The following is a 144,179-nucleotide window of genomic DNA, read 5'->3' as shown; positions in this document are numbered from 1 at the left end:
CTCCTCCTCCTGGCAGTCTCTGCTGCAAATGCTTGCGGTATGCCCTTTCTACCCTCCAGTTGACTCTTTACATTCTTGTCAAATATATTTAGAGCAAGAGGTGTCCACTTGAAGGGAAACATTTGTTAATCACTTAAATGCAGGAGCCTGGCAGCCCGCCAAGTTTACATTTATAAATATGTAGTATCTGTTTCCAGCTAAACAAGGAACTCCTGACCCCCCTCACCCACAAGCCAGCAAGTATATATACATGCATGGGGGAAGCTGGAAATCAGGACCAGAACCGGCCTGGATGAGGCAGGACCCAAGGGGGCAGTGCTGTCCCCCCCCCCCCCCCCCCCCCCTTCCTGCTGTCAATTTGTTCTCCGCCTTTGTCTGAAAGTGATGCAGATAACAGCGCCGAGAGGGGATGATGTATCTTTAAGTAATGAACAGATTAAAGTTAAATTCCTGTTGACCGAGACAGTTGTGTTGACATTCCTGTTGTTTACAGGCAGCTGTCTCTGCTAATGACACTTTGATAACTGGAGTGAGGCTGCTGGTGGGTAGGGGTTGGGGCAGGCAGAGTCCCCGACTGGGTTAAAAGAATGTGCTTTTTAAAACCTGGTCATCCAATTAAACATTAAAGCTCATCGGCAGCGGTGCGATTCAGGAAGAAGAAATTCTGGGCTTCTTCTTTAACTTGTGCTCAGCTTATGTGGCTTAGAGGTCAGCCTGCCCTGGTTTGCTAAAGGATGGGGGAGATTCCAACAGGACTTAAAATAAGCCAGAAAGCTGCAATGCTGTCAAGTCAGCCGTGCGGTGCTGTGACATGGGGCTGGGGTCAGGCAGAGGTCTTGCGGAGGTTCAGACCAGCCCCTGGAGAGAGAAAAGATCTACAGTAGGCAAGGATCCGGCCAGGGCACTACAGCACATGGGGTGATGGCCCTCATCTTTTGCCATCTTTTCTGTCTTGCTCTGAAATAAGTTGCTTTGCTGGACGCTGTCTTACTGTAGTTTTGTTTTCCACCTCTTCTTAAATCAACATTTTCCATTAACAGCCCTGATTTGCGACCAAGAGCTGAACTGAAATCCTGGGTCCCTTTCCTGAAGTCGTCACTCAGGTCACATTCCCAACAGGAACCCATAAAGCCCCAGATCTGACAGGTGATAAACTTTAGATGTGTAAATAGTCTACTAGATCTCCTTGTCTGGTGAAAATTAAACAGATGTTTAAGCACTCTACCAAATCAGTACCCAAAGAAGATAGCACAGCCCATCACCCCAGGTCAGATGTCAGTCCTTCTGCCTTTGTGCCCACAGTGTTTGGTCCTACTCAAACCCTGAAAGTAGTCCTTCAAGTGCTGAAGACACCTAGCACTACACTACTGCATCAAAGTTTCCAGCACTCTGCAGGATCAGTTAAAATTCAGACACTTCCTTCACATCTTTTTGTTAACAAAGCTTAAATTTAAGGCCTTTAAAACAAAGCAATAATGCCTCTTTAATTCCAGAACAACTTCTGCATGCTCATTAACTATAGTCATTCATAGAAATTGATGGATTTATTTTTGAATTTATAAAGTCACTTTTATGGACTTGAAACTCCAAATAAAAGTACCAAAAAGGAAGCATTTCCTTTTGTCACTAAAACCATTGCTGCCTCTATAGCAGAAGCACAATTCATGCAGCAAGAACACTTACAGTAAACACAAGTTAATTTAAATTAGTATCAATTAGGGGGAATGTACCTTGCTATGAAATCTTGGCTACTTTTATTACCTCAGTTAGATGATTAGAAATTGAATCTTTTGAAAGTTAAGAGCATCAGTTTGTTTGACAGTTTTTCATAAAATATGCCATTAGGAATGGGAGGAATGCAGCTGTGTTCCGCATACAGTTTGAAATATTTGGTAGAGGGAAATACATACATATTTGAGGTAAACTTCCAGTATGCATATAAAAAAATAAAAATAAATAAATTTAAAAAAAAGCCCAAATTTCAAAACAGCACAGGAAAACACCATCAACATCCAAAACTGAAGGACATGCTTGAAAGATCAGTGTTTTCTGTGCACATGCCTAACTGAAGCTTAATATGGTGGTCCTCCACACATCTCTCTGTAACCATAGGCGGTTTTATCAGGTGGTCAGGGGTCCATCATCCCAGTTTGCAGCATGAAAGTCTCAGAGTGGGGGCTAGGGCTGTGAGGAGGCACCCAGGAGGGAAGCAGCAGCTCCTGCTGTCCCTGAGAAGCCGAGTGTTGCCAGTGCCTCCCTGCTTCTGATCCGACCCCAGCCCCGTGCTCCGACTTGCGGCCACTTCAAGACACCATAGGAATTTCTGCTCATGAGAACAAGAGCGTCAGAACCAGTGCCTTGGCTGCAGTCCAACTTCATAATTACTTTTTGCATTTCTAAACATTCCCGGTGTAGTGGTGGGCAGAGGTTATTTTCTACCATTGAGTAACACCAAGTTCCAAAGAATGGCCAGGAGGGCTGGCCGCATTTCAGTGGGAGCGGGAGAGATCTCTGTGGTCTGTAAAGTGTTTGGGGATCCTTCAAGATGAAAGGTTCATTAACAATTGGAAGTTAATATTAGCATAATAATCAGTCATAGCTCTTCTTATAAGACCTACTCAAGAGATCCCACGCTGCAGGTTTCCATTCTGCAGCACAAGTTTATACGTGTTTCCCAATCTGCAAGAAGCAGAGTCCAGCAATTTTCCATTTGAATGATTTTCCAGTAAGAAATGCAGCTTCTAAATATCAGGATACTGAAATGATAATAATAAGCAACCAAACAAACAAACAAAAAAATCTAAGTCCCAAATTGCTATTTCTCTATTTGGCAATCACAAGACAAGAATTCATTTTGAATTCGTTTGGTATGTAAGAGTATATCAACTTGCTGAAATTATTGAAATGAAAAAGCTGTACAGTTAAAGGCTCTTTCTTTAAGGAAAAAAAATTCAAGAAATATAATTTTATCTTAAGAAGGGAGATTTATTAAGAGTTTATCCACTCTTGGAAAAGATCAATTTATTTAATGTGAAAAAAAGAAAAAATTAAAAATTACATTTTCTAGATTAAATGTTTGAGTTTTGTTTGTTGTTGTTTTGTTTTGTTTTGTTTTTTGTTTGTTTGTTTGTTTTCCCAAATAGCATTTTTTTTTGGAATTCACTTCTATTCAGAAAGCATTAAATGATTCAAACCCTCAGAGAGCCACACAGTTTCACATCAGGGAAAATTTTAAGCACTGATTCAAAACAAAAAAAATCAAATTTGACAAAGTATAAATAAAAAACCATCTTTCTGTGATTCTAACATATTAAGATGATGATAGTTACATTATTTGCTGTCATTGGCTTCCCATGCTCTCTCCAGGACCGGACATAAAATGTCCATGACAGTACATCTGAATTTCACTAGCAGCTTTTTTCTAATATGAGGGGAATTAATACTTGCTATATTGAAATAAACTGGCCTTTGATCAAAGACACTTTTACATGTTGACATCTGCTCAAGAAGAGTTATGTGGGAGAAGGACCACAACAATCGGATACAAGTTTGAGTAAAAAACTGAGTTATTTTTCTTTGTGAGAAGGTCCAGTAGAAGTCACTCAAATAACTACGCTGTACTATGACTGGTCTTGTCATGCTGCCTGAAGAGGTGGTCTCAGTAACATCATCAGTTTCTTTAATCAGTCCTTTTTTCCATCAAGAGAAAAGTAAAGCTGAATCATTTAGAGGAAAAAAAATGCAGATATTCACAGAGGGAATTTGTTTGTGTTCTTGCTTTCATTTGCTGAGGTTGTTGGGTTTTTTAAGTCTTGGAAACCTGCACATTAAAAGCAAGTCAGAATAGTTGAACATTTACCTAATTAGTTAGTTTGGTTTAAGTTGCAAAAATACAGAAAACAAATTACTTCTTACACTAGTACCAAAGGCAATGTTGAAAAATACAAGTGTCAAACTGAAAGAAAGCAGAAGGAAGTTAATCTTTAAATTAAAATTCAGGTTCTGAGGTAAAAAGCAATTCTCAAAATTATTAGTGGGGTGAGATGAAACAGCAGTGGAAGCCAAGACCCCTGTTTCCAAAACACACCTGGAATGGAAGAGCAGCATGTTTTGTAAATATTGTAGAAGCAAATATATCTTCTGGTTCCATACTGCACTGTAAGGCATTGGTATTAAAGCTAATCCCCTGAACAATTTACTTTTGTAATTAATTCAACGATTAGTCACAACCTTGATGTTCACTTTTGCTGATCACTTAGATCTTAAAGGCTGAGGGGGACCCAAACTACAGCAATTTCATCTTAATTCAAATGTCAACCTTCTTCCTGAACCCTGTACATTAGTTGGAGTTTTAGTTAGATTTATTGTGCTCCAAGACAGTCTTTTCACACAAGAAAATGGTGTCTTGATTAGTACTGAATGTGCATCATGAGAGATTCCTTGGATTACAAAATAATGACCAGTTTCTAACCAGCACTCTAGTGTCTTTTACCTTTATAACACTATCAACCAACTGAGTTGACATAAATTACCTCATTTTGGCTTTGACGCATCATTTTATTTCCATTTACCACTGACTTAAGCACACATAATTACTAACTTAGGTCACAAACAAATGTGATGGACAAGTTTCACATGGAGCAAAATGTTTTATTACATGGCATTACTATCAGCCTAAGTTAATTAATTAAAATTAACATAAGCTGTTGGCTAATTGCAGCCCAGGAGAAATTCTACTGCACCCGATGGTATAACATCGGAAAATTATCACAATATTTTAAAGCTTGACAAGTTCCAGTGAAAAGCCGAACATTAATAGAAGCAGGTTGCCAAGGTAAATAGACCAGTAGTAATTTCCAATACGGAAATACATATTTCCATACTTTGTAGTTGGGGCAGAAGAAGAAACAATAATATTTTGAAAATTTTTGTGCTTACATGGCAATACAAACATCCTCTAAACAAAGTGTGTTTTTTTTTCAGTAGGCTTCTGAATACAGCTGCATGAAATATAATCTTCCTGATGTCAAACACCAAAAATATATATATATATTAAATTCTTCTCTGATAAAGAGAAGGGGAGGGCAAATATGTATATTTTACTTATGTGACTATAAAGGAAAAGGAGGTTGATTCAGTCACGCTGGCTAAACAGAAACATAGCAGGTCCATAAAGGTATTAAGGAACCGCATTCTTACTTAGGTGCCCAACTGCCTTTTAAGTTTATGAGAATTTAAATCCTTAAGTCCTTCTGTGGCCTGCTTCGATGTGCTTCCTTGGTGATGGTGACATTTGTGAAATTGAAAGGGGATTTTCCCAAACTTATTCACTAGAAATGAGTGAACAAGACAGGGATCCATCTACAATAATTTGAACACCCCAAAATTCAAGTGCCAATGAGAGTCACTTACAAGAAATCACAGAGTAATTGTTGTTGGGAAGGGTCTCCAGAGGATCTGACCCCTCACTTCAGATTGGTCCAGCTTCCCAGTTACATTTAAAATGTGAAGTTTCAGAACTCATATGGAGCCACAGGGTTTATTAAAACTCTCAAGAGTGCTTGATGGAAGTTACGTCTCTTAAGATGGGCTCCACATTTTTGGTGAACTAATATAATCTTTCACTTCTCTATCATCAAATATATAATTACTACTGCTGTTCATATAGCTGGTTAAAACTAGCAGGTTAATTTTAGCCACAGCCACCCAAACTAAAGCATGCCCAGCAGCCAGGAACATAATCACAGGAGACCCACAGTGGTCCCAGCACACATTAATACCGAGGCAAGTATCTTTGTAAGTGAACAATAGCCAGTACTGATATGCCTTTCCGTATTTGTGTGTTGTTTTACAACCTTACAAGTCTGCTTTTCTATCTAATACTGCCTTTAAAATGAGTTAATCCCAGAAGAAATCACTTATAAATTTCTTATATTATCTTTATTGCCTCCTGGTGTTTTGGCATTCCTCAGATGATTTCAGTCCTTAATGGACCTCCAGGCCCAAGACAGCTAAGCCATATGAGAACTGTATCTTGTTTTGGTCTCCTACCCACTTGGCAGGCTCTAACTTGTGGCAGCATTGAAGCATGGCAACTCTTGGAAAGGTAACAACAACCTGGTGATGTCTGCAGCTCTGCAGCTTTTGTTCCCTTATTTGTGTCCCTCCCTGCTTTCTCATTTTCTTCAGTGAAAACCAAATTTTATGTGCACTTCTGCAAATCAGAAATAGTGTTAATGTGCAAGGGGAAGACTTGTCTTCCATGAACCCTACACCACTAGGACAGATTGACAGTTCACAAACTTTCCCCTAAGCTGGCATTACTGATACCCCAGCTCTCACCCCACCCATGGAAAGCAGGGCAAAGGCAGCTGCTCACCAGCATGAGGTGGGGTGACAGCAAAACCAGGAGCAATCCATTAGCCTGATAAACCACAGAGACAGATTTTGAATTCATCAAGCTCACAGGAATCTTTATTGCCCTTTTTTCACTATGCTTTGGTGGAAATTCTGGGCTCAGCAAGCCAGACAGTAAAACTTCCGCTGACTTCCATGGCCCGGATATTTTCTTTCACTTTTATTGCAAGGCAAAAGGTTAAATTCATGTTACCACTTATATTTGTCCAGAAGTGAAAAATGTCATGAGTTATATTATGTGTCCCTAAACCAACTGAGAGCTAACCCTGCAGATATCCCATGCAGCAAAGTCTCCTGGGCCAGTAGGGTAGGGTAGGGGATGTGAGTCAGATCTTGCTGTCTCTTAATGTTGTGGCTGGTAGGTGTAGAGATCTGCTACTGAAATGTATTGCTGAGTTTTCTACTTAACACTCTGAAGATTTACATCAAGCCTATTGTATTTTGGCTCTCCTCCATAGCCTGGGTCCTGTAAGCAAGCACGGAAAGCACAAAAACACTGGACTAGTCTGTTACAAGGAGGTTAAATGCAATATGAGAATGCAAAGGTGTGGAAGAAAATTCAAGTACAAGAATGAGGAGCGGAGTATCTTTCCTAATGTATTTATAATTCATATTTTCATATTTCTGTTACCATGCGATGTGGTAAATCCTGGAGAAAGCTGAGAAGAAAAAAAAAAAAGATAAAAATAAATAAATAAATAAAAACGGTTATTTTATTCCCACCAAAAAATCTCTTCTAAGGGTTGGTGTATCATGAGGTTTCTGTTCTCCTCTCTCTATTGACATAAGTAATCATGCATGCTGTTAGTTGAGAAAGTAATATTCTTTGTCTTTCTAACAAAGATTTTATTGCTACTATGATGGGTCAAAGTGTTGCACACTGACCTGCAAAGGGGGAAAAAAAATCTCTTATAAAACCAAATGTCTTTCAGAGTTACAATTATTTGCAATTATCTAATTCAGCATAAAAGGCAAACATGATGTCACAGGGTCTTTGATACTATAAAAGACTCCTTTTGTGAAAGGCCTTTGATCCTTACTAATCCACACGCCAGGTATTGCTGATTTAATTGCCTGAAAGGTAAATATAAATTACTGAGCAGATCTTTGTGCTAATTTTATTTATTGTAATTGTTTTTTTATAGATTTTTTCACACTGGGAAGTGTTTCTGTTGCATTTCATTAATATTTTAATGAGCTCCAAACAGATACTTTTAATTCTATAGAAAAAGTTAAAACCATTGTGAACTTGATAACATTTGCTTAAAAACATATGTGATGGAGGAAACAGCACTGACTTCATCACGTGCACAGTTGTGTGCGAGTGTATGTGCATGTGTGTTCTGCAGGAAAATGAATTATATCTTCCTGAATATGTCTCAGGAGTAAAATTTCTCACATTTAAAACATATGCAGACTTCAAGTTTTAATCCCCGTTGAAAAAATGAGGTAGTTCATGCTATTTATACAATTCTTTTTTCTTAGACCTCCTGTCCTTTCAGTTCTTTCAATTCTTTATCTTTTTATTTCTTCTGGAGCCAATAGCATACCTGTATTGCCAGACAAGTGCAGTGTAAAGAGAAATTGAAGTTGATTTTGCATGACAAAAACTTAATGTAAAATTGATGTAGTGGAATAGCTAATTCAGGGCTGCGTGTGTAAAATAAAGAGCAAAAAGAGAAAGAGAATCCTGAAGAACAGTGAACAGAAGTTTGGAAAAATTGTTTCATACATGCAGCAGTTGTGCAATGTCCCCTACACAGCTCACCGTTATTGACTGCACCGCGTCTCCCCTATGAAAAGTGAGCTTCAGCGGTGCAAATATTTCTGCATCCACATAAGGATTTCTTAGTGACCCGAGCAAAATAAAACAAAAAGGTATTAGCTGCAGAAAGCTAGCTGCCTTTTAATTATACACGGTATTTGAGTATTTTTAATATGCATTCTTCTCACAGGAGTCTAAAAATTAGCAGGAAGCGCCACAAATGATTTTACCCTACTAAAGAACCAAGGCAAGATTTACACTAAAATTACAATCTGAGCCTAAACAATGACAGCCATTGTCTTGCAATAACATCTGAAAATTGAGAAGTTGCTGGCCCGAGGTGAATCTCAGGGCAGTGAACACAACCAACTTTCGAAACATTATTAGCTAACATCAATAACTCTATCTTATTAAAATCTCCAATGATAGCACACGTAAAATCACCTTTGTTAATGGAATACAAATATGTCTTCCTCTCTGCACTGAAATCCAGCTAACTTTTGCTCCAGAACACATCTCAATCCAACAGGGGGGCTTGAATGAGGGGGTCTTCAAATATTAACACTGGTCAATGACAACAGTGTTAAAAAGGAAAGAAAAAGAAATAAAGGAAAAGAAAGGCGGGGGAGGGGAGGGGGGGGGGGGGGGGGGAGAAGAAGGAACAGAAAAGAAAACTCCAATTAGAAGTATCCTGGGGTTATTGGAGATAACACTGCTCATATCCAATTAAGATGAAAACCATTTTACCAGTTTAATGTGCCACCTCTGGCAGTTTTGGTTTATTAGTTTTATCAGACTTCAGAACTGAAGCTCACAGTGATATGTATGCTGTGTACTGGAGAGATAAATGTTAAGGCTTAGAGATTAATTAGTATAGAACAAGATGCTTGAAAAGTTGTTCCTTAAGCATGGGCATTGTGCGATTTCTTGGGGAGAAAATATTCTTTTTCTGAGGCAGGGCTTCTTCAGGTATGGTGGCAGGAAATTACCTCTCTGCAATGAGATGTGCTGGCTTGCTTTGCTGCCCACGCACGGGTGTGCCAGGTGTGCAGCTAACACAACACAAAACTACCTTTCCCTGCCACACAGTAAAGATTTTGGATCAAAGCTGAGAGCACATGGCAGGACAATTTGGGTGGTAGACTCTCAGCTCTCTAGTGCACCTGTTGAACTGAAGCTTTTTTGGATTTTACCAGTTCTGTCTGATCTGGTGAGCACGGGGCACCAAGAAAGCAGCAGTGACTAAGGGCAAAAATAATCAAATGTGACATTTCTTTTAATATCTGGTATTTCAGCAGCAAGAGTTAGGAGAGTCTTTACATCCTAAGATGTAAAGACTATGGAGCAGAAGGAAAATCTCTTATGAAATATGGAGTAGGACCTAAGAATAGAAATTTATGCAGAAAAACTGGAATCTGGTTATTGTGGAGATGGAAACTCATGATTGCTTCCATACTGAATAATCACCAGAATAACTGCAAAATCACCAGAGTAACATCCGCACAAAACAGGCCTCTAAAGATCAAGCAGTTGAGGCAGCATATTTATACAAAGCAAATTCTTCCTTCAGGAGGACAAAACTCTCCTGCAGCATTTCCACAACTTCCTCCATTTGGGTGGATCAAAAACAGCTTTTATTAATCCCACTTCCTAACCAGGACAAAATTAGCAAGTTTGACTGAAATATGGAAATTTAGAACAGAAGCCTTTCCTACTTTTTTTAACAGACAGTTTCAAGCTGGAGAAAGTACTGAAGATTATTTGAGGTCCCATTAATTCAAAATGGGAAACATATCTCTTACATCTATTCCAAATAAATGCCCATAAATTTCATGATGTGAAAATTAACTGAACAGGTTCTATATCAGTTATATAGAAGCAAGTGGCCTTTTTCAATATCTTTTTCCAGACACTGTATCCGCCCTCTTGACTCATTTAGTTTGAAAATCTCAATTTAACTATTAAAGAGTTGAGAAGAGTTTGTTACAACTCTCAAAAATAATTGAGAAATACATATTTCAGCTTCTTGATCAGGCCACTTAGAGAATTTTGATTGGCTTAATCAACCTGAGTTATAACAATGTGAATAGGAAAAAAAAAATCAAAGAAGTTAGGGTTATGGAAAAACAGAATAGCTGGGTATATAGTGGATCCATAATTCTAGAGTTCACATAAATAGAGTTTATGTCTAAGCTGAGTTATGGGAAAATTTTCTGGTTTTCCAGTAATGAGCATTTAAACTTTGAAGCTGATTTCTAGAAACCACGAACAATGAGTTTTCTTATAGATCACTGCAGCTTGAAAAGTAAATGTTTTCTTTATGTATATTTATGTATATACAAATGTATATACAAATATGCAGGCATACGTAATTATTATTATATTTCTTTACTAAAAGTTCCAATTCATGTATCTACTTGTATTTATTTCTAACATTTTAAGAGAATTAAACTATTTAGCACAGGATTGGAGACCAAGCACAGTACTGTTCTTATCCCGCTACTGCTACCAGTTTTCTCTGTGGGCTGGAAAAGGGAATGTAGAACAATAGAACTCAGATAACATACACTAGTCTAATGGCAACTAACGCACTCTGCTTTTAGGTCATAAGCATTGAAACCTCATATTGTGTCAAGGACTCACTAGTGTTCTGGTTGTTGCTGCTTCTCATATTTTTCCTCTTTTTGATCAATACAGGTCCATAGTTTGAGAAACTTTTTAAGAGAGTGTTTCCTTTCCCTTCTAATAGAAAAACAATACTGAAAACTTATCATCTCGTTGCATTTTTAATTAACATATTTCATAAATAAAATGGATCCACCAATTAACAAATAAAAGCTTTCATCGTGAGATCACTTTTGTATATCTTTAACTCAATGTATCTAAAGAAGCAATTTCAAGACTGAAACCATCACACTCATTTTCACCATCTTCAGCAGTCATTTCAGTGTAGAAGAATAGGCTGCCCCCTCTTCACAGCCACAAAAAAAAAAAAAAAAAAAAAAAAAAAAAAAAAGCCATGAAAATATCTCTGCTTGTTTAGTCACTGTGATTAATCTAGCTGAAGGTACATGAACAAAAAGAGAAGGGTCTTGAAGTCAAAAGGCCCACAGAGTAGCTGAATCTCTGATTGACTTCAAGCAATGTATCCAATTAAGGTCCCCCTTCTGCTGAAATCCCTACAATAGTTTCCCTATTTCTCAATCTATTTCTCTCTGAAAGAGTTTCATGTCCACCCACATATAAGGCTCATAATTTGTGGCTAACTGGCAGCTGCAGCTCAGTGCTGGAGGCCTTTCCTCAAATTGGTCTTTAATTGGTATAATCAGGAGCTTGAATTATTGGTTCAACCAAAGGAAAAGTATTCATTCGTACCAACAGGATCGCTCTCTCTTTTTCTTTTAAATTAGCAATAAATTAATGACTTTTCAAGATGTTAAAGAGAAACTAAAACCTATGCACAAAAGATGGGATTCATTAATAAAAGCCAGTCAGTTCCATTCTCATTAAGGAGAAGAGCATTTAGGCAGCGACTTAAAGTCTTAAAAAAAAATGGCTAAGGAGAAGCAGTACAGACTTGGGTGGGTACAATTGAAAATCAAGATAACTTGAACCGTGACCTGAAGAGATCATCAACCTAAGAGGACTTTGGGCTGGTTTCCTTTATCCCATACAGCCCCTTTTCTTTTGCAAATTCTGCTGAATTGTGACAGGTTTTTTTGTTTGGGTTTTTGGGGTTTTCTGGTTTGTTCTATAATGTCAGGCGCCATCTTTTAATCCTTAAATGTAGCTTGATAAATTAATTCCAGAAACTGAATGCAGTTGAAGGACAGGAATTGGATCAGCCATTCCTATTATCCTGAAATGGACTCCACTTCAAAAGCGGGCTCCTGTAAGGACTCAGGTTGTGTCCTTCCCTCTGTTTATTCAGTGCCTGGTTTTAACCAAAGAACTCATCTTTATTGGAACCTTTGGTCTTTAACAACTTTTACAGACATATAATGTGTCATAATTATCTCCTTTTGTCAGAAAGCCAGAACATACCTTTGTTATAACCCCAGGATTTCTGAGACCTGTATCCTTTGCCTCAAAACTATGGCTTATTTGGGATGGTTAAGGTTTAAAAATGATGCTTACAAAATGCAAGTCCCGTCACCTCCCCTAAAGATTTGTAAGCAGAGCAACTCCTTTCCATGGGCATTGACCTAGGTGACAGTACTTGAAGTGATGGCTCAACCACTCCCTAGTAAATCCAAAATTATGGTGTGGACAGCAGAATGATGGCCTTGATTGCCTGTGTCAACACGTACATGCCTAGAGAAGGTCAGCAGGAAAATACACAATAGTTACTTCCCTTCCTTCAGCAAGTGGTGAAATTCCAGCATTTCACTTCTCCCTGGGATTGCCAGGATAGAGCAGAACAACTGTGAAATCCCTCAGAATCACAACTAGCAAGAAGTGATGAAATCTCTTCCAATGCCACTTGTCAAGGGAGGGCAAAAGTATGCAGCATTTGTAGTAACACCGGGACTTTGCCTTCACTGTAAACAGACAAGACTTTACTCTTCCAGACACATGCGGAAAGCCTTGCAACATCTTAAAATTTAACAGTCATCTGCAGCATACGTGGAGTTGACATTTTCTCTCCCTTCACCAAAAGCACAACTTCACACACTTCCACTTTGCTGTAGATCGGGGACAAAGTTTCAAGAAGGAATAGCCATAAAAAGTCCCATGCACTCAGATGCACAGAAACACTTTCCCTTAACTCATCTCCTTCAAATTAGCTAAGCATAAAACCACCTTGCATGGAGATGGATCTCCTTCATGGAGATGATGGAAAGAAGAAAAGTGCTGCGCTGTGCTCCAGCTGCATGGAGCAGTGGAAATCTCAGCATACAGCAGAGACATGTTTTGTAGCATGTCCATCCATGATCTTTCTCCTGTGAAGAGATGTGTTATGGAAGTGTATGGCTCCAAATACCAAGCTGTGTTTCTATTATACAGCCCCACTTCTGTTTCGGTAAAATGACAGGAATGTGTACCAGGAGAGGTGCAAGCCTGTCCTCTATGAAGACGTGCATGATGAACCTCAGAAGGAAGAGCAGTGACCCTTTCTCAGAAAGTCTTCAGCCACTGTTGCTGCAGACTTCAGCAGAGAGTTGGAGCTACCACCCATCTGCTGATTATATTGGACAAAAGAATCAAAATTACTATCTGCAGCTGAGTCATGTGCTCTTTTAGCTTCCCCCTTTGGAAGAGAAATTTTTCAACCACTTCTTGCCAGGTCTCAATCAAAGCCCTTCTTAGCTGGAATTACAACAAATAGGAAAATAACGGTGCTTACAGCATTTAATTATCATGACTGAAATATTATTGTTGTCTCCGTTGGCCCTGACACGGGGGCTAGAATTCCTTAAGGTGACATTTCCAAGGCACAATGAAACATGTTTTACATGAGATTCCTTAAAAACCATCAATTATGCATGCTACAAAAACTTGTTATTGTACTCTGAGGACATGATCCAAAAACCAATTGTGGTTGTTGGAGATCTACAGGACTTGGATCATATCCTAATTCAGCTGCGTGGCCAGCTATCAAAGTAATAGCTTTTTTTCTTCATTTTCTGACTACAGTCTCTAAAGGTTGAATCTTCCTCCCTTACTGTATTAAAAATAAAAATGTAGTCTCTCACTTTATGAATATTTTTATATTTTTTCTAGCTGGATACTTCAGCAAAACTTTTTGAATTTGGCCATTACTAAACTGTGTGAGTGCATGTGTGTCTATGTGTGAGTAATATTCAAACAGTTTTGTAAGGTCTACGAAATAACCCTGTATTTTTACACTTCTCTATATTTTCATTAATTAAAAACAGGATACTCGGTATTAAAAAAAAAAAAAAAAAAAAGCTAAATACCAGGAAAATTAGCCACATCAGTAACACAAAGCAGCACAAAACAGCTTGGTGTGTGTTTTATTGGAAGTCAGATTCCTGCCCAGAGTAAAGCGGTGCAGCGTCCTTTCATTCAGTGGAGTTAGACTGACTTGCTTCAGGTTTTCTCTACCCACATGTTACTACCAGGAAATTATTTACAAGCCTCTTATCAAAAGTTCTTTGATCTCTGGTAGAGTTGTAAGTTATTTCGATGCTGCCCTTCCACATCCACCACGTTGTAAAAGTTAGAAAGGTTGGTAGAAGAATACCCAATAAGAGAAAAGTTTAGTTAATGCAGTGGATTAGCGATTGCTTTTTTTTTTTTTTTTTTCTTCCTTTCCCCTCCCTTTTTAAATCTGCATATTTAACACCAAGAGAGAAACCGTCCTGGTTTTCTGCTGGAATAACAGCAGTTTCTGTTTCTAACCTGGGAAGAATGTGATGGGGATTGAAAAGCACCCCTGTCCTATTGTTAGACTCCCCCAGCACTGATCCTTGCTTTTAACATCATAATGAAGGATGCTCTTTAGTGGATTATCTTGAGAAGGGATTAACTCCTTCAAGACTTCTTAGGAGGCAAGGTGTTTTGAGCCCTAAATACACACCAATTGCCTGCTTAACTTTTCATCTTATTTTGAAAACTGCCCAGCTGGAATTCAAATTCTTTTCCATAGAGCTGAATTTTCTTAGTAGCAAAGTTTGAGTCAGGGGCAGCAGATGCTAAAAATAAATACTGTTCATTTAATAGTGTGTAGCCAAATGTTTCAGATATTTTGCCGAGACAGGCATGGCAGGATAAGACTCAATCAAAACTTTGCTGCAAATTCAGCAAAGCTTTAAATTCTGTCTCTGTCACTCAGGCACATGAAATAAGTCTCCAAGGCCTAACCTCTCTTATAAGGCTTTCTTTTTAACATGACAGAGAGACATAATATAGACAGATAGATAGATAAAGTACATTCCATGACACTCGTATAGATTTCTTTTTTAATTTATATTAATATATCACATCTCTAAAGAATTAATAGGGCTGCACATGGATGTGCCTAGTGATATTTATGCTGTAGGCAGACACGCATAGCCATGCAGATGCACATATGTAGAAATGCATACACCCCTATGGATCTATGGATACACACACCCATACATCATTTACACCTCTATTAATGCATGCACATATATATATATATTTATACATGGGTTTTGGCTGCTGTACCTTGCCTTTCAATAACATCATTATCAGCATTGTTTTATGACACATTTGCTGTAGCATACAAAATGCTTAGGACAAAAAAAAAAAAAAAAAAAAAAGCACTGAAAAGAGGACTAATTGCTCTATAATTTATAATCAAGTGACTTCTTCAACCTATGCTTCTTTATCTTAATAACCATTCATTTGTGTCTGCTTAATTTATTGGAAGTGAAATCTTGTATTTGTTCCACGTTCATCTTATCCCTCAGCTAACCTTGTCTCCATTATTAACCCATGCCATTGTTTCACGTTCTGCTTGGCTAGGAATAAGGGAGATTCCCTCAAACTTTTTCTTTCTTGCTTGCTACTTTTCACTTAACTAAAAACTTTTTGTTTTTTTGAGGCCTGCAGTACAAAAACACTTCTCTTTGTAGCAAGCTTTTTCTTCATTTCTGCAGGACTGGCTGAGGGGGTGGGGATTTGAAGTATACTTTTCACAGGAAAACAGAGAAACTTTTATTTGTTTTTGTTTGTGTGTGTGTTTGTTATTGTTGTTTTCTCCTTTAAAGGAGGAAAGCTCTTAGCTTTCCTGGGTTGCTCCCTCTGGTTTTTGTCCTTTCCTTTTGGCACTTTCAACATCTACAACATACATAATTTGCAACTTCATAAACAACTTTTTTCAATTGGATTACACAGCCTGGTATAGGAAAAAGTTTGCTAAAAGAGGCCAAAGAGATGATTCCAAGGGCAAGGGAGTTTTCTCCAATTTTAACAAATGGAGAAGACCCAGGTGCACCCTTATTGTGAGCTAACTGAAATACCCTCTTATTCATTTTTGCAATAATAACTGTATTCCGCAGACTATGCTTTAATTGTAAATAATCCCCCACATTCTTTCAGTGTAAACTCTTTAAGGAGTCATGAATTTTATTTATACTCTCTCACTCTTTGAGAGTCTTTTGTTTATTTGCTGTTTAGTTCTTTGTGAAATAACACTCCCAGAAGAAAATCCCCCTCTCTGCTTAAGGAATTAGCCCAGAGACAAAAGCAGGGAATTCTTTAAGCCTTGTTTTGTGCTAAGAGAAATGTTTGACATTTCTGTGGAGAGGTGTTTAGTTTGGATTCATTAGGTCTTAGGGACTCTTTTCTCTTTTTTGGCCTTTCAGTTTCTGTCACTGTTTTTTTTCTGTGTTTGGTAGACTGAAGAGAATTTACCAATGTGTAATTAGGTTTCCTACATTTGAATAGCAAAATCCAGTTGTGTTTTAAATAGGCGAGCTAAGCATTCCCCTCAACCAGCAGGCCCAAACCTGAAACCTGCTTTGTGAGCAGGCGAAAGAACGGCAGAAGGAAGAAAAAGACTTCCCCAAGGTTACTTAACGCTTGAAATAAACACCAATAAGGCTTTGCCAGGGCAACCCCATCCGTTGGAGCAAAGGGGTAAGCTGCAGCTTAGAAAAACTGGGTGTCTCCCTTAAAACTGGGCCTTAGGGTGATAAAACTCTATATAAGATGTGTGTCATGTTATTGCTTCCTTCCCTGGATTTATAGGGCTGGAAAATTATCAGTATAAATTGATACTGTAGATTATTGCTTCTAATGGTATGTAATGTCTTTGTAAAGAAGTTCTAGCACATTAAAATTGTTAGCTCAGACTGGCATACTTAAATACTTTGTTAAAAGCAGCCCAAAAGATGGGCAGAAATATAGTGCAAATACCCCAAAAGTGGTACAGAACAGTCTTCATTTTGGTTATGAAGCACAGGTAAGGCTGTTAGGAGGAAAATGGGGCTGCAATGATAAAAAGAAAAGGACGAATCACGGGATTGTAACAGGAGATGAGCAGGAAGCGGGCCATCACACCAGCTGTTTTGATCACGTCGAACTGTTTGTGTCAGTATTGGCGTTGGGCTGCTTTTCTTCTGAAAATGGCAGAAAGGAATGTGCTGGCAATTTCAATATTATTTTTTTCTTTCCAGATTCTTATCAAAGTGGGAAAATCATCCAGACTGATCTTTCCTCAAACAGTTTCCGTTTTCGGGCAGTCAGCAAATTTCCAGCGAAAAAGGAATTTTGTTTAAAAAAATCCCAGCAGACTGCAGTTTGAAACCTCATTCTTAGCCAAAGCTGTATTTGTAGGTAAAAACAGCCTGAAGTTGTCCACTGGGACTGTGCAACATAGTGGAAAATCAGAAGGTTAAAGACCAGACAGAGCACACAAAAAAAAAAAAAAAAAAAAAAAAAAAAACTGCCCTAGAGTATACACAAGCAGTTCCCTAGACATTAACACAGTGGTTTTACCAAATTTATCTTTGTACAGAGCTTTACCTCATTTCTCAGTCCTCTTCTTTAAATGTAAATAGGGTGCTAAAGGACATTTTTAATAATGAGTTCCCTACTTATTTAACCATTTCATTCAACATTGCCCAGATTTATTGACTGTCAGAGCTTTCATCCTTTTCTGTTTTCTCTGGGACTTCCCTTCTGGGTGAGGAATGTCACTGCTGAAAAACAATGTTATTTAGCTGGCTTTTTAAGGCTACAATAGTTATGAACTCTAGATCATTTTTTATTTACCAACTGACTGCTGCCAAATGCAGCCAATTCATCTGGTGGAAAGACTTCATGCAATAGCTAAAAAATTTGCAATATTTTTCATTGGTATATCTGGCAGTAACCACCTGTTGCGATGCCAAACATACAGTGTGAAACATATCTGGATGTTGACAGACTTCAGTTTCATTGCAGAGAATCACTGCTACCACATAAAAGTTTGCTTTTCTGCCTTTCAAAGATGCTGAACACCTGCTACTTCCATTGTTTTCCTATTTATTATTGCTTTTTGTCTTTAATTCAAGTCATAGTTGTGTCTTCTGCTTGATAGAGAAGGTCTCTGGAGTCTTTCCACTGACTTCAGCAATTTTGATTCTGACCCCAGAGATACAGGTGCACAGGCTTTTTTGGCTGTGTATCATTTGCACAGCCCTCTGCCTCTGTGTACTGGTACACCAGTTGAGACATTACAATGCCCCTGTAACACAAGCAGAGAAGAACCAGAGCCCATAAATCTTCCTCCCTGAAGAACAAAAGACACTGGAGGAAGCAGCTGAGAACCAGCAACCACTTAGTATGGGGTTGGGTTTGCCCAGACATAACCAATTTTTCTACCCCAAATTTTCACCGTGTCAGAATTTGAGACCCTTGGGTATTTTTTTAGGATTCTCACAACTTTTGCAGCATCTGACAGTCCCCACCGTTGCAGTACATGAGCCGCACAGCAATGATCTATGGGCACTGCAAACCTGAAACTCTTTGGATGCATCAGATTTAGTGCATGTGCTCGGGCCTTCTGTCAGCAAGTGTGCGCAGGAATTTGTAAGCAACTGTTTCTTGAGAGCCTATGGCTGCCCACAAAAGTCACAGACAAAGCTGGGAGATCCCAATGCTTGCAGGCTTCTTGCCCTCTTTGCAGCAAGAACTCCTTACAAAAGAGGCTTGGGATGGGACTGAACAATTCCCAAGCTGTTGTACCCTGAGTTCCATGGAAAGTGCATTGCATATGCTCCTGATGGACGGGGAATATTGAGTTGCTTCATATATAGGAAAAATAAATAAATAAATAAAAGTTAGTTTGTTTATTTGTTTGTCTAAGGCAATTTTTTGCTCAAAACATTTTGGTCCTAAAATAAGTCAAAGCAAGTCAGTCATGCCCCATGCATTTATTTCCACTTCTGTAGGCTGTGCTTTATCTTATATGATGCTATAGGAGCCTCCTCTTTGGCTGGGAGGAGAAGGACACAGCTCCTCGTGGATGGAGTCTAGCCCCTAGCAGAAAATGAGAGCACGGGGAGGTATATTCTGTGGACTACCTTAGGGAGACAAAGTGGCTGCATGAAAAGCAGTGTCTTGGGTCTACTGAGCAGTACAAGTCCTAGCCAGGTGCATCAGTACTACTTCTTAGAGACTAATTATTTCAAAGCCCTTTGCAGATAATGTGTGAAAATTCCTATCAAAGATGGGTTAATGTGTATCAGCATCCTTTTAGACAAAGCAGTGCAAGTCTATGCTTGCAGTACCATTAAAACCACAGTGTGTTACGATGGAAAAATAAAACTTCAGAAATCAGTGCTAAACATATTATAATGCCATTATGCAAATAGAAGGTGTAGCACCAGCTAAAGTAATGTCCTTGGTTTTTATCCTCATTTTAAAAAGACACAGACAACTGATGATATTCAATTAATGCATGGGAGGAGGCAAAGGGCCTGCTTCATTAAGTTCAGTAAGTTTTGGATTAACTTTTTGTCTACTGTTCTCCATTTTTTTCTATAAAAGACTATAATTATTACAATTAAGAACGGGGAAAATAAGACTATATCTTTAGACATAAATGAAACCATAATTTCATTATTTTTCATATATTTCCTGTATTCCAACATTTCCTGTGAGGCAGTAGGCCATTCATGACAGTGCCAGTACAAGAACTTTTAGAAAAGGTGCATAAAATCCTGGATAATTATGGAATGATTTTCCTCCTTAACTCTATTAGTCAGTAGTTGGCTTGTGGCCTGAAGCATAATTGTTTATATCCCTAATGTATGGTTTCATCCTGTGTAATGTAACTGCGGATGGTCTCATTATCCATATAAGTGTTTAATAAATCCCTTTAATCCCGCTAAACTCATGCCTCAAAGATACAGTATTTTGTGGCAGTGAGTTCCATGCGTTAATTAACTACTGCATAAGAATGATCCTGAGTACAATTTTTGGAGAAATTTTCATTAGAAGGTTCACATAAATTCATTTTGACACCGGTCGTTGCTGTTTCTTCTATTTCTGTAACGATACCCTAGTTCATCAATCAACTAGTAAAAAACTAGTGTTTTCCAAACAGTTAATTTTAATTGGGTATTTCAAAGTATTCACAGAAAATGGATGCCTGCTCTGTCTTCAGCAAAGATATCATCAGAGACCACAATTACTCTTATCTGTTTCAGGCACAGAACCACAAATCTGACCTATTAGCCCAGTTAAGACGGGATGTGACTTCTCAGTTTCTTAGCAAATGATATCCCAAGAGAGCAGCATCTTGCCTTTTTGGGAGGCAGCATCTCCCAGCTTTTTGGCAAATTTTGTCTCCAAGTTGGGATGCAGCAGCTCAGCCCAACCCAGGAGGCCACCCTGGGCAGGTTGCTGACCCGTCTTCTGACTTGCAAAGGTCATCTCTGCCATGATCTTATACCAGCATGCCCTTTTCTGTGATGATCATTTACCTCAAAATTGCAATATGACATACTCTTGTCATCACATCTGTATGAAACAAAATTATTTTAAAGATTAAAGATAAGTCATATAAATGATGAGGGCTGTGATAGCTAAGGCATCCAGTTCTACAGTAAAGAAAAAAAATAGTTTGGATATTCACTCAAGCAAATAAAAATTCTTCAAAGTTCCCTGAAACATACAGATTCCTCCTTTATTGTTATTGAAAGCAGTTTATTTATACCTTCCATTGCAGCATGGACCATAGCTTTTTAATGGGAAGGAATTAAATCTGATGTTATATTTTCCAACAATTTAAAATGCTGTTCCTGCTTTTCTCCATATACCAGCTCTTATTACTCAATAAAATTTTGGGGTTCTGTTTCTTTTATTTTTTTATTTACTTATTTATTTATTGGGATGGAAAACCTAGAAAAATCAAATATTCTGTTTACTAGATGAACCAGAGAGTATTTGCAGGTACCATTAACAAAACCAAACCCTCTTTTCTATAATGGGAGTGGGATCTGTGGGGACTAAGTTTGTATTTGAGGATATATTCTTTCCATTATCATTTGTTGGTTTTCTTTTGTTGCAAAATGGACTATTTTTCTGAAGTTTGCTGTCACTTTTGAAATGGAAATCATGATGAATTATGGCATATTTTCCTTGCTATGCTTTATCAAGCTCATTAGAGATGATGCATGGTCTGAAGTTAATGCAACAAAAGACGAAAAGCAACATAGGAGGCTTCCTTTTCTTATCTATAATGTTTACATATGAAATGAAATCATCCAATTCTGTTTGTTGCACTGGACGACCACCTCTTGCAGACAGGCTAAACTCACTGCGGCTCTAGTTTTCCCCTAATTAGGACACAAACCCATGCTACAAGATGTTAAGGTCATAAGTTATCCCAAAACTGTTGTTCCTCATTGTTACTATCTCATTCTAGATTCATTTTGACAAGGAATACATATGCCAAGAAGCTTTTCATACTTTTACAATGTTAAAGGCAGAGAAATCTTAATTTGTTCTGGAAGAGAACATTTTGGAACATGTATTTCCACTAAAATAACCATGGAACAAAGGATGTTTTCTAAGTCTCATAGATGCTGATGCATCTTACACAACAAGCCAAGGCTTTCATCCAAAAGCTAAACAGCTGTGGTGTAGTTTTCAGGCACTTAATATTTGCATAAACACATTTTTTCTTTTGCAATTTGAATCAATCCTTATATCAATAAAAGAGAAAACCTCTAAACAATTGTTTGAAGGGAAGAATTCAGCGAGGCTTTTCAATATTGGAAGGAGTTCTGCTTATGTATTTTAGGGTAAATTTAATATCTGGAAAAGTTAGCCATTATTTGAACTAGCTGGAAACATTTGCTAGAAGTGCTTCCTTATACAGGCCCTGATTCAGAAAAGCACTTAAGCACACGCTTAACCATTATCACGTGTTGAAGTGCTTTTCTGGATAGGGATCACTTCTTAAATTGTGGGCAACAGGACTAACCCAACACTTCTAAAGAGGCCAGTGAAATGATACTCTTTGATTTCTCTGTATCTGTGTCTTGCTTAGCCACTCACAGATGACTGATTCAGTAGGCCACTGCTAAAACACAAGACTGTAAAACTAGGAAGAAAAAAATTAAAAGGGAGTGTGGGTAGGCTGTCAAAGAATGACTGTTACTGGCTAGGGTCTGCAGCATTCTGCACCTCAACTTGCACTTATGACAATATTTCCTGCAAGCTCAGAATATTTCTTTTAATCTCTTCTTTTCCTTCCCCGTGGACATGGGCAAAGAATATGGCACCTTTTCCTGAAGTCTCAGGGCATATTTCTAAGTTGATAGTAACTTGCCTTTCATAAGCCCCCCCTTGCATGTTTTCCTTAGCACTGCAAAAATGCCTAAAAACTAGCTGCTGGATTTGAAAGGGAAACTATACTTCTTGAAAGCCAAGAAGACCCTTGCATTTTGACTGAAGTGCATTAACTGGTACAGCACCACCTGAATATCTACTGCAAATGTTCACAGGCTGATGAACTAACTTTTTATCCCAGGAAGAAAAAGAAAAAAAAAAAAATAATTGCTAAAACATGCTCAAGTTTGTAAAGAGAAATTTAGCACCATCAAGATGAGTGTGACTTAGGTGCAGCTTTGAAAACCATCTTCCGGCTTCTTCCCACTGCACTGCGAGTAAATGGACTTGAAAAGTCCCTGAAACCTGTGGCCTTTGCTAAAGGAAGCTAGAAAGAGAGGGAGAGACTATGCTGCAGTTTTCTACTAGGCTAGGTTATAGCCACATTTTCCAAGCCCTGCTCCAAAATGAAGTGAGACTTATTATTCTATGAGACATATTATTCTACGCAGTCACTGCTGTGGTTTTACTTGAATCCTACATTTACCTTTGTAGAACCCTGAAAATAAAACATTTTGAAGCTGATGAAAATTGGGGGAGAAATCTTGTTTGCATTGGACTCGTTAAATGTGCAAAACTGGTGTGGTCATCTTGATACTTAAATAATGGGAGGAAGTGTGTGACAAGGAAGCCAGGATTATTTTTTTTTGATCTGCTCCCACCATGAGCCTCCTTCAAACCCATTACGCTGCCTTGGCTATGTCTAGACTGTGGGGATAACATTTTGCAGCGCAACCCACACTGACTCAACACCCCGCTGTGCTCTCCACCCTTCTCCGTCTGAGTACTCAGGTCTCCTTCCTAAGGAAACCAACGTCCTCGGGGGAAAACAAGCCTGGTTTTTGCCCCAGCACAGATTTGGGACATTGCCAGGGCATGCACCCAGGCTCTGGAAGCTGGGAAGTGTCTGCAAATCCCTCAGTTCAATTACTTTCTCTACCTGTAAAATGGGCACCTGATCTCTCTTCTACCTGTCAGAAGTATGGAGAGGTTTTTTTAATTAATGTTTATAATAGTGATTTGAGATACCAGATGCTACAGTGCTGAGCTCTCTCAAAGTAGCTACATCAGTAGATAAAGGGGAGGGAAGACACTAAAGACATGCAAAGCATTCTGAGTTTCTTGCTGATGCAAATTACTGGAGGTAATTAAGTAAAGCACTACAAAAGAAGACAGCAGAAGTAAAAGCTTAAACATGAAGAAATAATGACTTTTTTAGGATTTAAGTGAAAAATTAATCAACTAATAAAAAGAACTTAGCATATTATAAGCTAACTCATTCTTTTACAATTGAACCACATACCCTCAACTCTAAATTGCTATGAAAACTAGCCAATAATAGTACAATAGTTTTATGTCTTTATACCTATCATGTAGCATAATCATCATTTTGTCTCTGTGCGTGTATCTCTGAAGAGTTACAGTTGCTAAATGTCGATTTGCAGAATCAAGCTACCAAAACTCCTCCTTACTCAGCAGTGAAAGCACATCTTGTCTGGGCTGGGAGGCCGTTCTGCTCCCCAACATCTCCTGTTTTTCTCAGGATGCTCCAAAGCCCTGCCTTAGCATCCCCTTCATCACAGCATCAGGGCTTCTTCCCACAGTTTGGTAAATCACCCTTTTTCTCTCCACTCAGGCATAACCCCATGCAGACTTGTAATGTGTCCTAATTGTGCTGAGAGCTATCACCCCTTAATGACTGGCAATAACCTTTGTTTTATGTCCAGGTTGTTAATCCCTTTATAAGGGCCGTAGCAGCTGTCAGATGAGGTCAGGCATGAGTTCTTATTTTCCATGGTTGCATATAGAGAAATGTTTCTTAAAACTCTTGAGAAATTCTCTTTTAGTACATAGCAGAGCACAAAAATTTCCTCACTATCACGACATCACATACCTGGAGAGGTAAGTAAAGAATAAGATTTCAGATAATAATTTAGCACTTGTGTAAGTACATAGGGACGTGTACATTACAAATCTATATTACACTCTATAGGAATTAGGCCAGGAGAGGCTTTAAGAAGTTGTTTGTCCTAAGAGCCACTTTGAGGTAGAAGCAGGTCTAAACCATCCCTTACAAAGTTTGTTCAACCCATTCCTATAAACCTTTAATACCCAGGGAGGCTGTGGAAACTGCTAATGTGCTCCAGCGTGGTCAGAAAGCTTTCTAACTGGAATCCTCTTATAAATTAAACCCATTCCTAATTTCTTGTCCAATTCTTAGTGGACATGAATAATTGATCCCCTTCCTCTTTATAACAACCGTTTAAATATTTGAAGTCTGTTATCATGTACCTCCTCAGTCTTCTCTTTTCTAGACTAAACAAACCAAGTTCTTTCAACCTTTCCTCATAGGTCACGTTTTCTAAACCTCTCATCATTTCGGTTGCAGTCCTCTGGACTCTCTCTGATTTGTCTGCGTCTTAAAGTGCTGGGCTCCAAGCAGCAGCCAAAATCTCACCAGAGGAGAGAAAATACATGCCACACTCCCTTTGCACCTCAGGATGCACAGCATCATAGCGTTGACTTGCATTCAGCATGTGTCCCAGAGTTAACCCATTGAGTCTTTCCTACAGAAGACTGGTACTAACTTTGATTTTTCCCTTTTTATTGCAGTGCTTTCCACTTGTCTTTATTGAACAGCAGGTCACTTCTTCCATTTAACAGAGTCATTTTGAATTCTAATCCTGCTCCAAAAGTGCTTGCGCCCTGGCAGGTCGGTGCCGTCTGCAAACTTGATAAGGGCATGCTCTATAGCACAGTCCTAGAGGTTAGTGAATATTGAACAAACCAGGCTTAGGCTAAACCCTTGTAAAGTCTCCACAGACGTGACCGCCCAGTTTGATATCAAAGCATTGACATGTTCTCCGAGAGAGGTTTTCCAGCTAAAAAAAAAAAAATGGTTATGCTTTTCAGCAAACAAAGCTGGGGAAGGAACAAAATTCTCAGAAACAGCAGAGTAAAAGAAAAGAATTTGGAGCAAGGATGCTATAAGATCTTAAAAATAGTAAATTATCTTGCATCTAAATGACTGTAATATGTGTTTCTTATTGTGTCTACTGCTGCGCAAGCAAAGCTTAATGTGATGTTTAGATTACTTTAATAGCTTTTGTTAATAAGGCAGTTTTCCCTGCATTTTTTTATTTCATTTTGGAATGAAAGCAGTCCAACCAGTGCAAAGGGGATAAAATCATCTCATGGTTGTATTTCTTATGTCTTTTATGTAACTTAGATATCTGTTCATTAGGAAATTACAAAACATTTGTGCATGGTGCTGTAGATGGAACCTTAGAAAATAAAACATTTTAGCCTGACCCAGGCTGTAGTTAATTTCCCAAAATGCAGGTTTCAGACTAGCCTAGATTGCACGGCCCATTGCAGGAACAGCTTATTTTAGCCCATGTTTTACATCCATATTTCATTTTGTGGGGCTTCTTTGGTTGTATGTGTACGGACTAGCTAAAGTCTGCAAGAGAAACAGTCTGTTGCTGCTGGATTGGATTTCAAGAGTGAGTCTTGTATGAAATGAAATGATGAGTACTGCTTAAAGATACTTGCAGACTTTTAGTTGCATGAAAGAATGAGTATCCTTCCCTTCCCCTTCAATATTCTATTGACTTAGCTCTTTTCTTCTTATCAGTAGTCTGCTTAATAGAAGAGGTGATTTTCTACCCTGACCACAGGTCTAAGAAGTCAATTTGTTTCAGTAGCTTTGATTACTTCCAGCAACCTGCCTCATAGAAATTCACAGCATCCAGTGAATTTCAGTAAAACACATCTTGGAGTATATTTATAGCATGTGATGTTGTAATTCTCAAATTAAAGCATCAGAGGCTATCTAAGAAGCATTTCCAGACAGGCAAAAACACTTAAAATGACAAGGGTTTGGTCATCCACCTAAACATAACATGACTGAAATACACATTTAGCAAATGTACCAACGACAGATGTTCTGCTAAAATGAAGACTGTGAACTGCATTAGGAGAAAGAAGTTCAGGTGTTACATAGTCTGCAAGTCAGTGAAAGTCCCTGTTAAAGCTCCCAGCAGGAGGCATCTTCCCCTGACTTTTCAGTTACCTCTTGCCCTTCATTTCCCTACCTGCAAGGGAGCCTGAAGGTGCTCACCCATTTGTGCAGCGTGCTTTTGAGGTTAAGGATGAAAAATGGGATGTTAGATAGCAGACACCACATAACGGTTTAAATTAGTAGAAAAGGCAAGCCTGAAGAGCTGCCACCCAGTTGTGGCAAATGAGATGGAGCTTAACTTCTTCCATCACAAAGTAATATCAGGTCATCTTACCCCAAAGGAAAGTAATAGGTGGATAGATGATCATTCCCAGCTGACACTATATTCCTAATACTGAATTTACATTCATCTAGCATTTGCTTGAAAAAAATTAAGACACTGTAGATTTGTACAGAAAACAAGAGAGAAAGCAGGAGATATAAAGCTAGCTTTCCGTTACTTAGTGTCTCCTCAGGTAAGCAAAAGTGTCTTTATAAGAGAAAGAAAAATCAGACTTTCTAAACTACTGCAGAGCATATGTATGAGGACTAATTGGTTAATATCTGCACATCACTTTGAAAATCCAAGCAACACTATAATGAGTGATAGAAAGGAGCATGAAAATGTTACCAGACAAACGTGTTATATCTATGAAGAAAAAGTGGCTGAAACAGTGAAATTCCAGAGACGTTTTCTGGGCTCCTTCTGCTTTGAGTAACATGAACACAATCTTCCTAATCCGCCGCTCCTGCTCTGACATTCCAGCCTCATGCATAGCCATTGGCAAACTTGGAACGTGCATCCGGTGCATTTTTTTGGTTGAAATGCTACATCTGGCTTAGCTGGCAAGTGTTACTACGCCTCTAGAAAGTAAGCCAAAGTGAAAAAAAAGGGAATCTTAACTACATGCAGGAAAGGATTACTGAAATATACTGTCCTCTTTGTTTCCTGGAAAACTGAAACTGCATTTATGGCCTCCGACCTTTGGAAAGATGGCCCCAGAAGAAAACCAGCTACCTAAGAGTTAATATATGCAACGTACTGTAAGTATTTTGTTAATTTGCTTATTAAAAACATGAAAAGCTTTTGCCTCTTTGACACCCAAACAAAAGGCAAGCAATTGGGAGACTTTTGACCTGAGCTTATCAGATGACTGGTGTAATGCTGTCAAACCTTCCCCACTGCATGCAAGTAGGGTCACATTTTAGAGGTGTTTATGACATTTTAAGGTTCATAACGCCTATCTTTGTCAACACGAGAATGATGCAGGTCAACCAGATGGGTTAATGAGGCCGAGCACATAAGGAAAAACATACAAAAGAGATGAATATCTAAATTAAAAATCACAATTTAAGCAACCTGTAAAGCAACCATGTTCTACCAAAAGCTAGAAATATTACAAGTCGCTCAAACTTGATCATAAGCTTTGGTGCCCACTGGCATAATGTTGACTTGGAAGTTGACTATTTTCGGTTGTGAGGCAGCATTAGGCAGCTATGAAAATCTGAGGATGAAAGTGTTGCGAAAAACTTCTTACAGCTCTTGCAATTTCCTTTCGCCCTTTTGGAGAGCAGGAATGTATATCCTCTTCTTAAATAACTCCATAAATAGCAGTTTCAATGTAGATTAAAAAAAAAAAAAAAAAGCCTTCCCAAACCACCCAAATGGCTTCACAGTTCAGTATGATCTTTTGGAAGACAAACCTACACTGATCTTAGATTTTGCAAGAAAAAAAATGGGCACAAACTCAGATCATTTCAAATTCATTTAAGAATATTTGCACCATATCCAAGCAACAGAGAAGTGAAAAACAACTAACATAGCACAGAAAACATTTGTAAAACCTGGAATACTGTCAAGATGTCATAGGCTACATCTACTTTCTCAAGGCAGTTGCAGCCACAGGGATAGATCAATAGGTTGTAGCAGTTGCTGCTGAGGCTTCTTTATCTGCTCTACAGAAGAGGTGGAGGGACAGGATTGTTTTAAACTTGATTTAGCCCAGATCTCAGAACTGAAATGTCCCAGCATTTGATTCCAAGCCATCTGGAGGTCTAGCCATTGGTTTAGCCTCTTATTTCCGCAGTAGGAGTTGAAGTACATTTGGCACTCGCCTGGATCAAAGCTTCCAGTTAAGTTTTCTCCAAACAGACACTAGGTTGTGTGCTACAAAACCACTCTATGAACTGCAGAGTAAATGGGACAGTCTGAGGGATTTGCCTCAAAACTGCATCACGGCTCTGAATCACAGCACTGATGTGGATGCAGTCATAAAAGCCTCCCAAACGGCAATTTAAAAATGAGCATCCCAGAGGAGACATTACTAGCAATTCCTGATTCAGTGATAAGCCTGTTTTTCAGGCTGGAGATTTTTTCTCTAATAGCTTGATCTTCTGAATGCATATATCCTAAAACACTGGCCAGTGTGTCATTAGCATCTAGGCTAAGCAAAGGGTCTGAAATCATTTGACTTTTCATTCCAAATTTCAGTCCACTGGGTTTTTTCTTCATGGTAAACATCAAATAAAATACACAGGGAATAACAATATTCTCTGTGCAAATATTTTAGGGATTTTACATATATTAAACACACATGTATGTACATACACAGACCACACTGGAGGGCTGGAAAGTATACAGCAGTATGACATGCAAGCATTTTCTCTGCTGGGAAAACATAATGGAATATAAGTATACAGAGATTCTTCCCTTTCTGCTATACCAATGCTTCTAAACATTCATGAAAAGACTCTTAAATTTAAACTACTAAACACAGCAATATTTTGATCAATCAAAATCTGTAAAGCTCTCTGTATGAATGAGAAATGAGATTTTCAGAGAAACTGGGTGAAACCCAGTCAGGACAGGAGAAAGGTACTATGAAAAGAGTTGCCATGATAAAAACAAGACATATATATATATATATATATATATATATATATATTTTTTTTTTTTTTTTCCCCAGCAAACACCCGTGCTTCATGACAATTGAAAATTCAGAGAGATTGTTTTAATCCCAGGTTCGGTGGTGGTTGCTTGTCTGATAATTTTCTTTTTTCTATTTTTTTTTTCTTTCAAGATAAAGGCATTATTATGATGGTATTATTATAATGATTGTCTTAAAAGCTTTCTTATTCCCACCCAGCACTTTCACAAATTCCTTCCCTTTCCCCCCAGCATTAGGGCTTCTTGGATTTTTTAGCATTATTTCAATTATTTGTAAGAAAAACAAAATGTCATTACATACAAGTTTTCCCTGACAGAAGTTGCAGAGCTTTTGGTCTATAATCATTGCTTAGCTAAAGAAATGCCAAAAATAAAAACAGAGCCCATCTTAAAATAATAATAATAACTTCTAGTTAGTTTGATCATATGTGTCTAAGCTATTTTTCAGCATTTTTTTGATGATGAAGGTATCTGCATGATACCTTCTGAGATAACAACAGATGCACAGAGAGGGAGATGTAGCTTTGAGCTCAGCATTAGCACAGACTTCTCTACATAAATTTAGACATTTGCTACTGTTGTCCATGGTAGAGTACAGAAAAACCTCGCAACAGGAGGCAGGTTCCCTCTTGCTTCATTCTCTCCCATAGGTCCCCAAAGACAACTGAGGGAAACAAAGATGAAAGTGTACCCACGTTAGAAGAGTTAAAAGCAAGACTTAATTTTGTCACCTTTACCCCCTCACGTGTAACCTGGCTCTATCATTTCCTACACTAATATTTGTCATAGGCACCTCTACACATGCATGTTATTAGCTATTACCAGCATCCCAATGATTTCTCTGGGATCACAAGTAATGACTAAGATGGATGGGTACACCTACACATGCCAAACAAATTGGTACCAAAGACATATACTAACAATTTTTTCTAGTCAAGAAGGAGGGTCAAGCAGGTATCAGTCCTGATAAGCCTAAATATTCATGCCCATGTTTCTGTCCGGATTACTGAAAATGTTTCTCCATGAACAATTTTTTTTTTTATTATTATTATTTAATTTCTCTTTCACACAAAGCAAGCTCAAATGGATGATTTTTAATTATTTACTTTTGTGAATTTTGTATGTGCATGTTGGGCATTTTCAGAGCACAGCCTGAATGATATCAAACAAGGCTGACCGTCACAAAGTGAGATTAATACAGACCGGTGGAAAGGTATGGAAATTCACCGAGTTAATGGTGAAAGAGACCATATGTCCTCTGACACCTTGACTTGATGGAATGCCTCTCCATAAATGCTTCCTTAATGCATCCCGTTGTGCCTAGGTGTGGGATGACGTATGGTCTGCCTCTGTCCTTTCATGAGCTTTCATCCCTTTCATTTACAAGCCGTGTGTTCTTATAATGAAGATTTTTCTGTTCACCAGAATATTAAAAGAGGGCAATTAGGGGTAATTGTTCAAAACCTTTGTTAGACGCACTTGCAAGTCTATGCGTAATATTTGGATATTGGCAACTAGTTCTAGGGAAAGAATGGGAATGGTTTTGACAGGGTCTTTTGTAAATCAAAATATAAATCTTCTTCCTTCCCTTTTCTTTCCAGTAAGGTTCAAAACATTTGCAAAGATGATTACTATTTTACAATCTTTTCTAAACACCTTATCCTCCTATATGTTCTGATAACAGGAGTTGCACGTTTCTTTATCAGGGCAAAATTATTTCTAGTAGTATTATTTTTATTATTACAATCACCCTCAGTCACTTCCACATCCATAACAGTAGGGCCTAAATAAACAAGCAATATACAGCGAGACGTGGTCTCTGCTTCAAAATGTTTATGATCTAAATTAAGACAAGACACAACAAGTGAGTATAACAAATGTTCAACACAGATTCAAAATGTAAACATACGGTAGATAGGAAAATGGCCATAAATTCCTCTATCAAAGATAACACCTCTCAAAGTCTCTCAGTCTCTGTAACATGAAACATGTCAAGCGAAACGCACATAGGGAGGGGAATGCACATGTTGGTGTTGCTGCTGAAAATTAAAGGAGAAACTAAAGCAAACTAAAAGCTTTTTTTTTATTTTTTTTTCCTGCTGTTCAGGGAAAATGTACAGGCCTAAGAAAATGAAATATACGAATGATTGTGATTCACAGAGTTCGGATTATTCTGATATGGACAATCACATTTTGAAGTTGTAGCATACACTAAAACAATAAATACAAAAATGTGTATGTATGTGGCTGTTCTTTAGTTTTATGTTATCTAACATAGGAAAGACATCTGGAGTGTTGGTTTTATTGTTCTTTTATTGCTTTATTGTTTTGTTTAAAAAGGTAATATTGTCTAGTTTGGCTCTGGTAGTAACTACAAGCATAACAAACTGTGACCTTTGATTAGGGCAGTGGATCTGGACGCATGGGGCACCTAGGGAAGGGACACTTTTGAACACCTATTAAGAGCTGCTTTGGAGCTGTGCTCTGAGTCAAACACATGGGCAATGCAACGAGCCAGTGTCTAAACTCTCCCCAGCCCCCCTCATGCCCAACTTCAGCACCTGGACATATTCAGCTGGTCAATCCACAGCTGGGTCCCTATTTCACCCAGCTAGTACAACACACTTAATGTTTCTATCTACACATCAAGGCATTTGCTGCAATGAAACTCAAAGGTCACATCCAAAGCTGGCCTCAGTAAACAAGCTCAGAGGATGTCAGTGCAGGTACAGTACTTTGCTCCAGTGGGTGGTTTGGGCCATTTGCTTCTGCGTGAGTCCCCTCTGAAGGTCTTGGAGAAGGTGGCTGTCCCGTGACCACCCCTCCCTCTCGCCCTCTCCCTTGCCTGGCGAACAAACATAAGCCTCATAATCAATAATTACAAAGTCAGATTTACCAACAGGTAATATTCAGGCACACAGGTTCAAAATGTAAACATAATATAGGAAGCAAAGCAGCTGTAAATTTATCTCCTGAAGATAACGACTCTCAAAGTCCCTTTTGCATACTTAATAAAATAAAGCATGCTGAATGCCAAAGGGATTGTTTAGCAGCCTACACTGAGTTGAAAATACTCAGGCTGCCTGGGCTTGTTTTGGATAACCAGCAGGCTTCCCCTGGACCTTCTTCCTTCCAGATGAACTAGAATGAGCCTCCCACAGTTTCCAGCGAGAGCTCACTTAGTCGAACCCCTAGCTGCCTGGTCTTTGTTGCACTGGATATTGAGACTACAGACTCGGCAGCTTTTTTACTACAGGGATTATTTCTGCTCTTGGTTTGGACTAAATTTCCCCTCTGCTGTTACTGGGTGCTCTGCTGTGAGGCAATTCTTTGCTCAGCTTCCCTGACCTGCCTGCTAGCAGCCATTACTGGACAGCATTTCATATATAGATATAAACCCCACTGTGCAAAATACTCTATTCATCCAGGGAATGGCATGCTATTTGTTATTGATAAATATCAATATTATCATCATTAGCAGAGCAGAAAAAATTACCATTATTATCTTTTTAACTGCCTGCTCGTACAAAGAGAGTTGGTTTGTTGGTTTGGGTTTTTATTTCTTTCTGGTTTTGAACTCTATTATGAAAAGATTGTAAAGGAAATAAGGAAGAAAAAAGAGCTCTATGCTGTATGAAAAACTACATTCAGTGTCTACAAACAAATTAAAATCAGATATGGAAAGAAGTAGCTCCCACAAGAGAGGATTAATGAATATACGCACTGGCCCAAGTTCTGCCCTTAGGTGAAGTCAATGAAAAAAGCAAGTGCATATTTTTGGCCCATTACATCTTTTCTTACAATGTTTTCTTAATATAAACCCTAAACCAGGGACCAGATCAACTCCAAAATCTCTCAAGTTTTCTCCTGAGCAATATGAAATCTTATGGAAAATGATTTCTAATATCACAGAAAAGAGAACACATTCAGTACAACTGGGAACACACATTTCACACAAATGAAAGAAATAATCCTGTTCATTCTAATTGGAGAATATTTTTCTGGGGCAGTGATTTTGTCAGCTGTAAAAATGATTAATGCTATAATTCAGCAGGATACTTAAGCACATGTTCAGTCAATTCCTATTCAGCAAAGCATTTAAATACTTAACTTTACGCACATGCTCAGGAATCCCAGTATGTGCTTATGGGCCAGATATGGACACACACAGCATCAAACGACAGAGAGGAGCTGAGATGGTCACAGGTGTGACAGAGTGATTGCTGCGGGAGTTTGACCCCTACCTTCATCTCACTATGAGATGCTCTACGTGTCCTGTGAAACAGGGTTTGACTGTTGAGCAGAGCGCAAGGTGATATTTTTGTTACAGACCCAATAATGGAGTTTTCAACACCATGAGCAGCTTGCGTCTGCAGGCGCACAATGCCACCCCCTTCCCACGTTGCTCGAAGAGATGCAGGCAGCCTTGCTTTGCCTCTGGCCGCAGGCAGAGCCCCGGCAGGCTGGATGCGTGCGACGGGGAGGAGATCACACATGCTGCAAGCACAGGCATGAGGAAACACATTTCCATCTCTTGATAGGGGACATGTGCAGACAAATGCCTGTGGCTGCAGTGACAATGCGATGTAAAACAACAGGAATTGTGCATCCCCTATGGAAAGATACTATTTGAGGAAAGCACAGTTAGCAGCGAGATCCAGGCAGGAGAGGCTGTTGCTGGAGGAGAGGAAAATCCCCACCAATGCAGACAGAGTGGAAGCAGAAAGGCAGAGCTGAAGAGAAGATGACCACGCATGTCATTAGGCAAACTGAAACCTGGACCATCCAGAGAAAGAGCTAGAGCAGTGGCAAATCTATTTGCCATACTGACTGATGGCAATTACCTTCTTGCCCAGATGTCCAGACAATTGTAACATTCCCACATCTAACCAGATGGATCCAAATGTTTCACTGTTGGTGGGTGGCTTTTTTTTTTTTTCCCCCGGTTTTATTAAACCAATATAGGCGATTCAAAACCAGGAGTCTTCAGTGTGAAAAAGTAACTGTATTCAACCTAGAGCTGGAAATCAGACAATACAGAGAGAGCAGCCACAAACAACATAAGGGAAAAAAACAAGACTTCAAAAAGGATAAGCAGTTTTTACAAAAGCAGGAGAGAAAAATACATTTGCCACTGACCACCATAAAAACTTTAGCGTAGAAAGGCGGGAAACAGACTGATGTTTTGTTATAGGGTATTTTTTCCCCCTGTTGTTCAGACATCTGTTGAAATTGGAGCTGAATAAATACTTTGGATTAAAGTTATACAATCTAAGCATTTCACTACATCTTTTTGGATTTTTGAGGAACAATAATGCTAAACAGTGCTGTTTTCTCTTAAAGTGTGCATATCCATAAGTATAAAATTAGAAACCCTCTGATTTCTTTGCATATTTATTCAGAGGTCACTGATGGTGTCTCTAAATCTTACTGTGAGTAGAACTATAGAGCTCTGTAAATGTACAAATGTACAAATCTGTAAAAGCACAAAGGTTATCAATCACTATTCTAACAGAAGATCTGTAGACAAATTCCTTACATTTAATGCCACAGCATTGTAGTGAAGACAAAGCTGCATTTTCCCTCTGATAGGTTTATCTCAAAGTGGCCAATTGGTCCTAAAAAAATTCTTTGTATTAGAAGTACAACTCAGCTCTAGCTTTTTAATAAAAACTAGAAAAACAGCACCTGTAGGTAACTCAGATAAAATGCAGCATGAAATTTAACTCAGTAGATTTCTGCATGAAAAGCTCAGCTACACATTCAGGATGGGTGGCCCAAGTACAGATGCACATAGAAATGTTTGTCTTTGACATGCCTGATGAAACACCAGGAATGAATAATTTCTCAGTACCTGGGGAAACAAAAAAAAAAAAAGGTGCAAACTGCACGGTTTTAAGGGAGCAGCTACAGGTTAATAAAGTGTGTCACTGTTGTAGAGACTTTGCAAAGTACAAAACCTATTCTCTAAACGGTGTCTAATCTAAACGGTGGAAAGGGTCAGTTTCTCTTTTCTTTCCCCCACCACTGAAAATAAAAATACTGTTTCACAAAGGAGAAATAAAAGGCGTAGGCATATTTTTAGTAGTTGTGGTCAAACTTTAGGAATTATAACTAAATAACTTCAAGAAAATTTTTTGAGTTTGATTTTCAAAGCCAGTCTTTCAACTTTGAAAACTATATATAACCTGGAAGTACATGTATATCTAAAACTCTTCTAGGATAATAACCAAGAGGTTAAATAAGACAGAAAACAATGCAAAAACTATGCAAATACATAAAATTAATCTGCTATAGAGCAGCTTTTCTATCCTTTCATTAAAAAAAGCCATTTGACATACAAAAAGTTACTTATGTCAATGAGGGGAAAAAAAAAAAAAAGAATAGGTGTATTAAACAGAGCAAGAATAAATTAAGTGGGAAAAATACAGTCAGAAAAATCTTGGAAGGGACAGGATGGCCATCAATGAGAGAAGCAGCAAAGGATGCAAGAAGAGCAAGCGGGGCACAGTAGGTCAGCTGGGAGGAAGATTGGAGGGACAAGAGAAGAGGAGAATGGGGTATGATTTCCTAAAGGGAATATGGAAAAAGCACAACAAAACGTCTTTGTTTCAATTTTATTTTAAAACCACCATCACATCTATGTCACCAGTTAGCACACCCTTACAACTCAAACTGGCTCTGCAAGTTTTTCACTCCTTTCGACTGTGTTACTGTGCTGTACTTAAAACCAGTTTTTCCTGTGGTCAACAGAAAGTCAATGAAAAAGAACAATACAGCTCTGATTGCATTTTTGGTCTGCACTTGATAACACTGCTTGAATAAATTTGCACAAAATCATTTCTGGCTTACTTCTCTGTTCATACATGCATACGAGTTAATGACAAAAAACTGCATCATTAGCGGACCTATTAGTAGTTGTCCAGTTCTTCATGATTTTTATTATAATTTTACTATCCTATACTGATAAAGAAATCACTCAGGGCAATATCAGGTATACCCAAAACCTACTTTAACTGGAGATACCTTCCTGAAGTCCCATTAGCAAGATGAGTGGTGAAAAAGATTTTTGCAGGAGAGCAATTCATGTCAGAGATTCAGAATATTGAATGCATTTTTGTCATGTTCACTGAACTTGCAATTAACTAGTATCTTAAGAAGACCAATCAGTCTTTTTGCCCCCTTCCATCTTGCAAGTATCCAGGTAGAGTCAGGGAGTTTGTGCAGACTTGTATCAGAACTCTTTGCAGAAGTGTTTCTCTTAATATATTTGTTAATATAGGCAAGAACTTTACAGAGCCTGCAAAAACACTTAAAACTATAGCAAGTTCCACTAAAACTTAGGAAATATTTCTTTTTCCCTTATACTGCTCATCACTGTGTGTCCATCATTCATTTCTCTCTTGCCCGGTGCCGGGAACGCCTTCCGCTCTCCCTCACTCTGCATTTCAGGAGTGTATGCCAAAGTACAGGGCTTCATACAACACCTCTATTTTTAGCACTTAGCTGCTAGTCCTCTTTGCATTTTCTGTGCAAGATAACATCATTTCCTAGAGTTTTGATATGGGTTTGTTACTATTTCCAAACTGATGAACATGACTAGGATTGGTGGAATCACCTGTGAATAACACAGACTGTAATTTTTGGCATTTGCCGTAACTGAGCAGTTATTTACAGATATTTTTTTCCATTATGAGCTAGCTGTGAGTACACCTGCGACATTAGCAGATATATGGTTTGCTTGCTGTGCCAGTTACAGGAGGTAGCAGTTAAACCATGCAGCACAGCAGTTTTAGCTTGTTTGCACTTATTTTCCCGCCAGTCCCAACTGGTTTAGTAGTCTTCTCACATGTAATACTTTTACAATTCCATTTTCAAGGCAAATCCTGAACATTAATCAAGTGATCCTTACACAGCCACTGTCAAGGATCATTATCCCAGTTCTCCATGTTTATACACAGATGGAGAAGCAAATAAAAAGCCTGAAATCTCAGCACAGTGTTAGGTCCCTTTGAACTACCAGGCTGGCAGTGTCAGACCGGACTCTGGCCCTATGGGGTCCAGGGCGTAAGGACCCTTCTGCATGCCCACACAGCAGTATACCTCCAACATCTGCGGGTCCTGCACCTCAGTGGTGGGAGCAGAGCTCTTCCTCTGCCACACACCTCTTTCGTGGAGACGAAGAGCTGTTCACACTCAGCCCAGCATCAAAACATAAAGTTGTCTGATGCAGGACCCTCTCCCGAGGTTAGACTCAGGACACAGAACCCTGTGGGATTCTTCCCTTTAATAGAATTGTTTTGCTGAAGAATATTTGAGGGAAAGTCCTGTAAGCCACTCTGACAGCTATTGCCCCTTTCTACACATTAAAACCCAGGTGCCCCTTGTCCCCCGTGCCCTCTCAGATACCACTGTCCAAAACAATCTCCTGGAGGATAAATTCTTCAAGAATAATAGACTTTAAAAAGACCATGAAGATAAAACTTTGTAAAGAAGGAAGGAAAAATCAACAATGGGAAACTGCCCTATCTAGGTTAAATACATATTTTGGTATACATAGTATTTACGCAATAGAGCCTAATGGCTTCTTCAAAAGCCATTAAGGTGTATTAAGTAAATACATAATTTGGTACGTGAGCTAATTTTGAAAGCACATTATTCTGTTTACAATACATTCTTTCAGGTCTGAAATCTACTTTTCTGAAGTGCCTGAAGAGTGACTCACAAATGGATCCTTAATCCACAGCAAGGAAATCACCTCCTAAAACCAGACCGTCTGTCTAAAAGTTTACATAGATGGTTGGAAAGAAAAGAGAAAAGAATCCAAATGAAATATTAACCAGCTGAGTGCTCTCCAGTGTACTGAGTCTATGGGATAAAACATACCACTAGTGATACTCTATCCACCTAATACAGAACATGCCATCTGAAATACCACTGCATGTGAGGGCCACATGTGAGGGCATGCACTCAGCTACAGCAGGAGAAGGGTTAGAGGACTGCTGCCTTTCAGAGTGAAGTAAAATAAATTAAATGAAAAGTGATGTTTCAGGAAAGATCTCATTTGTATTGGATAGTATGGGAATCGCTGCAATAAATGACAACAGCAATTCCTTTCTAGGGATTCATCCAAACTAAGATTGCAGATCCAAATACTCAAACTTTCAAAAAGTTTGGATCTAGGTCTGAATTTTTCTGTTTAGTTCATCTGTAGTAATAGCAAACATACTGTATGTCTCTTACATGGAGCATTGTCTACTGATGCTGAGATCTCCATGAGCCTTCTAACTTTTTTTTTATTTTATTTTTTTGAGGGCAAGCCGCAAATATCCTTTCTTCTATGATGTGCACTTTGCAGCAGGAATTCTCATCTCATGATGAGTGTGAACATCATTATGAACGTACAACTTGCCCCAATTCCCAGCTGTGCCCAATGATTTAAATGTCAAATAAATATTAGAATAATCCATGTGAATTTCTGGGACTTCTTTCTGCTGACAGCATCACACATGGCAGTAGATTGTAGAGTGAAGATGAGCAACTAATCAATCCCTATTTCTTGACAGAGGGGAGCAATATTTGTTTTTGAAAGCCATGATGTGAACTAAGAGATAAAATTTTAATCTCCCGATCTGACTGAGCACGGGTTTGGGAGCCAGGAAGTTCTGTGCTCCGAATCCAATTATCCAGAAATATTGACCTGTCCTCTCATACAGATGACTCTAGCTATCTATCCTAAAACTTATCACGATAATTTCCGATGCACCAACGTACTATTTTTTCCATTCTACAGATGGGAAACTGAAATAGAAAAAGATTAAATAACTTGCATCAGGTCAAATAGGAAGTTGTTAGAGGATCTGGGAACCAGATTACCTCAGTGTATCCTCACTACCTTGATCGTGGGGCATTCCTCCAAAAGGCCATGCTGGTAACAAAACCATATTAAACCAGATGTGATTAAACTCAATATAAATGATACATACTAATAAAATATATTTCTTTGTCTGAGAAACAGGATAAATTTAAGACAAGGAATGGGGTGGGAGGCCTAGATTGAAGGAATAATATTCAATGTTAAGAAAATGAAGTCGTAAAATCTTTGTCAAGCATTGCTCAACTCTTCAAACCATATGGAGCATGACTGCTGGGCTTCATATAATGCCCCAAATGTTTTTCATTTTCTATTCCACCGTTCACAGCAAAGGCACAGTGCTGTAATCCCATCCTTCCGTTAACTACCAATTGTTTCTTTTGCCAACCTTTTTGCTTTAAAATATCATTTTTTATGAAGGATAATGTTATATAGTGGAAAACTGTAAAAATTTTATGGATAGCCTTGGTGCTGAGAAAATGCATTCTTTCAACAGTTTTATTATATATATATTTTTTTGTACATTACACATTTACAGGGTTTTCTCCATTGTATATATGTGTGTTTTATAGTTCATTCTAGACAAAAGGCATTATGTTAACAGTCCTATCATTTAGAACTTTAATTCACTATTATGTTTTTACCTTTCTGTGAAAAGAATTATATTATTTTTTTCCTCCTTGGAAATGCTCACTGTTGTTAATAACAATAATGGGTGATCCTAAAAAGGTTTAGGTGTGAGTAATCACTCAACAGTTCAAATGTGTCTTTAAGCTTCAAGAACAACGGTGGAGATACATCAGATGGGATCATTTAACTCCAGTATAAGGCAGGCTTGCAAGTTGTGTGCCCTCAGTCGAACGTTAACCAGTCTCCCAGTCCCTGTGCTTCTCCCATGTCACTTCAAGCATTTGTTAAAACCACCTCTACCTCTTGTGACATTCATTCACAGGTAAATCAAGAAGAAACGTGCTCATATCAAAGGAATGAAACACACTTACTTCAACTTTAAGAGACACCTATAAACTTGCTTTTGACATTCCTTCCTACTAACCAGCCCGGTCCACTCTATTAAAGACTGCCATTTCTTTGCTCTACATCAGGCCTCAAGCCTTTAAATGTCATCCTGGACTCCAGGGGTCTACTTGTAACCTCTGCAAGGTTCACATGCACGCCACTGCATCCCCCACCCTTCTTTGAAGTCAAACCCAAGGCACCAATGATGTCTGATGCCACTTCTCTTTCCCCCGTGCCCTGTTGAACAGTCCAGTCCAATGCAACATGAGCCCGTGCAGGCATTCAAACTGGTCACAGAGCAACCTAGCCCAGATACAGTTAGGTCACTACCGTTAGAGCAAAGCCAGAAGATGGGAAAATGAGACAACAGAGGTCTGAGAATGCCAATTAGAGAGAGTGACCTCCCGAAAGCCTTGTGTTATCTGAGTTCTTCAGTCAAACCATTTTGAAACTTTCACAGTGATTAATGGGGTCCAATTTGAGAGGAAAATTAAGAGCAAGTATCTTTTTATGGCATGGGATTTTGATATGAAATGGTCCTTAAGTTTTCAAGCAGCTAATCACATTCACAAGTAATTAAATACTGTGACTTGTCTTCTTTCTATTTGTCATAAATTGATATTTGCAGCAACAAAGAATAATTGCTATACTTATATGATTGCGAGTTATTTTTAACTGGCTCCATTGTTCATTGTCTTTCTTACATGCTAGTTAATGGGAAGTCCCTGAGCACCTTCCTTCCCCCTCCAGCAGCAAAGAAGTCCATGCAAAACAGTCTTGGCAGATAAACTCTTGTTATTTTATTTTTTTATGAACACCTAAGGGAAGCAAAGGACTTTTTGATCAGAAGAAACAATGAAGCCCTAGAATCAAAATATGACTGAAGTCAAACAGATCGCTGATATATGGAGGAAGCATACATTCATACCAACTTAGATGTACTTGATTTGAGGCTAGTTATCTTGAATTATTCACACAATAGTCTGAGGAAAAATCTTCATCAGTCCAGAGTATAAATTCATGCACATAACCTTAAAAATCATTCAAGCTCCATCTCAGAAATCTGAAAATATTTTTTACTGTATCACAGCTTAAAACTTTTCACCTTTTACCACCGGGTCTGGGTAGCAACTTTTCTGCTACTGGGCCATGAAGGACACTGGGGCATGGAGAAGAGGCTTGTCCAAATGCACAGACAATTCAGTTATTTGAGTTCCCCACTAGTTATTCCTGCTAGCTTTTATATGTTGAGTCACTCCACCCTTCTGGCATGCTTCTGTTATTTCAGAAAGGACAAAGGATGTCCTGAATCCAGACAGAGACTTCATCACAAGGGAATTCTCTCCCTCCTTTCTCTTTCACCTGAGTGTCTAGGGTTTTAATTAGTAGGAATGTCTCAACAGTAACACACAAAGGTTCTTCTCAGGAGGACATATCTTATCTTCTCCACCTTTGTAACTAAGTAGTTTGGAACAGAAGGATGCAAAGATATTATGAAACTGATGTAAACCAAAATCAGCGTATTCCACTCCAATCCTCTGGTTCTCCAGATATCAACAAAGTGTTTCTGCATGCATGAACTGATGATCTGCCATTCCTCGCAGGAGGGAATCAGGTTGCCTGCTTACACAAGGCCACAATAACTCAATGTCAGACTCCCCCAGAGCAAACACTGGCCTGAAGAAGGCTAATGCAAGAACTCAGAAGATCATTTTGAGTTCTCATATAAATAAATACACCTTTTGTGACTGAGTTTTTCTACTCAGTTTATGCACGCGCGAGCTATACCTTATGTTGATACGTGGGGATCATTCTGCCTGATAAACAGTTTCATGCCATAATCTGACCATACAAGACTCAAACACAAAGGTATGAGACACCAATCAGATTTCCTGTCTAAATGTGGCCAGATATCAAGAAAAATTCCAGATAAAGGCAAAACCCAAAATTTCCATTTTCACCAGAAAAGACTTTTACTACTCAAGATAGACACTAGCTATGTATTCACATCATTGTAATAACAGGAGTTAAAAACTGTGAATGCTCATAGCAAACTGCTGTCAAATAACCTACAAGCCAGATCAAAAATTATTTAACTAATAATTTGGAATGACAAACAGAACTGAAAAAAGAAACAGCAGAGTATTTGCAGACCATTCATAAACAGGAGAAAAAAAAGTAAATGTCAGATAAATGATTCATTATAGATTATTCACTCAGCCTATGTGTGAACATGTGACAGAAATCCAGACATATCTATTCCCTACTTTTTTTTTTTTTTTCTTAAAATGAGCATGCTCACTATAGGCTATTGTTTAGCTGGGTTACAGAAGCATTTCATAAGAAGGGCTTCCCCATTTATCACTCAAAAAAAAAAAAATAGAATTAAAAAAAAAAAAATGTGAGGACAACGACCCTTCTGGAGTCTGAGTGCATATGTTCAAAGTAACTCTGCAGTATAAGCCAACAGAAAATTGGCCCCCAAAATGACTTATAAAGGGATTTTGTAAGACATGAACAGAACAGCATGGGCTCTGGCTAGGCAAAGAATTCAGAGTTGTAATAGAAAACATTTATTTGGCTACAGCTAAACATCCCAACACATGTTAGCATTTGCTGCCAATATGCTTCCTAATTAAGAACAACATAAAATCATAGGAAATCCTGTATCCCTGTCTTCATGCACTTTCCTTGTATCTTCAGTGTCCTGGCTCTGTTTCTCAAGTATAGCCTGCACAAGAGAAAGGTTAATTCAAAAGTAATGTTTTGCCAGCCATTAACTGTGTTGTCATTAACAAGATTAATGTACATTCCACTATGCATCACCAAGTGCATTCCCCCTCCCGCCCCCACCCACCCTTTAAACAACTGCTCCTATTAAAACCTAATGAGCACAGCACAATTTAAAGAATAGCACCATTTCTGCTGGGCGAAGTGTCGTCTGTAAACCATATAAAGCTGCAGGATTATTATGGATGTAATTGAAGGGCAGCTGAAAAAAAAAAAAATCTGTTCTCTCTTGGACTATGAAGTCTTGGCCATGTTTATAAATTTTATCACAATGAACAGATCTCAAGACGAAGGACAGACTAGTATCTGTTTTTCTTCCTAGCCCCCTCTTCCTTCAATCTCTACCCTTTCTTCATCTGAAACCTTTCAGAGACTCCCCCTATGCACTGTCCCACACCCAAGTTACCTCCAACTCATCATCCAGTGATTACTGCACAGATAAACAGTTGATTGGACCCTTCTAAACAATCATCAGATACATTTTTTATAAGCTGCTCTTACAGGACCCTAATTCATCAGCATGAATGGAGCTTGGACTCTCTTGCCCAGCCAAACTCACTCTGTTCTTACAGAGGAAGCAGCAAACAAATTGCTGGGAAATTATACAGAGTTTCTCCTTCATTTTTATATTGAAGTGGGCACCAGTCTGGAGACCTAGAGATCAGCCATGAGACACTTCCCATTTTTCATCAAGTTCTTGAGAAACTGCAGAATTATTTATTTCATTTCAAGAAAATCCATACTCTCTGCCCTGCTCTCTTCCTGCCTGGTCACTTTACATTTCTGTTCTCCCCAAGTTTTTTTTTATTTTGTGTGTGTGTGTGTGTTTTGTTTTTTGGTTTTCGTTTTTTTTTTTAATCTATTTATTGCCTGTTTTTCTTGGCTCATTCTCACTTTCCATTTTTCATTATTAGTTCTTTATGATCTTCTGTTTCCTTTTTTTTTTCTCTGTCATGGCTGCTCTCCCAGTTGTTCTCCTCTGGGGCCCTGAGTTTCCCTTAGCTAATGAAACAAGAGCTGCCTACCTCCCTTGCTTTTGCAATCCAGCTGTTTCCTTTTTAAAATATAAACTCATCTTTATTCAGTGAAGTTCCTGTGCGGGGTCTGATCCTTTAAGAGGAGATTGCATTCTGTGTCAGAGAGAGGGAGGGGAAAAAATAAACTTTGCTGCAGGAAAAGCCCTTTGGGTAGGAATCCAACCAGGTTGCTCCTAAAACGCAGAGCCTCCTCTAGTAAAACTGGGTCGTTATTTTACTTAGCACCTCTTGGCACCCTGACACTGCAAAACTCTCCTTGACAGTCTCCCCTCCCTTTTCCTCCTTTAGCTCCTAAAACCTCCCACCTTGAAAGCTTAACGTTTCCTGGCCTCTGTGAAAGTGTAGTCTAACTAACACCACAAACCTGGATTTTATATGATTAGTTAGTGAAAACTTGCCAACTTGAGGTGCAGCCTGCCAAGTCAAGTCAATTTACTGTGATGCTTTGACTGTGCAAGTAGGTCTTAATCCTCCTTTAATCTCCAGTGTACCCTTGACATCATGGAAATTACTTACAAAGCTAATGTCATCAGATGATCCATGTTAGCTATTTCAGTGAATGTTCTTTTGCACAATAGAGCAGGTTTACCTTGTAAGACACAGACCCCAAAATATTTTCGCTTAATGAGCACAGCAGATATCATCTTACAAATGGGGAATGAAAACTCCTTCTTCTGCACTATAACTCCCCGGGCCTCATGTGACTTGGAATTTACATGCTAGCCAAGCATCAGGTCAGTGTATTTTATTTCATGTCTGATTGATTGGATAAAGAGATTTACATAGTAGCCACAACAGCTATGAGTTATTAGGAAGGCAGTTTCCCTTCTAAACTCTGCGAGGCATCTCCTGTGCTGAAAACACTGGGCTGACAAAAATTTCTATGAAAGTCATTTTTGGAAATGCATTCAGTCATTGAGAGTGTAAAAGAAATAGAAATATAATGCCATGTTGCGCACGTGGCAACCTAACATGCTGTAGCATCTGACAGCAAGGAGCTAACACTAATATTGTTTATTGATTTAGTAATGACTTCCATTTGCATTGTACCTGTCGTCTCAAAATGACCCAAAGTGTTTCATAAACAAAAAAAGAAAATACATGCAAACTATGCAGAAAGATCATTTCACCCATTACTGGAGCATTGCCAGCTCTGGAAGAGGGATGGACATGTAGAAATCTCCTGAGCAGCCTGCACTAAGACTACAAGACCAGGGTTTAACATAGGAAGTGAAAGGAATACCGCATCCCCTTGCATCTCTAGGATGAACTCATGGTACACCAACCTGATCTGGAGAGGAGCAAGGTCACTGTGATCAGCCATGTCCTCTAAGGAAAAGAAAGCTCAGACAAGTAAATTTAAAGGTCTGCAGAGGTGAAGCTTGCTCTTGTGTCAGCAGGACAGTGCTCTGCATAGACAGGTTTTGATTAAGGAGTGACTCATTAGTGTCTTAGAGGGAAGAGGAGCACTTATGAATGTTCCTTCCTGGATCATTTAAGAAGCTTTTAAGAGTGTCTCATCCCAGTGCTGTTCTACCTCTTCCTCATTGAGGTTTGACACTGTCCTCTGGAAGCCAAGATGTCTAACATTCATTTACATGAGAACAGGAACAGATACTTCACTGGTGATAGGGGATGACAAAATAACATACAGCAGATCATCTATGAGCAGCCAGACCGTGAGAAAAAAAATGCAGTACATGCCATCAAAATGAAGGTGTAAAAGGTTGTACGTGCTCTGCATGTGTCTACAAAGCTGCTTCTTCACTTGCAGAGCACAAAACTGGATGTGCAATACCAGTCTTTATACATGTTCTTGGCCCATTTGAGCTAAAATAATGCAGGTTTTGCTTCAACATATGTCCCAGGGCAACTGCAACTTTTCCCTTTGCGAAAGGAGATTCCTTTTCTTCCCCAGACATGTGGCCCCTGGGACAGAAAGTGGCAACTCCACATCAAAGAACATTACAGCATTTGGGGAAGAAGGCAAGATCTAAATCCAAATCCAAGGTACATGTTGTGAATAGCTGTCTCCATTGAAAGCCTCTAATCCGTGTCAGTTTGTGAGCAGGAGGAGAAGTGAAAATTAACTTGCAGAACCAAAACTAAGAGAGCAATTAATTAGGAAGGTACAGCGCAGCCACCCTGTTTGAGATTTAGCTGAAACTCAGAGCTAGCAGTAAGCTCTCACAGCAATTTTTAACTAACAGATGCAGTCAGGCTTTCAGTTTTATATCGCAGCCATAACTCATGATACACAATCTCGGGCTGTTTTCAGAAGGTCCACAGAATGAGGCCAGCCTGCGATTTCATACCAGGGGGCTGCTCCACTGCTCTGCTGCCAGCACCTGTGCCCGACATCTGATCTTAGGGCTGGAGCACATCCTCTCCCCCCTCTTTCCTCCGCGGGACTGGCTATGGCAAGCAAGCGAAGAGGCATTCCAGCAGATTATGAAGTACAACTATCTTGGCCCTCACAGCTCAGAAGAAACTAGACCTAAGAGGAATTTCACACGCCGTTCTCATGGATCTAAAGCAAGCTATATGGGTCGGTCTGTAAGGCAGTTTCTATCTGTGTGCTCGTCTGTGACCATGAGACATGTGGATCCCTAAATGCTATGATTAGGTCAAGGATAATGGCAGGGACAACTGCTGCGTTGAAACGTGGGATCAATGAAATGAGCACATTCTTAGAAAAGGTGGCAAAGACGTAAATGGAGTCACTGATGCTTCCAGAGAATGGCTTGGATTACGGGAAGTTCCTGAATTCATACGAGGGAGAGTGCACCAAATATGAGGGAGAGAGGTAATGTGAAAACACATCATCCCAAGTACTGCCTTGGAAATATTAAGGCTTCCTAAACAAAGGCCGTTATCTCTTAGCTAGGCATTTAGAAGGAGGGAAGTATGAGCCTAACTCTAATCTTCCACAACTCTAATCCTCCTGGGACAAGGACTGGAATGAAACAGTCTGTATAGAAATCCCCCAACGTGGTCACTCTTTTTATAGGTCCAAGTAATGGAATGAAGAATGGAAAAGTACTTTTGTGTCACAACATGCACATAAAGGGTCACAATAGATCAGATGACTGAAAAGAAAAATACAAATTTCATCCCTGAGTTGTTTCTAAAATTCACAGTTCTTCAAAATTATGAAATTCACCATTCTCCCCAACAAAAGGATCCAAAGGTTCCCTTTAGCCAGGCCTGCTTTCCAGAAAAACTTTTTTCCTAAGTCCCTGCAAAAAATCAGCAGCTGCTTTCAAGAGAATCGGTGGGCATTCACCACCAGCTCTGGAGGTCAGCACTCTGACTCCTGCTGTCAGCCAGGTGTGCTAAATGAAGCCAGGGCCAGTCCCACAAAATGTATTCAGGCACCTCACTCCTAGTAGAGTCTACATGTAAATATCTTTGTGGATGTGGCCTTTAATCTTTGCATGAGATGTGATCCCAGCAAGGAAATCTGAGACCTTCACACAAGGTCTACACTTCTGTCTGATCCCGGGGTAATTCCAAGGATTACTACTCAGAATATTGGGAGAAAGGGCTGTCATGCTGTTCCCAGGCAGACAGCACTTTAAAATACCCAGCTAACGCTAAATGCACACGGGGCTCCAATGCCAAGTTAAAGGATAGGAATTGTAGTGAAATCCTATTAACCAAGGGCATTACAGTCATTAAGTGAACCACTGAATGCAATTTTGTGCCGAGGAACAAGGTGAAGGAGATAAAAAAGGAAACTACATCTCATGAAGGAAGGGAATTCCCTGTCCTCTCTGAGGTAAACTTCAGGTTTCGGTGATGCTGAGCAGAAATTCAGGAAGCTAGGCATACAAGAAATGACATGTGCTTTTTATTTATTTTTTTTTTTCAGTGCAAGGCTTCATGCTTGGTCTTTTTTGAAACCCTGATACTTTATGTTCCCTTGTGCCCTTTAATGCTAAGGGTACTGATAGGCTTTATAGTAATGCAAACAGAGAGCATTCCACATGTATCCGACAAAGCATTTAAAGATTCTATTAATCTGATGTCTTAATTGTTATTGAGATTAGGAAACAGCAGAGCCTTTGTTCTCATGGCCTGGGTGCTTTCCTAGAGAAGTAGCACAAGTTGTTTGGTTTTTGTCCACTGAGGTTGTTGATATGACAGGGAAAGGAGTGTGACTCAGTGCAGGTGGTTCATAAGGGTCACCAGCCAGAAGCAGCCAATTTCTTTGAGAGCTCATGACATTTTACGGGAATAAAAATGCACTACTGGGTTGTCCCTGTACAGTAGCTCTGTGGCCAAAGTGCTCCTGTTCCACCTGTCTCTCTGCTTTTGTCAGCCAAGAGTAGAAATTTTGTTTGCTCACAGCTCAGGTCTGTTGAATCAGGAGCAAAGGACTTTCCCTCTTGGATCTTACACCAAGTGAAGTAGGATGTTCAGACTGATTATGGCTCTGTCCTGATGTCTAAGCATCTGTCAAATATTTCACAGGGAGGTATCAAGCAACATAGCTTTGATGAACCAGCAATGATTTGGCCTCAGGTTTGAGGTGACAAAGATGGGTCCTGGCTCAAACTGAAAAGTGGACCTGCAAGATATCACCTGGAAAGATCAAACAGGACATCTGGCTGATGTATGAAGATTTGTAAATATATCTGTGAGCTCCAGGATGATCCCTCCTTGTTCCTTGCTTGTCTTTTTCTATGAAGTTCAAGGTAAACTTTTTCACATACAGGGTGTATGCTAACAACATTTTGAGTGTCACCACATATGCATGAGCACCTGCTGGGATTTGTTGCTAGAAATACCTCTCAGCCAGACGCAAGGAGTTTTACAGCACAGCGAACACTTTATGGAGTGGTGTAGCTACCTCACCCTGTAGACTTTCTAGTAGCAATAGATTTTTTTTCTTTGCTTGAGACGCCTATGAGCTTATTTACAGAGTCAATTAACAAAAGATAACCTCCCATTGTGCAATCATCAATAAATCAATGTGTTAATACTATCTTGGAATGTCCTCCACTATTTACTTTCATATTGTTGACTCTCAGCACTTAAGAAAGCCAGAACCTTCAAGTTTCGCTTGATTACGGGCAAATGGATTTTGTAGTAGCCATTAATAAATATAAATTGTTTTGGAAAATATTTAAGTTTGTCGAACTTAACCACTTGCTGGGCATTAATAACTACTCCTTACTGACTATGTTTAACAATTATGACAACAGACTATCCCACATTGTAAGATTATACTACTGCACCTATGTATGTGTTGGCTTGATATTCTTACAGCTCCTTCCAACTGTGAAGTGTGATTATTGACGTAAAAGTTAAAACTTATTTAAGCTATTCACATCGGTAAAGTGCCTTTCTATAATTTGGCAGATCCCTATTCCAAATAGGCTACTTATCCACAACTCAGGGGTTGCTACACTTACTCACAGTGAGTAGCACTTTACTCCAGCTGTCCCACTGGTTTCAGCTCTGTGGACATGTATGATGCCACATCCATTAATGTTCATCAGCACAGAAGGGTCCGTTAGTCACGCTGAATTGTGCCTGTTTCCACAGCATAATGATTTATATCTATGGGAGTGCTCAGCATGAGCAAGGACAGTGGAATGTTTCCCTAAATAGACAATATATAGGCACAGGAATTGGGCAGGGTCATGTTAAGGAAATCCGATGCCCTCATTTCTGCAAGGACCCCCACCAAAAACTTCACAAAGAACATGATGCTTTTGGGACAGAATAAAATTAATGCCAAAGAAGCAGTTTAAATTTTGTGGCAGGTTATTTGCAACGTCAGGCAGACAGCATAATGTGCTTTAGGTAGGTGTGTATTTTAGGTTTTCTTGCACCTTTGATACACAAAGAAAGACATTTTTTTATATGGTCCCAAGAAAGCTTTAAGAACCTCTAATTTTTTGAGGACTAAAATAAAACCAGGAAAGTTTGGGGGTTTGTTTTGTTGTTTTTGTTTTTAAAGGGGGCAACTGAACATAGCTAGTGTAATTCTGATGCCATAGTACCTTTGAGGTAAGAAATCAATTATTTCGCTTATTCTCCTATTGCTTCGGAAGTCAGTTAGCCTTGGCAGTAAATTGAATATTATGCTGCCGCAGACAGCACCTTCCTTGTCAAGCATCTAGCTCCATTCTTCTCTTGATGATGATTGGTGACTTTAAAACTCACATGACTTCTAGATAATAAATGAAAACTGTCATTGTTCTGGGGCTGCTGGGATTCATTTTTTTTTCCTCTTCCCTCTGCTTTGACCTCATTATGATGTATTGTCTACTTCAGGGTGTTTGGAAAAGTAAGGGAAATACTAGGCAAGGACTTTTAAAGAAAAAAACAGACCTCTAATTAGATCTCTGTAACAGACCCTGCAATGACCCTGTTTAGACAGACATTAATGGATGGGCCGAACTCCCATGACTGTAATCCTGTCCTGGTCAAGGCTGTGCCCAGATGGAGGGGTTTTGCTGGTGCCCCGGCTGCTGCCATTCTCATCTGCATCTTCACTGTGGGCTGGATGTCCCTGAAGTCCCTATGGCATCAGTGTCAACAGTGGTGTAAATGTGCAGGGTCAGCTCACTGCACCACCTCAAAACTAACCTTACTGGGGGAATAAACAAGATAGTAGCTTTTGGTCATGTTAATCTGGCCAGAGAAGTAGTGTAAATGCAAATTAGATGGAAAGAGTATGTGTCTGAGGCCTGAACTGCCTTTTATCAGCAGCCTACAGTTAGATTGACCATACATTGATCATGTAACCGGTACCATAACTATCCAGAGGAAAAAAAGACTCTTTACAACCCAGATTAAACATCTGACATCCATCTATTCCTGTTTCAATCAGGAAAATCCTTTGCCTAAGAACTCTTGCTCAGGAAAAACCTTTGGCTCAGGCCCCACAATAGACAGTCCCTGAACTTCAGGAAATTTCAGTTCTTCTTGCTCTGTAAAACTGTGTTTCACTGAAATCCAAACTGTGTTTCACTGTTCATATGCTTTTTGAGTTGCTCATCTGGGATATAAATCAGAGTAAGCCTTCTGGAAGTAAAATATTTTGTGTTGTTGGAGGCCTGTAGTGGAGCTGGAACTGGACCAGCTGAAGAAGGGGAGAACATGACGGAGGACTGGGAACTTGCTGACAGGGCATTTTCTTTGAAGAAAGGGGCTGTGAAAGAAAGGAGTCATAGACTTGGATGAAACATACAACATAAAAAAAAAAATCCAACAGTTCAGCCATCCTGCAGCTCAGCCATCATCACATGTAGGCGAAAAATGCAGTCACACCCTGCAACATCTTTGGTTAACCTCTTAAATGAGGGAAACTGTGTATACCAAAATGGTTTTTACCTTTACTTCCATAGCTGAATATTGACAGCTGTGAGAACATTCTTGCTAAGAGAGACACAAAGTCTAGAATAATAAGTTAGAGAAGGGAATAAGCTGACAGATCATATCTTTCACCACAAGTTAAAATGGGTTCGATATGTATTGCTCTTAGTTCAATAATGGTTACCTTTGGCTCTCTGTATTAATTTATTTTATATATATGTATAAAATAAATGAAATAAAAAAAAAAAAGTCCTATTCCAAAATCAGAGAGTATGACGCCAGATAAAAGGGTTCTTTTAAATCAGACACCCTGAGAAATTAAATTATAAATTAAGCAATATAAAAGGGTGTGCAGAATCTACATAAATGGTCATCATTTAGCATCAGGGAACCCCAAGGCAATGTCCATTGATGACAATGATAGCTGCTAATCTTCCTCAGTGGGTAAAAGTTCCTCGAGTTTTGAAAATCTAAGATAGCATTGCCCCCACATGAGGAAGCCACTGCAGCAGCAATATCTCCATTGTACCACCAAGAAAAGCTCTTTAGAACATGTTTCCTCTGCTGTGGTCCATATGGCAGCAAGCATTCTGTTAGCTCTCCACAAATAAATAACAAGATAACGCATATCCCTGCGGTATGGATTTATGCTCCTGCCTTTTGCAGTTATACAAAAATAAAGCAGGAATGTAATAATCATAGAAATTATTCTTGTGCTTTCACATATAAATATATATATATGTGTGTATATAATGAAATCATGCCCTAACCACTCACCTTGTCAGCATTTAGGCATTTAAAATATCTCCCACCTGCAATGCATACAACACATGGCTGAATAAGCCACTCTCCCACTGAACAAGACAGAGAACTGAAGGATACATTATAAATAAAAATAGTCATGGAAGCCATCAGTTTTTAATCTCTTCCTATTTTATCTAGATCTTTAAACAGTGTTTCAGAAGATGATGGGATGTCTAAGACAACACCTGCCCCTTTTACTCACTCATCCAAGTGATCCCCATCCACTTGGGGACAAAATAAGTAATGCAAGCAGAATCTGTATTTAAATAATTGTGGCATAATAGAGGGAGTAAAGGCTAAGAAGGAGCTGTTCTGGTCCATTGGGTAAATATTATGATCTTTATAGTGGAAAATAAATGCCCAGCTATCTATGAAACCGATAGAGCTGTTCCAGTCTATCAAATTATAATTTGTGTTTCTAAAAAACAATTTTAAATGGAGTTGCTCTGATCTATAGAGCACATTATATAGCTTGGAAAGACTCTGAATACATATTTATCTGGAAAATTTAAACAGCTCCCTGTAAATAATATGTATCTTGAGGGGAGGGAAAAGCCCTGATTAAATATGTCATTGCTTTGTATATAAAAGTAGATGAACACAAAACAGCACTTCCCAGAGGAATATTGCATTTGAGCCTCGTCCCTTGTCTCACAAGCTAAGATGTGTCAAGCTAGGTCAGTCTTAGACAAGAGACCTCCAAGGAAGACCTAGTTATTGTGAGGAATGGTGCTGATGATTCTGGTCTATGCACCATCCTTTGAGTCAGTACTGCATTCATTTCCTAGCTTGATGCTAAGGTGTGCTGAGTTGTTGTCTTTCAATGATATCTAAAAGGAAGCCTACGCTCTACAACTGCATCTCATTAAAGTTTCCACGGCATGCTTTGCAAGACTGGGGCACCAAGCCAGTGTTCTGAAGAAGTTCCAACAGGAATAATTGCATGCTCTCTCAGGTCTCCCCGCAGTTTCAATCGGATGCTGTATGCTTCTTCAGTTTCTATCCTGTTGTGCAGTGTCACTATAAACCATTAGACAGCTGTTGTGCTTGAACCTTGGGATAGCTCCATGGCAGTGGTGGGTGACACTAATTCAACAGAACACTTATCCAACTCACGTGGCTTTTGGGGGCTTAATTAAGGTGCTGGTTGACAGACTCTCGAAAAAAAAAAAAAAAAAAATCTTTTTTTTTTTCCTTTTAGTTGTATATTTATTTATTTATCAAATAAACTGTGAGATCAGCTCAGTAAAAAGCAGGAACACAGAATGGATTAATGGCTGCAGCACCACTTGTCCATGTCTCTAGGCTAAGATGGATTTGACCAAGTCCTGTGCCTCTGTCTTTCAAGATAATAATGCACACTCTAAAGAGCATTTTTCTTTTTTTTTCCACAGTACTATAACTTCAGGTCAAAATGTCAGAAGAGCTTGATATTCTTGCCTTTTCTCAGTTTTTGTCATACCGTTATTTAAACATAGGTTTTTGGATTTAATTTGACAATCTTTATGTAGTTGCTGGCATGGTAATTGAGTCTACTTGTCTTTTTCAGGACACCAGAAGATCTAACTAAGTCAGAATGTCTCAGTTACAGTCCAGATTTCTATTTATTACCTACCTCACCGAGAAAGACAAGGTGAGTTATCATTCAGTACAGAAAACCTGAAAGGCATTTATATGCTTGAAGTACTGTATAACCATCCTTTACAGAAGCACAGTGTTTAAGTAGATGTGTTTCAGCCCAGCCAAATCCCTTTGAAAAAATACTACAGAGCCTAAATGGTCTATGCAACCGAGGGTAGGGATCTAGAAAGCTTACCTCCCACCCAGGACCAAAACAAACCCCTTCAGAAATTATTGATACAATGGCTTATGACAGATTGCTCCTCAGCATTACTACTTACATTCTGCATGATAAATTCAACATGAAGTGACAGTCACAGCAAGTGTTCAAGGCTGTAACTAAAAAAAACACCTAATTTTTACTGAAGTTAGAACTCCAATGAACAAGAAAATGTGAATGTATACCCTATATATACATCAAAGCTGCAATCCCTGTAAATGCCATCACCATTACTTATGGTTGGGATGATGCTAATACTTGAAAATATTTCAATAGGAGGCCAATTTCAGACCTGCAAATTGTGATCAAAAAGATAATATTTCAAGGCAGTTCTTACAAAAGGATGTTAGTAGACCAAGGAAGAAGAAAGCTGCCTGTTCCACTTATCTCAGTGGCAGATTGGATGAGGCCACCCTACACATCAATTTGAGTGGGACGAGCCCTCAAATACTTTTTCATCATTGTCTACTGCTTGTCTTTTTAAATTAGGCACATTTAGTGAGCAAATATTAAAAATATGTATAGAGTTTGCGATCATGGGTAAAAATCTGTGTCACCACTTTCAGTGTCACCACTTTCAGCTTTGAATCAGTTGTGTCCCCAGTGTAGCCTTTAGCTATTATTAGGAGAGATCTTATTTGTGTTTGGGTTAATACTGAATATCTGAAGGAAAAATCTTGAAGATTTACTTATGGTAATTCTTTTTTATTATTTCTGTATCATGGAGTTGTATTTTTTCCTGTTGTGGTTCATTTTAAAACAAGACTACAAGTAAAGGATATCATAGAGGATTTTTCTTTTATTTTAACTGTGCCATTTGGCTGAAATAGCCTTATACGAAACTCTGTGAATTATAAGAGGTATTTAATTTCTGTTTTTCACATTAAAAAAAAAAAAAAAAAAAAGTAGATAATCTTAAGCAATGAAGAGTATTTTTAGGCTATTAAAAAATGTTGACATTTAGTGGCCAAGAGCCTGGCATGTAGTTGCAAAGGTCATCAATGAGTAAACAGACATTAATGGTTAGCTGGATAACTGGTACATAAACAGGTCATATTAATAATTAACACAGAGGAAAACTGGCAGTTTACAGCAGGCTTAGGAAAATAGCTAACAGAAATAACTTTGGAAAGGGCAAGGACCAATATTTAAAAGAATCTAAAAATTAAACCTAGAGGAGCCTAACTTTAAGGCATTAATTTCTCATTCCTTGTTCTCTCTCACAGCTTACAAACAAATTTATTTATTTATTTATTTTTAATTCATGAGCAGTAAAGTTATTAGAATTATGAGAAAAAAAGGAAAAAAAAAAGAAAAAAAAAAGTAATGTACAGATTTTCATTCTGCAATTGATCTTCAGGCTGATGCTGTCTTTCAGATAACTCTGCAGAACATAAAATATTTAAAGAATTGATTTCATCCCCAAATATATCTGGCTTTAAAAATAATAATAATAATAACTCCTCCCTTTGTTCATTACTGGAAGGATACTAAAATGTATGAATATTTGGATTTAACATTCCATCAACAAACACAAGAGCTGCCTATTGATCCTAAACAAAATAGATTTAAAGTGCCAATGGCAGAAGTTTTACCAACACTTTTTCCTAAAATGTAAGGTCTCAGCATTTGTGTTCCGCTTCCTAATAAGCAAGATTTTTTTTCTCAATACTCTTTGGCTTTTCATTTCCAAGGCAGCTTTCCTTTTCAGCCCTATCTTCTTTTTTCCAGATTAATACTAAAATTATTAATGGTAGATGTGAAGCTTCAATGGGTAAAGGGTTCTTCCGTGGATACAAATACATGCAGTCAAGTCTCACTCCTATGTCCACAGTTAGTCCTAATGGACTCAACTGTAAATGGGTCCCTGGTCATACAGGCTGGGAAATAAAGGCAGACATATCTGTGATTGTATTTCTCCTAGCTTGTTTTCATACTACCAAATTCAATGGATACTATTCATCTGGCTTCTTATTTTTAATTATTATTTTAACTAAAAATAGTACAAAACATATAGAATTGCTGATTGGGAGGTAGTAGAATTTACAAACAGTGCAACAATAATCATCACAGTACTCATACGATAGGAAAGTGTAAACAAATATCCCTACAGACAAGTATTACAGTTTTATAGTATAAAGGGAAAAAAAAAATGGTGATTTTGAATATTATTTATAATAGTGCTATCCAAACATTGAGTAAAATTGTAATAACATCTAAGATCATCTAGAAGGTGACGTCAGAGAGCAGAGTAATAGAAGAAATGACATATTAGGGAAGCCTATGAAAATTTAGTAAGAGGAATATTTAGAAAGGGTTTCTGATGATGGGCTTGGAGAACCAGGAGTCTTCTGTGGGCCTAGATATGTGACCAGTAACAGAAAATTCATGTTATACTGGCAGGAGAGCCTCTCTCCCTAACTTTTACCAAAACATAATTTATTAAAAATTTCTTAACAATACACAGAAGTCATCATCTTTGTATGCATATGGATTTTGCAAATCCAGAACTGTATGCATACAGTTAATAAGCAGTCTCAGGTTTACAATGTAATTCAGCCTAATAACTGGACTAAGGAACTGAGAATTAACAACATTTCTACCATCTCATAAACATGTAACCATTTTATTTTGTGGTCCCTGCTCCCTGTTTGTCAACTAAGACCTACCATTGAAGTGTATGGTAGGGAAGCCCAGTTAACGATAGTGAGTTATTAAGTAATATCTTTTCATCCATTGCTCTAAAAATATTTCTTGCTATGATAGAATGAGAGGAGACAAGAGGCAGATACATACATGTCCTTACCAATTTTAAGATGCGGACAACTGTATGCCAAATACACCTCATCTTTTGGCAGCCTGTCTGGTGTCACCTAAGACTTAATCCCACTGACACGCTTCACTCCTGCCCTCTCTTCATCCCATGGCCAGGACTCCACGTCTGCCCAACAGCCAGCACAAGCTGGTACTAAGGGCCTCTATTTGATCTAGATTTTGAAAATGCATATTCACACAGTAGAAATCTCTGTGAAGGATGAAGAGCTCTCCATTTGGAGTGGGTGTTTGATTTGTTAGCTGCTTGTTTCTGGGGCTCAGAAGATTCATGGTCACAAAGGTCAATAGTTATTGATATCCATTGCAACAAAAGTCTGCTTAATGTTTTTAAAAATAAAGCATTTTCTCTTTGTATAAATTTCTTATTCAATACAGCAATGTTTTCCACAAGACATTTAATGACTACACTTTAATATACAACCTATTCTTATGCTTGGACAGCTGTATTTCTTCACCCTCTTTTTCTTAACACATATCTTTTTCTCATAAATTTACCTTTAAAAAAATCTATCTTTATTTAATTAACTACACTATTCTTTAATCCTTTTAATGCCACTAAAATATATATTGAAGCACTTTACAGTCTAAGTCAAAAGGGCATTTTGGCAAAAGAATATTGCAGCTGTGTTGCCTGAAACATCTTAGAAGGTAGCATCCGCAGGGAGCAGGAGAGCCGGGTAAAATACTGGCAAATGTAGGCAACAGTGTCACATTTTGGGATGAAAAACAGTTAATGCTTGTGCTCATTAAGAGCAATTTTTGTGTCTCTGCAAGGCTCCACAGAAACGGGGAGGTCCACACCCCAGGCCGGGAGGCAGCGGATGCCAAAGCAGCAGAGAAAGGAGACCTGCTCTGCACCGCTAATCCCGTTAATCCCAGTTCTTTCAGGATTTCCTCAGCAGCAAAGCAGAGGGCGAAGTGGCTGGGAGGAAGGGATGAGCCTGAAGCAAGCAGTGGGCAAAAGCAGAGGAAGTGCATCCCCTCTATCCTCCTGGGGAGTTTGGGGGATTGCTGCAGAGCTGGGCCTCACGGAGAGACAAATTTCATCTTCTGAAAATTTTACCACTCAGGTGAAATAACTAAATTTAGTGAAAAAGATTTCCCCACTAGGGCCTTGTTTTTAGTCCTTCCTCTGTTAAGGCCACCGAGGAAACCCAAAATAGAGCTCTCTGGAGGGTGACATGGAGGGAGATAGGAGCATGTGCACAGATTTGGCTCCACCACCCAAGCTCCAGCCCAATGACCTTGTCAGCAGGGCAAACTCAGCACGGACTAGAAGTGTCTGGAGAAAAATGTGCTTAGGATTTCAAGGGAGAAAAAATACTAAAATAAAAAATAAAACACCCAAGAAAATAAACCAAGACAGAAAAATGTGAAAACCATTAAAAAGCGTGGCTTAAACTTAAGAATAAATGCAATGGCATAGTCACATTCTTTAAAAGCTTTGCTCCGCTCAGAATGGCTTTGTTATTAGTGATTCTTAATGCATGAGATAGTGGTTTGGAATAAATCTTTAAGTAATTCAAAACAAGGACTCTTCAGTAAATAGTTGAAATTAAAGGGGGAGTTAGAGTCATCTGGTTTCCATTAGGATGATAAAATAGTTCACTTGAAACCTTTTACAAGATGCTTTGTTACTGGGAGGTGTCTGTGCATCTCACTCCATCACTAGCCATTTGACACAACATAAAAGGCTTCAAAAGCCATGCTAGGCCTCTTAATCAAAAACTAATTGTAATAGATATTGGGGAGTGTTAACACTGTGACCGCTAGGTTGTATCTCCAGTATATAAGCAGGAGTGAACATTAAACACAACCCAGAGTTGATAGGGCTTATCAGAATTTCAGAGTTAAGTGCTAAGTACTGCAGCCCCATATCTGCACGCTGTTGCTTTGTACCACTTTTGGAGTTAATTGCATTGTAGGACTTCATCATTTCAATGAAATTTATAGCAGCCTTAGAGAAACTGGAAGAGCTGTGAAGAAACTGAGGCAGTTTATAGTTCAGGTGAAAAAAGATTGAAGTTTTGACTTCAGCATCTCACTTATTTGCTTAGGATGAGTGGTTCCCCCCATCCATCCCTCCACATTTTACCCCAAAATAAAAATGAGATATTTCTCCCTTTTGAAGCTTTATTTGTACCTAATGCTGTGGCAGAATTATGGCACCAGCAGTTGCAGGGCTCCCCAGCACAACGCTGTCCCTAAAATTGTCACTGAATTGACACACATGCTTGCTTCCCAGTCCCGTATGCGTTATGATTGTTCACATGAATATTCACAGTGCTCATGGAAACAGCTTTATTGATTTTACTGATACAGGGTGGGATCAGAGTTACTGATTTTAACTTAATTCATGCATTTTTCCAGATAACAGATGACCTTAATATTTACACACTATTGCACCATAATAAACCCAGGCCAGATCCTCTGCTGTTATATGAACTGCTGAAAATAAGAGTTCAAATTTTTTAGCAAGGAGCTCAGAACCAGACTGTCGTACAGTGAGGAAACCAGAGACATGGCAATTTACTCCAGCTGAGAATGTAGCCCACAGTGTAAAATTCCTTGCTTGATGCAGTAAAGTGCATTAAAAAGTGCTGCTGTTATTTCTCATGAGTTCATTATAACCTGTATGCTACCAAAATCTCTAGACAGCTGTGTTCCTTTTTACTCCAATTTCAAACAATATAATTAAAAAAAGCATTCGATGAAATGTAGACACTTCTACCATTTACGCCAGAATGCTGGCACCATCCAAAATCAGCTAGTCTGTAAATACCAGATTAGGATCTGTGAAGCGAAGGCTTTTATTCTGTGAAAGCATATTCAAAAGAAAGTCTCAACCTTTCTTGGTGAAGAATAAGCTTTATTTGTAAAACCCATAATTATCCCAAATGTTCTGTGAGGCTGGGAGAGCTGCGAATGTTAAAACAAAACATAAGGAAACAGTTTTGGACATTTAAGCAGAGGCAAATAAGGATGATGTACTTTTCCCCTATTAGTTTACTATATAAATGAGAAGACATTACAGAGTGAAATTTAATTAAAGTAATTGACCAAATTGCATTTTGTAGTAGTTATTGTCGTTAGCAGCCCTGACTCTTCTGTCAAAAGGATTTGCTGAAGATTATTTCTAAGGGGTATTTATTATGAATATTAATCTCTTCAGTAAGTACCATCAACGTATTAAAATTCATCTGAAGCACTTTATGGAAGACTGCAAGCAGAAATGACTGGTGAAAAACAAGGTGTCTAATCATGTTAGCTTGGTTCACACATGGTTAAACCAACAGTAGAACAGGGACAAGAAATGTAATAAAAGCTATATTGGATATATTATGATGAAAATGTGCTTAAAGAGTACCTGATTTTCAAAGACATTCAGGCTGCACTACCAGGAACGCTGATGACTCTGCTGTTCAAGGCAGGTTTTTATATAGTCTTGCACTACCTCGCTGATTCTTCGGCTCATATGTTAATTTCTGTTTGATCTTTTTAGTGATTGTTTGCAGAAAGTATATAATTAAGGAGGGGCAGAATGCCTGTGGAGAATTTGTTTCACAGGTGCTACCCACGCTTCTCACACAGACAACAGACAACTCGGGTTCGGTGCTCAGCACCCCAAAGTGCAGCAGTCAAGCCCCTCTCTTCAGCAGGGGGAAGGACACATTTTTAATTACATTTCAAACACAGGTATGAAGAGCTGCGTGGAGTTGCAATGCTGTCTACTCCACTAGCTTAAGTGATACAGCCTTCTGTGCTCAGTGCTTTTTTCTTCAGAAAAGAAAAAAGTGGATGTGAGATGAGAAGGTAGAGGAATGGCATTTAAAAAAAAAAAAAAAAGAAGAAGAAGTGGGGGTGCATAAAACCTAAGAATTCTTGACCCACTCTTTTTGATTTCCCATGTTCTAGAGACAGGCTTTGAAGACTGGTGGCTGTATGCCAAAGGGAGAAAAGGAGCTGCTGAGATTCCTAGAGCTGCAGATTGGGTTGGTCTCCGTCCTCCTCAGCCTCACCTCGTCCCTCCTCTCCTCCACCTCTTTGCTTTCAATGTTTTTTCCTTCCCTTTCAACATAGCCATCTGCAACTTTCATACCACCTGTGTTTAAAATGAACACCTGACAGCAAATAAGCCCTAAGTATACACAAGTTGGGCATCCCAAGTTGTGTTGCAGCTCCAGATGTCAGCTTCGCTTGTCCTTTTAATAAAGGCTCAGATCCCCATCGTTCAGCGCTCTGCCTCAGTTTTGCCAGCAGGCATTCCTTTCCTTTCTTACGAAACAGGCTGAACATTCTTCCCGTGTAAACATTGTTCCACATCTGTTCACACTGAGGAACATCGGAGCACCATTTCTCAGAAGCCATTCTGGTTACGTGTGACCAAACGTATCGCAGAAGAACCAGCACGAGGTCAGTCTCCTCAAAGCTAAGGCTTGGAGGAGTCGATTCACCCCATTGTCACAGTTCCCCGTACAATCCGTACAATAACTACGATTATCCCCGTGTATAAAGTAGCTGGTTAACACTCATACAGTCCTTTGGATGTGGAGATCACTATATAATTGCTAAGTTGAGTTAACACTCAGTTGATCCTCATTTGAATGGCAGGCACAGATTTACCAAAAAATAGGAAAAGAGGCTTTACCCACCCATTAGCACTGCTCAGCGTGGCTGCGGCTGCACAATCCCCCTGCTTAGACCAGCACCGTGTCAGTCACTGAACTAGTGACCGGGAAGCAAAAACCCCAAACTAACTCTATTCCTGAACAGAGTAGAAAAGACAAACCATTTCTACGGCTGAATATAGCAAAAATCCTTAAGGGAGTCCACTGATTACACTACTGAGATTTGTATGAACTAACTAGGGTAAATAATTAGACTATATTTTAATTAATATATCAGTGCCTGCTAGCACAATATAGTTAAATTTGTGCCATTATTAAAGCTGAATGAAAGAAAATTGTCCTATTTGTGATGAAATTATAATTGCGACCTTCCCAAGAAAAAGATAAGGCAAGAAAAACTCCACAATGTTTTTTGTGCCCAAGGAAGTCAAGAGGTGCCCTTACCTCACCATGTACCCGTGCACCTCTTCTCTAGGTAGCAAACCTGGATATGGCAAAAGCGTCTCTGGTGAACAGGGAAATGAGCCACACACACACACATATATATATATATGTGACACAGATCACAAAATGAGGGCTAAAAATACAGCTCAATTATTCAAAGTATATCATTTTTTCAGGTTTGACCTTGTTATTACTTCCAAGCACCTGTGTGACTCAAAAGTGGCCTTCTTGCACAAACAGGGAGAAAATATCTGCACAGCGCAATGCAGACTTTTCCAAAAATCTGTCTCCCTGGATAATATTGTGATTTTGGGGAACAGACAACTCCCTCTCTGTGGAGCATGAGCAGACACAGAAACAATGGAGCTACAGGGTGCATTTTTTCCAGCCAGCATCCCTACGTCCACCGAGCATTGGGCTTTCTACACCTCTTGGTGAACAGGTAACTTCTGCCCATCTTCCATCAGGAGCAAGGAATGGAGGGTAACCTTCACTTTCTCTGTACAAAAAAGATGTTTTTGTGTGCAATTCTGGGATTCAAGCATAGTGTTAAATATTTTCTTTTGCTAGACACAGACCGCTGGAAGGGTCCTGCCTGTGTCATCAGGGCTGTGCAACAACTGCATCCCACAGCAAAGGTACCGAGCCTGCACAGAAACCCTGCAGGAAGAGAGGATTCAGAGCCTACTCTTCCTAAGGGGGCACTGATCTCCACGTCATGGCAGCCAGCATGAAACACGAGGGCTTGATTTTCAGAAGGTGGAAGGCTTAGCACCTGCTGAAAATAAGACCCACTTAAGTTGTCACCACAGCAGTCACCTTGAAAGATTTAGGCCATACTGTCTGGTTAGCTGGCTGCTCCCCCAGCACTGTCACGTTTATCAAAACCCTCTGACAATTCCCTCCCCTTTCAAAACGTTTTTTATTTTCTGATTGCCCATCAAAATTAAGGTGTCACACTGGTTAATGTTATTGCTCCCCCAAACTTCTCCCACTTTTGGCCTACACAAGGCAGAAGACAAACCCCTTCCCTTCTGCCCCAGCATCACTTATCAAAAAAGGAGAATGAAAGAGGCACCACACCATTCAGCCTCAACATTAATCTTCCCTCTGGCCTCTCATTACTTTGCCAATAAGATGATCTTCCTCACACCACATTTCGATATATTTGACATCTGTCGTAAAACTCAGGTCACACATATCTGTCTTCTGGTAAAATGAGTCATCCTACAGAGACCCATACTATATTGTTAAGGTCTTGCCAGAAATAATTATTGACATATTGTCAACACATCCAGCCTACTGTATTAATAGGAGTCATAAATTACTGGCCTTTTTTCTTCCCACTACCTAGCAAAGAAATGAGGAGACATGCAGCAGGAAAGCAGGTACACAGCATTTGGGTGATGGATCCAGGCATGCCTACTCACTGCTTTTGAAAAGCTATGCACAGTTTAATCTTATAGAAGATAGTAACTAGCTCCAGAAACAAAAACTCTTTATTTGGTACCTTTTCTCTCCTACCTTACCATGACACAGGATATGCTAGCTCATCAAAATAAAAAACAATTAGTTGGCCAAAACTTGCAGCTGATAAACAGCAGTAGTTACTTAGGGGAGAGAGGCTAAACAGAGACGGAAGTTGGACCAACCTCAGCCTAAGTGCACTGATTGCACTGAGGAGAGAAGTTTAACTTGTCCTTGGTACTCACAGCATGAGATGAAACTTTTCTATTTCATCGTGTATATGTAATGTTCCCTCGCAGATTTCATCAACAATATTGCACCAGCAAGCCTCCAAAGGCTGCTAAGCTAGAGAACACAAAGTACCTCCTGCAAGAAGGCTTTGGCAGACAGGTTTTTTAAGGGGAGGGAGAGGGGAAGGAAAACCCACCAAATGTCATCTTCACACAGCAGACTTGCTGTGGGACAATATTCCTTCTTGCCCAAATCCAGCACAATTCCCAATCCCCAGTCTCCGTGCCAAAACTACAAATCCCTTTGAGCAACCTTGCCTTGGTTTTGGATGACCCCACTTGGGATGACACCGACTGAGCTACCAGGCAAAGAGGGCCTGAGCATCACAGTGACACTCCATAGGCCCAACGGTGGCAAAAACATTACCTCAGTATTTTGTGTTTTCAGTCCTTCCATACCTACAGGAGCACTGAGAGCACCTCAAACTAATTAATAAGCTGCTCTGTATCATTGTGTGTTGCCTTTCTTTTTCCCCTTTGAATCACACACAATTATTTTTAGAAAAAGAAAAAATGTTTCCTAAAAAAAACACAAAGAACTGAGATCTGGCACCGCTTATCTGCTCTGCTCATCACCTCAGTGGTGCATTAGGTTTGTGGGAAGGGGGAAGAAAGAGAAAATGTGGAGGCTGCCCTCACTGTTGTCACCTCCCCAAACCTCCCAGGTCCTCAGCAAGCCCCAAATCCCTTCCTTCCTCCTGCTAAAAGCCCTGGCAGTTACATTCACAAAATCCTGGTGCATATCTCTGACCTGTTCACTGTCCACTTTCCAACAGGTTTTATAAGGGGCAGATGTTGCTACAAGGCAGCTTGTTTTTATGGGCTGTCTGTGGGTGGCATGTTCCTGGACCCACTGACTTGATGGCAGTTCTGACTTTAGGCTGTAGGCAGCATCAGATGCTTGGCAAAGGTGTTAAGTTCTCGGGCAATTCTGGGCCAAAATAAGTGACCTGAAGAGAACATTTTAATTCCTGCTAATTATGGTATCCCTAAATTTGCTCTAGTGTTTTTTCAGGGTTGAATTTAGCAAAGGTAAGAGTGCAGAAAGCCACTCATGCTTTTCTGCTTGGGCACTGAGCTCTGACATGCTGGCGGATGCTGTCTTTCATTATTAACTTTGGCAGCATTTAAATTAAGCAATATCTTGACAGGGGAAAGGAGGTGAATGAAGAGCCCTGGGAATATTTTTTTCTCCTGTTTAATTGTACTGCATTTGATACATTCCAAAAACACTAGAAAATCTGCTCTTTGGAGACAAAAAAAATAGAAGTTTATAAACCCCAACTAGCTGAGGTAGTTTGGCAGCACATAGAAGGATAGAGAATTATCATCTGTCCAGGGAAATCCACCCCCCACTTCTCCCAACCCTCTTTCAGCTGGTGCATGCAAGATGTTCCTGCTCACTTCATCCTCAAACATTTAAACACTTTGAGGACCACACACCTACAGCGCGTTATTTGCAAGGCTTTCTGAGCCGAAATCCAGCGTGCATGCATGTGTATCTGTGGGTGGGAATGGCTGGATAATGTTACCATGATAGCTGATGATAATATTTCTACCAATTGTTAAGCTTCCTAAGTCTCCACTTTGTGAACGCTTCGGCGTATCGTTTTCTGAAAAAAATGCAGCCTTCCTTGCCTAGGGAAAGGTCCGAGTCAATAATGTGTTCATGCGAGATTATCTAGGAGACTCTGATTTACTCCAGAGGAAAAAAAAAAAAATCTCCCCTACACAAATGCACCTTTCTAAACACTTCAGGGGTCGCATGGTTCACTGCAGGATTGTGTCAGTACAGCCATAAAATAAGGCGGCAGCTCAGGCTGTCTCAGGCTAGCAGGGTAGCAGGTACAGCAGAAACACAGATGTGGTGTAGCCTGAGCTGTTTGAAAGCGGCCGCTTGCTTGGGATCATTCTGCTTTTGTTCCAAATAGACATTAGGAAAATGTGTGAGGGATGAAGGAGTGCATTTCTTCAGCGTTTCAGGAAAAAAAAAAAAAAAAACAGTGTGGGAGTAGAGATAATTTTGATGAGTCAAATTCCTAATTCCCTTCAGACCTGTAAAGTCAGTAGGAGTTGCTTCACTTTCATCTTAATATGCAAAGTTGGGTGAAGTTAGAACAAAGGAAGATAGAAAAAAAAATGGTGGAAAAAATAAATGAGCCTGTTTTTACAAAGTGAGTGTAAGGAAGAGCAAAAACACCAGCAGTCTTCTTGGGGTTAGGACAAAAACAAAAGCAAACTGTTCCTCTGCATAACATACTATTTATCTGGGAACACTCATTCAGGCCCCATCTTCTGAGAAGTACTCCACTCATCTTTTTTCCATTTCCTCTGCCATGGTGACTCGCCGAGTTGCAGCATGTCCTGAACAAAGCACAATATCCTCTGGGACTTTGTTAAAAATACTGTTCAAGACCAACTTAAGGCCCAATTCTTCTGGCTGTATCATGCTTTTTGTTTCATATTTTCTATCAGTTCCTCCTCTTCCTCCACTGGATCAAGGCACAAAATTCTTGTTTTAATGCAAAGACGCTTCCCAGTTGGGTCCCCCCATAACCATTCCTTCATCTTGGTCATTTTTGTCCTGAGCTCAACCTGACTATCCACTTCTCCCTCAAGCAGGACTAGTCTCAGAGCTTTCCAAACTCCATAAATTAACTATAGTTTCACCCATCAAAACAATTCACCACACTCTAATTCTTCAACACATAGAAAATCATTACAATGCTCATTACAATTACAAAATTATACACACAATAGCATTTGTTAAAGCATCCTTTTAATGCTTTCGGCTTTACATGTTCTTCTGTCTGCTGCTTTCCCTTCTGTCTTCTCTTTTTACCCAAGTCTTCTGCTTTCTTACACCTTTAGGTCTGCTCCAAAATCCAGTAAGTTACTGGAAATTCTGATTTCCAAGGCTTTATGGATCAAGTACTTATCACACCACTTCTTTTGAGACATGGATTCATTTTCTACAATTCCCAATTTATCTTAAATTCAGTCCCCAGCTTTCCCTAACTATAGCTATCATGCTCAGTGGTTTTGCTCCCCAAGGTCTGCATGAGTGATCTGGGTAGCCCCCAGGCACAGGACTTCCTCTGAGATCTGTGAGAATTTAGAAAAGTAAACCTATTGTTAGGATGTTTAAATTTAACTCTGAAGAGAAAATTCCTATGGATTCACAATTCAAAACAGGAAGAAAAATCACTGTTGCAGATATTTGCAGATTGCCTGATACTAAAAGGTTCCAACTTCAATAAAAACATCTGGATTCTACTGTAAAATAAACAGTAATAATTATACTGCTCCCATCATCCTGCTAGGCCCCAATACTCCTATTCTGAAAGCTCTGCTGGTTCAAAGGAACACTCCTGAAGCTTATAAAAGTCAGTCCATGCACAAGAGGAAAAAGCCAGCTCTAAGGAAAAGCTAAGCAATAGCAATGAATCACGCAGTTCATTCGGGAAGCAGAGAACTCTAGTTGTGTTTATCTTTTATACGAACAAGTTCCCTGGCATAGGTCCCTATTTTATTTATTTTATTTTTTTTTCTCAATGGCCCATCCCCTGTCACAGCAAGCCCCCAGCTGACAGACTCATTGTCCTGTCGTGGGAAGTCATGATAGATGGCTGCACCGCGACCCTTTTAGACTGTGCGTGTTCATATTATGCTCAGAGACTTTTTTTGATCAATAGTCCATTCAAACCTTTTCACTCGTGATTACATACAAACGTATTTATGTTTACAATATATGTAAGAATAAATAAGTGGCTGGAGAATTTATATGAACAAAATGAGAGGTTTCAGCATTTCGGAACCCAAAGCAGAGGTATCTCCTGAGTAAACATGGGCATTTGCAGCATATGCAATATTTTGTAATATTTTAGTCAAAGGAAGAACTGCCAGAATATTTTCATTGTGGGGAGCAGGGAGACTTGAAATAACTAGTTTTTGATACTAGCCATATTGCACTTCACTTTTCCTCAGCACAGAATGCCAGCTTGTTTCTTCAAATTAAGACAATATGCTTATAGTGATGAACCTTATTGGCCATCTATCTTCCTTTTGTAATCTGGCTCTCATCAAGCTGAAATGAAGCCATTTCTTCTGACTGTGGCTGATTAAACACAGAGTAAACCTAGATCTCTGAGGAGGCTCTAATGATTCTCCACAGGCCTAGTGTCAGGCCGGCACCTGCAGCATTCAGCTTCCCCATTTCCATCATAAAATGAAGCATCTGTTACGGAGAAGTGTTATCTTTTTATCATCGCTGGTATCTTTCTGTTTGAATTCACCTACCCCATTTGGTATAAATTACAGCCATTTCATACGTAATGAATGGTCACACAGGATGCACTCTGGTTATTGGGGGTTAAAAGGGCACAAAATCCTTTACTAAACCTTTATTTAACTTGGTGAAAGTTAAGACTACATGGCTTGTGTAAAACCTTCTTTCTTACAACAAACAGGAGGAAATACTTATCACAGCTTAATGCTGAAGCATTTTGATATTGCTTATCTAAATACTGGCCTTTGAGTTTTTTTGGAAGTGATTTCTGTGGAAACATTATTAGTTGCAGGGAAAAGAAACAGAGAACCATGTCCATGCCAAAGACATTTCTGTCTCGGTAACTTGATTAACTACAAGCCTGAAATGTAAAAGTAGACAAGATTTGTTTGCTAGAAAGGATAGTTGCCAGCTTAGAACCTGCTGCAAATCCCACAGAAGTCAATTGGCATATTTTCAATGATTTCAACAGTATTTGTTTGGATCAGGCCAAAGATCAGCTAGCGGTTTACATTTTGTGTGGTCCACATGCTCCTCTACATTTTACCTTCTTGTTTTCCATTTGAGCTGAAAAGGGCAACTTTGTCTTAGAAACAGTTTGTTTTCTGCTGATAGGGATTTGGGATAACTTTGCCAAGTGTTTCACTGTCACTCGTCTACAACATGGATAGTCTGGACAACTTCACATCTCAAAGAACGAAAGGAAACTTCCCAATACGCTCACTTGGAAGCAAAACTCTGCTCGTTGATTCTTGAAGTACTGTGGGAACCAAACGGTTATGAAACCACAACCAAGAAATTGCCACCCATTAACATGTGGCTACAAGGTATGGAGGTGGGGTCAACACCTGCAAGATTGCAAATGAGAGGCAGCCTTCCGTGGTCAATATTGTAAATACAAAATCTTCAGTGAACTAAAGAACAGTGTAGAGATGCTTTAAAGTAGATAGCTCAGGTAATGCTGTGAGTGAGATTGCTTGGAGGAGAGCAGAGCTCAGCACCACCTATCTCCTGGCAAATTCTTGGGGTGCTGAATCACTGAGGTGTTAAACCAGAAGACAACAAGCAGTTATGATCCAAATTGTTTCACACCACTCACCATCACTTGCCAGGCTCTGAACAGGAACAGCCCCCACTCAAGACACTACAATTTACAGCCCAGCATTAATAACACACTTTAATGTTTGTTTAGCCCTGAAGTGGTCAGTGGACTTGATGACTTTTGTAGGTCCCTTCCACCTAAGCTATCTTACTCCAGTAGTTTCCCTGGGCTCCACATTTCTCTCGTATGATGAGAGCCAACATGATGTCCACCACATATGCCTGAGATTTCTTCTCCTCATTTTTATTAACAGGTATAGAAGATGTAATGGACATAAAGTAGTGTTACGAAGGTTCTGTTGAATTATAGGTGTTGAGTGATCAAAAGGGAATTACAGTCACACAAAAAAATACAACCACTTTGGTGGATCTTTTGCCTAGTTAGTTTTCATAACACATCACAGCTGAAATAATTCAACTGCATAAAAGTAATTTAAAAGTGTGTATTTTATTGTCAGGTTTAAACTTTCAAGTACCTGTTACCTACAAAGAGCCAGGGGAAAGGGGCTTAATGGACCCACTGGGGAAAAAAATCTTGTGAAAATAGGGAAGAGTGAGCAATTTTGTACCAACATGCATTTTCATGATTGTTTTGCAAGCCTGCTTTATGTGGCTACTTTCTGCCAATCCATCCTGTAGCAAGCAAAATCATATTGTCCTATCACAAGAGCACACTTGTTATTCAAAATAATTAGGACATGAGTCATCTTAGTATCATAGTTGGCATTAGTGATATATGGGGCTGATGACTGATGAGTCCAATGAACGTTTGACTCGTGTAGACTTAAAATATGCAGCTGAAAAGCTCAGTTAATTCAGAAGAGACACAGCATAGCAGCGATAGCATCTTGTAAAAGCAAGATCCAAGACAAGTAGAAATGCAGTAACACTAGTGATGAAAACAGCTGAGTTCTTCAGATTTTGAAAAGCAGCTAAAAAATGGAAAAACTTTTTCATTAAAAAATCAGAACTCAAGTGTTTTCCCCTTGGCAAGGTCCAAAATATAATAATTTGATTTTTTCTACTGCTTACATGATATTTTTTGCAAATGCTGGAATTGTTTTTGTTCCTTGTCCCTTTCCTCTCATCTTTCCTTTTTGTTACTGTAGTTGAATAAGTGAATGATATCCAAAATTTCAGTTTGGTTTGGAAAAGTTGTAACAGCAGAAAGAAAAATGAAACTAGCTCAACCACTTTAGAGAGTTTCAATTTTCCTTTGTTCCCTTCTGTAACTTCTCCACAGTTAAAGATCTGAAAGAGTTAGTCCAAAAACTAGTAAAAACAGCAAGAAGGATGGGACTGCAAAGGAGGGAAAAAGTACAATGATGGAAAAAATCCAAACCATTACTTATTATTTTGATAAGAAAAATCAGAATATAGGTATTTATTATTTATTTCAAACAAGATAGAAGTAGGAAAATCTGAAAAGAAGATTTGTCTTTATTTTCTTCTCATGAGTATCAAACAGTTCCATAATTAAAATTCCCAATATAGTTAACATGTGGCAACTATTTTCAACTCCATTTAGCCAAGTCTGATTCTGCATTTCAGACATAAGGAAGGCTTACAATGCCCAACAGCTGTCTGTTCTTTCCAGTTTTATTATGGTATCTAACAAAAAACATTGCACCCAATAAGCTTTGACTTAGATTAAAAAGTACCGATGTTTCCATCTAAATATGTTTTCAGACAACATCAAGGTATAAAACTGCATCAGATGCAATTCATTGTGAATGCCACTGTCTGTAAGCCCTTCCATTTGGTATCCTAGTCAAAAAGGTGCCCCAAAACCAACTGTCTTCAAAGCTGCTTCATATAGTGGTGAAACTAATAAGAGCTTGCCTTTCAGCAGCTGGACACCCTAAGGGCAAACAGAAAGTAATCAGAGCCAGAGACTCCACTTAGCATTTTCTTCCTCCGCAGGGCAACTTTGGGTGATGCAAGAGTGTTCCCCACCTCAGTATAGACCCAAATTTTGACTGTCAGTTGAATCAACAGGCTATAAAGCAGTGGAGACTGTTATAAGCTGTATACTAATGGTGACTAAAATTTGAAGGACCTCATTTCAGACATCTGACACCTCAGTTAGAAATCTAATTTGAAATGAGTCAAAAAGAAATACTTTAAATTGGGAGACAAATACATGACTATTTCCCCAGAAATCCCATACACTGAATCATCTAATCAAAAGCTTAACATTAAAGGATTTGAAACCTCCGTTTTAGGTTTATAACCAAGCATGCAGTACTGTGCTCCCCTAGAAAAAGAAATCTGATTTCATAACTTCACTGCTTTTGCTCATTTTTAAAGATCTACTCTCCTTAGGTTTAGAATTGAATAGTGACACAATCACAGTCATGATAAGTATCTTCTCACACCAAGTTCTTCACTGATTCAAATGATATAATACATATACCCCATGTAAAATGGTGTCTGTTAAGGCTCCATTAATGGACCGAGGCCATTCGATGTTATCCAAGCTATCAAATAATTTTGTAGCTATCCTGGGGAAAAAAAAAAATAATAATAAATAAATAAATAAGATGGAATGAAATATCAGAGGTGGGTACCAACTTACATGATTGTGAAGAACAATACGTGAAAAATGTTGTGATCACCACAGATGAAAGAACTTTGAGATGAAATTGGTCTTTCACAGTAATATCAGTTCGCTTCATCAACAACAATGTATCTGGACAATGTGCCAGTGTCATTGACTTCCACCATTTTAAAGGCCTTTAATACTGATTACTGCACAGTGAACAAAAGCTTTTCTTGTGAGAAGTCTGAAAAGGTTGATTATATGTACATTACAGCTGAAAATGGATCAGACAAGTAGTAAGTTATGAAAGTATGAACACAAGAGAATAAAACCATTCACTGGGCTTGAATTACTTTAGTTTATCTTCTTAGGCTGAATTGTGGCTGTGGTTTTTTGCAACTCAAATAAAAAGCATAGATCAAGATGAGATAAAGATAACTGAGTATTGCCAGCATTAAGCAATAAAATCAGTAGCTGGAATGGAATAAAACTTTGATACTGCACAGAAAAAAAAAAAATTAAAAGTTACAGTAATATAGGCAAAAGTCCTCTGCAGTTACAAGTCAAGAAAATTAGGCACTAAGACAATAACAAGATACAAGCATCTGTTCTTGCATTTCTTTATAAAGATGTTTGAAACTGAAATTTCTTTGGCTAGCTGAAGGGACTGTCTGGTGTTCCAGTTAAACATGGTTTCAAAGCTTCCAAGAGATGAGGGTGGGTAACAATTTTTATAGTAGGGCCCACACAGGAGAATAAAATTCATTCAAAATCCAAAGTTCTGCATTACACTGGGGAAAAAAGAAAAAAAAAAAAAACACTCCCATAAAAATCAGTTTCTTTCTCAAAAGATTCTTCCCATGTGCTTTAGAAACATGTTTCCTTCCATATCTTACAAACAAAATTAAGGTTAAATTACTTTATGCTTGTTTTAGCATGAAAGAGCCAAGACAGCCATCACTGGAAGGATGTGAAGTCAGAATTCATGTTGCAAGCAAGAACACACACCTCAGTGGGAGCTCAGCATGGCCCACAAGTCTGAGGAGAATTTGCAGACTGAGCAGACAGGAAAAAAAGGAAGTCTTCAAAAACTCCATTTTTGCTTCTCAAAGACACAGTAAATAACATAGAAGCCTCAGAGTTATTCCTATGAAACCAAGCTTGTACTTTTTAGAACAAAATATCCTAAATTAAATTTTAGTCACTACATTAAAGGGTCATTTCCAAAAGATGAAAGTACATTCTGTAGCAGGGTAAAAGGATAATAGAGAGCAAAAAAGAATTACAACACACACTAGTATTACTGAAAAAAAGAGCATGAGTTGTGATATCCATGAAATGTTAAATTTTCCGCTATTCACAAGGCTCTGCATTCTTAATATCTGTAAAGAATGGTCATCTCAGTTGCTAAAATATAACCCAAATGCTCAAGCCACGGGGCGAAAATACTCCAAAGTACGCTCTACATCCAGCATATTCTGCCATTTAGTGCGTCTCCTGTAACATCAGTGGTGTAACCTTAGTGCCCAGAAATCAGAGGGCGTGTTATGTCACCAACCTCAGCCTGATCTGGCTCTCGGACAAGAGATGATGCAGTCCCTTAGGGCTATGAGCCACAGGGATGTGCTGGGGATCCCAGAGGTGGAAACAGCTCCAGGTTACTCAGCCAGAGGGGAAAGTGGTCAGAGCCAAGCCGTAACCTCTCCCTGGGGCTGCCAGCAGCCTGCAGCTGGTTCTCACCCAGTTTGCTTCAGCTCAGGCACACAAAAATGGAGAAACACCAACTCAGTGCTCAACTGATGAACCACTGGAAGGTGCTAAATGCAGCCTCATCTACAAGCACCACCAAGACTCCCAAAAGGGCTTCCAGACCCCACCTTTCTTGAGCAGTTTGCCACAGCCTCCTAGGAGGAGCAGCATGGTTATGCATTTTATAGGTGCATGGCTACAGACACAGAAGAAATAAGGTATCACCACACTAATCTTTGTGCTTCATTTACTGTACGAATAGCTCACATTAGCCACTGGCTTCCTAGTGTTTATGTATGCTAAGTGCACCCTATCATACCAAGAAATTCATGCGTGCATGTGTTTAGACACATTGCTTAGACACTAGACAACCTTGTATTAAATGTTACCGGATATGTGAAAACCCCTGTGCTTTTTCCCATGATGTCACACGCACACCCCTACATGCACATATACACAGACACATGCACATATGCACACAACTGCCTTCCCTGCTACACACAAAAATTTGCTAATTGATGTTAGTTAAAATCAGTATTTTTGCCAGTCAGAATTAGTCACACATGAAGCATCATGAGCTTCGAGTAGGCTGTCTTAATTAAAGTTTTATCTGTCACTTAATGGAAGAATTATTATCAATTTTGATCACTGGTTTTCATTCAGATAACAGTAGTGCTGTACCAGCCTTTGTATTCCTGTATGTATAATCCAAATTTCTTTCTGATACCAGAGGCAGGCTGATTTATTTTACAATGTATTTGCTGCTTTCTAGGCCATCCCAGATACATACTCTCACCCCACACAGCACAGAGGCTGCACAAGCAGGTGAAGCCACAAAAGGAAAGGAAATCTGCACAGCCAACTATTTTCATGAAATGCAATACCAGTTGCATGGCTTTGCTTTCACCTGCTTCAGGCATTCTCTGCTGCAAAAGGCATAACAATGCTACTTCTGGGGACAAAATGTTTTTGTTTGTTTTTTGCTTGTTTTTTTATTTAAACCAATAAATGGTTCAGTAATGCCAGTTTCTCTTAAGTATGGTCTATTGCCTGTATGCCAATACAGAAAAACAGCACTGAGATGAGTGGAATGAAATCTGGAGTCGTTCAGGAGTAGCTGAGAACCGAATCTCCCCAATCAGTAACATTTTGTTCCAGATTGCAAAACTTCTTGTTACAGCACAAACGTTCTTTTTATTATAAGTGCTTAAATGAGTTGTTAGTGACGTCTTCACAGAGAGAGCTGAAGAATTTATTTGTACTTTACAAAGAACCTCTTCCTCTATTTAAAGCCACCAGTTGTTTTAATTTAAACTAATATTAACAGCTTCTTTCCCTGAGCCTGGTGCTGGCTATACCACTATACAGCATCTCTTTATCAAGACTGGAGCTCAACAGCATAAAGACCACACACTCAAGTGAGATGTATCCTCATGTTGCTTCCCTCAGCTTGCTAGAACTAATCCAGATTTACACATCACTCATCTCTAAGGGACAGTTTGTGCCCAATTTTCTCCTCAGAGCTGTGGAGTTGACCCAAATTGCAAGGAAGACAAGCAGCTCTGTGTATGTTATTATAAAAGAATGGACTAGTAAATCAAAAACTCCCTTTGTCTGAACCGTCACAGATTCAGGGAGCTGAATCAAGTGACAATATGTCCCAGAAGTTGCATCGTCATCAATACAGCGGCATAAATCAGGAATGCTTTGGTGGCTTTTCTAGGCAGTTCTTTTTCTATTAAAAACACAGAGCAGCCAATCTTCCTCCTGTGCCACGCTGACGTCAGTAAACAGAAATCTATAGAGTTCTCTTTAAAGTATTTAAAGAGATATATGCTACATGCAGTGGTGCTTTAATAGGATCAGCCCTTTCTAACAGGTCACAGTATGCTGGCTAAGTTTGGCTACACATTATGATTTCAAAGGCTTCTCCCCCCAGTTTCAAAAAGATGCCTCCCTCCTCTTCATTTTTTTTTTTAAAGACAGCAATGATCAAAGTGCTTTTAAAACATGCTATTCATGACAACTTTGAGTTTAAATAAAAAAAAAAAAAAAATAAAAAAAAAAAAAAAAAAGAAAGAAAGAAAGAAAAAAACCTAGAGTGATTCCAAGCAGCATTTCGTTTCAGTTTAAGGGAGGTATAAATTTTGCACTTCAACTTCCACCGTTCAACCACTAGAGGTAAAGAACAGTTTGTTAAAATATTTACCGATACCTATCAAACTGAGGTTTACTAATGTGAATAGATCAACCCATGTGAAGTGATAGCACGTGTGTGCTGACAGCTGAAGAGGTGCTCAAGAACTTTAGGCCAGCACAAGGGTGCTGGGAGCCACGCAGAATTAAGCCAACATAATACAAGTACCAGAAATTATTCATCTTTTGTCTGTAATCATTTTATTCAAGCTTTGGAACAGATGTTAAAAAAATAAAAAAAAAATAAAAAAGTGAAATTAAACTGGCCAGTTTAATCATTGCAAAAGAGATGGAGCACAAAGCATAAGTCTGCCACAAAATATCTCAAGTATGTGACACTAAAGGCAGCCATGTGCAAGGACTTCAGCACAGATGACAAGCACTTTAGTGTCCATACTAAGTTCACATTTTATGGTATTATCTAACATACCCACTCAATGCAAACTGCGTGTTTACCTTGGAAGGGAAAGCCAAGCTGTTTCTGCCAGGATTTAAGCATACTGTTCCTGGGGAGCGTATGTTTTCCATGCTTCATGCTCAGACTACCAAACTTCCTGCATCAGCGATCATTACGTGGTCCAGTTCCCCCTCTCCAAAAAAATAGATTTTTGTTCATTTCACCACTTTTTCTGAAATATAGGGCTCCTCTAAGGGACCAAGTCCAATTTTTAAGTAGGCAGTATATAACAACATAATATTCTGGGCACAGTGACTGTAAAGCTACACTCATCACGTATGAAAGATTGTTACCAGAAAGCATTACCATTCCTTTGCTATCCTTGGAAAAAGGAGAGGAAAAACCACATTAACTCTTATGGCAGAGAGGAAAGGGACGCTCCAGTTTGTGCCATTGATTCTCTCCAGTGCAGAGGCTGAGAAGTTAATATATTCAGCTCCTCTTTAATGCCAGCTTTCCCTCGCGTTATTCATACAACTTAACTTCAGCTGCCTCTTCCTCATCCCTCCTGCTTTGCCTCATGCCTCTCAAAAGGCATTTCTCTGCACGGCACATCAGAAACTAAAAATCTAAGTTGCTATCTTACTTCCAAACCGAGCTGTTGTCAGCATTAAACCTACACAATACATTACAATATAATCCATTTACAGGGTGTCTTATCATGCAAATAACTCAAGGTGCCTCACAATAAAATAAAAAAGACGAAAGGAATCAAACTCGGCCATTGGAACACACAAAAAGGAAACCTTGAAATTTACTTTTAAACACACTAATGGCTCTTTTCTCCCAGTGAGGCATGAAGAGGGACAGGGGAGAGGATTTGACCAAGGAATTCCTATTAGCATTTGATGGGAGTTAAATGTGCAAATCCAGCCCAAGATCACTGGGAGACTAGGCTCCTCAAAAGGAGAGGCTTCCCTGAGATCTTGAGGAGATGCGTAAAGGCACGAGGGCCAGCGAAAAGCCTGGCCACCAGAACATCATCTTGTTGGCTTAGATCTAAAAGAAGTGCAAGGCCTTAATGATCTGGCTTAGGGGCAGGGGCTGTAAAAGTTCCCTGCAACACAGAAGCAGAAATACTGTTTAAAAGTATCTGGCCAGGGCTTACTTCTGACTCATTTCCAAAAAGGATCCTGGTTTAAATTAGCATTCCATTATCAGCATAGAAATAGCAAATAAAAGGCACTTTTCCCCTTCCTATTTTGTTTGCTTTCATTTTCCAAGGTTCTTCCTTCATCTGTTGTAAAAAACTGCCCTTTGGGAGAGATGGATCAGTAGTACCTTCCCCATCCTAGGCCAGGGCATGAATCGGAGGCACTTAATGCAGCAGCTGCCCCAGGGGCACAGGACGAATGGGGACCAAACCACACTTCGGACCCCAACTCTCCCACATTCCCTGGAGGGCACAGAGGCAGGACCAGCTCATGCCATGGCCCATTATTTCCCTGGTCACACCAAATGAGCATTACCAATAACAGAGTACAAGGCAGAGCAACCCCATCTATTTCCCACTTACACCAGTGCTAGCAGATACCTCGCACCTTGTGTGGTGCCCAGAAATAAAATACCTGTAGGAGAGGTGACAATTTGAGTCACTCTACTAGAGGCTCAGCACTGCTGTGCTTTGATCCAAACAGCCACAGCCAAGGTGTTTCCTTGACATTCTCTTTAGTGCTGACCAGATCTACACAAAGCTTCAAATTTAAAATATCAAGTGAGCGTACAGCTATGGGACAGCTAAAGAGGACTGGGAGCACCTCCAAGCTTGGTGGATACCTACCACCACAGATTGGAAAGCCTGTGGATATCCTGGCAGAGTCAAACATTCCTTCCTGCTCCCCAAGAAAACATTTCCAGGATCCAAAATTTGCTGCATTTTTTCATTAGTGGCATTAACACGTCATCAGCACAACCAGCAGCCATCCACCACATTCAGATCTGACTGAAGAATGCATAACCTATTTCCAAATCTATCCCAGCTGTCCTTATGGAAGATAATTATGTACCAACGCTTCCTCTACTTCCAGAGCTCCCTGCAGCCAGCCTGGCCTACAAGCTGGGTTAAGTCTACAGTCATATAAGCAGAAAGCTGAATTGCAATTTTCCATTCTTAAGGCATTTTCCTTTATTTCTCAGCCACAATAGCCATGGCTTCTATGTTACTCTGCACATCAGCTCTCCTCGGATTTGATTGATCTTTCTTCAGGATGCCCACTTCTACATTTATTCCCACTGATTTAAATCCAGAGTAATACTTCAACTGTGAATAATATTCCACATTTCTAAATGCTATCAGATTGTTGCCTGTGGCCCAGGCTAAGATGTAATGAACTCCTAAAGTTACTTTAAGAAATAAAAGACTGAAGGAAAAATGTAATTTAAATTGGAAAGCACTGTGTTGTTTGACTCCTCTTGCTTCAAAGTAAGAAGGCCAATTTATTTGCCATTTGAAGAGGATGAAAGCCTTTCTAAGACACTATTCCTCCTTCATCTATCATATACTGCTGGACATGTATGGCACCCATGGCCTGCCAGAGCCCTTCCTTGGGGACCATAGCTAATTTTAGAAGAGACAGAGGGATATGTATCATCTGCCTTTCCAAGAGCCGAATCAGGTCTGCCTTGGTAAGCTAAGCTTTAGCTTGGAGAGAGTTTTTATGGCTGAGTTATAAAAACCCTGGAAACAGGGGAGTTTATGATAGAACCACTGACAGACCCTTAACTATAGCAGTATTCATGGTTACCACTACAAGACAGGCATTATGTTGGAGGGCAGTAAAGTTAAACCTGCCCATAGGGCATCCTGAAATGTTAACTGCCGGTGCATATAGTAAGATTTTTAGCACAGGTGTACTCTCCAAATAAACTTAGCTTCCAGAAACCTCCTCCTTTTCAAAAAGAAGAAAAAAAAAGGGGGAAAGAAGGTTTTCATCTATGACACTGGAAACATTTCTATAGTTGTGAACAACTACATTTGATTAAAATCTGTCAGATTTATCTTCTTAGCAGGAGGGAAGAAATATGTGTTTTCCTCCGAAAGGAAATCAATGTGTCTTTATGATAGATGCAGAGTGAAGACAGGGATGGTGTCACTTTAAGTGGTGAAGGAGGAAGGACGGGCACGCCACTGGATATTACCATTAGCTGCTGGCATAATTGTTGCAAGGCAATGCCCCAGCTCAGATCTTATATTCTGCATTTATAGGGCTGTTTTATGGTCGCTGACCCAACAGCTATTACTCAGACTCCTATGGCACAACATCTTGAGTGCAGAAGCATTGGGATTTTTTTTTCTTCTCTTCACATTTCTTAATTACCACACCTTAGTGAAATCTCAAGAAAAAAAAAAAATCTTTGGCTCTTTTGCTGGCAACATTAGTGCCAGAGTCCAACTAGCTTCTTTAAAACAGCAGGATAACAGCAAAATTATTTTGCTTGAAATAACACAGAATTTGAAAACTGCTTACAGCATGCTGGTTGATTTTGTGGCCAAAACAAACATTCCCATTGAGATAACGTATCACCAAAACTAGAAAAAAAATATATTAATTTAAAGAGTGAAACAGAGCCTGATTAAAATCTGTAACATAGTGCCTTTATCAAACTATTTGACCTTAACAAATGCATTATCAACTTGGATTATGACATTACCCAGAGTTACAAAAAATGGTTTAGAGTCATGCATATAAATACTTTGCCCCTGTCCTTGAAGGTTTAGAAGCTAAATAGAAAAAAGGGAAGAAATAAGCAATGATTGCACCCCTGAGCAACTAAGCCACGGAAAGATGAAACACGCTCAATAAAACAGATTTTTGACATATGAGTATATAACTTGCATATCCTCTATGCCAGATCATGGTCCTAAGAAGAAAGCCATGCTCCTCTTTTAAATAGATCCTATATTCAACTATGTAAAACACAAACACCACAGTTTTTAATGCCAAATGATATTCAGCACCATTCCTTGGCACCCACAAACCCCTTTTATGATCTGAGTTCCCTGAAGGAACCACCAAATGCCCTTGTATCTGCACTGCAGAGGGTACACAGATTTTCAGAAAGATTTTGAGAAGGTTTCACAGCAAAAGCCATTAAACTTATCTATTATAGGATGAGGTGGTTAAAAGAATAAACACCCAGTTTTAATACTTGAAAGGGGTTTTGAGCAGTGCTCTCCCAGGAGCCTATGTTACTAGCTATGCTGATCATGTATGTGCAAATGACAGAGAATTATCCAGGACTGTCCAAGCTAAAAGATCTCACTGAGTACCAGGGTATTATAACAAAATAATTTGAAGAAATTCAGTGTCACTGAGGGGAGAGCATTGCACATACAAGAGACACACACAGGCTCTAGACATTTATGCCAGAAAGATCTCAGTGATTGTGAATAATTTGCCATAAAGCATCAATTCAATGTTCCACAAAAGGGAAAATAGGATACGAGAATATGAGTAGAGAATGAAAACCCAGCAAATATCTTTGTGCTACGTATAAATCCACAGTAGTTCTGGTCATTCTAATTCAAAATAGATACAGAAGATTATAACACTTTGCCTTTTTTTTTTTTTTAGTAAAGAATAACTGATAAAAAAGAAAGAGGGGACATGATATCTAGCCCACAAAATCCATAATAAAGTAGAGAAGGTAAGTAGACAATGATTATTCTCTATTTTTCATAATACAATATGTGGCACCTATTAGAAGAAAGTATTTTTCTCCTCAGGACAAAATAAATGATGGAACTCATTTTCACAGATGTTGCAAGAACTAAAGTATATACGGGTTTAAAAAAAAAAAAAAAAAAAAAAAAAAAAAACTTGAAAATTCACTGCACACTACTAAACATCAGCTTTGAATATCTTAACTGTGGAAACCAAAAGGGTACAGAGTCCCACTGCTCAGCCTCTCACTAAGCACCTGTCACAGACTATGTCTGTCCCGGGAGTTGCTTTGGTTTGACCTGACTTGCCATTTACAACACAATGAACTTCATTATGAAATTTTCAAATACGACATAAAATTGTACTAATAAAATCTGTATATGATGCGAAGAATCATTACAGTAGCAAATGATGGGAGAGGAAAAGGTTATGACTCAAAGCAGCCTGTTATTCTCCTTTTACTGTAATGTAGCTAAACACAGCAAAAGTCTGGGAACAAGGCTACTTTTATAGAATGGAAAACCGTCTCAAAACAGTTGAGCATGAAGGATTTGGAGTTTAATCTCCTCCTACTTCGTATACTACAGCATAAAGAAGCCAAAAGCCTTCAGAGTCCAGAGCTAGAACAAAAAAGACCTGAGTAGAAACAAGGAAATGATCTTGTCCATGAAAAAAACATTGGTAAGAACTCAGTAGACAACTGGGTCCAACTCTACTTTCAGAATGGAGACAGCACCATAGCAGATAAAAAATAAACTATGTACTAGAAACAACTTGTATTGTGTCACGTATCAACAACTTCTGCAGTTTGACAAAAAGGAGGAACACAGATTTGGTTTCTGAGCAGCGGTACCTCTACGAGGTATTTGACTTTTCTGCCAACATGACCAGCTGAAGATACAGAAGTTAGACAAACTCAGCTTTGAAGTACGATGCAGCTTCCCAGTACTAAAAGCTGCTACACTTTGAGACCAGTGGGCTTGAAGTGTTTAAGGCAGAATTTCCTCTCTAAGTAAAAGTTCTGTTCTAGCTCTTAGGAGAAATTCTTCAGTCTGGAAACACAATGGTACAGCTGAAGATACATATAGGTAAAGGGTATTTATCTACTTTAATTGAGACAATGTAGAATTTCTCTTCATGGTCTCACTTGGAATACCTAGCAATTTATACACAAGTATCTGAGAGGATGTGGGGAAAGAAGAGGGATGCTTATCCAAACATCTGAATTGAGTTACCAGTGTCAGAATCCATAGACAAAAGCCCTCATCCTACTACTACTTCCTGCATTTTGGGCCTCATTGTCTTTCATTTTCCTTATTTTCCAACACTAGGAAATGTTGGCTACCAAGTCATGAATATGACAGATACTTGCAATTTCAAGAATAATTCTCACAACTTTGTGATATAATTCAGTCTTGCTTTATTCCAGTATTTCTTCTCCTGAGCTATACAAATGATTTTGTAATGCTAAGGTTAAGGTTCTGAAAAGGTGGTCAGAACTGTCAGGGCAATGGGGGAAATCTCACAGGTGGTAGCTGAGGTCTGTTTTCTCATGTTCAGATCACACTAATCACCAGACTCAGATCTGAGCAGGAAATTAACCCCAAATCAGATTATAAGGGACAGTGAAGCAATTCTTAGAGCATGGCATTACCTGGACACATTTCAGCTAGTTTCCCCAAACACTGATGGTACCTTGCTATGACCTGTTCTCTGCCTCCACTTAAATATTTGGGTGACAAGGAAAGGCAGAGCAGGGGGAAAAATTGCATAGAGTTTAAAATAGGTTGCAATCTCTGGGCTTATCATAGGTAATTTGTAGTATTTAATAGCTCTGATATACAGGAGGTCACATGAAATCATTTAGAAGTCCTGTCTGGATTCAATTTCTAAGAATTTATTAATCTCTGCCTGGCACAGGAGAGATAATGGCATTTCCTTCGGTAGAGCCTCAGCCAGTGCCAAGAGCAGGAGTCCGACTGTCATCAAATCAGCCAGTGAAAACAAGAGGGGTATTTGGTTGTTTATTTATTGAGTCATTCCAGCTTGATATTGGCTTTATGCCAATGCATATAAGTTCAGAGATAAAGAGTTATTCCTAACGATAGCAGGACAATCCATTTCTCCCCATTACGGCACAGAAGCCTAATGCTAAATTAAATCTGATCCCAGATATGCTGGTAACCTGAACCTCGACTTTCACAAGGGAGAAAAGGTTTGAGACAAGTTGGGACACATCCAGAGAAGGGTCATAAAGGTGCAACGAGCCAGATCCCTGCATAAAAGTTTTGCTGCCTTTCAACAGGCCAGTGCAGATTTGAACTTGGAAAGGTCCAAAGGAAACTATTTAAACCCACGTCCCAGAATGCAGAGTGAGCTAGTGGGATTGCTTGGGAGCCTGGAGTGGCATTTTTATAGAGCAAACAATATAAAGTAAATAAGGGAGAATGACAACCCTCTGTGCACTCTAAAAGAAAACTAAAAGTCCCACCAGTGTGCTCTGCTTCTCAAAGAACACAGGAGCCAAATGCAAGCATGTTAAAAGGCTGTAGCCTGGAAGAACTGTTTTTTCCCCCTTCTTTAAAGCAATGAAATGGTTCAACAACCTTCTGAGAAGGTGAAAAATCTTGCCTGTCTACATTTGCAAGAGCAGCCTGAATTACCTGCCTTTCCCTTTAAGCATTTTCAGATACAAATCAAACACAGATGGCCCATTATGTTTATGACCTCACTGTCAATTGCTCTAGATAGTGCATGCATTAATTATTGAAATATTTTCATAGTATACAACTTTTTAGTGTTCACATTGTCACAGATAATTTCAACTTTCTGATTAGAAGGAGGTATAAACAGCGTTATTTATGAAAATTAAACTCTTGAATACTGTAAAAGCCACAAATATATTTGGACTTTTTTATAATGCCTAAAAAAAAAAAAAAAAAAAAAAAAAGCCAACAACAACAACAAAAATCCTGGCCTCAGTCCTGAAAGTCAACATTATGTTAACATTCCCTGCGATACATAAACGATGCCAAAACCTATTACAATTGCAGTAAATTTTGATTACCGGAGTTGTTTGTTATTTATGTCTAGAAGATAAAGATAATATTGGGAATAGCCCTCTTCTTTTCTGTATATAAATTACATCCATAAAATTATGTGATTTTTAAACAGCCCACCACACCCACCCCCCCCCCAAAAAAAAAAAAAAAAAAAAACTTGACTGAGGTATTCAAATTGTTGTGTCTATCCTGGCTCAAGAAAACAACCATTGCAGAGTGAGCAGGCAGTGCCATTTCTTTAATTTTAGTTTACTTTCATTGGTAAAAATCCAACAACTCTAGACCAAGCCCAAAATAAAATGTCCACAGAATAGCAAACAGCTCCTAGGAGCAGCACAGGAACCATTTTAAGAATAGGATTATCAAAAACACAAGTTTCCCCAGAAACATCCCATTGACAGTGTTAAGATTCTCCCAGCAACAAGATTTAAGTTTTCACACTCATGAGCAAAGAGGAATAAACACAAACCTCCACTTCCTTGGGGATACAAAGGATAAAAGGAGGGAAATTGCCTTTCTGCTAGCTAAGTTTGAGGGAGTACCTTGAGAGCATTAGTCAACAGCAGACCCCCTGACATCAAATTGGGATGTCCCATGTGTGAATGGCCACCAGCCCCAAGCACGAGCTCCGTACTGCCTGCTTATCACTGGATCCAAATGCCGTATTCCTGAAAAAATATTTAATTTTGAGTTCCTGCAGTATTTTTCTCCTCCCAACAGCTTAGATTCATATTGCAACAAACTTTTCCATGTAGGATCTGTCTTCCTCCATTAGGAAAGAAACAAAGATGTTCTTATTCCACCTGCTATTTTAAAAAATAACACATCACCTGGTGACTAAGATTGCAAGAAGTATCTCTCTGGCCAGGGAAAAAAACAAAAATACAGCTTCTTTTACTTATAGTTTTTATTGCCTTAACCTATCTGCAAGACAAAACTAGAAAGGGAACCCCAAATTTATGGGGTGAAGAATTAAACGAGTTAATCTTTCCTAGAATATTCCAGATGAGCAAACAGAGAACATGCCTTTCCAATATTACTATTTTCAGAAAACCCTTCCAATAAGTGGATACCATCCAAAGCAGCAAAGGTAGAAATGAGGGGGGGAAGGAAGAGAAAGAAACATCTCATGGAAGTAGCCCAGGGGAGAAATAAGTTCAGGACTAGCACATTTACACCTTTCTTGATTTATTTAAGGCACAAGAATAGTGTAATATGACCTGTTTGCTTCACTAACAAGCTTTTATATTTGCGGCAGATCAAGTCCAGACCCACTTCCAGTGGCACAGGCACCTCCCAGCCCCACAGAGGCTAGGCACACGGTCCTGAGGCCTCTTTAGTTTCCCAAAAGTAGGAGGTAAGGGGGCATATAAAGAAAATATATATATATTTATTTTTTTAGCCAAATGTTGTAATGAAGCAGTGGAGTTACCTAAAATAGCTCCACTTCACACAAAAAACCCAGGACTTATTTTGTAGAACAAGCAGGGTTTTGCTTTTTATAAATCCCAGGTTTGCATTCCCTTGCCCTCACAAGGAACCACACCAAACAGGAGTTCAGGTTCCCCCACAAAACTCTCCCAGCCCCTCATGTTACTCGTCTGAAAGGATCAGCATCTGCTACAGGTGATCTAGTGGTCAAAATAACTGAAAAAGAGAAACAGATGACAAATAAAAACCTACATTTTCTAAGATACACTTTCCCTCTCAAAATGGAGAGCTCTAACTCCTCCAAGCTCCCAGCATTCTTCTGTGCCCATCTCCACCACAGGCCCCAGCTGGCAATAAACTTGGTGGGCCTGTGCTCAATTATTTCAGTGGATCTTCTTCTTTGGGGGGACAGACCCTGCGTGCTGCTAGAGTGAAGTTGGAAAGGAAAGGGGAGGTTTTACTTGGGCAGAAGCTGCTCTGAACCTGAAGGAAGGGATAAGGCCACTCTCTTCCTCTGCTTCTCCACAAAACTGCTCTCGGTCCATCCTTCCCGTTTGTTCCAAAGTTACTAATGCTAGGCTTTGTGAGGTCTAAGACACAGAAGTAGAGAGATGAGGCTTCTTAATTTTTCCCCCTGTAGAGGTCTGCTTAGTTCTGCAGTTTGAAAAGTTAAAGCTACTACTTCTGAGTGCTTTAAAGGGCTCGCTAGTGCTTTATATGGCTAAATCCACTCTGCCTGGACTAGGAAGAGATAAGAAATACTAACTTCTCATTTGTTCTTTTTCTTTTCCTCTCTCTTCTATATAGAAGGTAGAGGTTGGGTTAGGTTTTGTCCCCCTAGATAAATGGGCAATGTATCATTTAACTGCAGCAAACACTACTGGTTTCTCTTTCCTATCTACTGCAGAGGAAAGTGGATGTTCAGGAAAGGATGGATCCTACTGAAACGTGTTTGGAGCTGGTGGAGGTGGGCTTGCTGTGCAAACAGATCTGTAGGGATTTATGATGATCAGTTTTTCAAGCATTAGGAAAGTCTGAGAGCACATTATTTTTAAATGAGTTATATATTTAGCGCTATGCCCGCCATTCTTTCAGTTCTAATTTTAGAGGGCAGGGGACAACTCTGGCACTATTGTAGCCTTGTCTAAATTTAATATAGTTGAGCAGCTGATGATTATCAGAGAGATTGCCTTTTTGGTCCTTCAGGAATTTTTCACTCAGGAAAGAAAGTCACTGTAGTACTCTGCTTGGGGTATTGTACAAGCTGTTGTAGTACATGAGAAAGAAAAGTGTGCTCTGAAATAGCTTTTTAAGCCTTACCTCTTCATCTAGTCACAGTTTTCAGATACAGGACAAGTAAAGGTGTTTGTTTGGGGCAATATTTTCCTGTTGAAATAGTAACTTACTCTGGCGTCTCGCATATGCCAATACCCTGGTGTTACCCCATCTCCCGAGCAGTGCTGAGGATCTTCCAGTTCACCAAGTGCATTGTGGATGGCATGAGCATGCCTTTCCCCTCTGCTTGCCTGATGCCAAGGGTCGGACAGGTCATCCTGAGACATGGTTTGAAGACCAGAAGAGGAACTGTTCTAGTCCTTCAGTGCCGTTTCTATCAAGATAAAGTCCCAGACCAGCCCCCAAGTTACAGCCATGGGTAAGTGTGACTTTTAACTCTTACATGGTGGAAGACAGTCTAGACCTCAATGTGTTTTTCTTCAGGCTGTGGAGAGTTTGTTGTCTCAAGCAGTGCCTCTGAATTTGTCAAATGATATTTGGCATTTATAGTTTATGGAAACAGAGGGACTTGTAATGCAACGATGTGTTTTTAAGTGTAAGTGATTAGAGGCAACATATACAAACATTTCAATATTAGAGGCAAACTTAATCAGCATAACTCCAGACAGTGTCAAAGACTCATTCTAGACAAAGGGTGTTTAATGAATAACTGTAGAAAGAGGCCTTGCAACTTCCAATATGTATTAGGCTTTCTGCCTTCTCTGTGAAATATATTAAAAGCCTTAAGAAGGATTATTGATGCTGGCAAGTAAGTTTAAGCAGCCCTCAGAAGTTCCTGACATGTTGTGTACGGCATTAGATTTTTGCATATGGTTTCTCCCTCAACACTTAAGTGCTTTGAGGTTGGGGTGACTGCAGGTCTCTGAGAAAGCAAGATTGATAAAGCAAAGCAATCGGTGTTATTTCCTATGCATGAAATTGATTAAATGCTTCACTAAATGGCTTATAAATTTGGCTCTCATATTTCTGTCACCCACTGCAAAGATTACAGAAACTCCGTCTATAACCATGTTGTATACAATACCAAATTACAAAAGGTTGTAAAAACTAATGTTTTGTTTAAAGTTTTGAGCAGGACCATATGCCTTTGGTGACCTTGAGTAAGCTATTTTAATTCAAAACATTTCAAAGAGTAGTGAAAGAAAAAAATCCATCTGCATAACAAAACCAAACTAACACAATTTAATACTTAGTATGGAGCATATCATTTTTACTTATTGCCAGAAAAATACGTGTTGAATGCCTTCCTACTAGAATATTATAATTTTATAGGTACTAAGTGTATATGGCATGAAACCTAACAGCTCAGGTTTCCCCAGGCTGAATTTGTTTTTCTTTTATGAACTCTGTTATCAAATCTATCTGGGAAGTTACACAATCCCCTTTACACTAGAACCCCCAAGAAGGAGGCACTAGTGTTTTTGACCTCACCAAACCCTTTAAAGCGAAGCTTTATTGATTCTACCTTAGCATAGTTTTTCATTACCTAAAGATAGATGAGAAACTGAGGCATTCACACTGAGGATCTCAAGATCCCAAGAGCAGGTGGGAGCGCAGCTTGATCCTGTATCATCCCTTTCACATGGTGTCCTGTAAACAGCCAAAGGACTTTCTGCAGGCTGGGTGTTGAGGTTTAGCTCTACAAGCATAGTCAGCTGCTGCAGATCTACTGGTGCAATATTAATTTCCTGACTATGCTTAGTCGCCTACAGTGTCCTGCACATGCTTAACAGCTGCCGGCTACACCCAGAGCTATGCTCTCAGTCCACAGTAGAACAAACTTTGTGACAATTGAGATTTTTTATTCTAAAATCTTGTGTGGACTTGTGCCTTGGCTGTCCTGGCATAAAAATATGTGACCTAGAAACTTTAACTGTGTAACTGTAGGAAAGGATGATACTTAAAGTCACAGATATGAAGCATGCTATCCAAAGTTACAGCTAGATGCTAAAAAAAAGCAGATTGCTTTATAAATCCAGTAACTACTGTTCTTCTGACAGTCATAGAAAAAAAAAACTTACAGTATCTTTTTTACATGCAGCTCCATTTTATAGATGGGAAAACTAAGGTTCAGTAAGCAAATAGGGTTTGTCCAGTGTCACAGAATAAGCTTTCTGGCAAAGCTTGAGGCTGAGCTCTAGCTCTTCTGCTACCCAGAGCTTTAAGAACTCCACCATACCCTCCTTAGCTATAGAAATAAAGATCTGAAGCGATTAAATGTAAGTACTGAAGCGAAGCTCATAGCAAGCAAGAGTGAATTGGCATGAAATGCAAATGTAAGCATGAGAAAATAATCCGTGTTTTAACCATAGATGCCTGTTTTCTACAGGAAAAGCTATGTTCTCCTATAACATTTACAAGCCATCATGTCCCCAGCAAGGATTAACATTTGGCATCGAAGTACTGATCTGGCAAAGAGCTGCCAGTAACGTAATCTCTTTTACAACCAACGACATGCTTAAAGTCTTGACGGACTTGACCTCTGCCCATTGCTAATCCCTCACTTTCTTGCCCATTCAAATGTATATCTTTAAAGAGATGGCACCAAATGTATAGCAAACAGCTAAAGTATCTGAAGGTGAAACAAGAGCTGCCCAGAGAAAAGCATAGGGTGCAGGGAAATCTGAGTGTTTCTTACCAACTAGTCATGCGCTGGGATTTTGACCCCATCATGGGGAAGAGGTGCTTGTTCAGTTATACACGTGCAGTGACTTTTCTTCCCAAGACAGGAGAGCACACCTTTTGGCAAGAAGGTATTTGACTGGATTACAGGAGTACTGGAGAGCCCCAGCTATAACCACTCTTTATGCTCACACAGTATGAACAGTCCTTGGTCCCAAAGGATAAAACTTAAAGTGGATGAAGCTCACACATGGAAAAATGATGTATAAAGAGACTTTATATTTTACTGAATCAGTTTCCCAACTCCCAGTTCAGGCGTTTGGTTGAAAAAACGAAGTGATAGATTTACACTATATTCAGAGAAAATAACAGCCAATCCAAAAAGATTCCAGCTGTCTTTTCTTTCATTTGTATGACAACCAGTCCTGGGACACATGCCAGCTCCCCAGATATTGCTGCTTCACAGTCTAGTTATTCTAACTTCTGGCAACTGGTTATTTGACCTCTTGGTGGCTTGTCGTTTTAATATCACTTTCTCTATGTGGATAATCTAGCGGGAATCCCTCCTTTATAATGCAACAGTCTATACATGGTAATTAGCCAGAACACTGAAGTATTGTGCTGTTAAGTCCAGTGTTGAGCTACAGCTGAGGAACACTTACTGTGGTTGGAAAGCACAAAAATATGGTTAAGTCTCCTGTTTGTGAATTAGTAGTCCCCAGACACTTGAGAGAAAAGTCTAATCTTTTCTATGCCATGTGTTATATACCAGTTTTGGATTGCTTTCTAAAGCCATGTGATAGCAATCTCCTCCCAGGTGCCTGCAGCCCTGGCTCCAAAGGACATACAAAGAGGAGATCAGCCGAGTAGCATCAATCCTCAAAGCCCTTTGATGAGTTACACCACTTTGGTGTAAGAAACCAGCCAGGTGTAAAAACTTTCTGGTATTCCTCTGTCCCATTACCAGTGATCATGAAAAGGCATAAAAGCCAGTGGAGTGCTCTGTGTCCGATAGAGATCCTCCAGTAAATGTCCAGCACTGTTGGGTGAGGGTTGCTTTTCATTAATTTCCAAAGCAGCCTAAAAGCATCTCAGAAGAGTCCAGTGTCTCTAGACATCTAATCTTCTGATGTTGTACTCAGTAAGAAAGCATGCAGCAATCCAAACAGCAGAAGCATCCATATATCTTTAAGGCAATATTCTATTGTAAGCCATTTGTCCACCATGAACAGTCAGAGCACAGCCGTAGATTTTCCAGCAGTCTAGGAATGGGATCTTAGAGAATAGTGTATTCAGTCTGACATGGACTTAAATAGGTTTCAGAATAATCCATTATGCATCAAGTGTTTAATCGACATAATTAATATTTTTAAGGGAAGCCATTTACATTGTGAGTTCTATACACATTATTTACAATTTCAACAGTAACAGTTAATGCTCTGTGACAAACTATATTGTTTCCAGCTTGTTATCCATTCATAACAAGGTCAATCTATTACCATTATTTTTGTGAACGTAGCTGTTACCTTGAGGCAAAAAGTTAATTGTAAATTACAGAGGAGGGATTGAGTTTTTTCAACTGTATTCACTGTAATGCGAGGTAATGGTGCTATTTTATGAAACATTTACATTTAAAAGCATTTTGTTATTCATATCAGACGCGCTGGACAAATTCACTTTCAAACTTTTCAAGAACTTAATGGAAAGGGAAGAGCCATTTGAGAGGATACAGCTGAACATTTCATAACCATTGCAGTTAAAACCAGATGCAGTCTCATCTATTTTTCCCCAATGTCTGGGACTGATCCCCCTGCCATTACTGTCCAATACAACCCTGGGAAGCGCTTAGTGCTCTGAGAAGCAGAGTTGATTGTAATTTAGAGCAACACTCGAGCTCATGTGTTACAAGAGTGGTCTGTAAGAGATGCATCTTAAGCTTTTATTCAGCCCCCTGATCTACATAGAATGTGGTGGGTTTTTTTTTTGTTTTTTTTTTTTGCACAATTTCTACTGTGCTGGCTGATGCCCTAGAAGACAAAGTTAGTTCTTATATTTATGCCCTGCCTTGTTTGCTCTTACCTGAATAAAAGTCAAGCGTGTGTATGGAACCTCTGCTTCCCAGATCTTGGCAAGAGAGCCATCATAAAATCTTTCCCACATGTTTGAGTCATCTCAGGGCAAAACACACAGGCTTTCCATTAGGTCATGGAGTTGTCCATCTTAGTAGACAGTGGAGAGGTGGCACCGTGTAATCCAGCCTAGACAGTGCTTCTGCTGTGCCCCCAGGTATGGCAGGTCTGCCCACCACACTGGTGTCCACCTCCATTATCTTCTCCAGCTGTGCTTTGAATTAGGTGGCTGACTTCACTACGTTTGATTCTGGCTTCGATTATAACACTGGCATTGAATCTTCACAATCGCTTCCAGAATAATAGAAGACAAACTCGTAAACACTGAATATTTTCAGCCAACTAAGGGAAGCAAGAGGATGACACTGAACAGATGCAGGAATGTGTTTCTGGTAGCATAGGAATAAAAAAAGTATCTTAGTTTTATCTTCCTTTCTCTGCTGCAGAATAGGCAGGTGAGAGCTGTTGGGATATTTGTCTAAACCGTCCTGTAAAAGGTGTGTTCTAACTTCTCAGTGAAGTTTGTGTAGCGAGCTAGTGGTGCTTGGGTGAAAAGAAATTGATTTCCTCTGAGATTTTATGGAGAGCAATTTAAATTTGTTAAAACCGTTGTTCTAACATCCCAATGCTCACTTGAAAAATCTGCTCCTTTCTTCCTTTAAGTCCTAATGAAAAAGAAATTTGTCAGGCTTATGTCTTCTATCTGAAAGACTTAATATGCTAAATCAGACCAGGTTTTCTTTTACCACGCACTCAGACAAACTTCAAGGCATTGTCAAGAATTAGCACGTCTCACTCAGGAAGGGTTAAGTACCATTATTTCTGTGGTCTCCGTCACTGGTAGTATGTTCAAAGTGCACAAAGCTCAAGACATGAGCATTCTTCGTCCAATAACTTGTCCAGTAATTGGTATATTGATTGCTAATGTCATCATGTTTTAGTATATATAAACCCTCTCACTCTATCATACAGCCGCCAACAATCCAAGAAGTCATTGTTTATTCATTGTAACTCCCAAACTGGCCGTGTCAGATTCTGCTTGAGGCCTTGCTGATAAAAATCAGCAGATGATTGGGCACACACATTCTTAACATGGCTGACCCATGACATCTTAGGGCCAGCAGGGAGCCTGTCATTATGTGTACAATACTCTTCTTTCTTTCCTCTTATCTATTCCCAGATGACTTTGAGATTTTTATTAACTCATTAATGACTGAAGATGTCATTAAAGAAGAGGGGGGGGGGTATAAGGGAAGAAGGAGGGGAAGGGCATTTTGTTTGTTTGTTTAAAAGTGGAAAGCAGCAAGACATTGGCCCTGAATAAGGAAAGGTGGAGAAAGCTGAAAGTCAAAACTGATCAGAACCAGAGGAAAAGATCGTTCTTTTATTAGGATGCCTGATGCTAAGCTTCAGAGAGTACAGTTGGGAAAAATATTAGGCCTTTTTTGAAATACAATTAAGAAGGGAGGGATTTATCTACAAAAGAAACAGCCAAAAAAAAAAAAAGTGCAGAAGTTTATGTAGTACAACTGGTATCTCTGCAGGCATGGCAAGGTGTGTTCCTGGTACTGTCTAGGTGTTCAAATTAGAGTACAAAACTCATTCCGAGTCTGCATTTTATCATGTGCCTTTAAAGTATGTTGTTTTATACGAAGAAATAATATCTGCTTTTTTAGTTTCTCTTCTAAATATGTCAGTTGAACAGATTCTGAGCAACGTTATGTAGTAATCACACCTGCAGCTCTATCCCAGTTTTCTCTTGCATCTTAAGAATTCTATCTGTAAACGTGGCAAACTGGTGGATGTAAATTTGCATAATTTTGAGGTCAGGATTTGATTGTATTCAAATATATTTGGTGCAGTATTTTCAAGTGAGTTTGCTCCTAGCCAACTTCTGATCCTAAAGCAGTCAATCATTAAACGTGCCTTGAATTCAGGATAAAGAATTCGTTCCATGCTATATGCCGGTCTTCTACTTTAAATTTTTGCCTATACTTTTTAATTTGTCTTGAACCAATGATATTTTTGTTGGAAGCTGGATTTGTGTGACAATGACAGTTTTCATTTTCTTCCTGGAGCTTGAGTGTTTCCTATAATTAGAGGCTCATTGGTTTAGTACCAAGGACTTAATATTTTAAGGATTGAAATTACTTTATTTTAATTATTGCTGTTTGTGGACTGAGGAACAGCGAATGTTTTTTCTCTCTCAGGCAGCTGCCCTCCATGTGGGTGTTGATCTCAACCTAGACATCTATGGTGGGATTGTAGTGATAGCGGGTGGTAAGGTGACAGAGCTAGGTGTCATCTGCATTGGCTGGCTTCTAATAATCTTTGTTTCAATGTCTGCCTTTTTGATGAGATGAGTGGAAGAATGATGAGCCTTTTTCCCTGAGGGACCCACAAGTATTGATATAAAATAATAAAGAAAACTCTCTGCATGGGACTAAAATACTAAAATCAACTCAAACAGGCGTCTGCTTATTCCTTCTCATAAACTGCAGATAGAGGCTCTGCAATCAGGCGTATCTGTCAGACCTTGCACCAACTACAGCAAGTTTTAGAACTCCTAATAGGAGTTTAAAAGAATTTAATTGTCATATTGTTTCTGAGACTCTCCTTTCTCTTCACACAACAGATGATCCAGATCACCTAGGCCACAGAGTAAGTATATTTTGAGGAACAGTTGTCACATTTGCTGTGTACTGCATCCCTATGAATGCAATGGATGCTTTCTGCAATGTTAGCAGGCATTTCTGGCTTGCTTCTTTAAGAGGGATATTTTTTCCTTTTGTCTTCTGATAATTAACATAGCATCCATCGTCTGTATTGCAGTGAGAACTGGGGTTCTCCGCCAAAGGTCAGGGATTTGTGCAAGGTGCTGTTTGAGGCTTTAAAAACTATGTATTTTAAAGGAACACAGATAAAGAACACAGTTTGGGGTGGGGAAAAAAAAAAAAAAAGCCTGGCTTTTTCACATCAGCATATGCTGGCCTAATCAGCTACGCCCAGCTTGGGTCAAGGTGTGCCACCTGCCTCACGCACCTTGCTGCAAGGAAGCTCTCCTTCCCCGTCACGTTCTACCATCCAGCCTCCCTTCCATCGTGTCTGAAGTAGGAACCTGTGATGAATCTTTGGATAATGGACTGTTGCTTTGACAAACTGCTCCTCTAGTGAAACACGTGCCTGTCTTGGCGACAATAATAGCAAAGTGCGGATTTTGTGGAAGAAATAGAGGCTTTGAGGGCTACAGCACCAGACTCTGAGTCTGTAAATTGCTGGACTGGGATGTTAGATGCCTTTTAATATTTTCAAACATCCAGTAGAGTAATGAAAGAACTGTAGGACTATCCTGATGTAAGACCTCGGGAGAGTTGTTTTCAGAGATCGTGGGAGCTCACAACTTGTTTAAGAACATGAAGTCCTATCCAAGTAATAGCTGGAAATAAGTTGCTTGATTTTTCTATCCCCAAAGACAAATTCTTGTAATAGCAAAAGTGTAAAATCCAACAAAGAGAGGCTTGATACTTTCAGATACTCTGGCCACTTCACAGTGGAAAAAAAAGGCATACTGACAGTGAAGCTATTTGGGGTAAATAATGAGGACAGACTTCTCAGAAATAAACTGGCATGGATTTGGCCGTGAGATGTCAGATTCATAACTTGGGAAATGAAAGCCTCTATATACTGGAGAGCAGGCCCTACCCCAGCAGTGGCAATTCAGCCTTCTGAGCCGCAGGGATTTCTTTATAAGCAGTGGTATATTAAATGTGGAATCGGGTAGGCCAAAGGGACAGCAGTAAACCAGAGACAACGTGCAGTGACCAAAAATGAGCTAAAGCCAGACACACTAATTACTCTGCAGTAATTTTGTTTTCCTCTGGAGTTGACTGTTACCTCTTGCACCTGGAAGGTAAATGCTTTTCCTATCACTAAAGTTTTGCATCTAGTATATATTTTTTCAGTTTAACTGCAGCTGGGCAGAATGTAATTTTTGTCCATTTATCCGATTTAGTACTTCTGTTGATGTAGAGGCAAGGGGTGAATTTTTCTACTGTGTGCATCGCTGGCGTGGGCTGAGGAAGAGCACTTTTAGACAGGCCTAGGTCAACAAAACACATTCATCCATCACATCTGCCAGAAAGGAAAGATAGTTGTCTCGATGCTCAGTCAATCCGAGACCTTTCTGCTGAGTCAACTGACAAGATTGCAGATCTTTGTGACAATGAGGACGCTTATCCGCTAGTAAGTGGACTGAAGACCACCTACGTGTCTGGCTGTGGCTCTCCAGCTCAGGAGGCTCCGAGCTTCTCCTGAACACCAGCGGGCTGCCCCTCGCAGTCATCTCCTCACTATAGGCATTGCTACCAAAAACTAAACTGGAGTAAGGGAAAATAAAAGGAAGGGATTCTGAGGTGATAATGGAGGAAGGTGTGAGAGCCAGTAGGAAGTACAGTAAAGAAACCCATGACAAGTCATGATAAATGGGTCGTTATAAAATTCATGTTTAGGCTGCACCAGTCTGGGGATAATGCCATTCGTCATGGCAACACTGGGGCACTAATGAGCCCTCATTGCATATTCATGGCTTTGGCGCCTCTCTTCTCTCTCTGCCTCCCTCCCACCCCGACCCAATGCCTGGTAAATATCTCCACCTCAAGCTGAAACTCGACTTAGGCTGCTTTTTTTTATTTGTTATGTTGCAGCAATTACACTGTAAAAGTGCTGCACAAGATTGATTGCTCTGATCTGTAGTTCAATTGTAAATTAGAATACACATCCCCCTGGGGACACACGGCCCCTATTTGTGATTAAGAAAAAAGCCCCATAATAGACTAATAGCTAAAGTTCTCTCTCTTTTACTTTCAGGCAATTAGCTTGATGAAATGGCCTCTTTTTGTGTACCCTGGAAGTGTAAACCGATATCATAATGAAGTATATGATGTTTATTCTATTATTTTCACCTTGCCATCTATGCAGGAATGCATAAATAATGGCTGCTTTGTCTAGTACATTTACTGATTCAGGAGTAAACTATGTCTTAAAGATGCAGCGTGTGATCCTGCAGCCTTATGTTAAGCTGAGCACCTTGACAAGTCCCTATAAAAACTGATGTTCTGCCTAAAGAAGTTGGAGACCATTTTTAGTCAGGTGATTAAATACTGTTCACAAGGCACTTACATTTATAGAAAACTTTAATTGGAAAGTCTTCCTAATAACCTTGTGAGAAAAATAAGGTGTTTCCATTTTACAGAAACAAAAACTGATGGGGAGATGCTGAGCACGTTACGTGAGCCCACACAGGACCTCAGTAAGCACTTAAGAAATCCTAGCTCTTTGGGCATTTTTCAGGTGCTCAAATTCCCTTTCCTCTCTTGTAAAGCACTTTGAATGTTGTCCTGGATGGTTCACGGAGTGGCTCTGACCTTAGCGTGCCTCCAAGGTGTAAAGCTCTGTTGTCACGGTTGCCTTCATGTGACATTCATGGCTACAGATCTTTCACCTGACCCTGGGGTGGATATGGTCATGCCCACGTTCAATGCCGTGTGTTGGATGCTGGCTTCCCCAAGGCTCAATTTGAGCTGTCAGTCTGGAGGAGTCATGTTGTGCAATGGTGTTAGAGCACAGTGATGGTGTTCGTGCAGTCGAGCTCAAGATAAATATCTGGGAAGAAAACTGCCCTGTGATGGTAGCTCCGTGCATACCTCCTTTGGGACAAAAGGTGCTTCTCCAGTAGCATTTCCCCTTGGCCCAGGAGTGCCCTTTAAGTAAATTCTCCATCTGACCCCGCTTACCATGCTCTGCAGCACGAGGCAATCTTGGAGCACGCAAAGTAAGTGCTCGTTTGCAGAGTTAACCGCGTGATGCAGCTAGCGGGCTTTCAGTCAATGGGAGCACACCAGAGCTCATCCAAGTAAGACTATGACATGCAGTGACCTAGGCCTAGTCCCTGCTCTTCCGTGCCCAGTGTAGACGTGCCTTTATTTACCTGTGTGCCAAGTGAAGTGTGGTCCCCAGGTCCCTATCCAAGTAGTTAGGGGAAGCTCTTAATATGGCTGGGAAGGCATTTGAAATAGCCTGAAAAACTTGCATGAGGAAACTGCACTGGTTTATGTATAACTCCATCAGTTTCTCTCCAATGGAAATAATATTTCTGAGTTTAAATGTTATGTAAAAGAGGTTCTATAGGGGAATATAACAGTCCGGAAATGTTTTGTTAAGAAATGCTACTGATGCAAACCTTTAAAGGGTAACACTGTGCATGGCTACAATACCATATTCTGTTTAAACTTGTTCATCATTGTCTTCTTGCATGACAGCCCTGGCATTTAAAATATGTTAGGGGTGACACAATACTTTCACCTGGTGCAGACATATATCACTGGAAGGATGTTCTCATAAACAAAGTGCTGCAGGCTATGATCTTATCGTTCTCGTCTTCCTTCTTCTCCGTTCAATGACAAACACGTATTTCTCTTTGCTCCACTTTCTGGTCTAGAGCAGCCTGGTGCTGGAGCAACAGGTGGTGTTGCAAATAGGAACAATGAGCATTGGTGGGGGCCTGGTGGAGGCAAGAAATGGGGGGCAGCAAGCATGCAACATTTTCCAGTGCTTGGGATGGTACACCCATTCCATGCAGTGCTGTAGTTTTATTGCATGAACAAAAGTTTTCTCACATGCTTGCCTGCACGTGCATGTTTTTTTGAGAAAGGCATAAAGCAAATTAGCGTGTTCACATGTAATTAGCCGGCTATTAGTGTGGTTCAGCCAAGGCAATAGGCAGGCAGTAAACTTTGAGATAGCTCACAGATAAAAGGACTGAGGGTGTTCTGGAGAAAGCTGGAGGTAACAGTTCAGAAAAATTCCTGATAAACTGAGCCAACATTTAAGGATGTTCCTTCCCTACACCGTTAACACTGCACAGTGTAGCTGTTGTGTGCCCCCTACAAAGCCTAGCCCCTCTTGGCATCCAGGGCTCCTTCATCTTGGATAGCCCACTTTTAAATTATTTCAGAGTTAATTATCATTTTTTGTTTAAACACATTAGTCTGTGGACTATAACTGTGTGAAATTCCCTGCCCATGCTTTCCGTCCTTCTTGTGACAATGTATGAAAAAGGGACTAAGCCCTGTGGGGGCTGGAACACCTCCAGATATTTATCTAGGAGCGTAGATGATCAAGTGTAATAAAAAAAAAAAAAAGTTATCACTTACCGTACGTAAGCATCACACTTGGAAAGGAACCCTCAGTGTGTCTGAGTTCAAGTCTGTGCCACTTCCATGAAAATGTGGGTATTTTAGTAAATCTTTGTGCTAATGAAAATGTCATTATATTTTCCTCTCATTTTGTAGCTAGCAGAGAAGTACTTTTTTCTATCCTTTGGGAGTTTTCAAGATTTCATTTTTCCAACTAATTCTCTGGCAAACCAATAAGTTTGAGGGGAAAAAAAGTCACTGAATCATTTCCTTCAGTAATTTCAAAATATTTCATTTTTTGCATTCATTTATGAATTAAAAAATTAAATGAAAGCATATTTCAAAGCAAATATTAATTTCAAAAAGTATCTATTAGGGCACATTACATGATTTTGATGCATCTTTAACATCTTTAACTCTTTTTCAGTTGGGAAGCCTCATGAAAACTGAGTTGCTCCCTCCAAACCTTTTTGCCTGTTTGGCTTTATCCTATAGAAGGTTTTCATGGGAAACCCTAAACATAATCCATTTGTATCATCAATTCAGTATCTCAGGGTGGTTTTGTTTGGGATGGCTTCTGAAGAGGAACAGTAAAGAACTTTGTGACCTTGCACAAAGCATTTCTGTTAACCTAAAAATAACGTAGGAGGCTTTGCACAGCTTGCCCACTTTCTTTGCTGGTATGTAAGCTCCATAGCAAGTCTGATAGGACTCCATCCTGCAAGAAAAATGCACACCTGAGGAAACATCAGAGGAAATCTCTTCTGATGTGCCAAATAAGTGGAAGAACTAGCACTGTCGGAGTGGGTAAAGCCATACACATTGAGTAACATGTTGGTTTTGCAGACAAGGAATCCCTTTTTGCTGTACAACTATCAACATTCACTAAATAGTAATCCTTTAACCCCATAAAAAAAAAAAAAAAAAAAAAAAAGACTACTACTACTAGTTTTAATGCTCATTTGTTTGAGGCTTATGTAGGCATTTGTCATGAACAATAGCTGGGGTAAATTCTGTACAGAAGAAATGTTGAATCACGAGTGCAAGACTCTTGATGTTTTGGTCATCAAAGGAGGGAAACCTGGTGTAGATCTTGAGTGATGCTCAAGGGGAAAACAGGTTGTCTGAGGATTGCTGGCAGCCAAGAGCTGGCTACCAGAGATAAAGCCCAGGGACTGCATCAAGGTAAGGGCTCACGAGCCACTCAGCAGATGCTTTCTTTGCAGCTCTGCTGCCCTGCCTGCCCTCTTTACAAGGCCTGTCCTGTTCATTTTGCACATCCCTCTTTGCAGAGTGATGAGAACCTGAGGTTTTGCACAGCTTTGTGGAGAGAGGAGCAAGCTTTCAAATAACCATCTGCCTCACTTTCAAGTAGCTGTGTTGAGGTAGACCCAAGGTCCAGCAAGCCTGTTATGCTGTCTGGGGCAGAAACCCATAGCAAATCTACAGAAAAACGTCAGAGGAAGTCAAACACAAAGTAGTTCTCCTGATCTATTTTCCTTTTGGTGTTCTGTGTTCAGAAAGTCCCACAACCTTACCGGGCTGCATAACAAATATAAAATTTTGTTGACTTCAAGCCTCTTTTGCTCCTTGTGTTAAAATGAGTAAACATTTTCCTCTTCAGAAAGTTCTTCACAGCATTTGTCATTTTATAAACTTCAGCCACCTTCTTTTCCAAGGGTTCTAAATTTAGCTTTTTTTTTTTTTCCTCACATGGAAGCAGATACATACAATTACCCACAAGACAACCACTATCAAACAAAACTCTTGTTACTGAAACTCTTCCAAAAAATAACTTATTTAAAATTATACTAGCAGTGCAAATATCCGATGATCAGGCAGATTTGCAAAACCTGCCTGGAGCAAAATCATGCAATTAGAATCATGCTCATAAGTGTTGGAGTCTTAAAACATTAATAGATCATTTTAATGGAAGGAGTTATTAAAATTTGTATTTGATTTGCATTATTACAACACTGAATGCACTATGGAAAGCTGAGTTCATGAGGGAAGTACAGCACAAAACAGATTCTTATTATCTGACTTGGAACTTTAAAATAGACTGTGCTTTACAGTTCTGCCTGAATTTTCTTTAGTTTTATTACTCTTCTAAATTGATATGAACTCCTGTTTTTATCTTAGAAATAGGAAATGAGGAGGAGGATAAGCAAATGGCTTCAGATTGAAATAAAGCTTTGGAAAAGTAATTTGAACAGCAAAAAATCTTTCCCAACATGTTATTTTTCATTACATGAGATGTGATGTTCTGATCATAGCCCTGGCCAAAACTCCATTCGATTGCAGGGTTTCTGTAGATTATTTAGGGGAAAAAAATGCCCCAAATGTGGAAACAATTATAAAGAAATTCATGACTCGTTAGTAAGCATTCCTTAGTTTATTTGTTACAAGCAGACTAATTTCTGGATCTCTATATGACATCTTTTCTATTGGGCACTTACCCTCCCTGATGTGTTTATAAAATTCCCCATTTCATTAGCGTGCCACTGCCAGCAAATCTGATGCCCAAACATCTTCCATAATCCAGTAGAAAGCAGAGTTTGGTGTCAATAGAATAATTCCCATCATTCCCAAAGACTTTGGAGTAAACCTGCAAGGATTGAATAAATTTTAAACCATAATCAGAAAGTGGAGGAAGGAATACAGTGAGCTTCTTCTGCAGCTGAGGTATTTTTGGTTTTGTATTCTTTAGAATCCCCATAAAAGCATGTCCCTCATGCACGGTCGTCAAAATTAGCATTTAGGTGTTTAGACCTGAGTGGATTAGAACTGGAATAGGAGCGTGCTCTGAATTTTTCAGGGCAGCTCAAATGTTCAGCAATGGTGTCTTTGTGTTGAAAAACTCTATCCTTGAGAAGAACCCTGCCAATAAGTTAAAGGAGAGTAATTCTATTAAAAATAGAAATGGTGTCCTGTAGAGAAAAAAAAACATATCCTCCACCTTCTGTGCTTAATATATGGTTTAAAATTCAATGATCAGACTAAGTAGGTGTAAATCATCACAGGAATGATGCTGTAACACTTCAGATGATATTACCAAATTGTCTTGCTGGTAATTAAGAATATCCTCTACGGAATAAGGACCAATGACAGAAGAAAGTATAAATTGATATTGTCTCAGCACACAGAAGTGGTAGACAGAAATATTCATGTGCATAATCTTACACCTTGCCTACATGATACCCAGTGGGCTAAAGTAATAGCCTACAGAATTATCTTGGAAAAGGCACTTCTCAACAGAAACTAAAAGTCTTATGAGTTGTCTGTAAGTTTTTCAATTATATGTGGCAACAAAAATGAAGATAAACTAACAGGTATGCATTATAAAATGTTCGTTCAAGCATGTTTCTTTGGACTTTTTGTTAAAAACCCAAAGCATATTATACTCAAATGTTTGTCAAGCCCTATTTTCTCCTGTATTACTTCACCCAAAGAAAATCCACATCTCTTATTTTTCCCCTTTTCTTTTCATGTTTATGTATTCCACCACTCAGGGAAACAAGTGGAATTTCTATTACTCAGGAAGGTAATGAAGTCAGCCCGATTAAACACAAAAAGTCTTTGCACTGAATTTCTGGTGTAAGTTTCAGGGGAAAAAGACACCTTGATTCAATAGCCACTTCCATGAAGGTACATACAAGCCGTTCTGTCTGCAACAGTACGGTTCCTTGAACCTTAATAGACTTTTCCAAACACTTGTTATTACAAACCAAGTGCTTCCTTTCCCCAGTATGAAAAGTGCATCTCATCTGATTATTATGAAAATGTTTTTAACAACCTCTTTAAGGAAGTATATGTTTTGAGCAACATCATCTCAGGTCTGGGATCTTAGATGTTCATGAAAAGTACTCTGACATGTGTTCTGCTCAGGGCTTTTCACAGTATTACATGGATTTTTGAAATCACTTGTTTTTAATTCATATTAGTTGCTATTGGAATAGTAGGTCTACATTCCATTTAACCAATATATTGCTGATTACTCTTATAAAAGAGCAATATTTTGTATAGAGAGCAAATGGTGACCTGCCTACTAAATGAGGAGTGTGAACAGTTTTTTAGGTATGGACCCCAGTGAACTCATCCCATTTTGTGCATATTTGAGCCTTGCAAATCTCCACAGATTTATTTATTGAAGCAGATGTGCAAGTAGGGATGCTGGTCACCTCACTTCTGAAAATCAGGCCTTTTACATGCATTACTCCTGCTGACAACAAGAGAAGTCTGGATCAGTTGGCATTTCACACCTGCAGCTAATGCAGAAGTTGTAAAGATATAAGTGAGCATTAGGAATAGAAGTGATTCGTTGGACATGAACCAGTTGTATTTAATGGGAAAGGTGCAAATCCATGTTACGACTCAGATATGTATTAGCTACACCCCTGCTTTAACCTGTAAAGAAAGAATTATATCCCAGGGAACTTACCTCAAAGAGTTTCTTTCCTTTGGCAGAAGTGATCGTTAGTCTAAAATTGGCCATTGCTTTTATCTGTAGTTGGGGAATATATGACTTAGTTTGTACAGCTTCAGCTGGCAGGCCAGGCTCAGTTCAGGATCCTGATCTGCTGTAAATACCGCTTTGTAATCAATAGAGCAGTGAACTCAGAGCAGAGCCCAGGACCTTGTCCCTGTTCCTTTGGCCTGAGCTGAGCTGAGCTGGTAAATCTGTGGGGAGAGGAGATCTTGGTGCATGTCCAGAGCTCTCCCACCCACCTCGGTGCTGATAAGTCTGTGCCTCCAGACAAACCAACAGCTTTATGCCCGCTGCTTCCTTGGTGGTAGCAGATGCTCTGCACTGCTCCTTGGGCTATTTGGACTTCTACTAGGGCTGCAGCACATATTATCCTATCCTACTGATCGGGACTCTCCTCACCAAAGCAAATCTAAAAACTGAGGAGCATATGGGGCCGGATGTGTTTGTCTGCTGCCTCATCTAGGAGGAACAAATCATGTTGGGTGGGTAGAAAGGCATTGCCACCCTTTGTATCAGATTCCTTTGGTCCTGGGAATTCATCTCTGCCTGATGGGTTTGGGAGGTTTCTTTGTCAGCATCTAACAGGTGGCTGCTCTGATGCCTCCCAGCCTACGGGCTCATGCCCAGCAGCTTTCTTCCTGGCTGAGAAGTGTCACAGATGGAAATGAGTAGCTTTGTCTCCTCCTGCCAAGCATACAGCGTTCGGGCGGTGGCAGTGGTGGCAGCTATTCCTGCCTGCCTGGGGTAATAGGGCCGCCTGGGAAGAGGAATGGCCGCACCGGCACGTCCCTCCCTGAAAAGTCAGGGGATGTGGGCGGGCACACCAAGGTGGGCCTGGGGCTCCTACGTGACCTTCAGCATGAGTCAGGAAACCAGTTCATCACCTTGTTGCTTACTGGAGAGATCTCAGGCCAGAGCAAGGTGCACCTATGGGTGTAACAGATAAGGTTGCATTACTATCACTGTTCTCATGTTCTGAAGGTTGTCTTGTTTTCAACCAAATGATCTGTCACAACCTTTAAAACGTGGTGGCATTCACAATTACATCAATACAGCTTTTCCTGCTGAAGAAAACAGAAAGCATCTCTCCCTGCCTGCCCTCCTGGCTTCTGATAGAAGGTGCCCCAAAGTACATGAGGCTGCCATGATCCAGGCCCTTGGCCTCTGAGCTGCATAGACAAATAGGAAGCACATCCTTAGCCAGGATTACTTAAGCTAAAGATGAAGTGTGTGAATATTTCTGTGTAATGGCATTGTGTGTATATATCCTGCAAAAAGTGTTTTGGAAGTACTTGAGAATACTAGTGCATATGATTCAAAGAACAGTCAGGTATGCTAGAACTTGGATGAAGGGCACAGAAGAGACAAAGGAAGATTTTCATAAAGGCAGGAGGACAAGGAAGAGAATGGATTGTGGAGGCAGCTAAAAGGGTGGTAGGTAGGATCAGGTAGGACAAATCCTAAGAGTTCATAAGACGGAAAAATGCCTCTCTGGTGTTGTATCTTTAGTGCTTCTCCACAATGTTACAGGCCTTTTGCTACTGTCTTTATGCAGATGAAGCACTGAGGTTCTCCTGATGTCTTTTCCCCCCCTCCATAAGATGTCCTTTACGCTTTGATGAGATCACTGGTATATTAGTTCATTTTAATCTTTTCAGAAAGAATCCAAGGGCTGCAGTGAGGTCATGACTGTAGTAATGTCTGAAAGGACAGTTTTATGGAGGAAAGAAGAAATTGTGCTCTCATTTAATAAAACTAAGCTGCTTTGTGGCTCTCAAGTGTGTTGGGCAAGTTAAGGTTTGTTTATTTTTCTGTTGCATGCTTTTGCAAAAGGCAGCCTGCTTCGTGCTCTTATTTTCTAAGTATTGCATAAATCCAAGCTTGCAGGGAGAGCACCCAACAAAAGCAGTGCTCCACTTTGATTTAAAAGCATCTTTGTCCATGGTAGCTCCCGAGTCATACAGTCAAGTAGGAGGGGTTGTAAAAAAAAAAAAAAAATCTAACTCCTTTGACCCGAATGTCCCCACATTAGACCTTCATATCATTCAGAGGGTGGACACCTCACTTAGAATGTCCTAGCTCCCTTCTCTTTGAAAGAGAAAATTCCTTGGGGCAGTCTCAGTGCCACAGCATTGCTATGTAAGTATTTGTGCCTCGTTGGTCGATGGAGTAAAGCCAGGTAAGGATTTAGACCCCGACATTTCAGGCAATGATGGCAACTCGGAAGTGCTGAACTTCCACTGTTACTGTGATTTTACCTCTAGTCTTTCCTACTTTTTTTGTTAAGTGAAGTGTCAAGGCTTAATAGTATAATTCTGAAAGGTCTCTGGATGGATTTAGTATTGGAAAGAAATATATAGACAGATGGAATAATATGCCTTCCTTTACCATGACCAGTGTGTTGTATTTTAATGTTCTCTAATGAACTTAAAAATGACTCCCCAGCGTGCTCGCTCCCTAGGTCATAGGGGTTATTTTGAGTTTGCTGTCTTCCTGGATTCTTGAGATAATTCCCTCTGGATTTGTTGGGTCAACAACAAAGTGGCGATAACAAATACACTGCTGCTTTAATCCAGTGCTATGCTTCCTCCCTCTTTGCTGTGTGGATTTGTACATGCTCACAGTTACACTGCTTATAACGTAACAACTTCAGGGTGTCAATGGCATGCAGTGTAAAACCAGTTCCCCTTTCATACCTAGAGACCAAACATCCTGGATGATCTGTGGCAGATGCCATGGGTTTCGTTTTGCTCAAAGAGTTTTAGAGCTTTAGTTACCCAGAAAAGAGTGGGAGCTGTATGGCATTCGTTGATGGTGATAGGGAGCTGTGTGCTCTAAACCCCACTGAAAGCAAAAAAGAGCCCACCTCTACATGCTGCTAATATACATGGCTATAGAAAGTCTTCCTATTTAAAAAGGCTAATTAATAATTCTTAATGGTCTGTGGATTTCTACGTATGAATTGTCAGAGATTTGGGCAGGCTGAGGGAGGTGAGGAAATGGGTTAGCACTGCATTGTTTGAAATTACAGGGTTTAAAATTGTTTAAAATGATAAGCAGATAGGGTTTCTATGCCAGATTTGAGACATTTGTTCTCTTTTATTTGTACTAAAATTTCAGCTTGAGCTCACATTGTCATGCTACCCAGACTGCTTCCCAGACAAGCTAATTTGTCTACCTGTGTTCCATTTTTGGCCCTGGTTTTAATTTGAGGATGATTCCTGCTAATACCAAAGACTGGATAGGACATCCATTAAAAGTCTACACAGCAATTGAAATGGAAAATTCCAAAAGAAACCCTATTAGAGTTTTTCTCCATCAAATCAACATTACAGACTTCTTATGCATTTCTTAATTAGACATTGATATTAACTGGACTGTTGCATGATTTAAATCTAGCTCTTAATCTCAGCTATTCTATGCTGCTGTAGTTTTTATGACATCCAACTAGTGACTGCTTTATGCATTAATCTATCTGGAAAACCACCTTCACATTTTTTTGTCTTTTTTTAGAAGAATAAAGGCCCCAAGAAGGAAATGAAAGCTTTTGGGTTCAGCCATTAGTAATTTTCTGCTTAGTATTTGAAAAATTGCTTATTTTAATTGCTTCATAGAAGAAAAAGATATCAAAGCTAACGTTCTTTCTCTCCAAACTTTGTAATTATTTCTCTCAGACTCTTATTTGAAATGCCTTGAAAGGATTTTCATTGAAATGTAGATTTCTTCTCTTTCAAAAGTACTTTTATTCCCTCGTGTTTCTTTCCTTTTTTTTTTTCCTAGTGACTTGCTCTCTAGCTTTAGAGCAGAATACATAAAGTCCAATCTCTGGACATTACAGCACATGTCACACAGATGTCACTTAAGTGCCACCTTCTTTAAATTTAACCTACCCATGGCCTAGAGGCTGTGGTGGCAATCAGCCATAGGTCTCAGCCTGGTGTCCTCAGGCTTCTTCTATACAGTGAAGAAGTCATAGGTGTTGTAGGTACTTAATTTGCAGAGGGAATAGGGCTCTGAGATATCACTATGTGATTTGCTTATTAATATTGTTACCAAAATCAGGGGAACCTAATAGAAAAGTTATATAAGTGTTAATGGGCCTCCCGGTGAACTTAAGTTTGGGGCTTGTGGTAAAGTCTGGGGACAGGTAAACCTTGCATAGCTTCAGGTTTTGTTTCCAGCAGCATAAACCCTAAATATACTAACATGAAAAGTAAATTGCTAACCAAACTCTGTAGCTACTTCTTCACTGTATTTAAACATTGTTAGCACAAAGCCTCAGGATCATGTTGGCCTCATCAGTAATCCCTGATACTGATACAGCAATAGTAGCAAGAAGTTCTTTATTTCAACTATACATTTTCAGGGAATGTTTACTTATAGATTATGATCTGGTCAAAATGATCTATACATTCATTATGTCTTGAGTGGGCTTTCATAACTCACACTGTGTAAGAATGAGGCAAAACTCACATTTGTTTATAGAGCAGCTATTCTGCTCTGCAAAGAAGGCACAGAGAAAATACTGTCCTACACACCCTTGCTCTGCTCTGAGCGCCAGGTGATTTCTCATGCCAGTTCAAAACCATCCTTAAGAGCCCCAGAAGAGTGGGAAACTGGCCTCCTTGGAGACCCCCCCAAAATACAGCTGTGCTGCCAGCAAATGTGGTCCTGCAAGGCTAACATCACCGTGGCCTGTGTTATCTCATAGGGGGAATTTTCACAGTGGGAAAAAAAGCATTATGAGAAGAGAAGGTTGAAATGAAGCTAAAGCATTCTCAATATTAGATTTTATACTTTTTGGGTTTTTTTTTTGTTTTGTTTTGGTTTGGTTTTTTTTTTGCAATAACATAACAGGGAGAAAGAGAATGACAAAATGGGTTAGAGGAAGATGGAGAGATGGTCTATCAAGCAAAGCTGCTTTTTTACTCCCTAAATTTACCATCCTGTTGGACATCCTTATTCAAAAATTACTAATTTTTCATATTCAGATACTAGTTTTCAATATTAGTTCCTAGATTTGTCTGGACAGATTACACTCATTCCCACAATGAAACTTAATTATCCTTCTCATACCTTCAGGTACTTTCAGTCTTCTCCTGAACTGTTTCTGAGGACAGGGCAGCTGATGGTCAGTCAGTAATGCAAGCACCCCACCTCCCTGCTGGCCATGTTGTTTTGAAGGCAGAAGCCCTTTGGCCCCAGGTCTCTAGAAAGATTTTGAGCCCTAGTGCAAGCATTTTGCTCAGATTTACTTTTGCTGAGCTTCCTGACTGGTCAGAGACTTGTCATTTTCTCAGCACCTTTCTGTGTATTACTTGGAAGCACCTAAATGTGAGTAACTCACCTGGTATCCGTAGAAGGATGTATGAATGATTCATCACTCAGACAAGAATAACCCCTCATGAAATCTGGGATGGAAATGACTGCATGGTTTAAAACCTTCTGTATCCCTGCTGTGGCAGCAGGAAGGAATGCATCTGAGTAAAGTCAAAATGGCTAAATAAATTGGTTCAAAGCAGCAGTAATAGCACAGAGGGCCATATAGGCTGCTGGTATTGAGTAGTTACCAGACTTCAGGACACTTCATTGATTTCATCTGTAAGGAAACCTATAACACACATTATCTGTTATCACTACCTTCCGTATTTGAGCAAAGCTACGAAAGAGTAAAACACTAGCCAACATGTAAAGGTTGCATAAGATAACCCAAGACTTGCAAGTACTAAAGAGAAAATGATAATGAGTATCCATTCCATCTTGGAGAGTTATTTTTAGATCATATTATGTTTGTAAAATCCTTAGTTATTCAAATAAGGAAGTAGAGAAATGTTCTAATAAATTAAAATATAAATAGTCTTAAGAAAATCTCTCAGTTGATCAGAAGGTAGAGAGATAGCACAACTGATGTGTGATACAGAATCCTTTACAAATTAAATGTGAACTCTGAAAGGGCTGACCTAGCAAAAAAATAATAATTATTATAATAATAATATATAAATGGAGCAGGTACCACTGCGGTACACAGGTATGCTTTATGGGATTGGACGAGGTTGTCCAAAACGTGTTTTCACAACTAGGCTGGGATTAATGCTGGGCTTTGTACAGACTTCATACATTACATAAAACCCAAATTGAGTAAAAATCCACTTACCCCAAAATAGTATTCACATTTCTCTGTGAAAGCTGCTCTTTCAACCACAGCCTGAAAGCAGAGAGTAGGATAGCAGAAGATCCCGGGACTGCACAGCCAGGGATTGCGGTGGCACTGCAGGATAAAATACAAGTTCCTCAGTCACACCCAACCTACATTTTTTCCTGATGAGTTTATTACTCTTAATAATCTCCACTAGCTTGGGATAATATTTCCTATAAATACAATAAATAATGTTTTAAAGGATGCAGCATTTATTCAACTGATCATTTTGGTGATTCAAACAAAAGTAAAATGTAAAGGTTTACTTTTTAAAGGAACCAAGAGGCATCAGGATCCCAGGACAGAAGCTCGGGCTGGGTTCCTGGTTTTTCTTCTGATGGGTTCTGCACTCAGACTCACCTGGTCCTCATCCTGGGTGTGTTTGTCAGCCACGTGAAGCAGATAGCACCTTTTATAGGGTTTTTAGGGCAAAGCGTACTGTACAGTGTGTACAGTGCATGGCAGTAAACTGGGTCCTGATCTCACCTCTGCCCTTGCTCCTGGTGGCTGGAAAACTAGTGATAAAAAGTAATAATAAACCCTGAATAATTGTGTTGTCTTTTTAGTGAAGCAGGCCTTGAGCAGTGTGAGCTCTCCGCTGGGAGAAGTCCCATTTAAAAAATCTACCTGGCACAAAAATGAATTGGATCCTGTCACATGAATGGCCTGCATTTACTCGTCTGTTCACTTACCTACTAGTTGCTCATTTTCTGTGATGACTTTTGCTTGTTCCCTGGCTATTGGCAGGAACTGGGCAACAAAAGCTTATGGGAAATTGACTATTAAATTAAAAAAAAAAAAAAAGCTGACTCAGCAGATGCATTATTACCACAATGAAGTAACACTAGCAAACAACAAATGCAACTTCCGAATATCTCGTGGTTCACACTGCAACAGCAAGGGACATCTCCCAGCAAGATGGAGCAAAACAGACCAGGGTAGAGAGAAACACTGCATTAACCTAATGGAAATGTTGGTGGGAAGAAGGGGAGTAACTTATGGGAAAAGCATTCTGGCCATTGAGTGTTCTGGAGCACATATTGCAGCACTGAAGCAGTGAGGCTCAGGGCGGCTTTAAGACATCTGCTCGAAGGAAGCATTTACAGTTGTGACTGTCCTCTCTTCCTTAACTCCCTGGTTCCCATGGGCCAGCAGTTGCCTTGTTAAATAAAATGCTACTTTAGGGGAACTGGCTGGCCCTGGGGACTGGTAGCACAATACATTGCTTTTCATCTCTCACCCATGAACCAAGTCAAACAGTTTGGTAAACGACGAATAACCCTTACCATCCCGGCTGCCTGGTAACCTGTGCGAGATGAGAAGGCTCATCTCCCTGTCTGTTTACTAGAAGGAAAGTGTCTACCTCACTGTAAAAAGGGGCACAGTTACTACTCATTATCACCCAATTTAACCTTCTTAAGCCAAGAGAATGAGCCCAGGAAACTTAGCCATCTTCTTAGCCAGCAGCAGTGGTCCCAGTACTTCAAGCCCTGATGAACATTAATGAGGAGAGTAGCATTGTAGTGAATGGGGCTGTGCCTCTCCTGCAGGCAAGAAATCCAAAGATTTCTGAAAATCTGCCCTTAAGGTCTTATATAGAGGCAGGAAACCTATATAGGGACACAGCATCCAGCACTGGTAGAGTTAATATGCTGAGAAATCCCTCTCTGTTCCTTTACCCAACATGACTACAGCATTCTGGTTACCAAAATAGCCGTGTGTGGAAGGGTTGAAGGCCAGGAGCTCGCTGCAGTGCCCGTTCTTGCCCTGTGTGCTGCTCATTTTAAGGTCAGACCTTTGGCATCAGGAACCTGTTAGAAGAAAGAGGAATCACTTTTAAAGTTGTTGCTGCTCTGGGGGTTACCCTGCAAGGTCCGAGAGGGGAAAGGGAAGGGCAGGGCAGAAAAACACTCAGCCATATGAAAAATCAGCTGCTCCTAAGTTTCAATAGATATGCACAAACCCCTGAAACCCACCCAAAACTAGTCAGCTTGTTCGTGCCCACAGTGCTTCCAGTCACCACAATCATTTTCTAGCCCTTCTATGCCCATAGCATTGATAACATTGTCGTTGCCCACTGTGAGTTACTGTTTAATCCCTACTATCTTGATTAATTGCATTAAATTGGTATACCTGTGTTAATTAAACAGAAGATGGCAGAGGCAGCTTTCATTTCTTATTCTTTTGTGTAGATCATTTCCCAGGGCTTCACAGGTTGTGGAAAATAACAATGCAGAGACATCACCCATAATATTTCAGCTCAGCTGATAAAGCTATTTTACTCATACAGCAGTCTGTGTTTTTTTTTCCCCCCACTTATCATAGTATAGGCTTAATTACCATGCTGCTGCTGCATGGCAGCTCACCTCACTTTTTTTTTTTATTTGTATTATTTGCAAGTCGTAATCATGTTTTCCTGTCATCCCCGAGCAATGTGCGTGCGTGCGTACAGGCAAATGCCAAGCCTGGAAAGGAAATTTGATGCGTGTCCATGAATTGGAGTTTTCAAACTTTGGCTGAAGATTAGTACATGTAAACATAGCTCTGCCCCCTTCATCTTGGATAATTGGTCACAAATGCTACTTGACACTTCTCAAATCAGACACTTTACATACTTCTGAGCATAGCTGAACTTTTTTGGCAGGAATTAATTTGCTTTGCAACTCAGCCGCTCATTCCTGGCCCGATCCCTGCTCCAGTGATTTCAGTGCCTTGTTCTGCCAGTGCAAGAAGCGGAGGGGCAGGACCAGATCTGTTTGCTAGCACCGACCAGCCTGGCTTTGTCAGCTGCCTCAGAGATGCAGCTCCTGCAGCCACTGATCTGCCCTTCAACACCTGCACCAACGGTAGGGGTTTTACCCTCAGGTCCCTCCTCTCGTTACTTTGCAGGTAACATCGAATCTTAAAAAGAAAAAAAAAAAAAAAGAAAAAATAAAAATAAAGCAGGCAATGTTGGTCCATCAGAAATCACATCTCCTTAACACACCAGGAGTCTTCTGCTGCAGCAGCAGCTATATGGGAGAGGGCCACAAACACCACCTGCCCCCAAAGAGATCATCTCCATTTTCTCCTGCCTGTTCTGCAAACGGTGCTCACCTCAGCAGCAGAGACAGGGAATCCATTCCCAAAGTGTCGGTAAAGTTGGAAGGAGCCAGAGAACTCCTTGCTATTAACCAGCCCACTGCTTGCTCTGATATTGCAGCATGTTTACTCACCATGCAGTGGTATTGCAAGAGCTGGGCGGGCCATATGCTCACTTCGAAGGGCTGCCAGGTCTCAGGGAGCATCACTGTGTGTCTCCCGGCAGGGGCTTGGGGCAGAAACACTTTCCATAAAGGTTTTCACTAGGAATATTGTATCTGATATATTTCTTTACAGTCCCTGGACTAAGTGTCAGTTTATCAGCATTTCCATGTACATCTATGGATAGCCAAAGGAAAATATCATTCACCCGTTATTCACTGGGATGTTGATAAACTTCAGCAAATTAGAAACATTTGTCAGTTTGTTCTTTTCAACTATCGAGTGGGATGTGTGTCAGCATGCCCTCCTTGTGCTGGCTGCTTCATCCAGAAAATAGAGAAAGTGATGAAACAATGTCAGTTCTAGAAAAGGGTTTGCATGGGTTATCTTTACATTATTGTCTCGCTCATCACCAACACTATACCTGTAAACTAGAGTGAGCCTACACAAAGAGTGGGCTGCACACTAATGTGAGCCTACAGAAAGTGCTCCTACTTGCAGAAGCTACGAATGAACCTTGGCGCTGTACTTCAGGTATGGTTCGTGACAGGAGCAAGCACCCAGTCATGCCCTTGGCGGTGGCTTGGTTCTTGGGGCTTCACACAGCTCAAGGCACTGATGAGGAGGACCCAGGACAGACACAGGCCATGTAGCACTTCTCCAGACTCTTAGGTTCATCCCTGAAAGAGAAGGAGAGCTGCTGTTACAAAAGGAACGGCAGATTCACGATAGAGAGAGCAAATACTCTTATTGCACCTGGATCTACTGTGGACTAATGCAAAAGAAGGCTTGTTGCTGGCTAGTAAGTCTTTCATAGGCTGTTACCTTAAAACAGAGATGCTTTCTCTTGCTTAACTCTCACACTGCAGCCCTGGTGGGAGTGGTGGCTATGGTATTGGTGGGTGAACTAAGCTCCAGTTGGCAAAGAGATGCTGCTTAGTTCTAAAGCCTCGGCTAAGGAGGATGCTTAGTTCCCATTGCTCATACATATCACTATATAAACTTAGCTTTGAGGTCCCAGACATTTTAAAATAACATGTCTAGTGTTAGAATAAAGGAGTATCAGGAAAAGTGAATTACAGGTTACAGGCTTCTAGTATTTGCAGTAAAAGAACCGTTATTGTAATTACACCAATAGAGTACTCATTTATGTTGTTATTAAGGGAAAAGGATGGTGGCATTAAGATGTATGGGAAGAAAATCTTACAGAAGAGGAGCCAAATAATGTACCTCATTTTACCTTGCTGGTAAAAACCAGCAATAGCTACTCGACATACTGATAGTTCCAACACACATGCTCACTGGGGAGTCAGTGTCCAACGATTTAGGAGAAACCACTATAGGTAACATATGTCTGGAGCAAACCAGAACCCACAGAAGGGCCTGACCTCCCACACAGGCCCCCCATTGTGCCATTGAGCATCTCCGTAGTATTTGCTAAGTGAGAATAGAAAATCCCCAAATGGCTGGCTCTGTGTGCTCAATACTTCACAGACAGAAATCCTTACCCCAGCCAAAAAGATCAAACCCAAACTCTTGAACATTTGCAATGAGACTGAAATAAGAAAAAATGTTATTTTTCAGGGTAAAGGTGTGCTTCCATTTTGAATCACAGTATTGTGCTCAGGGCTTCCAGCCAGTGCGTTGATACCTGCTGTTGTAAATCTGCTGCATTGCCTCCTGGCTGTCGTTCCTGAAAGGCAGCAAACTGTTGCTTCAGTAGGTAAAGATTTATTTACTTAATGCCTGGTGTCATCAATGAATTCAGCCTGGCAATGGCATCACACTTGTCTAAGCTAATATACAGCTTTTCACTCCCCTTTTCTTCCCATTCCAACTTATGGCTTAGTATTAATGCCCACCAGTTGGGCATTCACCAGTGTTATAGCTGAGGTGGATGAAGTGATGGATGAACACGGTTTTCCTGTACATAACTGGAAGTCCAGCTGGGTAGATCACATTATTTAATGTGCAGTCATCATATTTGCCTTTAAAAGCAGCTATATACTATTACTTCTTCTATTATTCCATCTCTTCAGTGCTTGACACCAGGGATGAGTTGTGCTATGCATTTTGGTGATGATTTGTTTTCTTAAAAAATGTGGAACCACTTGGAGCTTAAATCATTGCTGTAGTAAGTTAGTAAGTTGTCCCTACTTGAGAAAAGTCTTGTGTCAGGAGTAAAACTCCTTGTTTGGCTGTGCTGGGAGAAATAGAACAATATTTAATTATGACAATTCAAACTCATTTGGGTTCCTCCAAGTGCAGACTATATTGATTTACAGTACTAATATAGAAAAGGCAGAATTAAAAAGCTGGTTTATTTAGAAACTTACTTATTCCTAAAAATGTCTGTTCAGCTCATTTTTAAATCTGATTTCTTATCCCAGGTGAATTACAGTGCATTTCTGAATCTCAAGAACTGCTTGTGCATGATAACAGCTGAATGAAGTACCAGTATAGCTCATTCGTTGTGGCTGTAAGATTTGGGTTGTTTATGTATGGGACAATGGGGTTTGGCAAAGGGAGATTAAGAGCACCAGAGACAGAATAAATGACCATGCCTGGCTAGTGCATGAGACTTAATATAAGTGTAGGATCACAGACTGTAAGTTCTGTGGCAAATGAAACCAGCTTTCAGGCAGAATCAACAACTTGTTCTGAAAAAAACAGTAAGGAAAATCCGTGCCAGTGTTTCCGTACGACAAATGAATTTAGGCAAGTTGAAGATAATCATGATTATTTAATATTCTGCAGCTTTACAACTCGATACTCTGTGGACAAAAGATCAGAAGGCTGCTGAGTCCAAAGTTTTGAATCTTTGGGTCAATATGCTTCTCATGTCTTCAGCATTTAGTTTAATTTAGGAGGAAACAGTTCTCAGCTAAGATAAGATCTCAAACAAAATTGACGTGGGCTCACAACATGGCCTAACATAACAATTTAATCTATCCTGTGCTTGCCCTGAAAGAGGGCTTAATAACTGTGGTATGATTTCACCTGCTGCTTATAACATTTGCTCATTCTTTCTTCCCGAGCAAGTTAGGATTATCAGATGGCCAGCAGCTTTGTTCATGGTAGACAAATGTGAATTAATTTAGGATTAATAATAACAGGTTCAATCCTGGATTCAGTGGCAGCCTTAATGAATGGAGTCTTTGGAAGACAAATATTTGTTAAAAAGGAATAATTAATTGTCAATTTTCTCAGAAACTTTCCCCGGTGTATCCAGCCTCTGGTGTATAATCTGCAGGGGTGTTCTCCAGCCCCTGGCATTGGAGGCACCATTCTGACCTTGCCATTTCAAAATCCAGAGTTTCAAAAGGCATTACTTGGTGTGAGGAAAAACATGTCTCTTACCCACAGGATTCTTTCAGGGCCTCCTGGCGATCTGCTGCTGGGGAGCAAGGAGAGGGGAATATCCATGTTGCTGTGATCCATCAGCAGTCAGCACTGGCGAGAGGAGTACCCAGAGGGAGGAATCCAGGTTGGACCTGGGTTTTGGCCCACTCCTAACCACTGTCTGAGGCATCTTCCAAAATCCTGGGAGAAACCCCACATCCTTTGCTGCTTTCCCTGTCTCTGGGGAAGCAACCAGAGCACAGGGCAGTGCAGTGCCTGGCCACAGAGGCACTGCACAAAGCTAAGTGCTGGACCATGGTAAAAATCAGCAGACTTCTGTTAAATCACCCTGTGGGCAATACTACTGTGGGGAAAAAAAAAAAAAAAAAAAAAAAAAAAAAAACAGTCGTGTTTAAGGTTAGAGCTTTTCGTTTGCATTGGAAGCTTTTTTCTTTTTTTTTTTTTTCACCCAGTAATATCCAGTTGCTTAATTCCATTTGAAATCACCCGGGGTTGGCACCTAAATACCTAAATAATCTTGTCCTTCATGCCTGTCAACATCTTGAGGCACCTAACCACCTTTAGAGATGTGGTGTGAAAGCTTGTGAACGATGCAATCGGGGAGGGAAACAAAAGACAAGTATCCCTATTTGCTGCCCAAGAATCCACAAAGAATGCTGCTTCAGCTCTGCTCTGATTTCTAATTAGATTATGAGTGATGTAGGACTCTGAAGCCAAGCTGGAGTTTGTGCTAGCACTTTGCATGTATGAATGACAAAGGGACACCACTTTCATATTGATTTAAGTGAGCGGGTGGAAGAATGTTTAAACATCAAGTGCTTGATGCCCCAGTTTTCCAGAGCACCTGGAAATATCAAATTAATTCCAGGTGTTCTGCCATTAAGACAGACTTGCTGCTTTTACAGCCACACACACAAAATGTGGCTCCCAGTTCCACAAATAAAAACGGAGTGGTTTCTGCTCCCAATGCCTTGATAACTCTGACATATTGCAAGTTCTGGAAAGAATTTTAATCTACATAGTTTTTTAAATGGGGAGGGGAGTGAGGGGGGAGGGATTTTAAATATGCTGCATACAATTTGTGATGGTCATCTCTAAAATGCAGCTCCATTATCCTTTTCCATTTGGAATGAATGAGGCTAATTAATTTCAGGCCATACTTGATGAGGTCAGCACCATACGAAGGGTGCGTGCTAGACATTGCTAATCTCTTTCAGCTGAGAGTGATGAATTAAAGATGAAGCATTCCTTTGCAGGCCTAATTTAGAATGTATATCAAAAACCTACAGCAAATAATACTATACCCTACAACAAAGGAAAACTTGTTCTCTCAGGCTCCCATGTAGGGTTGATTTTAAAGGCATTTTCATTTCACTTTGGAATTCCAGCTGTGGATGGGTGAAACAGTTCAGAAAATTCAAGCTTTCTCTCTTTCTATTGCTTTTATGGACAAAAGTAGGCAAGGGGGGGCTAAGGGGAGGGAGAAACTAGTCGGTGTTTGATCCTGTGTGTGCTGTGATTCCGACTGTACGTTCAACGTTTAGGAAAGCTGCCAGGGTCTTGCGCTCCCCAAGTACCTGTGACGTGACCCCTCTGCAGCACGCACAGAAATTTTACTTTTCTTTTTTTTTTTAAAGTCTGAGGGCAAAGTGGAGGAGTGTCCCCTTTTGCTCAGCTCCCTCTCCAAGGATGCTTTGTTGGACGTTGCAGGCTTTTCCCTGGGATGCAGGATGAGCATGGCAGTTCTGCTGGGTCACCCATCGAGGACACAAGCTTCCAAGCCAACAGTGAGCTGCATTTCACTTTTGCAGGGAAAAAAAAAAAACACCTCCCTATGCAAGAAAAATAAATAAATAAAATTAAAATAAGAGTCCCGACATATCTTGCAGTGCAGGCAGTGAAATCTAAGAAAAAGTCACTGCAAAAGCAGACGCACCAGGGCAAACTGCTGCAGAGCTCTGGGGTTTGCTGCACTTGCTGCTGAGCCAAGTTTTACCACCTTGCCTTTGGGCAAAGTGGCCACCAAAGTCAGTGGGAGCTTTGGACTGCAGGATTTGTCCCTGTGGGCAGTGAGAAATTAGCCGGAATTGTTGTTTCAGTAAAGCAGGGGCTCTGAAATCCTAATCCAGCCCCTGACGAAGGATGCTGAAAATCACCTTCCCCCACACTTTGCTGTTTAATACCTGGCAGTTGGGTGAAATTCTTGACAGGTTACTGCAGTGAATCCAAGCTCCCAACTGGTGGCCATAAGCGGCTGCTGTCTTTGTATCCCAGTAGTCCTCATTAGAACAAAGCTGCTTCGAATTAAATCCAATCTACATGCCGAATCAATCTTTCAACCCTTTGATTGCTTCTGAAAATATTTATATTTCTTAATAATGCACATTTTGTCCCACAGCCTGTGATTAAACCCAGACAAGGTCCAGGGAAGCCTGAAGTATATGTGGAAGGGGTTATTTTGGACAGGAAAAGAAAGATAAAGAACACAGGTTTTTCCTATTGTGAAACCATTAGAGTGTATAAATCTAGCAATTGCAGTTGTATAAGCATCAGAGTGGGGTTGTAATAAATACAGATTGGAGTATTATAGTAACCAAATGGAGTTTATGGATTATGTTCACTAGTTCATATTTCTCGGCTACTACAAGCTAACTAGCACCGTGCCGCACTCAGCTCTATTAATATTCCCTGTTAATATTCTCTTTCCATGTTTGTTGGGGAAAATAAGTTAGAAATCGACCACCACTTTCTGTAAAACAAACATGTTTAAAGACTCATGCCCTCCAAAGGAAAGAAAGAAAAAAAAAAAAAAAAGAACAAGGAGATGCTTTAAAGAGCCTGTGTTAGGAGGGCACGGGCTGCGGCTGGCTGAAATCGGCTCCGTTCTGCTTAAAGTTAATAACTTCCATCTGAGTGAGAATCTGGCCCTAATATGGGATGTTTGCTGCGTGAAAATGAGGGTGTAAAGATGAAGACAATAACGGCTACTATCCCTTAGCCGGTTACGTTCTTAAGGTGGTAAATAAAAAGCTTTGGCTGGGGATGCAAAACACACAAAGGCTTTGAAGCTGTGCTTTGTGGTAAATGGCATATTATTCCCTCCTCGAAAAGTAGCATACATCACAGGTAAGATATGTGGAGGAGAAGGGAAGGATACATTCCTTGGCTGAGAAGGAGCCCGGAGGGGGCCTGATCCTGCACAGCGGGAATTTGCCGTCGATTAAGAAGGTGGCTGGGGCTGGGGACACCGATCAGATAAAGGCACTGTACCTGTCTCCCTCCCTAAACATAAATGACTGCCCTTGTCTATAATAAAAGGGAAAAATTGACTTCTGAAAACATGCCACGATAAATCTCCCTGGATAAAGCAGTGCCATGCCTGGGTGAGAGGGAGAGAAGTCCTAGAAACTAAAAATATGTAATGCTTATTTAACATCATTGTCAGCAGCAGCATCACACGGTGAATGCAGCTAATATGCTTTATCACTGGGCTGGTGAATGCTTGTGATAGCTTTCCTTGTGACAGTTTCCCCTTTTTAAAGGAGTAAAAAGAAATATTTCTAGGTAAAATTTTATTCATTGATTCTTTCATCACATATTTCATTACATTAAGCTGTCATTTCCTAAATATGTTGGGGAGGGGGGATGTTATTATTTTACTTACACCCCGCGCCTTGACAGCTACTTTGCATTACTACATGATTAGGATGCTCAGTCTTTAAGGTAGAGAGAAGTTTTTTACCAGCACCAAAAATAAAGGGAGAGGAGTGATGACAAAAAGCCATTCACAAATAGGGTCTGATCCAAAATCTAATGACACGGCTGAAAATGTGTTTTGGATCCGGCCCCCAGCAGAACATTATATCATGCAACCAGTATTTTCTGAATATCTTCTATTGTTTGACAAGCCTGATTTCACACTAAGCTCGGAGTTCGTTTCAGAACAGAAGCTTTTTGTGTAGGAACTTTAAAATGCATCCCTTAGCGAACACACACATACCATCGAGACTATTGTCTTATTAAAGAGTTTAAGCCTAAAGGTGTATGCCTATTTTTAAAAGAAATTTTCTGATTGTAGATAACTGCTCAATTTGATTTAGTGTCCAATGATAGTGATGGGGTTGATAACTGAGCATTCATCGGTAATTCATCTTGTGCTAGTAGAAATTTACAGCAAAGCAGTGCTTTCCCAACACTGACAAGTCCTATTAATCTTCTTCAGACACATTTCAATAGGTGTCTCCATCTGTGCCCAACATCTAAACACTCTGGCATCACTAGGGACTTGGAGACACCTTCATTTCAGGTTACACTAGTGAAAATGTGATACTAGATTGTACTCTATTTTTAACCTAATTCTCTCTTTTCATTCAATTAGCCTTTCTTGCCTGCATTTTTCTACTCATGTGTAACATCCTTTTCCCAGGAAGAGCTTAAAAATGAGATTTAGTTACTTAAAGAGACAGAATCTGCCAGGGCAAGAGCAATCAAGAGCTTAATACCGAAAAGCAGCACAGTGATGCTCACATGTGCAGCGTGGGGAAGGAATTGCCAGCCACAAGCTGTGTCCTGTGCGGCATGCCCCCCGTGTTCCTGTCCTGCTGGGACTCTTGCAGGCATGGTTAGGTTAGGCAAGGTCTGAAACTAAACACCCCAACTCCAGCTTTCCAAATTTTAAAGCTATTGCAAAGTATTCGGGGTCTGAAATCCAATATATACCAAAACATCTCTGTTTGTTCAGGCTGTGGGAGGATCACCACCATACAGCCCCACTTCTCTTTATGTGTACGGCTAATGCATGAACAAACACAGCGCAGTCAAATTACTGCAATAACATTTATGGGTGGATTATGTTCCAACTTCCTCGCTTATTATTAAAAGCAAGAAAATTGCAAAGCACATGGATGAGGCAGGGTGCAAATGCGGGCGAATTTCCCCTCGGAACCAAATGTTGTTTTTTTCACTCACAAAGCTGCGATGAGTTTGCTAGCAGACGCAGCACAGCTTTCGAGATTACTCATTCAAAACTGTGTGTTTGGGTTCTTTTTTTCCTCTTTACTCCATTTACACTCGCCTTTCAGAGAAGAGCAGATGCGAACCGTTTGGTTGGCCTTGGGTGCGTTCTCCTGCTCTGAACTTTCTTCCTAGAGAGCGGAGCCCGAGCTGCGTGCCTGCTCTGGGAGCAGCGCTGCCCCACGCCAAGGCAGCCTCAAACTTTGTTTCTGGCTTTATGAAGTTCTCTCGCGAGTCATATTATAGGTCTAAATGACCTTATTGTAGGTGGCAAGTTTAAATGTGCCATATTAATAACTTGTTATCCAAGACAAATTAAGTCCTTATGTGTCAAAAGCACTCTGCTCTGGATTACCTACAAGACAAGTATTTATTGAATAAACGTTGGATCCAATTTCATTTTAATGTGACTGACTGTATGCTTCAGCCCCTTAGAATGAGATAAAAACACTCAAACCTATAACTGTGTTGCAACATTACACCTAACTTGTCTATTTCTATTATTGTCTTTTTAATGTGGGATATCAAAAGCGTTTGGGGTTTTTAAGGATTTATTATTATTATTATTATTATTATTCTGAAGAGCAAGGAGAGAGATAGAAAAAAAAAAAGACTGGCATTCAGCCTAAAGAGAAATCATTGAAACAAATTAATCCTATGCCGTTTAAATTGACATGGTAATCCATCATCAGCAAAGGGAAACTCTGAAAGCAATCTAGAATCTGCAGTGTTCTTTCACTGGCCCTCAGGCACAAAGACAGATAGTAAAAGAAGAAGAGAAAAAAAAAAAAAAATCATAAAAGTTAGCAGCGCCTCAGAAAAGGGAAGGGATAGAGAGAGCAGCTTTCACTTTTCCTGCTTTCAGATGTCCAGTTCAGAAAGCAAGGCTGATTAACCTCCAGCCGTTGCCTACTATCGTTTACTTCTGTATGTCAAATCATCTTCAGCTGCTGAGATATGAGTAATTTCAAATAGTGCAGAGCCCCATCCTATATAAACTCCGCCATTGAAAACTACGCCAAACATCAACTTTGGCATTTCTGCTTACAGAGGGCCTTTTATTAGCCTAAACTTGATCGCTCCAAATGGACAATAAATTCTATCTTCGCAGCCCTGGAGAAAAGAGCTGCACTATCCTAGTAGCTTAACAGCCAGGATTTTCATATAGCTAGCATGGAAAAGCTGGGGCTCTGGGGCTTTTTTTTTTTTTTTCTTTGGGTTGGGGGGGATGTTGGTGTTTTTTTTTTAAGTTTGCCTATGCCCTTCTTTTTCAGCAGGGCTGCCCACTGTAATGTGTGGTTCCCAAGGGTTTTTTCCAATCTAGTTTTAAATATCTAAAGTGATGAAACTTTCTGCACCTTTAAAATTTTATTATACTTATGGTCAGAAGCAAACGTAAACCTCTTGGGCCTTGAAAGCCCGTTGCAATACAGCCATTATCCCTGTAATGTCAACAGAGCTACAAAACTCTCTAGAAATAAACCTTTTAAGAACAGCTTTCCCTGCCTTGTGTTTTCTTTTAAGGTCAGTGGTGCATCACTTTTTGGAAAAAGTTTCCCCTCCCTGGCCAGGTTTAGCAAGCTGAAGTAGAATGTATGTTGCTAAATGAATAGGTTTAATTTTAGACACTGAAAAAATAAATACGAGAAGAGAGCGAGGGCAGGACTAATACCTTCCAGTTAGAAACAGACATGGTATAAAGCAAAAGTCAGAACTTTAGTGCCAGGGGCAAAGGGGTGAAAGGCTGGCTAATACGAACCATATCCAACATCTGCCCTATTTTAATTTAGCAGGGATAAAGTTTCTTCTTTTTTATTATTAAGAAAACTTTATGTGGCAGAGAAGCCCATGAGCTGCGTTATCAAAACTGGTTTATTGTCACACCGAAACTTAGACCTGTTAAGAGTTTGCTGGGCAAAGAGATAAAAACTCCCCTTCGCTCTCCTTTTATGCTCTGTGACAAGCCTGGGCTCGGGTCCTGGTGTCTGGGATGTCCTTTTCATGTCTTTATGAAGTGCTGTGCTTGGGTCCGTCATATAAAGAGGAGGTTAATTGTTCGGGATGGGTCCCAGTGATTGATTCGCCAGGTAAAAAATAAAACTAAAAAAATAAAATAAAATAGCAATCTGGAGATTTAAAACAAAACCCTGCTTAGAAGGCATTTGCAGTAGTCGCTCTCTGAGATGAGCGATGGTGGTGGAGTACAACAAGTGCAAAGAATAGCCTGGCTGGGGGACTGTGTGCTAAGCAGCACAAATTGCCAGGCTGGAACATGATCTCACTGCATGTAGAAGTTTTCCGCCTCGATAGTGCAAATTCTACTATAAAATGACAAAATATAGCAAAACACGTGTGAGTGGTTGCTGGAGTAAAAGAACAAATTGGTTTCTGACAAAGGGAGGATGAATACCTTTGGATAATCTGAAGTTAGAGTTTGATTGAAAGCATAACATTCCTTTAAGCATCAATATGCTCGGGATCCAAAATATGGTTATTTTATTACCAGTTAATACTCAGATCAAAGCAGAACTCTGTAGCTGGAAGGGACGTTCTCTCTGGAAATAAAGTTCCATGTAATTATTTCCTATTAAAAACTAAAAGTGGTCTTAGATTCAGAAATTTCTGTTTCCTAGCATGTGATATAATGCAAGCTTGTCAAGAGGGAGCAGACGTGCCATTTTTCACTGTTTGCTGGTATCCCTTTGCTTTAAAGTTTTCGGTTTGGCTTGAACTCTCTTTGCATGTGAAAAATTCTCATCCAATTTACCTCCGTCAAACACAAGCAATTCTTTTGGATGATATCAACTAATTTCTTGCACGCAGAAATTAGAATCTGATATAAACTAACACCATTTTATATAACGTCTGCGAACAGAAGGAGAGAAAAATACAAAGAAAATGATAGAGTGACTGATAGGTGGTTGAAACTTAAACCTTAAATTGCAAACTGGTATTTTAGTATTGGGCAAAACAGCTCATCTTAATTCAATTCAGGACATGGAGCTTAAAATATGCACTCAAAATACTTCCAAGAAAGCTGCAACCTTTCAAAGGAGAGAGATAAGGATGTATTTTAATTATGAGGTTATAAATATGCAATCTATTTTTTTTGACCACCCCCTAATGCAGTATGTAACATTGTTCAGATGCAGTTATATAGCTGTCTGTCTCTATTCCTGTCCAGGGTTTGGGTTTTATTTTGGGTTTTGTTTTGTTTTGTTTTTCTGATCATTCAATCTCTATTTATGTCATCTCTGAGGCAGGCCCTGGAAAATAGGAACTGCCAGCCTAAATAATCTATCCTTCTGTAGTTTTAAACTAGCAGAGAAAAAAAAAAAAAAAAAAGGGAATGGTTCCTTTTTACAGCTGGTGGGCTGGTATTATAAGTAAGAATATGAAATATTTAGAGACATTATTTGAAACTTCCATCCACTTCTGATTCTGCAAATTATTTTTGATCTGTCACTCAGAAATTAAATATATATATATAGTCTGTAAAGAGTTCAATTTCAGAGGTGCAGAAAGGAAGAGGAGTCAGAAATAAGGCAGCATGTATAATTTGGTTTTAACATTTTTTTTATTTTTTGTTGACTGCTCAGCTATATTGTTCACTAGATGGATGGCTACAATATAAATCTATATTAAGCGCTTGTTAAATAGGGAAGGAGTTGGGACATTCAGCTGGGATATTGTTTGCTAGCTCAATTAGTATCCAAAGAATTTGAAAGTACAATAAATGTATCTGAAGATCATATCTAAACATACTTACCAAAAAGTACCCACCTCTCTCGGCAGTTCACATATTTCTGCCTTCTGACTGGAAGAAGGAAAAAAAAAAAAAAAAGGAGGAAAAAAAAAGCATTTCAGATGTATAGGTTAAGATTGGCGGATGGCAAGGTTTGTGTGAAATACAAAGAAACCTGTATTTCACTCAACAATTTCATTGCTTAAACATATAGTTTAGAAGCATCTTTTCCTTAAACATGCAGTTCAATAGCATTTTCTTCAAAGGAACAATTCAATGTGTTAAAAGATTTAAGAACAAAGAATGTGCAGCAAAATGCAAATTCTTCCAGTGTTATACTGTGTATGCAATTATGTATGGAGGCAGATAGATATAATTTGAGAGTTATTAACTTTCAACATCAATGATGTACCCTGAATCAATACAGTGTAACTACCTATTAAAATATAAACCAGGTGTGTTACAAGCCAAATACAGCCCGAGAAGCTTGCCTGGATATTATTATTATTTTTTTAATCTTTAAAGCTTACAGCTCGACTGTGGACAAGCTAAAGAGATTGGTGCTGGTCCTAAAGATGGAGCCCGCTTTGCCTTTTGCAATATGTGGCGTTTCCAGACTGGTGCCTTTCCTCCCATTTGGAAAACGATTCAAAAAATATGATAATAATTTTTTTAAAAAAATCAGGAATGGTGTGAAGGGAACGCGTTGCCGGCCCGGTGGCAGTCCCTCGGGCAACTCCCGGTGCCGGGAAAGCGGAGCCGATCCCCTGAGCCCCCTTTGCCCTGGGCTGGGGGGAGCAGAGCCCCCCCTGACCCCTTCGCCCTGCCCCCCGCCCCGGCACACGCCCGCCCCCCCCCCCGTCCAGCGCCGTTAACCCGCGGCGGGGCCGGAGCGGGAAGGGTTAATGAAACCCAGCTCTTCCCGACCTCCGGGGTCAGACTCTTCCTATCTGCAATCTAAGGAATTAGGTAAGGAGGTTAGGGGCTGATCGCCAAAGAGCTCGCAGGCCCTCGCAGCCTCACACCTGAGCGCATCGCCTCAATCACTCCCCCCCCCTCCACACCCAATGCTCCCCCCCAAAAAGGCGCAGCCGGCGCCCGTCCTGAGCACGGGTGGGGGCCCCACGGGAGATGCCCACGGGCCAGGATAAGACTCCCTGGGCCCCCTCCCCTAAAGCGGTGGCCAAAAGTCACCCTCTCCTCACCCCCCAGCCCTGCCCGGCCGGCTCTGTGCGGCTCGGGGAGAGGGACGCTCGGATGGGAGCTGGAAGCTGCTCCAGCATCTGCCCTGCTGCTCGGGTCCTAATTTGGGGGGGCTGTTTCGGCCAGCAGCTCTCACACCGCGGCTCAAACTTTCTTTTCTGTCGCTCCTTTCCCCCCAGCCCTCCGCTGTCGCATCCCCTCGCAGCTAAAGGCAAACGCGCGGAGAGCAGGCAGCGCTGGGAGACGGCCCAAAGAGCAGCGAGTCGAGGCAAAGGAAAAAAAAAAAAAAAAAAGAAAAAAGAAAAGAAAAGCGGAGCTTCCCTAAAGAACATATCTAACGTGGATGGGCAGAGCCCTGCCCTGCTCCCAGCTCCGTGCCCTTTGGCTCTGCCACATTTGCTCGTCCCCAGCAAAGTTCCCCCAAGCGTGCCCTGCTCCGGCGGCCCCCCGGCTCCCACCCGTCCAGCTCGGGATGATTTGAGGCATTTTGTCATTTTCAGAAATGCTGATGTTTTTTATGTTATTTTTTTTTATATATAATGCCACTTGTGGTCACCCTCGAATGGCAGTAATCTGTAGATTACATATTACGAGCCTTGTCATTACGTGGGTAAAATGAGGTGGTTAAACGCTAAAATCCATTTCCCTCGCCACGTTTGCTTGGCGAGGGAGGGGAGGAGAGGGGAGGACAAAGTGGGAGGAGAGGGGTTTGCACCCCTGGCACCCCCGCGGGCCGTGCCTCCTCCTGCTGCCTGCCCTCCCTGCCTGGAGGGGAACAGGGGGCTGCGACCCCGCACCTCACCTCGGAGCCAGGCGGGCGCCTGCTCCAGCCCTCGCCTTCCCTTTACTCTTGTCTCTTTTGTCCCCATTTTGGTGGCGACTTTCCCCTCTCTTTGCTCGGGAGCATTTTAGGTTCCTGCTCTCCCCCCGATCGCCCCTTTCACGCGTGTCCCCGAGTCCTCCCTAGCTGGCGTGATTCCTTGGGAATGCGGGTCTCATCCCGTCCCTACCTTTGCCGGGTCTGATTAGATATTATTTTTTCATTGGCTCTGCTACAACGGGTTCCTCCCTTTAATCTCTCACTATATTTTCCCCCTCCCGGTATAACCAAATCCATGAAATTCACAGCCTCTCTCTTTGACACGACTGGCTCGTCTAATCACTCCATATCGATTTCCCTAACTCTTTTCATCCAGCTGAAGACACATCTTAAAACACTCCAAGCCAGAGTGTGCTCTTTGCTTTATACACACTAATAAAATGATTTACCCTTCTCTCTCTGCTCTCCTCACAGGAGAAAATCGTTCAAGTCCCGGCTATTTGTGTGTGATCAGTAAATATTTAGTGTGGCGACATCTTCAGCTCCTCTGCTGATCAATACGCAACCCAACAGGAGGTGGACTATTGTCCGGGCAGTGACTTGCTGAGATCTCCTTCAGATGAATTCCTTGCCCCCCATACCGCCTGTTATGATTTACCCTCGAAGGTAACCAGCGAGTAGAGAAATTGAGGCTGTAAAAGCGGCTCTTTCCAACCTGTTTACCGCAGCGTTAAGCCACCTAAGCAAGAACTGCCTTGCTCTTCCCCACCTCCTGTCCCTCTCTGGTGGTCTGGGGCTTCCAAAACGCTGCTGGAAAAAGGAATGGCAACCCAGGCAGCCGTCGCACGGGCTCTTGGCTTCCCTGCGCCCCCCTGTCCCACGGGTGGCAGCCGTGGAGCTCGGTGCCACGGCAGGGGCCGGTCCCCGCTCCCTTCACGCAGCATCCCCAGCACCGGGCTCCTGGAGGGCACCCGGGTTTTGGGGGGCTGCGCGGTGCCCCCCCGGCTGCCAGCCCTCCTTCTGCTGCGGCTCTGCCTGCCCCGGGTTCAGCTGAAGCAGAGCTGGGGCTGAGAGCTTTTTTCGGGTTGTTTCTCATCTGGGTTGTTTTATTTTTTATTTTTCTAACAACGTGGAAAACCTGCAGCGAAGGAAAAAAAAATGGGAATGGAGAAGAGCTTAAAGCTCAGCTCCTGGGGTTGACCCTCCACGAGAGCTTTCCCAGGGTGATAAACCGGGCAGAAAGAGGAGTTGGGGCGTGCGTGCAGCTCTCCCCCTGCCCGGCCTGGGAAGCGCCCCCCCGCGATTCCTTCCCCACGCAGGGGCAGCTCCGCGCCTGGCCGGGTGCCCCCGCGGGTGTCCGGCTGCGGGCCGGGTGCGCAGCCCCCGGAGTGCCGGAGCCTTGCGGGGGGGCTCCCGCAGCCCCGATCCCGCACAAAGACACGGGGCCGGGTTGGGCAGCCGGGCGCCTGTTATCCGAATGTAAACCCGGCTCCATCCACCTGTTAACTTTGTTTAGAAACCACTTTCCCTAATGGCTTTCCGCGAGGTTATTCAGCCCGTTACTCGGGTATGGGAGGCAATGGAGGGGAAAAATCCATATGAAAACCTGCTTACATCCTCTCTTCGAGAGGACGCTTTACACACCTTGCCTAGACAGGGCTCCTATAGAGCGCTTATCTCTCGTATATATCTTTATACTAATGCATACTTAATTGGTCTGTCTTGACTGTCCATATAAAACAATTTAATTAGGGTGCTTTCTGCTTTGGAAAGAAAGAAAAAAAAATCTGCCCAGCATTTATTGTATTTAGCACCAATACAGGCAGAAAATGTTGCACAAGTTTTTGGTTGAAAGAGCACCTATGTGTCCATTGAAGGGCGTTGATCCGAAAAGACAGAGAGGACAAGTAAAATCGATTTGAAGCGACCCTCTCTGTCCCTTTCACACCATTCAGACACTCCATTCCTTCTAAGACAAAGACCCAGCGCCTTGGGAATGCTGGCAAAGGGGAAAAAAAAAAAAAAAAAAGGGAAAAAAAAAAAAAAGGCTTCAATCCCCCCAAGCAAAAGGGTGAGCTCTGAAATTCCTTCATATTGCTGTTATTTCCCCCCTCCCCTCTTTACACCCCCTCCACAAGATATGTTCATCTCCAGGATTTTCTTCAATTCGGCGTCTAACGTTTCTGCTGCGAGGAATGTCCCTGGGAGGGAGGGAGGGAGAGAGGGAGGGAGGAGGTAATTATGGCTATTAGTGCTGCGAGCCCAGCCTCAGCCCTGGTCACTCGCAGGCTTTTAGGGTTAAAATAGCCCTCACCTCTGACCTTGCGGAGCAGAGCCGTAGCTATCGCCACAAGTTGGGCCAAAGTTTTCAAATGCAGGGCTCTGCAGCACCGGGGGGGAGACTTCTCCCTGGAATTATTCGTGGATGGTATTTAAATCATCTTCAGTCTATTTAATTGTGTCCCCCTCCTAACCCAACAATCCTTTTTAGAGAGGTAGGGGCAAGCTCGGCATGCCCTGCTCCCACTGCCTCTCCCACTGCTCTTTCCACTTAGCTTTAATTTGGCAATTTGTTTTCAGGCACGAAAATGGTTATCACCCAGCTGAATTCCCAGGTCATCCTTTCATCCACGGACCTCGAGAATAAATTTGGGGGGACACACGACCTCCCTCCTTCGGGCTTTCCCCACCACCACCCTTCCAGCCCTGCAGGGAAAGGAGCTTTTGGAAAAGGGAAGAGAGGGCGAGAAGAGGGGCTGTGCTCCCTGCGTCCCCCTCACCACCGACCCCTGCGAGGAGGGGGGCACATCGTGGGGCTGGGGGGCGAGGAGGGCAGGGGAAGGACCCCCCCTCACAGATGCCAGCACCCCCTTGGCGACAGGAAAAATTCATTCAAGTGGGATACGTCTCCATCTTTCAGGTGCTGGATGGACTTAGCAGGAGTAGGAACTTGCGGAGCCCCTGTGCGTGGTGGTAAGGGGCAGTTATAGGATTTCTCCTTCCTCTGATCGATATCGGTCGTGGCCGCCCCCCCCCCTGCCGTCCCCGCCCCGGCCCCGGCCCTCCCCGAGGGCTGCGGTGACAATTGCCTCCATACTTTTTCATCCCTGTTCTTGGTGGCAAAACCCCATTGTAATTTTCATTAGCCCAGTAAACATGCAATTAACATGCAGCACTGTGGTTAACTTAATTCCTGTTTTAAGGCAAGGACAAGCAAGAAATGGAAGAGCGTTTGTTCCATTTGTCAAGTATGACACACTTCTCACCATAACAGTTTCTGAAAATAAAAGCTCGGCTCCCCACCACCACGACCACCACCCCTCTTTCCAGAAACCCCACACACTGATACACGCACACACACACAAAAAGGAGCAGGAATCCATTAGTTGGAGAGTATTCTCCTGCCAAAGGCGGTATAATGTATTCCAAATTTTCCCAAGCCCTCACTGTACTGGGGTCCCGTTTCCCCCCCTGGGGAAGGGGGCTGGCGAACTGATATTCCTCGTGGCTAAGGGCTCCAGCCTCCCCCGAACCGTATTTTTTTTTTTTTAATAAAATAAAACAAACGTGCTTGCCATGCCTAAAAGTTGCCATGTTTGTGAAGGGGGTGGGGAAAATGTCTCCAAGGGTTTCAATTAGCAACAAATGATTATTGCAACGGATTTTTGGTAATGAAAAAATGTGGAGTACCTCTTTCTAGCTGGGATCTCAGGGGCAGTGAAAGAGGGGGGGGGGGGGAGAGAGAGGAAGAGAAAGGGAGAGAGAGAGAAAGAGATTGCTGATTAGCTCGGATTCTTTCCCAACTTGCTGTAGCGTGTGCTTGCGTTCCCTGCCGACCCTACACAGGACACTATATATTTTTTCCCCTTCGGTGCATGTGTTGATAGTTCAGCCTGTAGTTGTTTGCGGTTGGCTTTTTTTTTTTTTCTTTCTCTCCCTGCCCGGGAGGGGGGAGGTGGGAAAGGGGGGGCTGAAATCGGTCGCATCCATCCTACCCCCACAGTCATTAAGTTAGGAGATTTCCCTCTTATTTTTTTTCCCCCTTTATTTTTTTTTCTCCCCAATTGGAAGGGTGGGTTGTGATTTTTTTTCTTTTTCTTTTTTTTTTTTTTTAAGTCTCGCCTTTCCAGCTCCAAACAAGGTGTAGCGAGACGCTCTTCCTTCTAAGGAATGAAATGAGAGACAAGGATCACTCAAAGACATCTCCTACCTTGGGCTTGGGGATTTTTTCTTAAAGGCGAGGCGCACATTCCTAAGCAGCTATGTACAAAGCCCCCCCTGAAATCTTGTCTGTGTAAAGTTAGAGTGTGTTCAGGATTTTTTTTTTCTCTCTCCCAAGGCTGATCGCTAATAATACATCGAAAGCACTTCCCTTTAGGTTGTGGGAAATCTATTCCCTTCACCTTGCCTCCTTTTTTTTCCCCCCTGAAGGCTGTAACTTTACTTTTTTTTTTTTTTTTTTTAATCAGTTTGCACAATCGCTTAGATAAACACCAAGAAGGAGACTTCTCTTTAATTACCCAACGCACATCTTTCTGGGGGGCAAACAGCGGTCTGATTATTTTTTTTGTTTGTTTGTTTCACCTGCCAAACTAAAGGAGAGGTAGAAAAAGGAAGATGCAAGCGATTTGGGACCTTGAACAAGGCAAATATGGTTTTGGTATGTTTACTTATAGTTTTTTTTCTTCTTCTTTGACACTTTTTTTTTTTCGGGCAATGTGTTGTGATTCTTGTGTTTCTCTTTTAAGGAAAACAAAAAATCCAAAAAAGCAAATGTTAGCTAACGTGCGTCTTAAACGATCGTTTCTAAGGTTACGTGGGTTGCTCTAAGGAGGGGAAGAGGGGAGGGGGGGGAGACCCGACTCGGTGGAATTGCAGCACCAGCAGCTAGCACGTCCTTTAGCTAAATAAAGCAAGCAGCAAACAAACAAACAAGCGAGCGAAACCCAACGACCGGAATCCGGCTTTCAGGTCCGAGGCAGGAAAGCGCCTCAAAGTCATTTCCAAAGCGGCGCCCGGGACGCGGAGCCCGGGGCCGGGGCTGCGGGGAGCGGCGGCAGAGACCCGAGCCGAGCCGAGCCGGGCCGGGCCGAGCCAAACCGAGCCGAGCCGGGCCAAGCAGAGCCGGGCCATGCCGGGCCAAGCCGAGCCGAGCCGGGCCGGGCCGGGCAGGGGGCGGCAGAAGGGGGGGGGCACGGCTCGGACCGGGGGGGCGCAGGCGGCACCTGCCCAGCGCCGCCGGCTGCGGCCGCAGTTTTAGGTACCAAAAATAATAATAATTAAAAAAAAAAAAAAGGTCGGTGGGGAAGGTCTGGTGCTGAGATTCCCCTCTCCCCCTCCGGTCGCTTCCCTGGCAGAGCACGTACAATGGAAAGAAGCCGGAATATACTCACCCGCCGAAGGTGTGGTTGGCAGCGCGGCTCTGGCTTTAAGGCAATTATTTATCCTGTATTATTGCAAAAGGCGCAGGTCTGACTTAAGGCAGCAAAAGTGTTTTGCTCTGACAACAGCGTGCGAGGCACGGTTCCTCGTTTAAAAAAAAAAAAAATCACAAAACAGGATCTCTCTCTCTTCCCCCCCCACCCCCCCCCCCCATCCCTTACCACTATGCCTTAAAAATACCTATTCGGTCCAGGGCTCGCAGAAACCCTGCTGCAGAAATCTTATAGTCCGGTCTAGCAGTGCCCAAGCCAATTAATTTTAAATCCTTAGGAATTAATCAGATTAAAATGTACAGAAGTTTCATTCTCGTATGCATACGTGAGCCAAAAGTCGTTTCCCTTTAAGAGATCCTTTTCTTTTAAAGTTGAATTTTAGGCAGATAAGAGACTTACACTAGGGGGCAGCCAGATACTGTACTTGCTCCAATCTTAAGCAATTTTTTTTCCTCTCTCACAGCATATGCTCTGATTTAGCACTGTAAATTTTTCAGAGGACCCAACTCTGACAGCCCCTGGTGATTTTCAAAGTACCACAAGCCAGTGGTTAAAAATTGCATTGACTTGGAAGTTCAGAGGCACACAATAGGAGCCACTTTCCCTATTCATGGAACTTCAGTGTGGTGGAAGAGAAAAACACACACATACTACATTGAGGGAGAAGAGGAATTCATTGAATTCTGTTAGACGTAACTGCTTTCCACTGAGTTCAGAGCGAAACTCGGTATTTGTTCGATGCTGTATTCATATTGCGATTTAATCTAGAAAGAATTAGAGGACTGTTAGGCAGCTTTCTGCCGGGAAAGCAGCTTCCCCCTCCTTCCTCCTCTTTTTTAAAACCAAAGATTTACACCGGCTCTATCCCCAACTCTATTTTAGCAAAATAAATCCTTCCACTCCCTCTCATTAAAATAAATTTACATCTGCAGTAAAATGGCAGGAGGGATGCGTTTATTTATTTGGGGAAACCAAGACAGTCTGACTTTTCAAAGAGAGCGGTTCTATTGTGACTGGGCTCGGAGAAGGACAGTTGGGAATCTCCCCCTTCTTCTCGAGGCGCTCGGCTTGCAGATATTATTTAGCAGAATTAGCTGCAGACCATTTCTACCTTCGCCTCTTCTGCCTCTACCCCCTCGCAGAGGTGTTTTCAAATAAATAGCAAGGCATCTAATGGTGCTAATAGATAGTTATATGGCTACATCCCTGCAAGAGCAAATAGTTAATCTGGGGCATTCTTCATTAATGCTTGAGCAATCAGCGTATACGGCAGCTTTTAAGCGTGTATCAATGGCTTTTCATTTTTACGATCGTACGTTCAAACTGTTCCTATCGTAGGTCCTGCTAAAACCGCTTTCTCTTCTGATTTCTGCGTTTGTCAGGACGGTATTAATGCATTTTTTTGCATATGGTGAATTAATCCTGTTTACTTTGTCAGATTCGAGACAGGAAAGCCTTTTTTTTTTTTTTTTTTCCTCAGGAAATTCAACATCAGCAACAATCTGTGACTATTCTGCATTTTGCACCCCCACCTTCTCCCCCTCTGTCCCCGAAAGGTGACCTCCTCGGGGCCGGGTGGCCGGGTTACTTGGGAACCAGAAGGCTGTTGCTCTCCTTTTACCGGGGAAGGTTTCCTCTCCCCATCCTCAAAGCCTTCCCCGGCCCCAACTCGTCCCCTCTTCGGTGAGAGCGAATTTAGCCCCGGCAGCCTCGACGGGGATGCCGCAGCCTCGTCTTTTCAGACCGAGCCTCCGAGCATCCCCGTCCGTGGGGGCTGAGCAGGGGGATAAAAAGGCACTTTTGGGGGCTTTGGGCACTTTCCCCATCCCCTCGGCACCTGCGGCAGGGGGGACCCCGGTATTTCTGCGGCACAGAGCGGGGTGCAGCGGGGAGAGGTGCGGGGCGCTGAGTCCTTTTGCGGGGCCGGGGGCGAGCGGGCACGGATGTGTGGCTGGGAGCTGGTGTTTCTCCCTCTCTTTGAGGAGGTTTTGTGTTTGTTTGTTGTTTCTTTTTTTTCAGGTTTTGCTTTTTTTTTTTATGCTTTATTTTTCACTCTTTTTCCTCTCCTCTCTCCGTCCCCCGGCCGGTCGCGGTGTATGCAGAGACGGGCGGCTCTCCCCGCGTCCGTAGGGGGTCTACCCTCGGCTGCTGCTCCCGCCGCGCCTGCAGGGCGGGTGACAGAAAATTCACGTTAAAAAGAGACAAAAAAAAAAAAGCGCAGAGAAACAAAGTTGAAGGCGGCCGGACGAGCCCAGGCTCCCCGCGGCGCTGCGCGGCGGGGGGCGAGGGAGAAGCGGGACGGCTCCGGGCCGGGGCCGGGACCCCACTGAAGGGGCACGGGGGGCTCCCAGCGCCCTGCCCTGCCCGGTGGAGCCCGACCGGGCGCGGAACCTCCGCGCAAACCCCACGCAGGTGCGGCGGAGCCGTGAGCGGCCCCGGCCTCTCCCTGCCCCGGTCAGGGAGCGGGGCGGCGCCTGCCCTCGGGGTTGATCCCCCTCATAACATCACCCCACTTCATTTTTATTCCACTTCTCCCCTCTTTCACCCCCTTGACCCCCTCCGTGACGGGGCGAGGGGGGGATAAGCTCCCCAGGTGAGGGCGAGGAGGAGAAGGAGGAGGAGGTGGAGGCGGCGGGGCGAAGCGCGCAGCGCCCTGCCCCACACCACCACCACCACCACCACCGCCACCACAGGAGGCGGCGGCGGCGGCCTCTAGGACCGCGCGGGCGTCGTCGTCGGCCATGGCGAGGCCGCGCAAGGGCGGCGCGGGCCAATGAGGGCCGTGGGGCGGCGCGCGCGCTGCGGGCCACTCAGGCAGCCCCTCCGTCAGGCAGGCGGCAGGCAGGCAGGCCGCGCCGGCCCCGCCGCGCAAGGCGCCCGGTCGCCATGGCGACGCGCGCCGAGTTGCAGCAGCCGTGTCAAAGTTCACTCCCTCCGCCAGCGGGGCCAGCGGCCGGCGGGGAGCGCGCCCGGCCGCCCCTCCCTCCTCCTCCTCCTCCTCCTCCTCCTCCTTCTTCTTCTTCTTCCCTCCTCCTCCCTCTCTCTCCCCTCCCTCTTCGCCGGGGGGGCGCTGGGGGAAGGGCTCCCCCCCCCCCCCTCCCCTCACACACACCCCTCCCTCAGCGCCCCCCCCCCCCCCCCCCCTCAGAGCGATGCTGCGCGCTGGGTTGTGATCCTTCCCTCTCTCCTCCTCCTCCTCTCCCCTCTTTTATCATCCCGGCCGGGCGCTGCGCTGCCGAGTTGACTCCTTCCCTCCCTCCCTCCCTCCCTCCCCCCCCCCTTCCCTCCCCTTCCTCCTCCTCTCCCTCCCTCCTCGCAACCCCCCCCCCCCCCCCCCGCCGCCCCCCTCTCCCCCGCCCGCGCCGTGAGCACCGGCGGCGCGGAGGCGAGAGCCCACTTGCGAGGCGGCACAAGCAGCATAAGGCAGCGCGGCGGCACCCGAGCACCACCACCGGCACCCCGGCACCGCCACCGGCACACCCCGGCACCGCCACCGGCACCCCGGCACCCGCCACCGGCGACCGAGCACCGGCAAGAGCCCGAGCAGCACCACCGGCACCGGCACCAGCAGCAGAAGCAGCAGCAGCAGCACCGGGAGAAGATCGGCCACCGGCAGGGAGATACCGCTGATAATAATTAATAAAAGAGACAGCCCCCCCACCCACCCGCACGCACCGAGAGAAAATTAAAAAAAAAAAAAAAAAAAAAAAAAAGGAGGAGAGAAAAGAGAGAGAGAGGAGGCAGAGAGCAGCGCCCGGGCGGAGCGGCGGAGAGGAAGAATTAAAGCGAGCGAAGGAGGGAGGAGAGACAGAGCGGAGAGAGAGAGGAGGAAAGAGGAGGAAAAAAAAAAAAAGCCCACAAAAACAAAGCGATCGCAGTTGATGTTGCTGCCGCAAGCTGGACTTCCCAAAACTACGGCGAGACCGTCCGCTCTCCGCGCCGAGAAAAGTCTCCTCAGCTGTGCGTGCTTTTTTCCGCTGTGTGTGTAATCTTTAACCTTTTATTCATTCTTATTTTGATGGCTTTCCTGAATGGCTGACTGCGAGCTTCCCTGGACCTGGCCCCCCGACACCCGCCTCTCCTCCTTCAACTCCTCTGCTGCAGATCAGCTCTAAGAGAGAGAGGGGGAGATCTCCGAAGAGATTTTTTTTTTTTTTCCTCCCTCCTCTCTCTCTCTCTCTCTCTCTCTCTCTCTCTCCCCCTTTTCTCCCCCAACCCCCCCCGGCTCTCTCCGCTCTCCTGGAGCCCCGGCCGCCGCCGCGCCGCTCGCCCCCCCCCGCGCCCGCACCTCCGCCGCCGGCCCCGGGAGCTCCCCCCGCCCCGACCCCGCTGAGAGGGGCAGAAAAAGGAGGAGGAGGAGGAGGAAAAAAAAAAAAAGGCAACAAAAGAGAGAGTGGGGGAGAAAGAGAGAGAGAGGAGGAGGAGGAGGAAAAAAAAAAAAAAACAGACTGCTGCAAAGCTGAGCTGAAAAGCAAAGCAAACAAACTTTGAAAATAAAGGGGGAACAGGAAGTTTGGAAACGGTGTCCAATAGATATGGCAATGGTAGTCGGTGCGTGGCGAGACCCCCAGGACGATGTGCCCGGAGCTCAGGGAACGCAGCCTTCGCAAGCCCCGCCGGTGCAGGGACCCCCGGCCGGGGCCCCGCACACCCCACAGACCCCGGGGCCCGGGGGCCCTCCCAGTACGCCAGCCCAGACCAACCCGCCAAGCCAGCAGAACCAAGGAGACAAACAGCAGCAGCAGCAGCACATTGAATGTGTGGTTTGTGGGGACAAGTCTAGTGGCAAACATTATGGCCAGTTTACCTGCGAGGGTTGCAAGAGTTTCTTCAAGCGGAGTGTAAGGAGGAATCTCAGCTACACTTGTCGTGCCAACAGGAACTGTCCCATTGACCAGCACCACCGCAATCAGTGTCAGTACTGCCGCCTCAAAAAATGCCTCAAAGTTGGCATGAGACGGGAAGGTATTGGGATTTCATTTGTTTTGCAATTTTTTTCACTCACTGCGTTTTGCTTTTGGTTTGTTGTTGGTTTTCCTTTTTCCTTTTGAATTATTATTATTATTATTGTTGTTGTTGTTGTTGCTCCTCTTATTTTTACCCCCCCCCCTCCCGACCCCCCACCCCAATCCTCGGCCAGCTCCCTCCCCCCCTCCTCGAATAAACAGCCAGAAAGTTTTCTCGTAATGGAAGGAAGAGGTGTCGGCGAGGGTGGGCAGGGGAGGCAGGGGCTCTTGCATGCTTCCCCCCCCCCGCGCCCGTAATTGATTTGTGTTTGTTTTCATTTTGCTGATGGAGGTTTATTGCCAGTGGATTTTTAGTTTCACGCCGCTTGCGAGCGAGGAAACGGTGGCTCTGACGCCTGCTTGCTTGTCCTTAGCGCTCTGGGCTGCATGTCCAGCGTCGCCCCCCGGCCCCGGCAGCCCCCCGTGCGCTCGGCTGCGCGCACCCACCCACCCGCGGAGCCCCCCGGCACCCTGCCTTAGCTCGCGAGTTCTTTTTTTTTTTTTTTTTTTTTTTTTTTTTTTTTTTATAAACCCAGGCGGTTCGAATTACTGCTACAATGGAACTCACCCTACCGAGGCTCTACAGCACTCCACTGTGGATTCCCAGCCGGATTTTCCTCCTTTAAAACCACAAATACACGCGTGCACAGCCCCGCGCGTGGGTGCGCGCCCGGCCGCGCCGTGTGCCCGCTTCCCCGCCGGTTTCTTAGCTCACTTTTCTCTTCTCCCCCCTCTGCCCTCGCCCCTCCGGCGGAGGCAGGGGCCAGAAGGGGAGGCTGGGGGGAAAAGGAGCAGCCCAGAAGTAAGTGAGGGTGCCCGGCTTCTCTGCGAGCCGAGCCTTTGTGATATAAAATTAGAGGAGAAATGTGAGCCTGCGGTTTGCCAGTGCGTGCTCCGGGGCTGGACGCCGCTATGTAGGTTAAGGGTGAGGGGGCTCGGGACTTGCCGGGCTCCTCTTCTTTGTGTTTCTGCAAGAGTAACTAACCTCGTAACGCGGGCGAGAACAAATATAAATCAAGCACGTTTTAGGCGTTCGCCCTCCTCGCCGTCTCCCTGCCTCCGAGCCCTTTTTCTCTCTCCCTTTTCTCTCGCTGTCACCGTGGAAATTTATTAACAAAATGAAAGGCCCACTTTCCACCGGCAGCCGAGGAAGGTGCCGCCGGATAATGCCCCCGGCCCGGCGGGGGGACCTGCCGGGGGTGGCGGGGGCTGCCCTGGCCGCCTTCATTTTTATTTTTATAAAAGGGCCAAGCGAGGCTGGGGCCGGGGGTGCTGGGGGTGGGGGACAGCAGCAGCAGCGGCGCCCGTGTGCTCGGGGGACGAGAAACACGGTTGGGGGGGACCGTGCTCCGGGTTTTGGGGGCCGTATTGCCGGTGCTCCCCACCTCCGGACCGCCCCGCACCGATGGGGGGCACAAAGACGAACCCCTCGGAGCCGCAGGAGGGGTGGCTGGGGGGGGGAACAAGGGGGGGGGGATCCTGGGTTTCCCAGCGCTGGGGCCGCCGGCCTGGCTCAGCTTTGTTGTTGCCGGTGCTGGAAGCGGAGCCCCCGGAGCCCCCCCGGCCCCGGGTCAGCCCGGCAGGCAGCGGCACACAAAGCGGGCTGGGTTTGAAGCGAGAGGGGCAATTCAGATATTAATAGCTGTAGTTTCTTCTTTATTTACTGCAGCGGTCCAGAGGGGCAGAATGCCACCCACACAGCCAACTCACGGTCAGTTCGCCTTGACAAACGGGGACCCTCTCAACTGCCATTCCTACCTATCCGGATATATCTCCCTTCTTCTGAGAGCCGAGCCCTACCCCACCTCCCGCTTTGGCAGTCAGTGCATGCAACCCAACAACATCATGGGCATCGAGAACATTTGCGAACTGGCAGCTAGGATGCTCTTCAGCGCGGTGGAGTGGGCCAGGAATATCCCCTTCTTCCCAGACCTGCAGATCACAGACCAGGTGGCCCTGCTCAGGCTGACCTGGAGCGAGTTGTTTGTGCTCAACGCTGCCCAGTGCTCCATGCCCCTCCACGTAGCCCCGCTCCTGGCAGCCGCCGGCCTCCACGCTTCGCCCATGTCTGCTGACCGAGTGGTCGCCTTTATGGACCACATACGAATCTTCCAAGAGCAAGTCGAAAAACTGAAAGCCTTGCATGTCGACTCCGCAGAATATAGCTGTTTAAAGGCCATAGTCCTCTTCACCTCAGGTAGGCAGCGTTTCTTTGCTCTTCCGTCCCTCCCCCGGCCCCTCCGAGAAGTGCTCTCTCTTGCCAAGGGGAGCTGCCCGCAGCCCGGCCCTGCTGCGGCCCCCCCGGGCACCCTGGGCAAGGAGAGGGGCTCTGGGGGGTCCCTGCGGGGCCTCGGCTCTCAGCACGTCCCCTGCGAGGGAGGGCGAGCGAACAGATAAATAATAACAGCCACGGCGATGAGGAAAAGACGAGCAGGGGACCCCCACAAGCCCCCTGGTCCCTCGCTGCGTAACGCTGGGGAAGGGGGAAGAGAGGGGGCGCGGGGGGGAGGCACCCATTCGCCACGAGAGACTGCGCTTTTCCCATTGAAAATAATATTTTATTTAACAGTGTAGCTCTGGGTTGTTGCATTTAATGACACGCATCCGAACAGCAGCAAAAAAATCTGTTTGATGTTGTTAAATACGAGTCGTCCTATCAGGGAAACACACTTTAAAAAGAGGATCATTTTATGGGCAGACAGGAAGGGAAAAAAAAAAAAAAAAAAAAAAGCCCTGCAGGATTAAAAAAATGAATTAAAAAAAAAGTTAAATGCGCAAAGCTGAGTTTAAAATATGTTCCCTGCCATCCCATAAAATAAAATAAATCAACTTTCCAAAGAGCTGTCTCTGATTTAAACAGAATGTGGCAGTGAGCAGTTCTGTGTCATTTAAGCTGAGGGGAAAAGTTTGCATTTGTACCCAGCATGAACTGTAGCGTCCAAAGCGAGTAGCGGGTGCGAAGGGATCATTACCATAAGTAGACAGGGACAGCATGAAAAAAGTGAGAGGAGAGCAGAAGAGAGGAAAGGAGAAGAGAAGAGAGGAGAGGAGAGGAGAGGAGGGAGAGGGAAGCTGCCGCTCGGCGGTGCAGTCCCGGGGTGGCACAAGCCCGCCTCTCCCGAGGCAGAGCTCGAGGTGTTTCTTGGATAATCAAAGAGAGGGGGGAAAAATATGTGTCAACTTTGGCTGCCTAGAAATAGTGCATGAGTTATAAAGCAATAATTGAGTGCGTTGTGAAATCTAATTAGCTTGCACTAGAGTTTAACCTGGGTGAGTAATAAACCTGATATTAACTCTGGAGGCTAAATATTTTTTTTTTTTTTGAAAAAAAAAATCTGCTCGCTAATTTGTGCAATACGTTATCTCAGATTGCTAACTTTAAGGCTGCAGCGGCAACCCACTGTGTTGGAGCCCTAGAAGTTTGGGGTTTGAGTTTAAAAATACATATATTTATTCTGTAACTCATTCGAAAGCTTGGGAAAGTGGCCACGCGATAAACATATGAATGGAAGCAGGACCTGTAAAATAATTACTCATCGGAGTTTTTTAAAGCCTGATATCAGGAAACAGGAAAAAAATGTAGTTTATGTGGGAAAAGAAGGGCTCACAATCCGTTCCTTGTTGTGTTAAAGGGGGTCTGGGGAACGAAGTCATTTTCTGGACTTTGTCCAGGTTCTGGGTCGTGACCTAAACTTCCTTTTATATATTATTGCTTTACACATAAAAAACTTCTCTCCCCCCCCCCCAATCACTCGTGCTAAAGTCCTGAGGTGATCGATGGGTAGGGCGCCCCTCGCCACGGGGACACGGGGATCCCGAGTGGGGCTGCCTGACCGTGGGGCGCTCATTTGATTTTCTGTCGCTTTTTAGGATGCCTTTTCCTCTCCCTTCGCCCAAACGCCCAGCGAGAATCCCACACACGCACCCAGGCGGCCCCAGCCCCTGGCCAGCGCACACCCACGCCCGAGTTTAGCTGAAACCCTGCCTTTCTCCAAAACCCCACTTTTTTTTTTTTTTTTTTTTTTTTTTTAGCCTTCTGAGAAAACAATCGTCCGATCCTGTCGTAACTGTTTAAATTTATTGCTATTTTCCAAATGTGAGGCCTGGCGTGTAAATTGCCTCCCAACTAGATAAACGGTTCTTGTTATCTGATTCTGGGGAGATAGCCCCGTGCACAAGCTGGGTTACGCATGCGGCTCCTGCAGCACCCCAATAACAGCCACTGATGGAAAGCAGACGCACAGAGATGCATATAATGTTTGCTGCTGCCTCTTTTTTCTTTTTCTTTAAAAAAAAAAAAAAAATCTGGGTTCTAATGACTCGCAGAATATGCATGTGTTAGCCCTGTGCCTAGGAAAGCCACAGGGAGGTCAGGTCACAACCTGTGCTCTTTCAGCACAGACGTCTCTGATTTAAAGGGAACTTATTGTATTTTAGCGTATCAGAAAAAAAAAAAATGTCCAGACCCTATCAGGGAGTTTTCTTCTTGTAAGGGCCTTTAGGTTTAAAAAGAAGAAGAAGAGGAAAAAAAAGAGGGGGGAGTGGAGGGGGGGGAAGAAAGAAAGAGAAAAGAAAAGAGGGGGGAAAAGAAACAGCTCAAATGAACAGAGAGATCACAGTTTGCATGGCTGCCTCTGAATAGGCTAAACTGACAAGATCAGTTTTAAAGGGCCACTTAAATCAGTTTCAAAGACTGAAGAAAAACGCGTTGTCTTCTTTGGGGGAGAATCTGTTGCTGGATCCGGGGCGCCATTATCCTTGGCTGGGCCAGTTTTTTATTATTATGATGCTGATTATTATTTCCATCGCTATCAGTAGTGTGCCTTCCCATCGCATGCTCAGGCTCTCCGCGCTTATTTTCCAAAGGGGGGGAGGAAGAGAAGCTGCCTCTCCCTCCTTCGCCCCAATCTTTCCCTGCCCCCGGCCTTGCCCCCAGGACCCCGAGGCAGGGACCTAGCCCGGCGGCACCTCCTGGTTGTGGGGTGCAGCCCCGACCCCCGCTCCTGGAGCTGCTCTCCATCCTAACGAGACCCTCCAAGAGGGAGAAACGCAGGCGCATGCAGAAAAGAGGGAGATTGTCCCTTTTGGTGAAACCCACTCAGGCTCTGGGGGGCAAGGTGATGGCGCACTTCATTCTAGCGAATTAAAAAAAAATCAAATTAAAATTAAAAAAAAAAAAAGACTTTTTAATCTGATGATTGTTTTCTTTTTTCTTTTCTTTCTTTTTCTTTTTTTTTTTTTTTTTTTAATACACTTTCTTCTAGATGCCTGTGGTCTCTCTGATGTAGCCCATGTTGAAAGTTTACAGGAGAAGTCACAGTGTGCTTTGGAAGAGTATGTTAGGAGCCAGTATCCCAACCAGCCAACACGATTCGGGAAGCTATTACTACGTCTCCCCTCCCTTCGCACTGTCTCCTCTTCTGTCATAGAGCAATTGTTTTTCGTCCGTTTGGTAGGTAAAACCCCCATAGAAACCCTAATCAGGGATATGTTACTGTCTGGCAGCAGTTTTAACTGGCCTTATATGTCCATTCAATAAAATAATCGAGAGAGAGAAAAAAAATAAAAAAAAAAAAAAAGAGAAGGGAGATGAAAGAGAGTGAAAGGAAAGCAAATGACATTTGGGTTCTGGTTGTTTCTTAAATTTCCTTCTGCTAAGAAAGGATGTAAAAGGATGTTACAAGTTTGCTAAGAGAAGACAGGAAAAAAATTAATGGACTGTGAATTAAAAAAGAGACTGTCAAATGAACTTTTACAGAATGCATTAAAAACTCCCGTGTCGTTCAGAAAAAAAACTTGCTACTTATCATTTTTTGTAAAAAATAAAAAAAAAGAGAGAAAGAAAAAAGAAAGAAAGAAAAAAGAGAAAGAAGAAGAAAAGAAACGATGGTGGGCTTTTTCTTTTTTTCTTTTTTCTTCTTTTTTTTCTTTTTTTGGGTAAACTTTTTAAAAAAATCTCGCTTAAAGTGCATTTAAAGGAAATTTGGAGAAAATTAGCAGAATGGAAGAAAGTAAGTCTTTTTTTTCCAAATTATTAATTGTCCTATGTGTCTATGTACCTATAGCTGTTCTTTTTTGTATTTTTCTGGTTTCAAACCAGTTTATTCTGTGGTTCTATAATAATTTTTGATATAATCTTGGCTTCTTTAAAAAAAAAAAAAACTGTGTATCCTTAAAATATATGTTCTGAAAGAATTAAAACTGAGTCCACGAAGGTATCATAGGAAGAAAGGAAAAGAGAAAAAAAACACTCAACAACACAATGATGGAAGCGCACTTAAGGTGGTGACCCAAAATCTAGCTTGAAGCTGAGAGAACTATAATTATATAGACCCGAATGAACCACACGTGTCATATAACTCCCCCCAAATCTAGGTTTTTTGATATTTCGGACAGAAAATGAACTGTGGGGATTTATTATAGGTAGAAGGATTCGTGTCCAAGACACACTGCGGTTTTGATTTAAAAGCAAACAAACTAGCAAAGTGAACTTTTGTAATTTGAATTGGGTTCCACATAGTTCATCATGAATTGTTATTAAACTCCTCTATCTGTTTGTATATTTGCAAGCCCTTTGTATTATAATAATTGTTGATATTTTCCCTTTTTAAAAAATACCATTGAAATCAGCATGACAAAATAACACTGTTGGCACTTATAGATAACGTGATTGATTCAGTATCTTAGAGTTTACAGTTTTGTGTTTAAAAAAACTGAAGGTTTTTTTTTTAAGTGCAACATTTCTGTATACTGTAAAAGTTATAATAACTGAACTGTTTGGTCGAGTCTTTGTGTGTTATATTCCAAGGAAAATTGAAAGTATTCAGAAATTAAAATATTATTTGATATCTGAAACTTGTTTGGCTGTCATAAATGTCTTTCAGAAACCGCATTACTTCTCTATAGTTTGCAGTCATTTAAGTCCATAGGCGATTGATTTGTTTACTTGTCACAGTAAGTTTGTAGCAGATGTATTGTAGTGTATTTACCTGTTTAATTCCGGGATGGGGGTGGAGGACTTAAGTTCGTGGTTTATCTATGGTTTTAGGAAGTACCATGCTGAAATGGTAAACCATCATCCCCCATTCATCTAATCCTCCTGTTAATTAAAAATGGATTTTCTGGAAAAA

General features: G+C 41.2%; 1 protein-coding gene and 2 long non-coding RNA genes across 30 annotated transcripts; 2 read left to right on the top strand and 1 right to left on the bottom strand.

Moving 5' to 3' along the window:
• Positions 1-27,346: 27,346 nt before the first annotated feature.
• Positions 27,347-97,763, top strand: LOC137863263 (uncharacterized). The gene is made up of 5 exons (XR_011100807.1): positions 27,347-27,545; positions 53,852-53,935; positions 80,714-80,786; positions 86,755-86,950; positions 96,595-97,763. It is a non-coding gene; the product is annotated as an uncharacterized lncRNA (long non-coding RNA).
• LOC137863262 (uncharacterized) lies at positions 89,474-137,874 on the bottom strand. Of its 24 annotated transcripts, none has more exons than XR_011100799.1 (9): positions 137,618-137,873; positions 132,231-134,206; positions 132,002-132,135; positions 124,610-124,653; positions 115,825-116,170; positions 111,355-113,144; positions 110,928-111,032; positions 109,914-110,000; positions 99,483-109,293 (listed from the first exon to the last, which is right to left on the bottom strand). It is a non-coding gene; the product is annotated as an uncharacterized lncRNA (long non-coding RNA). The 24 variants fall into 24 exon arrangements; XR_011100806.1 differs by having other exon boundaries at positions 112,437-113,144; XR_011100797.1 differs by having other exon boundaries at positions 99,483-103,952; positions 109,180-109,293; positions 109,914-113,144.
• On the top strand, positions 130,751-143,904 carry NR2F2 (nuclear receptor subfamily 2 group F member 2). Of its 5 annotated transcripts, none has more exons than XM_068696291.1 (3): positions 130,751-131,268; positions 138,698-139,246; positions 142,314-143,904. In XM_068696291.1, the coding sequence occupies exons 1-3, from the start codon at positions 131,226-131,228 to the stop codon at positions 142,586-142,588; spliced, it is 867 nt and encodes a 288-aa protein (XP_068552392.1). In that variant the 5' UTR covers positions 130,751-131,225; the 3' UTR covers positions 142,589-143,904. The 5 variants fall into 5 exon arrangements, with proteins under 5 accessions (XP_068552392.1, XP_068552393.1, XP_068552389.1 ...); XM_068696292.1 differs by having other exon boundaries at positions 130,757-131,268; positions 138,719-139,246; XM_068696288.1 differs by lacking the exon at positions 130,751-131,268 and adding an exon at positions 135,384-137,008.
• Positions 143,905-144,179: the final 275 nt, after the last annotated feature.

Source organism: Anas acuta, chromosome 12 (genome assembly GCF_963932015.1).
Source record: "Anas acuta chromosome 12, bAnaAcu1.1, whole genome shotgun sequence".
Classification (NCBI taxonomy): domain Eukaryota; kingdom Metazoa; phylum Chordata; class Aves; order Anseriformes; family Anatidae; genus Anas; species Anas acuta.
The sequence above is the reverse complement of the archived record's forward strand: the minus strand, read 5'-3'. Positions and strand labels throughout refer to the sequence as shown.

Excerpts from the sequence above, each read along its gene's own strand:
- NR2F2 (XM_068696288.1), top strand. The coding sequence starts at position 136,579 with ATGGCAATGGTAGTCGGTGCGTGGCGAGACCCCCAGGACGATGTGCCC. Across the intron at positions 137,009-138,697 it reads AGTTGGCATGAGACGGGAAG|TTTCTTCTTTATTTACTGCA; the intron begins GTATTGGGATTT and ends TAATAGCTGTAG. Across the intron at positions 139,247-142,313 it reads CATAGTCCTCTTCACCTCAG|ATGCCTGTGGTCTCTCTGAT; the intron begins GTAGGCAGCGTT and ends ACTTTCTTCTAG.